At 47.3% G+C, this 144,179-nt stretch overlaps 1 protein-coding gene across 2 annotated transcripts; it reads right to left on the reverse strand.

Moving 5' to 3' along the window:
* Positions 1 to 35,025: 35,025 nt before the first annotated feature.
* Positions 35,026 to 106,887, reverse strand: MMP2 (matrix metallopeptidase 2). Of its 2 annotated transcripts, none has more exons than XM_075008644.1 (13): positions 106,552 to 106,887; positions 98,493 to 98,719; positions 96,517 to 96,665; positions 93,764 to 93,892; positions 92,066 to 92,239; positions 78,041 to 78,214; positions 74,954 to 75,127; positions 73,457 to 73,612; positions 68,966 to 69,095; positions 48,658 to 48,794; positions 45,425 to 45,584; positions 39,091 to 39,215; positions 35,026 to 36,055 (listed from the first exon to the last, which is right to left on the reverse strand). In XM_075008644.1, the coding sequence occupies exons 1-13, from the start codon at positions 106,702 to 106,704 to the stop codon at positions 35,952 to 35,954; spliced, it is 1,992 nt and encodes a 663-aa protein (XP_074864745.1). In that variant the 5' UTR covers positions 106,705 to 106,887; the 3' UTR covers positions 35,026 to 35,951. The 2 variants fall into 2 exon arrangements, with proteins under 2 accessions (XP_074864745.1, XP_074864746.1); XM_075008645.1 differs by having other exon boundaries at positions 39,106 to 39,215; positions 106,552 to 106,883.
* Between the last annotated feature and the right edge of the window lie 37,292 nt (positions 106,888 to 144,179).

Raw genomic sequence — 144,179 nt, forward strand, 5'->3', positions numbered from 1 at the left:
CAGGTGGTGGGATGTGGCTGTGTGTGAGGGTCAGAGGTGGCCATCAGCAAAGGCCTGCCTGAGGGCCTCCCGAATGCGGTGGCCATCCCAGTGGGCCTGACGGATGGGGGTGGCACCTGGCTGCTCATGGACAGCACCAGCCAGAGGGCCCCTCCCAGGGACATAGGCGTCCCCCTTTCCCTTCACAATGTTGTGGAGGACGCAACAGGTGCTCACCTCCTGGGACATGTTGGGGACCCTGACCTCCATCCACGCGAGGAGGCACCTCCACCACCCACGTTGCGGGCGTGGTTGAGGCGCTCATTGAATGCCTCCCGAGTGGCGTTGAGGTGTGCTGTGTAGGGCCTCAAGCCCCACGGCTGCAGGGGGTACGCTGCATCTGCCACCATGCAGAGAGGCATGGTGACATCTTCCGCCACGGGGATCTCCCTCAGGGGAATGAAGGTGCCAGCCCCCATGTACTGGCCTGTGCTGTGTGGCGGGGCACGGATGGAGATGTGCATGCCATCCAAAACGCAATGCAGTTCAGGAAGCCCAGGTCCTGGAAGCTAGTGACGGTGTTGTCCACATCCCCCAGGCGGACAACCCTATGGAGCAGCATTGCATTGATGGACCTGATGACCTGAAGAGGGGGAAATGTGCTCTAGTGCGGGTGTGGCGACCGTTGCCTTGGGCCCATTCTGCCCCTCCTTCCATCCGGCCCTTGCCCCATCCAGCCCCTTGCAGGGGAGTGTTCTCCTTGCCTTAGCCCCCCCACCCACTTTTCTCCACCTTACCTCCATAAGTACAGCCCCAACAGTGGCCTTGCCCACCCCAAACTGCTGTCCCACAGAGCAATAGGAGTCTGGGGTGGCCAGCTTCCAAATGGCAATTGCAACCTGTTTCTCCAGGGACAGGGCTGGCTGCATGCAGGTGTTGTGGTGCCAGAGTGCAGGGGCGAGCCAGTGGCAGATTTCGTCGAAGGTCTGTCTTGACATGAAGAAGTTCCGCAGCCACCTTTCCTCGCCCCACTCCCCTAGCACCACGCGCTCCCACCAGTTGGTGCTGCTGGGGTGGGTCCAGACGCGTCAGGGCACCCGGGGGGGGCGCCCTGTAGTGCCCCGGTGGGGAGATCCCCGTGGTCCCGGGGGGACCACACAGCCACCCAATGAGCTCGGGTGCAGCTGTGGCTATGGCGTACAGCACTGCCAGCAGGGCGTCCATGATGAGGGCGTCCTCCTGCAGGAGGGAATGAGTGGGCTTCCATGGTGGGCATGAGTGGGCTGTGCTGGGCTGGGATAGGCTGGGCAGCACTTGGCTTGTGTGGAGGGGAGGGCGGAGGGAGGGGCCCTTTAAAGGAGGCGGCTGGCTGCGGCCATGGAAGGGCTTGTCAGCCATGGGACCCCGTCCGCGGCGTTTCCTGCCTCCCTTCTTTTGAAAGAGGCCTTGGAGCCATGTGGACGCTCTCTTTCGAAAGACCTTGATGATGCTTCAAAAGTGCAGATCGGAACACCGATCCGAAAAATGGTGGTGGCTGCTCTCTTTCGATGGCCGCTTTTTCGAATGCTGAACTTCAATTTTTGCCCTTTCAAAAGGGCGCTTATGTGTAGACACAGCTCAGAACTTTGAAATGGCCATGCAAATCTGCTGTAAGGAATAAGGGGATTTTGAAGCTGCTGGGGTCCTTTCGAAAAAGAGCCCCATCTGGATGAGCCGCGCAGCAGCAAGCCACGTCAATTTCAAAGTGCCGTGGCTGCCGGCATTCTAATGAGGTGCTGAATATGTATTTCAGCGCTTCATTAGTAAACTTCAAATGGCCATTTGCATGGCCAGTTCAAAGTTTTGGGCTAGTGTAGACACAGCCTTGGGCTAGTGTAGACACAGCCATTGAGTTTAATTGCCCATATCACAAAGATTCAAAATTGTATGTGAAGCTGTTGCAGGGCAGGAAATAATGATATAGGGTAGATCTGTTTTGTTTTGTTATGACTGGAACAGGCCTTCTGATGGGGGGAGAGAGGGGAGCAAATGGGGAAAATTGCATAGGGGCACAGAGGACTTAAGTGGGGCCTGGGGCAGCCCTCACCGGTCCTTTCGTATAGCAACTGCTGAGAGCTCCAGAGCTTGAATTCAAGGGCCATTAGGGCAGGAGGCAGAGTTCCCTGCTGATTTAAACCCGGTGCTTGGATTTGCAGAGCAGTGGAGGTGGGGGGAAGAGCTCCTTGCTGCTTTAATCCCTGCTCCAGTCAGCAGAGCAGAGGTGGCAGATTCATAGGAGCAATTCAGCACCTAACTGCTTCCTTAACTGCCTAAACCAGTCACACTCACAGGATCCTCAAAGCTTGCACCAAAATCCCCTCGGCCCTAAAAGAGGAAAGAAAGAGATTCACTCTCTAGCCCAGTAGTTGGCTACACTGCAGTTCTTTTCCAAGGTTACTGATTTTGATGTTCTAATGTCTAAATAAGTAATGTTGGAAAATCGCATTCACACAGCCACACCATTGAGAAACGGAGCATTCTCATTTACAGCCACAGTTCATAACCACAGCATTGCAAAAGAAATGTTTTCATGACCCAATAAAGCAGTGCTTTGTTCACTCACATTCATTTTTAGCCTTGAAAGCAGGGGGCGGGGTGTGCATGTGTGGTGTGTTGGCAAAAGTTGTTCATAGAGCTGGAGTAATTATTTTGAGGGAAATGCCCTCTTATCTCAAATTATCCTGCGTGGCTGTGGGAATGCTTGTTCCTTTCTTTTTCTTTTCTTTTTTCTTTTTTTTTTTTTTTTTGAAAAGGGGATTTTTCAGATTCCCACCCCAAACTGTAGACAAGCCCTGGGATGCAGAATACTCACTAGTGCATCTCTAATTACTTATCACGAGTGCAATTACCTTGCAGCATTGATGTCCCTTTGTGAGTTTAGCTGCTTATGTATCAGTTCCTAGACCCTCCCCTCTGCCCCCCATACAGCCACACTGTGCTAGCAGTGCAGGTGCAGTACTGCCAAAATTATAGGCAGACTGGTCATAGGGGGCCCATTCTGGGCCAGGGCCTGGAATTGCTCTCAGAGGGCCTGAATAGGAAGCAATGCAATTAGGGCTTGACTTCTACATAGGAAGACTGAACAGGGGAGCAACAGGTATCCCTGACCTTGAATTAAACAGATATCTGATTTTGAAACTGTTCCATGTGTTCCTAAAAGTAGAACAGATCAATTCTCTGGAGATTCATTCTTATCAACAGAAATTATTTTTCATTGTTTTTTTTAAAAGTAGTGACACAGGCTCGCTAATAGTTGCAAGACTACAATTGGTCTAATGCACCTCAAATAAGGAAGTTTGTAAAATTCATTCCTCTTAAATAAAAGCATGGTACAAAGTCATTCACTTCTTTGGCTACTCGCTTCAACAAATACACTTTAATCACAATCCTAGTTTTCTTGTAACGAGTACCAGAGCTTGTCAGAGCAGATTAATATAGTCAAGTATTAACCATCAACAATTTGAGCATTTGCCAGATTTTCCAGATTTACATGCTTATTTCTAATACTTCTTGCTCTATTTCTAACTCAACTTCTTCTTTTCGTCAGTTTAAACTTACATAAATGGATTGAAGAACCATTGTAATCAAATTAGGCATTCCTTAGGAAAAACAATATTTAGCTCTGATATGGTTTTAAAACTCCCATTTTTCGGACTTTCCTCAAAAGTCAAAGAATTAATTAGATAAGTGATTGCTCCCAGCTTAATTGAAAAAAATCTTGTAGTCTATAGTGTAACCCTTCTATTAACACCAGGTGCCTGCCAGAAGGGCTGGGTTCAACTCCTGGGGGGTTTGCTGGCAAGGATACACCCAACCGGCTCAAGCCACCACCCAGTGGCCTGGGACAATCTCACTCCACTTGCTGGGTGCCTGTAAGGCGGTTCTCCCCCACCCTCGCAAGCACAGAGTCTAAGATACAAACAGCTTGTTTAAAGACCATAACCTACCCCAAGGTTACAGTGACAGATGCAGTATATCTAAGCAAAGGAGAGACAAACCCCTTTAACAAAATACCATCCCCATAGGCAACAGAACCAAGTCTCTTGCTGGGGCTCTTGGCCCTTTACCCCACACACAGTTACAGGGTGTACCTCCCACGGTGCAGTCCCGAACCCAGAGCCCACAGAGACATCACCAGGACAGTACTAGCTGTCTACTTGTCTGCAGCATCCCCTTGATGCCACCTGCTGCTCACTGGCTGCTCTTACTGGCTGCGTCTACACGTGGTGGCTACTTTAAAGTACCAGCGCCAACTTCAAAATATCGCCCATCACAGCTACACGTGGCAGGCGCTATTTCGAAGCTGACATCGACGTAAGGCAGCGAGATGTCGAAGTCGCTATCCCCATCAGGAGATGGGAATAGCGCCCTACTTCGACGTTCAACGTCGAAGTAGGGAACGTGTAGTTGTTGCATGTCCTGCAACATCAAAATAGCGGGGTCTGCCATGGCGGCCATCAGCTGAGGGGTTGAGAGACGCTCTCTCCAGCCCCTGAGCTCGATGGTCGCCATGTGCAGTGGCCTCTTAAAGGTCCCCACCCCCTGCCTTCCTGTGCAGGAAGCTGAGAGAGCATGCAGGCGGCAGCCCAGCCACGCAGACAGCCTGCACGCTCCTCTGCAGCCACCAGAACCCCCCAGCGCTGCGATGGCCGCCCCCCAGCCCCCTAAGCGCCCCCCCAAGGGGAGCCAGGGCTCCCAGACCAGAAGCCAGGCTGGGAAGCGGCAGCGGGGCCCCTCCTGGACGGAGGCTGAGCTTCGGGACCTGCTGGGGCTCTGGAGTGAGGAGGAGGTGCTCCAGGTAATAGGGAGCAAGAAGCGGAACGTGGATGCGTTCGCTCAGCTGGCCGAGGGCCTGGCCACCCAGGGTCACCCTGCCCGCACTCCGGATCATGTCCGCAGTAAAGTGAAGGAGCTGCGGCAGGGTTACGCCCGGGCCCGGGATACGGCTGGCCGATCTGGGGCCGCCCCTGTCACTTGACCTTTTTACAGGGAGCTCAGGGCCATCCTGGGCCCCTGGCACACCTCCTCCCCTCTGGCCACTCTTGATACCTCGGCCGACGAGCCCCAGCAGGCCCCGGAGGCGGAGTCCACCCCGGAGGTAAGCCCTGCACCCCAGGGCCCCCCCCAGGAGCCCACCCCGGGGCACCGGAGGAGGAGGAGGAGGGGGCGTCCTCCTCCAGCAGTGCAGGGCTCTGGATCGACATCCTGTCCCGGAGCTCCAGCAGGGCGTCCGCCCACCGGGTGTCCCCCGACTGTGGAAGTGGACCATCAGGTATGTACCCCCCCCGGTGCACACCCCCCAGGGTTGAGGGGCAGGGGTAATAGATATGACCAGGGCCCTCCACATGCCCAGATGACCATGGCCCCAAGGACAGCAGTGGCATGTCCCTCACACGAGTGCATCAGCCCCTGCCCCCCCAGCAGGACAGTGCCATGCCCCATCCCTGGGGATGGGGGGAGCAGAACCCAGGGTCCCCCGGGTGGGAGGGGGTGGGACACCCATCATCATCATCAGCATCATCTCCCAGGGACGGGGATGGGGAACCTGCAGCAGAGGGGTGAGGGAACAAGGGCCACGGCTCGGGGCCCACACTAATGCCTGTCTCCACTCTTCTTCCCCCCCTGTGTTCCGCAGCTGCACCATCAGAAGGACCGGAGAGCGCTGGCGAGGTGTCAGTGGTCCCGGAGAGCCCACCAGGGCCATCACTCCAGGCCAGCCCCTCGGCAGAGCACCGACCAGCCCCAGGGCGGGGACGACAGTGGAGTCAGCCCCACTCCTGGATGCCGCCAGACCCCCAGCTGCTGGAGATCCACCGTTGGCAGCTGGAGGTCACCGAGCAGCGCCTGCGGGTGGAGGAGCAGCGCCTTCAACTTCAGGAGTGGGCGCTGGCCTGGTGCCAGGAAGCATGGGGAGTCTTTATGTGGACATTCGAGCATATCGTGGACTACCTGGCCCCCCCATGCCACACCGGCCGCCGCTCTGCCCGCCCTGCCTGCTCCACCCGCCGCTCCATCCGCTGTTGCACCGCCACCCACCACCGAGGGCCCTTCCGCCGAGGGGGACCTGGGGCCAGCTGACACCCGCCAGCCTTATCTCCCGGTCTGCACGGCCCCCAGCCAGCCCTGGCCAGGGCTGAGGCCGAGGCGTGGGTCGCGGCCGCCCACCCCCAGCACTGGACATTAGGGGGTATGTGGCCCCCCCCTTTGTATATATACCCTTCAGTTTTATCTTCTTTTGTAAATAGTTTCTATTAGACCCCTGTTGTTATGTTGTTATGCTGATACCTGCCCCCCCATGTGCATAGTTCTCCCCCTCCTTGCCTTCCCCTTTTTTTCTTTCATCTTATCTGACTTATAATATATATATATGTAATATTTATTTGGCCTGTAAATAGTTAGTTAAGATGATAATAATGAGAGTTCAACATATATCTGGTTTGACGAACAAATGTCTGCTTTTATTTACAAGAAAAGTGGTGGTGGGGGGGTGCTCTTGGGTGCTCTGTGGTGTGGGCGTAGGGGCAGGGAGTGTTGTGGAGGATGGGGGGGGTGCAGTGGGGGGTCTGCCAGCATTCACCCTGCGGCCTCATCGAAATGGGCCCGCAGGGCCTCCCGGGCCCGGGTCCCTTCGGGGTCCACCTGGCGACTGGGGGCAGCAGGTGGCTGCACATTGGCCCTGCCAGCTTCCACAGCCCAGCCCTGAAAGAAGGCCTCCCCCCTTGCTGTCCACCAGGTTGTGGAGTGTGCTGCACATGCCCACAATCTGGAGGATGCTGGTGGGGCCCGCATCAAGGTGGGTGAGGAGACACCTCCAGCGCCCTTTGAGGCGGCCGAATGTGCGCTCCACCACCTGGCGTGCGTGGTTCAGGCGCATGTTGAAGCGCTCCTGGCTGGCTGACAGGTGGCCCATGTACGGGTGCATGAGCCAGGGCCAGAGGGGGTATGCCGCATCTGCGATGACACAGAGGGGCATGGTGGTGTCCCCCACAGGGATCTCCCGCTGGGGGATGTAGGTCCCCGCCTCCAGCCGGCGGCACAGGCCCGAATTCCGGAATACCCGGGCGTTGTGGGTGCTGCCAGGCCAGCCCACGTAAATGTCCAGGAAACGGCCCCGGCTGTCCACCAAGGCCTGGAGGACCACAGAATGGTAGCCCTTCCTGTTTAGGAAGCGTCCTCCACTGTGCTCTGGGGCGCGGATGGGGATGTGGGTCCCATCCACAGCCCCGAAGCAATTGGGGAAGCCCAGGGTAGCAAACCCCGCGATGGCGGCATCCGGGTCCCCAAACCTCATGAGCCTGTGGAGGAGCAGGGCGTTGATGGCGCGGACGACCTGCAGGGGAAGCACATGGGAGAGCACCAATGAGGGGTGTGCAGGGTGTGTGTGGCCCTTCTCTGCCAGGGCCCCCTCCCGTCCCCTCCCCTCCCCTGCCAGGGCTCCCCTCCCCTGCCAGACTGCCTCCCCCTCCCCCCGTGGGTCCTCTTACCTCCATGAGGACAGCCCCGATGGTGGCCTTGCCAACGCCAAACTGCTGGCCCATGGATCGGTAGCTGTCTGGAGTGGCCAGCTTCCAGACAGCGATGCCGACCCATTTCTCCACACTGAGGGCATGCCGCATGGCGGTGTCCTGGTGCCTCAGTGCGGGGGCGAGCCACTGGCATAGCTCCAGAAATGTCTGCCGGCTCATCCGAAAGTTCTGGAGCTAGCGGTCGTCGTCCCACTCTCCGAGCACCAGCTGCTCCCACCAGTTGGTGCTGGTGGGGTAGCTCCACAGCCGGCAGCGTATGAGGCCGGGGGGGCGGGTCCTGCAGGGTTTGGGGTTGCGTCCTCCTCCCCTGCGGGCAGCTCCTCCTCTGTGGCAGGGATGTGCTCAGCTGCCTCCTGCATGGCATGGAGCAGGGCGAGCACTGCTCCTACAGGGGTGGCTGGGTGGACCTCTGGCGGCTGCTGCTGCTGCTGCTGCTGCTGCTGGGGGTCCATGACTTTGTCGCCCGAGGCGTGCGTGCCTATGGCTCTGCAAACCACGTGCTGTGCAGGCTGAGTGTGTCTGGGAGGGGCACTTTAAGGGAGCGGCTAGCTGTTGCCCTGGAAGCGCTAATCCGCCCTGTTAGCCTGTCTGCAGCTGTTCCTGGCACCCTTATTTCGATGTGTGCTACTTTGGCGTGTAGACATTCCCCTGCAGCGCCTACTTCAATGTGGTGCTGCCCAACGTTGACGTTGAACGTCGACCGCACCAGCCCTGGAGGACTTGTAGATGTTATTCATCAAAATAGCTTATTTCGATGTCACTACATCGAAATAAGCTATTTCGATGTAGTGTTCACATGTAGACGTAGCCACTAGCAGCTGCCCACCTGCTGCTGCTCCTACCAGCCACCATCACTCCCTTACCAATCACACAGCTGGGGACTGCCCTGAGACACAACCATGTGATTTCAGCTCTGCAGGGCCCCAGCTACCACTCTGAATTCAGCTCTTAATGGCCATGTCTACACTAGCCCCAAACTTCGAAATGGCCACACAAATGGTCATTTTGAAGTTCACTAATGAAGCACTGAAATGCATATTCAGCACTTCATTAGCATGCAGGCAGCCACAGCACTATCAAAACTGATGTGCTTTGCAGCTGCACAGCTTGCCCTGACAGGGCTCCTTTTTAAAAGGACCCTGCCTATTTTGAAGTCCCCTTCTTCCTATCAGCTCATGGGAATAAGGGGACTTCAAAGTAGGCAGGGTCCTTTCAAAAAGGAACCCTGTCAGGACAAGCTGCATCAAGCTTGAAGTGCTGCAGCTGCCCCTATGCTAATGAAGTACTGAATACACATTTCAGCACTTCATTAATAAACTTTGAAATAGTCATTTGCATGGCCATTTCAAAGTTTGGGGCTAGTCTAGACATAGTCATAGAGCCAGGGCCCACAACAAGCTAACTCAACCAACACTCCTCTTTTATAACACTTTAGACCAGGAGCCCTGTGTAATCAATGTCTTATGCAGCTATGGCGACTGCCCTGTCCCCCATAACAACCCAGAGCATTGGTAAGATCTCACAACTCCCACACTAACTGTCAGCTTAAATTGTGATTTTACAACAATAAATTGTTGTTACAATAAAATTGTGTTTACAATAGACCAAATCTCATGGCTTACTTGCTACCCATTAGGCTTTGCCTGAAAGGTATCACACATGCAGCCCCTTGCATTCTCATGCAGATGATCTCTGGGGCTGCGTCTACACGTGCACGCTACTTCGAAGTAGCGGCAGTAACTTCGAAATAGCGCCCGTCACGTCTACACGTGTTGGGCGCTATTTCGAAGTTGAAATCGACGTTAGGCGGCGAGACGTCGAAGTCGCTAACCCCATGAGCGGATGGGAATAGCGCCCTACTTCGACGTTCAACATCGAAGTAGGGACGTGTAGACGATCCGCGTCCCGCAACATCGAAATAGCGGGGTCCTCCATGGCGGCCATCAGCTGGGGGGTTGAGAGATACTCTCTCTCCAGCCCTTGCGGGGCTCTGTGGTCACCGTGGGCAGCAGCCCTTAGCCCAGGGCTTCTGGCTGCTGCTGCTGCAGCTGGGGGTCCGTGCTGCATATACAGGGTCTGCAACTAGTTGTTGGCTCTGTGTATCTTTCACTGTTTAATGAAAGTGTGTCTGGGAGGGGCCCTTTAAGGGAGCGGCTTGCTGTTGAGTCCGCCCCGTGACCCTGTCTGCAGCTGTGCCTGGCTCCCTTATTTCGATGTGTGCTACTTTGCTGTGTAGACGTTCCCTCGTTGTGCCTATTTCGATGTTGGGCTGAGCAACGTCGAAGTTGAACATCGACGTTGCCAGCCCTGGAGGACGTGTAGACGTTATTCATCGAAATAGCCTATTTCGATGTCGCAACATCGAAATAAGCTATTTCGAAGTTGGGTGCACGTGTAGACGTAGCCTGGGAGACACATTCCTCCCAGCCTTCAGCCGCGTTGTGTTCCTGCTGCCACATTCCTTACAATAGCATAATAACAGATTTCTTAGCTTTTAAAACAGTTATGCCATGTATATATTTTCTTCTATAGGACAGAAAAAAAAACAAACACTGGCACCAACAACTTTCATAGATTTTAAGGTCAGAAGTTTCCATTATGATAACCTAGTCTGACCACCTACATCACACAGTTTCTAAAATGTAATTGAGCTGTATTATTTCTTAATGAAAGTTATTCCATTTTGTTTAAGGACTTCAAGGGATGGACAATCCACTATATTCCTACCTATGATTTTTTTCCCAATGGCTTATTATCCTCACTGTTAAAAATTAAAATCTTATGTCTAATCTGAGTTTGTCTAGCTTCCACTGCTAGTCATTGGATCTTGCCATGCCTTTCTACAGGTCCTCTGCTATCAGCAGCCTTTTTCCTATGTAAATATTTACAGATTGTGATCAAGTAATTTCTTTGGTCATTGAAAATAGGACACGTGTCCCAGAACTAAGGTCATTTTTGTAGCTGTTTTTTTGAAACCTTATTAATTTTTAAGCATATCTTTTAAAATGTGGATACAAGACCTAGCCACGGTATTCCAGTAAGGGATACACTAATGCACTATACAATTACAATATAATTAAATATGTCCTTGTTTATAATCTAAAAATCTTATTCTCTCTTATGTGTTGGAGACATATTCAGCTGCTTATCCACCATAACCCCTAAAGTTCCTTTGAGATTCATTACATTCCCATATAAAATAGTAGCACCAATTTTTTTTTAAAAACTTGCAAAGTACTGCAACAAAATCTCCTTGAATCTCAAACCTATAAATTTAAAGTCTCACTCTGGCTACATCTACACTAGCACATTACGTTGAAGTAGCCTATTTCGAAGTAAGAACATTGAAATAGGCTACTTCGACGACTATCGTCTACACGTCCTCCAGGGCTGGCAACGTCGACGTTCAACATTGAAGCACCGACGGCGAATGTCGAAAGGAGCTGCCCTGGAAGGAAATGCAGCACGTCCACACACACGAGCTCCCTCTTTCGAAATAAGGGGCCAGGACAGACCGCAGACTGGGTCACAGAGCACACTAGCCCTTCTGGGGCAGCTGCAAGCCACTCCTTTAAAGGGCCCCTCCCAGTGTAGCCAGACAGCCAGCCCCCTCTCAGACCAGCATTGCTGGGAACACAAGGGAGCCAAAACAACAGGGCACTTAACATAAATTCCAGCACAGCCTTTGAAGCTGTGAGAAGCACAGGTGTGCTGCTGCAATGTGCCTCTGGGAACATATACAACGATTAGGCTCACAGCAGACAGAGAAGCTGTGACAGACATGGCTCTTAGCCCCTACTAAATAACGTGATGCACACACACCCACATCCTAGGTGGGAAAATATTTACCCTAATAAAAGAATGTCCAGTAGTCGAAACTTATTGTTTCTCTCCCTTGCAAGTGTAAACTACTCTTGCGAGAGCTGGCGTCACCCAGACAGACCAGCCCCAATTTGGCATAAGAAAGGAGAAAGAGAATAAAGGAGTACAGAGGTATAAGTATGGGACCTACAGCACCATGATTTTTGAGTGCTTTTCACTATCTATCTGCTGGTCAGATAAGTGACAGCCTCCCAAGGCTTCTGCAGCTAAGAGGGTCCCTGAGCCTTGTCCCTTATTCGTCTTTCCGCGGAATTGAGTGACCGATCCTGGCTTGGCACCGCTGGAATCGAGAGATGCAAGGAGGGTAAGAAGCACCCACACCTGATCTCCTATCTTTAGTGTACACATATTTTGACATAGAGCTCTATACTTTGTTTTCTTTCTTTGGGATTGTGGCTTCAGCTTTGTAACTTGTTTGTGTGTATGTAACATCTATACATTTAAATAAGTAGGCACTAGCAATTTTGTAACCACATGATTAGAATCTAGTTTAATAAATTTTGGTAACCATTTGTGCATAAGCCTGACTTGTTTCTCTGGTGTACTGTAAAGCAGCCAACACAATTAAAGAACCTCAGCCGTTTTGGCTATAAAGCCTGGCCATTAGGTGAGAGTACTAAGAGCCTAGCGTTGAGTTGTGCCGCCTCCACGGGGCAAACTCTTGGGGCGCCTGTCAGTCAATCCTGACTGCCCACTGCGAAGGAGCTCTGAGCTCTAGCAGTTAAAGTCACGGGTGTGGAAAGGCTCTTAGTGCTGCCATTGGGGCACCCGTCAGTCAGCGTTGACTGCCCACTGCGAAGGAGCTCTGAGCTCTAGCAGTTAAAGTCACGGGTGGTTAGGACCTTGGGGCATCCGTCAGCCTAGCCCGGGCTGCCCGCCGCGAAGGGACAGTGCGTCCTAGCGGTTAAAGTCACGGATGGTATAAAACGGGCATAGCTGGCACCTCACCAAACATCCTTGGCCATCGGCTAACAGATTTGGCGTAGTCGAAGCAGGATTGTGATATAGGCTGCACTACAGTAACACAATGAAACCAGTCATGATAAACACCACAGAATTCCCTGAGCTAGAGAAAAGTTTGACCCAAGAGGGATGGGGAAATCCTCTGTGGAGCAAAGAACTGCTGGAGAAATATTGGGGAAAACCAGCAGAGATCTGGCAGCATTTCTGTAACTGGAGAACTGCCTGCAAGATGAAGAAAGGAAAAGGAAAAGGTGCTTGTATATGGCTGCTTACTAACATTTGGCAAGCTGCCTGTAAGGATTATCATAGTCTGGCAATAGAATTTAATAGGCTACAACAGGAAAGGGACACACTGCGCAAGGAATGCCAGAATTTAGATACCAGAGTAAGAACACTGAATAGGGATATGGAGCATCTTCAGAAAAGATTACTTCCCTTAATTGAGAAAGAAGGGATAGAACGAAGGGAAAAGCTGGAGACTAAAACACGCAGAATCAACCAGGCTAAAGTTGAGACTGCTCTCTGGCTAGACCCTGAGGAATGGGACGGAGACATTTGGGATTCAGCAGATGAGTCCCCCTCCTCTGAGGAGGAAGGTCCCTCTGTAAAATTAAGACCAGCTATCACACATCACAAATCAGAAGAACATGAGGGAAATTTGAGTGGGGCAGAGCTGGATGAGGAAGGGGATGACAATGATACATCCACCTCTTCAAAAACAAAGAAGGGAGGTAAAAAGGGAAAAGGGAGTAAAGCTCCAACACACTTTACCAAAATTACCACCCGCCAATACACTCCCATGGAGTTAAAAACAATCCAGGGAGATTTTGCTAAAAAGCCTGAGGAAGGTATAATAGAGTGGCTGGTCCGCCTCTGGGACACTGGGGGTGGATATATACGCCTGACAGCCCAAGAAACTGAGCGCCTTAACTTAGGTGCAGGAATATTCCTGGAACATTCAGAGGGGAACACCCCTAAAACACTTTGGTCTCTGGCTTGTCGATGGGCAAGAGGAATTTACCCAGCAGACCGAGATGAACCCACAGTAATGCACTGGACCAGCATAGATGAGGTAAAAACAGCTCTATTAACTGTGGCTGTCATTAGCATGCTTGGCCAAAACCCTCAAGATTTAGCCTATGAAAGTCCATGGGAGGGTCGGGTAGATGTAGATGATCTCAGACCCCTGCTTAAGGGAGCTCCGAGTAATCATAGGGCTATGGCACTGTCCCTTAGATCAGAAGCTGCAGCAGATAACAGAACCTTTCGGGCACTGCTAAACCGTCTGGTGTCATACTTTAGAGAATTTGGAGACATCAGAGCACTGACAGGCAAAGCTAAGATGCGTTCCCTTCAGGGAAACAAGGGGGCACCATCTAAAGGATATAAAAACAGGCGAGAACCAACCCAGGAGGAAAAGGAGCTTAGAGCCAAGTTGTGGAGACAATGTCTGGCTTTAGGTTATCCCAGAGATGTGATAAATGGACTGCCCACTGAGCGGCTAAAATTATTAACCACCTTTAAAAGAGCTGACTGGGAGAAAACTAATGCTACTCCCAGTGCACCTCCGCAGCTCTCACCTCCTCCCCCTCCTGCAGACACCCTGTACACACCATTGCGGCAGCAACTGCAAGAGTTACCAGAGCAGGGAAACTAGCTTGCGGGGGTCAATCTCCTCTCCTAATAAACCAGCTTAAATCCAAAAAGGAGAAAACAACAGCAAAAGACCCCCGGATACATGTAACTGTAAATGACAAACACATTGTTCCTTTCTTAATGGACACAGGGGCTCAAATGTCCATGATTAAGCGAGAAAGTTTTCAGGGCCCGCCACCTACTGGCCGAAAGCAGGTACTTGTTACAGGAGTAAATGGCAGTACCATAACTTACCCATTAGTTAAGATAAAACTGGATATCCCATTGCAACCCCACCATCAGCCCCGAAAATATGAGGTGATTTTGGGCAATGCCAATACACTGGGCATGGACGTTTTAAGAGGAAAGGAGGGAAGGATTAATGGGGAAAGATGGGCTTTTGGAGTCAGTTCTGTTCCTCATGCCACTCACCTGGAAGAGGAAAGCCCTCCCCACTGTTCTGTAAACTTACTTAGCAGCGCGCCTGCTCTCCCGCCCTCAACAGTAACAAACATAAAGCAGTATAATGTCCCAGCTGAGGCCATAAGCCCTGTTACTGACCTGATCAAAGATTTGGAACAGCGAGGAATTTTAATTCGCACCCACTCTCGCTTTAATTCTCCTGTGTGGCCCATCAAGAAACCAAATGGCAAATGGAGACTCACTATAGACTATAGGAAGCTAAATAGTAACACTGGACCATTAACTGCAGCAGTCCCTAGCATAACAGATATTGTAAACACCATACAAACCTGGGATAAACCCTGGCTAGCAGTATTAGATGTAAAGGACATGTTCTTCATGGTCCCTTTGCAACCAGCTGACCAGGAAAGATTTGCTTTTACTTGGAGAGGTGTACAATACACTTTTACCCGAATGCCACAAGGGTTTAAGCACTCACCCACTATTTGCCATGGGGCACTGGCAAAGGTCCTAGATGACCTTATACTGCCACCCAATGTACAAACTGTGCAATACATTGATGACATCTTAATAGGTGGGAAAAACTCAGAAGAGGTACAGGAGGCTATGAATCAAATCAAAGGAGCACTAGAAGCCCTTAATTTAGAGTTACCAGCTGAGAAATGCCAAGGTCCCTCCCAAGAGATAAAATTCTTAGGTACTGTATGGATGGGAGGTAGGAGGTCTGTGCCTAATGACACTGTGCAAGAGCTAAATCAGGCGCCCTCCCCTGAAAGTAAAGATCAATTGAGACAGATTTTGGGAACCCTGGGGTTTTGGAGAAAACATGTACCTGGCTTTGCCATTGTAGCCAAACCATTGTACAATTTGTTAAAGAAAAGTGCTGCCTGGGAATGGGCTCCTGCCCATGAGGAAGCCCTCAGGCAACTGATAGGGGAGATACACACCTATCAGGCTTTGGGTCCCATACATCCTGAAGCCCCATTCCATTTGTACCTAACTGTGGGAGCCACTGGAATGTCTTATGCTCTCTGGCAAGAAAGTGACACTGCTCCCAGACGACCAATTCAGTTTGGTTCCAAGTCATGGCAAGGGTCACAGGCTAACTACACGCCTTATGAGAAGGTGCTTCTGGCAGCTTACACAGCCTTGAGAGAAACTGAGGAATTAACTCAGGATAAGGACATCACAATTCACACTCCTCTTCCAATCATTAAACCTATATTGGAAGGGAAAGAGTTACCACCTGGTGTAGCACAGAAAATGACTATCCACAGATGGGCACTTTACATACACCACAGGGTAGGTGGTGCAGACACTGCACAAAACCCCACTATGATTCAGGAATCCCTATGGAAAGTAGGAATGCCTGATGAATACCGCCTACCTCCACAGCAGTCTCCCATTAAGGATGCTGCCCCATTTGATCCTTCTAAGCCTGAGGGAGTATGGTTCACTGATGGCAGTGCCAGGCTGGTTAAAGGAAAATGGAAGGGGAAAGCTGCAGCAGTGCCTGCAGACGCCTCTGCAGCACCCCTAACTGCTGAAATTGATGGGTCAGCACAACTTGCAGAATTGGCTGCAATTAAACTGGCCTGTGAAGCAGGAGCCACCGCAGTATATACGGACTCCTATGCGGTGTGGGCAGGTGCCACTCAGTGGATCACTAACTGGAAAAATAACCACTGGGAAGTAGGAGGTAAACCAGTATGGGGACTGGAATACTGGAAGTGGTTATATCAGCATGCCCTGCAACAACCCCTGTCTATAGGACATGTCTCAGCTCATCAGAGGAACAATACCCCAGCTGCACAGTTAAACAATTTAGCCGATGCAGCTGCCCAGCTCTTTACCACACAAGTAGAATGGGAACGCTTATATTCATGGTTACATGATAATTTAGGACACACAGGAAGTGATGAGTTAGTGCGGCAAGCACATATCAGGGGGTGGCCTATCACCCACAGACAGGCTAGAGACCTGGTGCAAGCCTGCGCTATTTGTGCTGAGACTAGAAAACATATAGCAGAAGGACAAAGGTTTGCCAGGCTAAGAGATGGAAAAACACTATGGGCAACCTGGCAGGTCGACTATGTCGGACCACTGCCCACTACAAGGCAGAGGTGGAAATACATCTTGACTGGGGTAGAAATTGTTTCAGGGATTGGTTTTGCATATCCAACCCGATTGGCAACAGGGTTGTCCACAGTTATGGGACTAAACCGCTTAACAGCAATTGTCCCAATGCCTCAAGAAATCCAATCAGATAATGGTTCGCACTTTAAGAATAAACTTGTAAGGGAATGGACCCTTAACCATGGAGTCCAATGGACCTTCCACCTTCCATATCGACCTCAATCTAATGGCATGGTCGAGCGCTGGAATGGGTTGCTAAAGAATCACTTGAAGCCTACTGATGGCACATGGGGAGACAGACTGGACGAAGTGGTGCAGAGATTAAACAACAGACAGACTCCTACAGGAAGTCCAATCAGCAGGGGATTCTTCCCTACAGGGAAAGCTATCTCCCCTGCCAGAACACCACTGCACCGTTCCAAGTATGCTCCTGGAGACACTGTTGTGATTAAACACCCAGCCCTGGGAACCTTTACCTGTGTTTTGCACGCCTATAAAGAGAAAGGCATATGGAGTGCCTTAAATGCTGATAAAAGGCTAATAACCATTACAGAGGCTTGGATCGCATCCAAGACCGGCTGACCATGTGATTTATTGCAGGAATGGTCCCATGGTTCCGAGCAACCTGCCAGCTAACCTGTCAGCAAAATGGACCGTGCAGCAGATCTGTTTGATCACTAGAGACTACTATGAACTGTTAATATATTTGCCATTGCTTATAATAGCAGGTATAATTATTGCTTTTGGTTTTAAAATAAGTTTTTTAGCTAGAACCCGACCCACCAGAGATATGTTCCTGCAAGCCCTCATGATCCTTCTGTTGGCTCCAGTCACCTTGGCAATACCAGAACATCCTCTTCGGGGAGCAATCCAAACCATCGCCTCAGCTGCTGGTGCTACAAATTGCTGGATGTGCACCTTGCTAAATTCAACCAATGGACTGGGAATTGAATTTGTACCACTCAGCCTAAATGATTGGTGGAACAAAAGCGACATCTTTCGGTGGGGACCAGCATGGTACACCAACAACCCTCGCATTGACTCGGGGGGGGTGGGACAATGGCATCGCACTGTTTGGGGACGGCCTGTGGAATATGTAACGGGATCATCTAAAGAAGTATACCCTATTTGTTTTGAAACTCAGGGTGACATACAAATGGGTAGTCTAGGTAAGCAGCAATGTGCCCATACAATTGTATTTGATAAAAGAAGTGGGGATTGGACTACCTACCCACCCATAAATGACAAAAGAACTTTAAAATGTTGGAAAGGTCCCATCAATGGCACACTTGAACATAGACCCCTTTTTAGAATATATAATGCCACAATTGTTCCCCTGAATATGAGTAGATACCCTGAAAGCAGAGATTGGTATGACCAATCACTGTTCTTTATTCCCAGTTCCGGACACATTTATAACCCATTGCTAATCAAATCTATTAACTCCTTATTAGATCAGTGTAATGAAGATGGACTTTTTCGCTCAGATCAAATTTTAGAAGATTTGTTAATGGTTTTGCTCTGTACTAACATTAAGATGGGATATTGTGTTCCATATCACCAACCCATACCTAAACCTGAGGATGGACAAACCTCATGGATGCAATGGTTAGCTCAACACTTGGGATTTTCCCTCTCCCCGTTTTTACATTCGGTTGTAAATACTGTTTTAACCATTTTAATTATTGTAATTGTTTTTTGTGTAACTTTATGTATTATGAAGCGTTTGATTCAAACTGCTCTTTCCTCCACACAAATCAGATACCTAGAGCTAAAAAGGGATCCTAACCAATTCCGCGAACCCTCATCCTCTAATTTGTTCGTTGGGTATTTCTAGATTTCCCCAAGGAGGGCAAAAGGTGCTGGCATCACCGCCACCTTGCAATCTGGGATGTAGTGTGGTGCATCAGGGGGTGGAATGTAGCCAGACAGCCAGCCCCCTCTCAGACCAGCATTGCTGGGAACACAAGGGAGCCAAAACAACAGGGCACTTAACATAAATTCCAGCACAGCCTTTGAAGCTGTGAGAAGCACAGGTGTGCTGCTGCAATGTGCCTCTGGGAACATATACAACGATTAGGCTCACAGCAGACAGAGAAGCTGTGACAGACATGGCTCTTAGCCCCTACTAAATAACGTGATGCACACACACCCACATCCTAGGTGGGAAAATATTTACCCTAATAAAAGAATGTCCAGTAGTCGAAACTTATTGTTTCTCTCCCTTGCAAGTGTAAACTACTCTTGCGAGAGCTGGCGTCACCCAGACAGACCAGCCCCAATTTGGCATAAGAAAGGAGAAAGAGAATAAAGGAGTACAGAGGTATAAGTATGGGACCTACAGCACCATGATTTTTGAGTGCTTTTCACTATCTATCTGCTGGTCAGATAAGTGACAGCCTCCCAAGGCTTCTGCAGCTAAGAGGGTCCCTGAGCCTTGTCCCTTATTCGTCTTTCCGCGGAATTGAGTGACCGATCCTGGCTTGGCACCGCTGAAATCGAGAGATGCAAGGAGGGTAAGAAGCACCCACACCTGATCTCCTATCTTTAGTGTACACATATTTTGACATAGAGCTCTATACTTTGTTTTCTTTCTTTGGGATTGTGGCTTCAGCTTTGTAACTTGTTTGTGTGTATGTAACATCTATACATTTAAATAAGTAGGCACTAGCAATTTTGTAACCACATGATTAGAATCTAGTTTAATAAATTTTGGTAACCATTTGTGCATAAGCCTGACTTGTTTCTCTGGTGTACTGTAAAGCAGCCAACACAATTAAAGAACCTCAGCCGTTTTGGCTATAAAGCCTGGCCATTAGGTGAGAGTACTAAGAGCCTAGCGTTGAGTTGTGCCGCCTCCACGGGGCAAACTCTTGGGGCGCCTGTCAGTCAATCCTGACTGCCCACTGCGAAGGAGCTCTGAGCTCTAGCAGTTAAAGTCACGGGTGTGGAAAGGCTCTTAGTGCTGCCATTGGGGCACCCGTCAGTCAGCGTTGACTGCCCACTGCGAAGGAGCTCTGAGCTCTAGCAGTTAAAGTCACGGGTGGTTAGGACCTTGGGGCATCCGTCAGCCTAGCCCGGGCTGCCCGCCGCGAAGGGACAGTGCGTCCTAGCGGTTAAAGTCACGGATGGTATAAAACGGGCATAGCTGGCACCTCACCAAACATCCTTGGCCATCGGCTAACACCCAGACACACCTGGCCTGCACAGCACGAGGTCTGCAGAGCAGTAGCCACTCTCTCGCAGACCAAGTCACAGCAGATATGGACACCCAGCAGCAGCAGCAGGAAGCGGAGGCCCTCCAGGTAGTCATCCAGGGGGCAAGTGCCCTGCTAGGTGCTGCCCGGGAGGCCGCCCAGTGGCTCCTGCCAGAGGAGCCCACCCCAGCGGCAGACGGGGATGCCCCTGACCACCGGGGTCCCCTCTTCCTCCCTCACTGGCTGCTCCCCTGCCTCTGGAGCTACCCCACCGACTCCGAGCGGTGGGAGCAGCTCGTCATGCGGGACTGGGATGACGATATGTGGCTCCAGAACTTCCGCATGCACCGGCAGACCTTTCTCGAGCTCTGCCAGTGGCTCACCCCAGCACTGAGGCACCATGACTCCCAGATGCGGTGCGTCCTCCCCATTGAGAGGACGGTTGCAATAGCCGTCTGGAAGCTGGCCACTCCAGACAGCTATTGCTCTGTGGGACACCAGTTTGGAGTGGGAAAGGCCACGGTTGGGGCCATCGTCATGGAGGTAATGAGGCCCGGACACGCACCCACTGGGGGGTGGGGTGGGGGCCGGGGGTGGGCTTGGGGAGGGAGGGAGGGAGGGAGGGGCCGGGGGTGGGGCTGGAAAGGGACGGGTATCAGGGAAGGATGGGCTGGGCAAGTGGGGTACCCGGGGAGGTGTCTGGAAGGGGGGCCTGGGGGAAGGGCCCCTGGGCACCCTGCACAGCCTCACAGGCACCTGTGTTCCCTCCCAACAGGTGGTCCGTGCGCTTAACGCCATGTTGCTCCAGAGGATCATCCGACTCGGGGACCTGGACGCAGCCATCGCCAGATTTGCCTCCATGGGGTTCCCCAACTGCTTCGGGGCCATGGATGGGACCCACATCCCCATCCACACCCCAGACCACAGCGGAGGAAGATACCTAATCCGCAGCGGCTACCACTCCGTGGTCCTGCAGGCCATGGTGGACAGTTGGGGCCGCTTCCAGGACGTGTACGTGGGCTGGCCTGGCTGCACACATGATGCCCGTGTTTTTAGGAACTTGGGCCTCTGCCGCCGGTTGGAGGTAGGGACCTACATCCCCCACAGGGAGATCCCTCTGAGGGACACCACCGTGCCCCTCTGCCTCGTGGTGGACGTGGCCTACCCGCTCCAGCCCTGGCTCATGCGCCCGTACACCGGCCACCTCAACGCCAGCCAGGAGCGGTTCAATGCCTGCCTGAACAACACCCGCCAGGTGGTGATGAGAACATTTGGCCGTCTGAAGGGCCGCTGGAGGTGCCTCCTTGCCTGACTGGATGTAGGCCTCCAAAACATCTCCCAGGTTGCGGGTGCATGCTGCACGCTCCACAACATCGTTGAGAGCAAGGGGGAGGCTTTCTTCCAGGGGTGGATGGTCAACGCCAGCACGGGCTTCTCCCAGCCGGCCGCCGCACCCAGCCACCAGGCCCACCATGAGGGGGTACGGGTCAGTGAGGCCCTGTGGGCCCACTTCAATCAGGGAGACCCCTGAGCACCTCCTTGGCCTTCCCCAGAAGACCCCCCCCCACAGCCCACACTGCCTGCACACTGCCCCCAACACCCTCACGCCACCCCCCCCAACAAGCACACGCCTCCAGCTTTTTGGAAATAAAACCTTTTTTTTTTAAACTGGATAACTTGTGTGAATCAACAGAGAAACTGCAACTAATTTACAAAACGGGGACGACTATATACAAAAAGGGGGCCAACAGCCAAGCCGTCCGCTGGGCCCCCATCATTCCAGGGTGGGGGTAGAGGGGCATGAGCCCCAGCAGGTACAGCTCGCAACCCCCTCTCCCCGTGTCCGTGGTCCCTGGCGTGGCTGGCTGGGGGCTGGGAGGACCGGCAGGTAGGGCCGGGATGCCTCTGCTGGCCAGTCTTCAGCCCCAGTGGGCTCTGTGGAGCTTGGCGGTGGTGAGGCGGGTGGGGCGGCAGGCAGGGCAGCAGGCGGCGAGGCGGGTGGGGCGGCAGGTGGGGCAGCAGGTGGTGAGGCAGGTGGAGCGGCAGGGAGGGCGGCCCAGGGGGCAGCAGGGGGCGGGAGCCGGGCAATGACCTCCTGGATCGACCCAGCTATGTCCCCAAAAACCCCCATAAAGTCCTCCCATGCCGCCCTCTGCTGGGTGGACTCCTCCCGCTCAAAACGGAGCCTTTCCTCCGCCACCTCCGTCTGCCGCCAGAGAGCTGCCAGGAGCTGAGGGTCCACTGGGGCCATCCCCAGAATCCGGCAGTGGCGGGACCATCCCGCTGGCCTTGGGGGTGTCTCCGGGCGCTGGCGGTGGCTGGCCTCCAGCGGGCTGTCGGGGACAACAGAGGGTGCCTGGCTGCGTGGGGCATCAGATGCTGCAGCTGGAGAGAGGGAGGGGAAGGCTGTGAGTACAGTGCCCTGGCCCTTGGCCCATTCTCCCTGCCCCCTCTTGCGTGCTGGGTCTCCGTCCCCGTTGGTGGGTTTGATGTCCCTGTTGGCTGTCGCCATGGCATTGTCACCCCGCCCCCGGCATCAGGACTGAGTTCTGTCCATGGGTACGGGTGCTGACAGGTGCTGATGGCTGTGCCGCCGTCCTGGGAGTGTACTGTGTCTGGGCATTCACGGGTTGGGGTCTGCTGGGGTTGTGTGAGGCTCCCGGTCGTGGCTGGTGCCCTCCGCCCTGTGGCCCATGGGGGTGTGCTCTGTGGGGTATGTACCCGACTGTCCATTGCCACGGTCGGGGGAAGCCCAATGGGCAGATGCCCAGCTGGTGCTCCGGGAAGGGAGGTCAATGAGGAGCCCCCCATCCTTGCTGCTGGACCCCTCCTCCGCTGTCCTGAGGGGGGGACTCCCTGGGTGGGCCCTGGGGTGCGGGGCTGGCCTCCGGGCCGGAATCCATCTCCGAGGCCTGCTGGGGCTCGTCGGCCGTGGTGTCAAGGGTGGCCGGGGGTGGGGGAGGTGTCTTGGGGGCCCAGGATGGCCCTGAGCTCCCTGTAATAGGGGCAAGTGGCAGGGGCAGCCCCAGACCGGCTTGCTGAATCCCGGGCCTGGGCGTACCCCTGCCACAGCTCCTTCACTTTAATCCAGACATGATCCGGAGTGCGGGCAGTGTGACCCCAGGCGGCCAGGCCCTTGGCCAGTCAGGTGAATGCTTCTGTGTTCCGCCGCCTGCTCCCCATCACATGGAGCACCTTCTCCTCGCCCCAGAGCCCCAGCAGGTCTTGGAGCTTGGCCTCCGACCAGGAGGGGCCTCGCGTCCTTTTGGCCCCCTGCCTGGCTGCTGGGGGTGCCTGGGTCTCCTCAGGAGGGGAGCCCTGGGGGAGTTCGGGGGGGGTGCCTTGAGGCCATGGATGAAGGCAGCGGGGCTTGGGGACTCTGAGAAGCATGCAGGGCTAGCACGTGCCTGTGCTGCTGCCTGCATGCTCTCAGCTTCCTGCCACAGGAAATCTGGGTCAGTGGTGCCTTTAAGGCTGCTGCGCAGTGACCATAGAGCCCCACAGGGGCTGGAGAGAGCGTCTCTCAACCCCTCAGCTGATGGCCGCCATGGAGGACCCCGCAATTTTGAAGTAGCGGGACGTGGATCGTCTACACACACCCTACATCGACATTGAAGGTCGATGTAGGGTGCTATTCCCATCTGAGGATGGGAAGAGCAACTTCAACGTCTCGCCGCCTAACGTTGATTTCAATGTCGAAATAGCACCCGGCGCGTGTCGGGTGCTATTTTAACTTTGTGCTGGCTACTTCGAAGTTGCCGGCTACTGTAGATGCACCCTCTATGTACAAAAGCCTACACTGAAGACTAACTCTGTGTTAGTCATTTTCTCTTGGTTAAAATATCAGACCTCATGTGACTCATCTACAGAGGATTTCACCATTATGCAAATAGTGGAAAACTGTGACTTTGGATTAACGCTTATTTTTGAGCCCCATTGTTGAAGGGGAAGGTGGGGACATTGCTAGCAGTCTGTGGCCAGGGATTTATACACTCAGGCTATGTCTACACTAGCCAAATACATACTAATGAAGCACTGAAATACATATTCAGTGCCTCATTAGCATTCGGGCGGCTGCAGCACTTCGAAATTGCGCTTCATTAGTAAACTTTGCATGGCCATTTTGAAGTTTTGGGATAGAGTAGACACGGCCTCAATGTGCGCCCACAGCATTAGAGCAGTGAACATTTACACCCTGTGTAAGATGACAATTGTTCTGGGCCCTTCAAAAACTCTGAGGAGCTTCTAAACCACTTTCTGCATACTCACCTGTATTTGGCAGTGCCAATTCTAAGTTTCAATTCAATTTTATATCCCCAGATTACTGGAGAAAGAGATTTTTTTTAACTTAAGTTCCTTTTGTGTGAATTTTTATCACATTATAGCTACAGCTACAAGTGAACGGTACATCGAACTAGCTTATTTCGATGTAGCGACATCGAAATAGGCTATTTCGATGAATAACGTCTACACGTCCTCCAGGGCTGGTGCGGTCGACGTTCAACGTCAACGTTGGGCAGCACCACATTGAAGTAGGCGCTGCAGGGGAATGTCTACACGCCAAAGTAGCACACATCGAAATAAGGGTGCCAGGAACAACTGAAGACAGGGTCAAAGGGCGGACTAGCGCTTCCAGGGCAACAGCTAGCCGCTCCCTTAAAGTGCCCCTCCCAGACACACTCAGGCTGCACAGCACGTGGTTTGCAGAGCCATAGGCACGCACACCTCAGGCGACGAAGTCATGGACTCCCAGCAGCAGCAGCAGCAGCAGCAGCAGCAGCAGCCACCAGAGGTCCACCCAGCCACCCCTGTAGGAGCAGTGCTCGCCCTGCTCCATGCCATGCAGGAGGCAGCTGAGCACATCCTAGCCACAGAGGAGGAGCTGCCTGCAGGGGAGGAGGAAGCAACCCCAAACCCTATAGCCCCCCGCCTCCCCCCCCCACCCTGCCGCACACGCCGCCGGCTGTGGAGCTACCCCACCAGCACCGACTGGTGGGAGCGGCTGGTGCTCAGAGAGTGGGACGACGACCGCTGGCTCCAGAACTTTCGCATGAGCCGGCAGACATTTCTGGAGCTATGCCAGTGGCTCACCCCTCCACTGAGGCACCAGGACACCCCATGCGGTGTGCCCTCAGCGTGGAGAAACGGGTCGGCATCGCTGTCTGGAAGCTGGCCACTCCAGACAGCTACCAATCCGTGGGCCAGCAGTTTGGCATCGGCATGGCCACTGTCAGGGCTGCCCTCATGCAGGTAAGAGGACCCACGGGGAGATGGGGGAGGGAGCCCTGGCGGGGAAGGGGAGGGAAGGGGGGCCCTGGCAGGGGAGGGCCACGCACACCCTGCTCACCGCTCATTGGTGCTCTCCCATGTGCTTCCCCTGCAGGTTGTCCGCACCATCAATGCCCTGCTCCTCCACAGACTCGTATGGCTTGGGGACCCGGATGCCGCCATCGTGGGGTTTGCCACCCTGGGCTTCCCCATTTGCTTCGGGGCTCTGGATGGGACCCACATCCCCATCCGTGCCCTGGAGCACAGTGGAGGATGCTACTTAAACAGGAAGGGCTACCACTCAGTGGTCTTCCAGGCCTTGGTGGACCGCCAGGGCCGCTTCCTGGATATATATGTGGGCTGGCCTGGCAGCACCCACGACGCCTGGGTATTCCGGAATTCGGGCCTGTGCCGCCGGCTGGAGGTGGGGACCTACATCCCCCAGCGGGAGATCCCTGTGGGGGACACCACCATGCCCCTCTGCATCATGGCAGACGCGGCATACCCACTCCGGCCCTGGCTCATGCACCCTTACACAGGCCAGCTGTCAGCCAGCCAGGAGCGCTTCAATATGAGCCTGAACCACGCGCGCCAGGTAGTGGAGTGCACATTTGGCCGCCTCAAAGGGCGCTGGAGGTGTCTCCTCACCCGCCTTGATGCGGGCCCCACCAACATCCCCCAGATTGTGGGCGCGTGCAGCGCCCTCCACAACCTGGTTGAGAGCAAAGGGGAGGCATTCTTTCGGGGTTGGGCTGTGGAGGCTGGCAGGGCCGATGTGCAGCCACCCGCTGCCCCCAGTCGCCAGGTGGACCCCGAAGGGACCTGGGTCTGGGACTTCCTGCGGGCCCATTTCAACAAGGCCACAGGGTGAAAGCTGGCAGGCCCCCCCATTGCACCCCCCCCATCCTCCACAACACTCCCTGACCCTACACCCACACCACAGAGCACCCAAGAGCACACCCCCCCGCACTTTTCTTGTAAATAAAAACAGATGTTGTTCATCAAACCAGAATACGTTGAACTCTTATTATAATCATGCTATTTACAGACAAAATAAATATTATACATATATGTATTATAAGATGACAGGAAAAAAAGGGGAAGACAAGGAAGGGGAGAACTATTTACATGGGGGGGCAGGCATCATCATAACATAACAGGGGTCTAATACAAACTATTTACAAAAGACAAGTGAAGGGGATATGTACAAAGGGGGGGGCACGTCCTGGGCCCCACACCCCCTAATGTCCAGCGCTGGGGGTGGGTGGCTGCAACCCGCGCCTTGGCCTCAGCCCTGACCGGGGCTGGCTGGGGGCCGGGCGGACCGGTAGATATGGCCTGTGGGTGTCAACAGGCCCCCCTCGGCGGAAGGGCTCTTGGTGGCGGATGGCGGTGCGATGGCAGGTGGAGCATCGGGTGGAGCGGCGGATGGAGCAGGCAGGGCGGGCAGAGCAGCGGCCGGCGCGGCATGTGGGGCCAGGTAGTCTGTGATGTGCACGAATGTGCGCATAAAGGCCCCCCATGCCTCCTGGCGCAAGGCCAGAGCCCACTCCTGCAGTTCGAGGCGCCGCTCCTCCACCCGCAGGTGCTGCTCTGAGACCTCCTGCTGCCGCCGGAGGATCGCCGGCAGCTGGGGGTCCGTCGCTGTCCGGGAGTGCTGGCTCCGCCATCGTCCCTGCCCTGGGGCCGGTCGTTGCTCCGCCGAGGGGCTGGCCTGGAGTGATGGCCCCGGTGGGCTCTCCGGGACCACTGACACCTCTCCGGTCCCTCCGATGGTGCAGCTGCGGATCACGGGGGGGAAGAAGAGTGGAGACAGCCGTTAGTGTGGGCCCCAAGCCGTGGCCCTTGTCCCCCTACCCCTCTGCTGCTGGTTCCCCATCCCTGTCCTCAGGAGATGCTGCTGTTGCTGATGGCTGTCCCACCCGCTTCCCCCGGGGGACCCTAGGTTCCGCTCCCCCCATCCCCAGGGATGGGGCATGGCACTGTCGTGCTGTGGGGGCAGGGGCTGATGCACTCTTCTGAGGGACAAGCCACTGCTGTCCTTGGGGCCACGGTCATCTAGGCATGTGGAGGGCCCTTGTCATGTCTGTTACCCCTGCCCCTCAACCCCAGTGGTGTGCACCGGGGGAGTACATACCTGATGGTCTGCTCCCACAGTCGAGGGACACCCTGTGGGCGGATGCCCTGCTGGAGCTCCAGGACAGGATGTCGATCTGGAGCCCCCCATCACTGGAGGAGGATCCCCCCTCCTCCTCCGCCTCCAGTGCCCCGGGGTGGGCTCCTGGGGGGGGCCCCTGGGGTGTGGGGCTTACCTCCGGGGTGGACTCCACCTCCGGGGCCTGCTGGGGCTTGTCGGCCGAGGTATCAAGAGTGGCTGGGGGGGAGGAGGTGTGCCAGGGCCCAGGATGGACCTGAGCTCTCTGTCAAAGGGGCAAGTGATGGGGGCGGCCCCAGATCGGTCGGCTGCATCCCGGGCCCGGGCGTAACCCTGCCGCAGCTCCTTCACCTTACTTCTGACATGGTCAGGAGTGTGGGCAGGGTGACCCCGGGCGGCCAGGCCCTCAGCCAGCCGAGCGAATGTATCCGCATTCTGCCTCTTGCTCCCCATTACCTGGAGCACCTCCTCCTCACTCCAGAGCCCCAGCAGGTCCCGAAGCTCAGCCTCCATCCAAGAGGGGCCCCACTGCCTTTTGCCAGGCTGGCTGCTGGTCTGGGAGCCCTGGCTCCCCTTGCGGGGGTGGTGCTCTGGAGGTGCTTGTGGGGGCTGGCGGGCGGCCATCACAGCAGGGGGGGCGGAGTGTCTGTGGCTGCAGTGGGTGTGCAGGCTGGCTGCGTGGTTGGGCTTCCGCTTGCACGCTCTCTCAGCTTCCTGCACAGGAAGGCAGGGGGCGGGGACCTTTAAGGGGCCGCTGCATGCGGCGACCATCGAGCTTAGGGGCTGGAGAGAGTGTCTCTCAACCCCTCAGCTGATGGCTGCCATGGCGGACCCTGCTATTTCGATGTTCCGGGACGCGCAACGGCTACACGTGCCCTACTTCGACGTTCAACGTCAAAGTAGGGCGCTATTCCCATCCCCTCATGAGGTTAGCGACTTCGACATCTCGCCGCCTTACGTCGATGTCAACTTCGACATAGCACCCGCTACGTGTACCCGTGGCAGGTGCTATTTCGAAGTTGGCACGGCTACTTCAAAGTAGCCGGCACATGTAGACGCAGCTTATATAAATCATCAGTAGATGATTAGATGTGTGTGATAAATTTGTTATAAAATGACCACGTTAACAACTGGCTTCTGTGCTTTTTATATTTTATATATTAACACTTCATGGGATGTATCCATTTGAATCGAAGTCCCCTTAAATCAGAAAACACTTCTCATTCTTTGTGGCCAGCTAGCACTATTTTTCAGATGGGAGATCATGCATCTCAATTCAGTTACATCTTTGTATAGCTACAAAGAAGGCCTGGAATCAAGACCTGAATGGATAATTTTTTTGGGATCAGTGAGGCCATCTACTGTAGTAGCAATGTATTTTGTTTCTTGCTCAGATGCTCTTCCCAATCTTACTCAGTTTCCTGACAGATGCCAGAGTTACATCATGAGCCTGAGGGTATGTCTTTACTACCCAAAAGATTGACCTGGTCAGGGTTGATCTTCAGGGGTTTGATTTCATGTGCCTACTGAGGATGTGCAAAATCAAACTATCAGGGGTTGACAGTTGACTCCTGTACCCCTCAATCTCGAGAGGAGTTGGGGAAGTCAACAGGAGAGTTTCTAAGTTGACCTCCCTCAGTGATGATGGCCAGGTAAGTTGATTGTAGGTAAGTTGATTTCAGCTATGCCACTGCTATAGCTGGAATTGTATATCTAAAATTGACTTTAAAGTCTAGTGTAGACCTAGACTTAGATTGCGTACATCTTTAACCAGAGAAGAAAGTTGTGGACCAATGGAAATGAGAGACTAGGTGATAGGAGACTAATCATGGAATAAGGATGTGGCCGATGGACAAAGAAACACTATCTGGAAAATACAGAAGCTAAATGTAGGAGTACCGTGGTCTCTTCTGCAATTTTGGGCCAAAAGGAAGGTGCTACACTTTGGGAAGAAAAACCAAACACAATGATATATAATATGGGGAAAACTGGCTTTGGCTAAGAGGACGCCCAGAGTTGTGGTGAATCACAAACTCAGCACGAGTCAGCATTGAGATGCTGCTATAAAAAAAAAGCAAATGCAACTTTAGGTTGTATTCACAGAGGCATAGCAGACAAGTCATAGGAGGTGATAGTACCTCAGCTGCAGTGCTGTGCTCAATTTTGGTCACCAACATATAGAGAGGTTGTAGAGAAACTAGAAAGGATTCAGAGGCAAGAGACAAAGAGGATCAAGGGGATGGAATACAAGCAATATGAGCAAAGAAGGGCTTGAAGAACTGGATATGTTTAGTTTGGAAAAAAGGCGATTAAGGGGGATCTATGGTAGCAGTCTTCAGATATTTAAAAAGGCCACCATTAAAAGATGTAGCTAAGTTCTCTTTTGCTGCAGAGGCCAGAATAAGAGATAATGGGATCAAACTACAGCATATCAGATTTAGAACAAACCTCAAGAAAAACTTCCTAATTCTAAGAACAGTTGGACAATGGAGTAGACTGCCTAAGGAGGTTGTAGCAGTGTCTTCACTGGAGGTTATTAAAAGCTGGATAGATGTCTGCCTTGGATGGTTTAGAGAAGACACAACAAATCCTGCATCTTTGTAGGGAATTAGACTGGATTGGTGTTTCTTAAACTATGTTCCATGGAATACTGATGTTCTGTGAACAACTCACAGGTGTGCCACGATATATACACTGATTGTATACATTTTTTGATATACACTGATTGTATATATTTTCTGTTACTTAAACCAGATACAGTGTTACTTCACTGCTATGATACCTGATTAATTTACTTCATTTTGTTTTGTTGCATATTTTGTTGTTGTTGTGGTTGTTGTTGTTTATTGGTCTGACAGCAATTTTTTGAAAAAACTTCTCATAGGTGTTCCACATACAAATATTAATTGTGTGGTGTTCTGTGATCTCAAAAAGTTTAAGAAACACTGAGGGTGTGCCTACACTACAAAGAAATTTCAAAAGGGAGAACATCAGAAAACAAAATTGAAATCAGGGATTTCGAAATAGCACGGCTACACACACAAAACGGATCGCTGTACTGATCTGCTATTTCAAAAGGACACCCTCCATTTTTCGAAAGGGAGCATCCACACAGGAACGCGGGCTTTTTCGAAATAAGCAGCTGGGAAACACCATGCATGGGGTCACATGGCCGACAAGCCCTTCTGGGTCACACAGCCAGCAGCTCCCTTAAAGGGCCCCTCCCAAACACATCCACCCTGCACACACAGAGCACCACAGAGCAGTGCACAGCACTGTGTGGAGCATGCACCAAGAATGGGGGGAGAATGAAGCAACAGCAGCTGCCCGAGGCCAGCGCTGCCACCCTCACCAGGACCCAGGTGTTGATCACCATCCTGGGCATGGTGGATGCCCTGGAGCCCACCTTCCCACCCCACAGGGGTCCTGCAGGACCTGGCAATGGGGCAACCGCTGCTCCCCATCCCCTGTCTCCCACGGTGCCTCTGGAGCCACCCCGGCAGTGGGGACTGGTGGGAGAGGCTGGTCCTGGGCCAGTGGGATGACGAAAAGTGGCTCGTAAACTTCAGGATGACAAAGCAGACATTCTTGGAGCTGTGTCCCTGGCTCACCCTGCCCTGCAGCACAGGGACACCCGCATGTGGCCCACACTCCCAGTTGAGAAGCGTGTGGGGATTGCCCTCTGGAAGTTTGCCACCCTGGACAGCCACCGTTCAGTGGAGCACCAATTCGGCGTGGGCAAGGCCACCATGGGAGCTGTCGTCCTGGAGTTAAGTCAGACAAGGGCCCCACACCCACCCCAGGAAGGGGCAGGGTGCAGGGGAGCCCCCAGCTGGGGGGCCTGCAGGGGCAGGGGACGGGGGGCCCCCCGATGCACAGGCCAACATGTTGGTGCCTCCCCTACAGGTGGTCCAGGCCATCAACCGCCTCATTCTGTGGAGGGTCATCTGCCTCAGCAACCTGGACGACACCATGGTGGGATTTGCAGCCCTTGGTTTCTCGAACTGCTTCAGGGCACTTGATGGCATGCACATAGCTATTCGCGTCCCAGACCATAGTGCGGGACACTATGGCTATGTCTACACGTGCACCCAACTTCGAAATAGCTTATTTCGATGTTGCGACATCGAAATAGGCTATTTCGATGAATAACGTCTACACGTCCTCCAGGGCTGGCAACGTCGATGTTCAACTTCGACGTTGCTCAGCCCAACATCAAAATAGGCACAGCGAGGGAACGTCTACACGCCAAAGTAGCACACATCGAAATAAGGGAGCCAGGCACAGCTGCAGACAGGGTCACGGGGCGGACTCAACAGCAAGTCGCTCCCTTAAAGGGCCCCTCCCAGACACACTTTCATTAAACAGTGCAAGATACACAGAGCCAACAACTAGTTGCAGACCCTGTATATGCAGCACGGACCCCCAGCTGCAGCAGCAGCAGCCAGAAGCCCTGGGCTAAGGGCTGCTGCCCACGGTGACCACAGAGCCCCGCAAGGGCTGGAGAGAGAGTATCTCTCAACCCCCCAGCTGATGGCCGCCATGGAGGACCCCGCTATTTCGATGTTGCGGGACGCGGATCGTCTACACGTCCCTACTTCGATGTTGAACGTCGAAGTAGGGCGCTATTCCCATCCCCTCATGGGGTTAGCGACTTCGACGTCTCGCCGCCTAACATCGATTTCAACTTTGAAATAGCGCCCAACACGTGTAGACGTGACGGGCGCTATTTCGAAGTTACTGCCGCTACTTCGAAGTAGCGTGCACGTGTAGACGCAGCTTATGTAACACACAAGGGGTATCACTCAGTGGTGCTCCAAGTGCTCGTTGATGCCCAGGGCCGGTTTTGTGACATTTGCGTGGGCTGGTCCGGTTGAGCCCATGATGCCTGGGTACTACGCAACTCCTGGCTGGGGCAGCGCATGGAGAAGGGCACCTATATCCCTGCCTGGGAGCTCCCCATGGGGTACACAATGATGCCACCATGTATAGTGGCTGATGGGGCGTGCCCATTGCAGCCGTGGCTGATGTGTCCCTACGCTGGGCATACCACCACAGCCATGACATTTTTAACAACAACCTGAACCACGCCCGCAACACCGTGCGTTTCTGATGCCTGAACACACGGCTGGACGTCAGCCTGCCCAGCATCCCTGGGGTGGTCGGGGCCTGTTGTGCTCTGCACAATTTGGTGGAGGGCAAGCAGGAGCGCTACATGCCTGGGTGGGCTGCGGACCACAGCCACGGCTATGAGCAGCTGCCCTTGGCCCTGTGCCACCAGGCACATTCAGAAGGGCTTAGGGTCCAGGGAGCCCTCTGGGAGGCCTTCGAGCAGGAGCCACATTGACCTTCACTTGGCACATGGCCCACACCCACCTGCAGCACGCCCCCCCCCCACACAAAGGACACTGGGGTGCACGAAAAGGGTTTATTAACTGGGAACCAACTATTTACATGTAAATAAATGGCTGTTGAAAAATGGTGTGGGGTCTTCCTATGGGAGCTAAATATCGGGGGAACGGAGGGAGAACTATATACAATGGGGCAGAGGCATGCCCCCATGGCTGGGGCCACAGGCACGGGCAGGCTAGTCCCCCATGGAGATGGGGGGGGCGAGATCCCCGGGGGGTATGGGTGCCCCTGCAGCCCTAGGTGCGGGGGCCCTGTTGGGGCCAGGAGGGGGCTGGAAGGACGGGGAGGTAGCATAGGCCGGGGCTAAGGAACGGGTTGAGCTAGGTGAGGCAGGGGGGTGGGGGGCTGGGGGGGGGCTGGGGAGGACATCCCCCTCCTGGCTTGCACTGCCAATCAGCCAGCAGCCCAGGGTGAGATGGGCGGACAGGGTGAGGGTGGGTGGGATGAGGGCGGTGTGCTTGGGGACAGTGGGAGCAGGTTTGGGGGCGGCGGGGGCAGCGGGGGTGGGGGGGGCCGGCTGGGGGGCCAGCCTTCGGAGGGCTGCGGCCGCCTCAGCCCACACCTCCCTCCGCCAGGCCCTGTCCTCCTGCTCCATCTGCAGCCACTTCCGGAGTACAGCGGTGTGCTCCCGAATGGCTGCAGTGTGGGCCTCCGCTGCCTCCTGTGCATCATAGCGGCGGCGCTGTCGGGCCCTCTGGGGCTGGCCAGGCGGCAGCCTGGGTGATGAGGAGGAGGGCTCTCCGGAGATATTGGGCGGTGGCGCGGGTGTGGTCCGGCCTTCAGAGGATGATGCTGTGGAGACACAAGGGGAGAGAGGCCACCCATCAGTACTGTTGTGCAGGCCCGGGGCTCCACCCATGCCACCCCCCATGGTGGTGACTCCCCTGCCAACGCCCCCCCCTTTGGGGCTCCCTTGTGCCTGCCAGGACCTCGTCTGTGGGGCGATTGCTGGCTGTGGCCTGGCCCCTGCATCCCTCTCTGGTTGGGAGGGCCGAGGTGCTGTCCACAGGTGTGTGTGCTGCATGGTGCTGTGCCTGGGTCTGGGACGGGGCAGGGGACTGTGGGATAGGCTCCCCCACCCGGGCCACACGATCCACCTGTCACCTACCCGGGGCTCTGGAGAACAGCTCCAGGGACACCTGCCTCGAGGGGGCCTGGCTGGACATACCAGAGCTGACTGTGATCACAAGTGGCCCCCCTCCTCCAAGTCACTCCCTGGCCCCACAGGTGTGGTCTGGCTGGAGGGTTGCTTCTGTGGGTCCGTCTCCTGGTTGGTGTCAGGCCTGCATGTGCCCGCCACCACCAATGGCTCTGGGACGTCCTTCAGGCTGAGGAGCTGTTGCAGTGCCTGGTAGTGCGGACACCTCAGGCCAGCCCCAGCCCCAGCCCCCGATCAGCTGCGGGCATCCTTGACCCGGCTATAGGCCTGCCTCATCTCCATCACCTTCGATCACATCTGAGTGGCCGTGCGCTGGGGATGTCCCTGCCTCCGCAGCCCCAGGGACAGCCACTCAAAGACAGCTGTGTTGTGGGGCTGCCCTGTGCTGTGGAGCAGCACCTCCTCCTCCGCCCAGAGGCCAAGGAGGTCTTTTAACTCAGCCTCTGTCCAGGAGGGGCCCCTCCTTTTCTGTCCCTGGCTCTCCCCAGGTGACCCCTCGGGCGGGGAAGAGGGGGCCTCCTGGGGTGCCCTGGAGTGTGGGGGGCTCACCATCCCACTGATGGGCTGGATGGCGCCTCTGTCTTCTGGCTGCTGGAGTGTGACAGGCAGAGCTCATGCTTCTCTATCCCTGTGCATGCTCTCAGCTTCCTACACGGGGTTTCCAGAGCAGTGCAGCTTTAAGGGGATGGCCCAGGGACCATAGAGCCCCGCCAGGGCTTTTTGGTGCATCTCCCGTGCTCCCTGGAGCCGCCGCCATGGCAGACCCGCAATTTCGAAATTGTGGGCCCAGAGTGTCTACACATGCACTATTTCAAAATTTGATATCGAAAGGGGCCACTCTTCCCAATCCCGGATGGGAAGAGTGGTTTCAAAATTCGGGCCCGTTTTTGTTGAAAACAATTTCGAAAGATGATGTTGGGCATGTAGACACTCCGCAGCCTCTTTCAAAATTGGGCCCACTTTCAAAATTAATTTCAAAATAGAGGGCAAGTGTAGACACACCCTGAACGAGATGACCCTTTTGGTCCCTTCTGAAACTATGATTCTATGAAATATTCTGATTGGTGTAAATTGGTGCCACTCTACTGAAGTCTCCAGCAGAGAATTTGAACCTGAATTCCTAAATACTTCCAATATGCATTTCTGTTGTGGACTAATATTTCCTTTCCATTGGCTGATGCTCAATTTAACATGCTGCAAAAATGCTTTGGAAAAACAAACAATTCAAGAAAGTGTGTTTATGAGAGTCACTAACAGTATTATTTGGTTTTATTGGTATTATTGGCATTTCATGTGTGGGATTTTCTTTTTTTATGAATAAAAACATTCCATCAGGTATAAGACTAAAAGCTTTTCCTTGCCCAATGTATAAACAATCAAGTAAACACATAAACAAACAAACCTCCTGTGTTATAGGGAACAAACAAACAAAATAACGTAAAACAAGTTAGACATTAGTATTTGGTTTTTATGTATACTGCATCAACCTCAAAATCTGAATCATTCTGTCCATATGAACAAGTGATAATAGTAACAAAGTGCATGAAGCAAATTGCTAAATTTTAACTAAGGTATTAAAATAAAAAGTACTTTAAAACAATACTTTTAATACAGTTTTTGCCATGATTCCATCATGCATCAATACAATTCAAATCCTGAGGCAACCTGTGCCTTTGACAGTCTTTCTGTATTACTATGTAAATAAATGGAAACAATGACCAAAACCTGCAACAACATGACAAGCAATGAGGCAAGTCCATCTATATTCAGCATAGTATAAAAAAATCAAAGTGCGCTGCTGGTACATCTCATTTGAGTCTATTTGGATAGGTAAATGACAGGGGCCAGATCCAAAACCCAAAGAAGTCTTGTTTCCATTGACTTCACAGGATTTTGATTTAAGCATCCATGGAATGAAACATGATGGATATACTGCTCCTACCGTGAAAATTGGAGAGTTGTACCATATTTCAGGGATATGTAAGTAAACATCTTTTCTATACTTAGGAGGTGCACACTCTTAAATTATCTGATGAAAGAAAATGTTGAGTACTGGTACTTAGTGTTTTGGTACCAGTACCAGACTGGTCCATTAATTAGCATTCAGATCTATCTCTAATGACAGAAAAGGCATATAACAAAAAGAGTAAGCATTTGGTTATTATATTTTATACAGTTCAGCAACCCAACCAATCGGATTTAACATTGCCAACTTTAACAATCTTCAAGCTGCTGTCTTCCAGTTTTAGATAATACCAGTCTTTGAAAAAGTAACTGTACCCTGTGAAGAAAAAAAAAAGTATATACATTATGGAAAAGACAATTCTTCATAATAGTTTCTGTTTCTTTATTATTTTAGCTAAACCTATAGGAATAGAAGTCTTCTTATCTAAGGACATTTATAAGAAATTGTGTTTTGTTTTTTAGTAGGGGTTTTTAAATTACATTTGTATTAGTTATGCACTGTGGTAGGGTCAGGCCAGAGGGCAGCTACTTCAGGGGGAAAAGCAGCCCAAAAAGGGAGAGAAGGGAAAGGTGGATTGCTGCAGGGGCAATTGGGAGTATCTGGCAGGGAAGTGGCCCAGCCAGATGAGGACCAGCTGGCTTCAGTCAGAGGCCTGTGGCAGGCCTTTTACAAGGTGTCCCAGTTAGGGGGGGCAGAGAGAAGGGACTGGCGGAGGGCTAGAGGAAAGGCAGAGAGAGACTGAGATACCAACAGGAACAGCATTAGCTGCTGTGAGTGTGGGATAGCTGGGGGTGGGAGCCCAGAGGGATTAGCTGTGAGAGGGCAAGAGAGGGCTGCTGGCCCCAAAGACTGGTGAGGGAAGGAGGGGCCCCTGCCACAGTACATATTATTATGAATTCTAGAGTGGACATCAAGGCAGGCCTGATTTTGAATGAAGCCCATGTTGTGAGCCCAAGTTTTATTCATAGAAATATCTGCTAGCTCAATTAATGACATTTAAACATTTAGCTCTTTGGTAGGAAGGTGCTGTCAGGTAGGCACCTCCATGACAGCTCACAAACACTTGTGCCTTTGTAGCTGTCAATTCAAAAATGGCAGGCCACTTCTGAAAACCATGGACTAGGACCTTAATTGTAGCTGAGATACATTCAGAAAAAGAAGTAAAGTTGGCCCTGAGCTATTTCTCTATATCTTCAAATCCTGGAGCATACTATGGTCTGATTCAGACCCTGAGAGGATGAGAGCACCTGGCCACCCATAATTCCAGTAAGCCATCTGGGGAAATCTCCTGGGCACAAGGATTCTCTGATCATGTCCTGTCGTCTTGGAAATCTTCTTATGTCAGAGACCATGTGGCAGGATCTTATACGGACTTTGTCCTAGACTAAAAGAAGATTCCACAGCAAGGCAGCTAATCCAGTTTTTAGGCTTCACACCACCAGAATGGGACAAAGCAGAAGAAATGGACCAAAACTTCCAGCCCAAGCCCTAAGGAATTTGCCATATATGCGTTTGTGTGTGTGTGTGTGTGTGTGTCTGTGTGCAGGCCCACTAATGGCAGGGTGGGGTAGAGCTGGGCAGCAGAGGACTTTAACAGGAGTCGAAAAAGAACTAGATAAATGCTACTTGACTGCTTTTTGTTTAGATAAATACACAGAGGATAGGTCGATAAGTGGCTATTAGCTAGCATGGGTAGTGATGGTGCCTCAGTCTCTATTTGTCAGAATCTGGGAATGGGCAACAGGGGATGGATCACTTGGTGATTGCCTATTCTGTTCATTCCCTCTGGGGTGCCCGTCATTGGCCACTGTTGGGGACAGGATGCTGGGCTAAATGGATCTTTGGTCTCTCCCAGTACAGCCATTCTCATATAATTATTTTCTTCAAGCTACCCATACACAAATCACGGCATATGAAACATAAAGACAAAACGAAGACCTAGTATGCAAATTATATTGACAATGGGGATGGTTTTGGAGAAGTTCCCAACAGTTCAGAATTTGGCTTCAATTAAAAAATTCTGGTTCTTAGACAAAATCTCCAAGCCTATAAATCTGAAATACTGCACTGAATTTCTCATGAAAAATCTCTTTCTGGTGATTCTGGTTTTGGTCAAATATGCTAGATGAAGACCCTTTCCTTAGGTATGTTGTTACTTCCACTTCTGGTCCAGGATGAGAACAGAATTTGCTCTGGGCTCAGATTTGGATTCTGACGCCCCTCGGGGTTCCATGTTTCACTCCCATCTCTGCTCCACTCAGTACTCTCACAGGGTTTTGAACACAGTTTTGGAATGGAATGGAATGTTTTATCTAATTTGGCTCATCCATTTCTAAAAAGTGAAAACAATAACTAAACATCAAAAGTAACAAAGAGGAAGCTGTGCTAGTCTATACATTATCAAAAAAAAAGCAGTCAAGTAGCACTTTAAAGACTAGCAAAATGGTTTATTAGGTGAGCTTCCGTGGGTCTGTCCCACGAAAGCTCACCTAATAAACCATTTTGCTAGTCTTTAAAGTGCTACTAAACATCAAAAGAATGACTTTGCTACTCAATCTTATTTCTATGGCTATGTCTATGCTACAGTGATCTGTCACCAGAATTTACTGTTGGAAGAAATCTTTTGAAAAAACTTCTGGCGACAGATTGCAGCCATACACAAAAGCAGATCGCTCTCTTGATCCACTGTTGACAGAGAGTGGCCTGACTGCCCAGCCACTCTTTCAACAGAATAGCCAACTGGAAACACAGCAGATAGGGCTGCCTGGTGACCTGGAAGCCTTGTCTGTCAACAGAAGCCCTCCCCACAACCTCCCAGAGGGTTCACTTGTCTTTTTTGTCGACAGATTCTGTCCAGAGAGGAGTTCTGCCTCACAGGGGAGAGGCAGAAGGCTCTTGACAAAACTGCTGAGTTCTGTTGACAGAACACATTTTTAGTGTGGATGCTCTGCGAGTTTTTTCAACAAAACTCTCTAGTGTAGACTCAGCTTTAGAGATTTCCTTTCCAAGGGAACAGGATCAGGGAAGTTTAAATACTTTCAGTATCAGTGGTAACAGATTCTTTTAATACATGTACTGCATGGATGCGTTACTGCTTTGAAGGGACTGATTTGTTTTTCCAGAAATCAGAAATGCTCAGGAAAGGTCATAATTCCTAAATAGTTTTCTTTAAGAATGAACTGAGAGCAATGAGGCATTTAACTTAAAAACTTATTTTAGCTGTCAGCCTGCCAACCAAAATGCCTGAGTGGGCTGCCTGTTCATTAGCCATCAGAAACGAATGTCTTCGAGAATTCCAGAAGTAGGCAATACACACTTGGAAGGAAGTTCTACAAATATTTATACAGTACCAGACTGTAGCTCACCACTTCCACTGAGATCCAGCACAGCATCTAAGTTATCTGGAACACCATTCCAGGCATCAGCAATTAATTTAGGGAACCCAGGGTCCATTTTCTTCTTTACTTCATTGTATCTATGGAAGACAATACACCATAATCACATTTGACACCAACTTACAGTAGTCACCAGTAACTTTGTTTTCACGTTGTTTTCAGTTTCTTGAAATTGGTTCAATTTTGTGAAAGCCCCGTGACTTTTTTTTGCAGCCTTTCCAATTGAAAATGCAATAATTTGTGAATTGAAAATGCACCCTATGGTCAAAGAGAACCTTTTGTAAACAATGCCATCAATTTCCAAACAGTTCACATTTTAAATTTCAGAATGTAGTTCCAATAACAATCAGTTTTGCTCTGCAACCAGCAGCTTTTCAAAATAGCATGTTTTGATGTGCACTGACCAGTTTGTGAAGATTCCATTCAACACTTCATTTTTGAGCCATAAAATTACCCAGAATAAAATTACAAATAGTTTTCTGTGAAATTTCACCCCAAAATTTCACTGTTTTCACACCAACCAGTGATAATAAAAAGGTTACCACAGCTGAGCTTCCTTAAATGTGTAACTACCAGCTATACCTTAGCTTACAAAATCTGAGCATTTACACCATCCTAATTGCTTTAACCGGGGGCTAAATTCTCAGCTAGTGTAAATTAACTTAGCTCCCCTGAACTCTCGTCTACTATCTAACACCCTTTTGAAGTGAATGGAACTTTGCCTCTTCATACCAGCTGAGGATCTGATGTTTTGTTCAATGTGGACACTTCACTCTAGACCAGCTTGTGCACAGGCTCAGGAAAGATGTCAGAAGCCTCCCCACCCTGCTGTGCACAACTGACTGTCCTGTGTGACCCTGCGGATGCAGGATATCCTCAAGAGGGCAGGGAGGCTATGGTCTGACTTTCCATCTCACATTGACCTACTGACAGAGGTTGATTCCCAGAAGGAGAAAGATTATGCAGGACTCACCAAAAGACAATAGCAGGGGATGTGCCTATGCCCCAGCTACAAAACTGCCCCTCAGAGGCACCAGTGAACCTCAGTTTAAACAGTGATAGTGGACTGATTATTTATGATTATTTACTTCCTGTACACAAATACTGTACAGAACTGTTTCCATTCCTGTTCTATGGATAGTCTGTGTCTTTTCTCCCTTACCAATTTTACACATGTAAAACTCTTGATTTTGACTGATTTACTCCTCATTTATCCTGATGTAACTTGGATCAAAATTAAGCCCATATAGTCAGAGATATTTAAAAATTACTTTTTCTATTACAATTTAAGTAAAACTTTCTTTTGTGGCTAAACCCTCCTGCAGTGTAAGTTTAAATGTTGAGCTGGGAATTTATGCACCATCTCCCTGCCTAAGTGGCCTGAAAAACCCCCCTGGCTTAACAATCCTGCTATGAAGACATTGAAAGGAAGGAAGCAGGGTTCATGCTTATCCCTCTGTTTTAAGCATGTGATAATGACATGGAAAGGCCTTTGAAAAGTGGTTATTTTGACACTTTCTGGCAGAATACATGTATAAAATAAAGCAGATACATATTTAATGGTTATAATGTTCATGTTAAATGTAGGTGCCTTTTCCCAAATGTCTGATTGTTCGCTATCTCCTTTAAACTGATCTAATCAGTTAAGCTGTTTAGTTGCTCAACAATAAATTATACATTCCACAGTGACTACAATGTGTAAGGGGCTTTGAGAGAAATAATGTCTGAGATCAGAGTGATAAATTTCTTGGAGACCCAAAAGTACAGCCAATCAAAGCGCTGAATGTTAAGGAGGAAACCTGTAGCTTTGCTAACTCATAGTCTATAATATGAAGTGTTACAAATGCCTGTTCCCTCGGGAGGGCAAGGGAGAGGAAATGTAGTATATGGATTTGGGAAGGCTCGCCAATCTGACAAAGTTTTAATACTAAGGTTCGCACCTCTCCGGAGTTGAAATAAAGAGTCTGAGACAGAGCATGTCTCAAGCTAGAGGTGAGTTTTCAGGATTTCCACTGATTACACAGACAATACTTTTAGCAGTGCTTACAGTTTGTTTTAGCAGCACAATGGTATTAAAGCAGCACTTAGATACAAACTGAAGATGTTTAGTACAGTTAATATCTGGTTATGAACAGAGATTTTACTTAACAATATTATAACAACTAATACAAGTCACTTAACTAACTGCACTTATGGTTTAAATTTATGCTAGGCAAGCAGGGTGCAATACTCACTGATTCCTCTGAACCCTCTAGAAGCCAAGGACAGCTCACTTCAGTGGGTGAGAAAGGTGTTATTGCAGTGAGTAGAATTCAAATTAAAGAGGAGAAACAAAAGGCTGTTCTAAGAACAGTGGTAGCAAAGATAACAGAGATAGTAAAGGGAGAAAAAGCCAATGGAGGTGGAAGATACACCTGTGGTACAGATTCCATCTAGCACCCCTTCCCCATGCAGCGAGGGGATCTCAGACCCATTTTTTGTTATAGTACTTAAATACTGATGCTAAACTAAGCTCTGATTTCATAGAATCTTTAATAATCAACCATACCCCAAGTTTCCCAATGACCTCAACATGTATGTTTCTTAAGACCAATTTCTGATAAAAAGTTGAGGGAAAAACACTGTGTAGTACCCAGAGGTACCGAGACCTCATCTGGGGTGAGCGAAGTCTCTACTCTACAGCCTCAGCTGAGACGCAGTTGGTCTTCATCTCCTGTGGTAGAGTACAGGGCTTTAGACTATATGTTTGCAGGTTCTATCTGTGGGGTTGGTAACTTGGGTCTGTCAGTGTTACAACTGGTGCATTGGCTGGGAAGAACTGCTGGAAGGTCTCAGAAGTTGGGATGTGCTTCCTCAGCCCAGAGAAGCATGTAGTAACCAGAGGCACTAAGACCTCATCTGGGGTGAGTGAAGTCTCTGCTCCACAGCCTTGGCTGAAAGCCAGCTGGCCTTTAGCTCATGTGGTAGAGTGCAGGGCTTTAGACCCTGTGCTTGCAGGTACTATTCCTGGGACTGGCAACCTGGGTCTGTGGGGGTTACAACTCTGAGGTGACCCTTTTTCGAATTCAATTGGTAACATCACACCTTTCCAGCCAGGGTAGGTGGGGGAAGCTTGAACACCAGTTGGTGTCAGAAAAGTGTTGCGGATAGTGAAGATTTACTTACGTCTCAACCTTACTAATTTGACCTGTCTGACCTTAACTTTTCTTATAAACAGAGTGAAAGAAATATATTCTGCAAAAAGCTCCTTTTGCTATATTTCACTGGCAGGCTGCTTGTGTTACTGCTGACAGGAAAGCAAAGAAAATGTAGGCCTCTGTGGGCCTAAGTTAGCTATACCATGATGGCTTCTTAATATATATGGCTATAGTGAAACAAATCCTTATTCAAACTACATTTTAAACTACAATTAAGATAGCACAGGCTACATGGCAATATTATAAATATTGAAAACATTAAACATGACCAGCTGCATAGTTAATATATTCAAAGTGAGTGGGAAGTAATTTGTTTGCTTTTTCAGATCAACGCCTGTATGTTAAGATAATGGGTAAAAGAAGAGAGCACTGTTCTCAAAGATAATTTAAGCATACTAGTCTTTCAAAGTGCAAGCTTTAGGAAAGGATATTTTATGTACTCAGAAGACATAGGCACTAGGGCATAACAAGAGACACTGCATCAACTCTGTTCACAATGGGTGCGTCTACACTAGCCGACTACTTCGGAGTAGCTGGCACAGCGTCAAAATAGTACGCATCGCATCTACACGTGCTGTGAGCTATTTTGATGTTGAAATCGATGTTAGGAGGTGAGAGGTCGAAATCGCTATTCCTATCCGAAGATGGGAATAGCACCCTACTTCCACGTTCAGCATTGAAGTAGGGTATGTGTAGACGATCCGTGTCCTGCTACATCGAAATAGCAGGGTCCTCAGCTGAGGCGGTCATCAGCTGAGGGGTTGAGAGATGCTCTGTCCAGCCCCAAGGGGCTCTATGGTCGCCGGGTGCAGCAGCCCTTAGCCCAGGGCTTCTGGCTGCTGCTGCTGCAGCAGCTGGGGGTCCATGCTGTGTGCACGGGGTCTGCAACTGGTTGTCGGCACTGTGGATCTCGTGCTGTGCAGGGCGAGTGTGTCTGGGAGGGGCCCTTTAAGGGAGTGGCTTGGGGCTTTGCTGGCCCATTATTTCAACGGGGAGCGCTTGTGTGTGTGGATGCTCCACATTTCCTTTCAGGGTGGCTCCTTTCGACATTCCCATCACAACTTCAACGCTGAACATCGATGACACCAGCCCTGGAGGATGTGTACAAGATACGCGGCGAAGTAGCCTATTTCGATGTTCTTACGTCGAAATAGGCTACTTTGACATAGTGTGCTAGTGTAGACATAGCCAATATGAACTTATTGCTTATATAAAAATGATGCATGCACCCTAGATGTACCTTTGATATGTGATATAGCTTACATACCACTAAAAGCATATTTGAAACTTTGGGAACATATTATATCTATAGTAGGCTCTTCCCAAGTTTTACTTGTTTCTATATTGTCAATTAATTGATGGCTCTTATTTCTATATGGAATTTAAAGTGTGTATTCTTAAAACCAAACCCTATCCTAATTTCTAATGAGAGGAAGGTCTGTCAGGTGATTAAAGCAGAAGCAAGGATGTCAGGATATCTGAGTTCTTCTCCCAGCTCTACTACACCCTTGATGTTTATTCAATAGCTAAATCATTGCAGTTCAGCAAAAAGGTGACTAATTTTAAGAACCGTTTTTGTGTCAAAACTCACTGACAATTATACTCGTGCAACTCCACTAAATAAAACAAGTACATTTTTCTTCATCTGAAAGGTATTTGATACTAGCCTTTCAATTACAATCACAAACCTGCTGTTAAAGCCACTTCCTCTTGGCAGAGGATTCTGTTAGGGTTTCTAGACAAGGTGGGGTGTGAAGGACCTGTCCTTTCCTTCTAGAACAACGTAGACAAAGCTTCCTATTGTGCAATTCTTTGAGTATTTGATTACTTGGGAAGAATAGTTTTCAGGATAGTTGGCTTCAGTCTCTAGCTCTGCCACAGACTTCCTATGTGACTCTAGCAAGGTCATCTAGTCATTCTGTGTTTCAATTCTCTTTCTGTAAAATGGGGATAACTCTTAGTTTCTCCCAGCCTTTGTCTGTCTTACCTATTTAAAATGTAAGCTCTTTGATTCAAAAACCACCTTTTACTACCTGTAACTACTGTATGTAGCACAAATGGATCCCATCTTTGTTAGAACTTCCAGGTACTATCGTAATATGTGATAAACAACAATAATAACCTGACATTTGATGTCTATGTTTGATTACTTATGATACATAATATAATTTTAACTCCTCGACAGACATTTCCAATGTAACTCTTTGGGTAATACAATATTGACACAAGTATTTGTAAGCATCTATGGCCATCCTAAAAAAAGTGTATAGACATCAATGTGCACAGACAATATGGAAAGGATAGCAGAGGCTGTCAAAATACATTTCAAATTAATGCATGACAAAAGATTAACAGATATACTTCAGCAGGGTGTGCTAAGTTCTCATCAGCACCAAATAATCAGGTTACCATCTAAAAAAGGGGACATCCCTGAGAAGGAGTGTATCTGTAGCAGTATCTACCATCTCACATTGTATTCATGTATTATACCTGGCAGGATGTGGAGCCCATGTCAGTGAGCTCATGCCTGTGATTCTCCTGCCATGGAGGCTGAAAGCCTCGCTCTGCCTGGATGCGCCGCAGGCATTTCTCAATTAACATCTATTCTTATCTAGCACATTAATACAACATGAGTTGGTAGATACTGATACAGATACACTCCCTCTCAGAGGTGTCCTCTTTTTTGAAAGTTCAGATATGGTAACCATACTAAGTTAGCCCTTTATTACTTCTATTGCTACAAGAATAACAGTTATCCCAAACAAAGTTTGCTAGCATTATACTGTCCCTTGTTTCCCCAATTTTATATCTCGGGCCCTTCAGATATAGTGGCTGAGGGTAAAGAATTCAAACACATAGGAAATGGTTAGCTCTCAGTGCTTTCACCTAGCTGCTATTTGTGCTTCTGAAAATCTCAGATATTTATTTCACGTCTTCTCACCTGACCACCTTGTTTCCAGGCCGCAAAGGAATATGATCATGGCAGGCTCCTGTGTAACAAAACATTTTGCAGCAAACAACTGAGCCCAAATGAAAACAAATGACTGGGAGTTTAGTTAAAGGCTCATCACCTTAACTGTAATATGTCTCACCTCCAAAACTTGTCTCCGGCAAAAATGTATGTCTTCTTGTTTTTGCTCCAGTTAAAAGCTGCATTGATGTGCTGTACCTCGGGAGGTAACCCCAGACTGGTGAGTTTCTTTGGATATCCTCTCTCCAAAGTACTGGCTGAATAAACCCAGTACTCATTTCCTACATAGGAAAAGCATTTAGTTACATGGTAGTTAACTCTGACACATCTCTTCCCCTCCTGCTTGTCATCTGACTTGTCTATTTAGATCATAAGCTATCTGGAAGAGGGAGTTCCTCTGTCTATGAGTATACACAACAGGGCATTGAGCTCAGTGAAGTTTACTGTAATACAAAAAATTAGTGATAATCTGGCTAGATGATGAAGTTAAACTTAAAGCAGGATAGTATGAAGGCCAAAGAGAGCCCAGATCTTGCTAACATCCACTCTCTCCATGTATCCAGGGTTTGAATATTTCAGACATTTTTGTTTATTGATCGACTTACATCAGTGGTTTCCAACTTTTTCAGTAACATGGCACACTTCAATGAGACAAACAATTCCACGGCACACCCACTTTTTTTGGCTGAATCAATTTCTCATAAACATCACATTTACTTACATTTAATATGGTTACAGTCTTACTAGAGAAGTTTGCAACATAGTAGTGCATACAACAATAAACAATCTTCAACAGCGAGCACAGACACATTTTCAAAATCTGCTCCACACCAGGCTGGGAATGTTGAGTAAATGACAGGCTCCCCTACCTGCTAGTACATTGAACCCAGGATGTGGCATTTAAACCACACCCCAGCTCTAACAGGCTCCTGCCCTCCCTTCCTCTCCCTTGCCACAGCAAGGAGTGGGGGTGTGATCTCTGCTAGGTCATTTGGGCCTGGAAGCACATTTCATCCACCTGCTGGTGCAAACAGAGTCCTGCAGGGGCAGCATGTCCCCTGACAGTGGCTTTTCAGGGGAGAAGGAGGGGACTGATGAACCCTGCACCAGCTGGAACTCAGGCAGCCTTGCTGCTTAAGCACATCTGGTGTGCAGTCATCAATTTCTCCAAATTGGTGAAATTCCAGGGCATATTTGGAGAGTTCTCATGGCACACCAGGATGTCATAGTACACTGATTGAGAATCACTGAGTTAGATACAAGCTTCTTACACATGAAGTGTTTATCTATATCTACACTTTAAAAGGCCCTGAATCTGTGGTCTTTCATTCAGCAAAACTCGAATATGACCCAAAATACATACAAATTAAAGGGCCAAATTCTGCAACCTGTACATTGATTGGTAACTTGCTCAGTGAATATTTCACTGACGTCAGTGAACCTCACCACCAGGAACAAAGGCAGCTTTCATCCAGAGACAGCATTTCCATGGACCATAATTATGTTTGCAATAATTACAAATGTCAGAAAGCTTTCCATTGACTTCACTGACAGTCGGCTCCTAAGCTAAGTTAGGTAGCATAAGACAAGTGTAAGGGACAGCACTGAGGTTTCTGGACAGCTCACAGATTTTTGAGGATAATTGTGATAAACTAATCTGATCTCATGTATCGCACCAGCCATAGAAGTAACTCAAAATAATTCCTGGAGCAGATCTGTTAGAACAACATCCAAACTTGATTTAAATATTGTCAGTGCTGGAGAGACGGGATTGCCCCACTGATTAATCATGTTTACTATAAAAATGTATTCCTTATTTCTAGTCTGAATTTGTTGATCTTGAACATCCAGCCTTTTTCTGCTAGACTGGACCCTGTAATCAAATATCTGTCCCCCATGTAGATGCTCATAGACTGTAATATAGTCACCACTTTATACTCTCATTGTTAAGGTAAGTAAATTGAGCTCTTTGAGTTTGTCATTATCAGCCAGGCTTTTTTCATCTTTCATTGATTCTTGGGGCTTTTCCCTGAAACCAGTCCAATTTATCTATATCCTTCTTGATTGTCGGCTCCAAAAATGGACACTCTATTCCAGCTGCAGTAGCACCAGTGCCATATACAGAGGTACAATAAACTCTCTGCTCCTAGTTCAGATTCCCTGGTTTTTGCATCTCAGGATCACATTAGCTGTCCTGGCCTCAGAACCACACTAGGAGCTTGTGTGCAGCTGACAATCCACCACAAATGTTTTTTTTCACAGTCATTGCTTCCTGGTAGGTTTCCAGCATTGACATTCAGGAGTAATATATGGATTCTCCTATACAAAGCATTTTCAGATACTTGGACTAGAGGCAGATACCTACTGGCCATTTAGCATTTTCTAGTTTTTCGTGTTTAGAATTCTTCTAAAGCAATTGCATTTCCTTGGATAAAAGGAAAACAAAACAAAAATATCAAACTATAAAAAAAAGTCTCCAAAGTCCCCCACAGTCAACAACTATATTTGTCGTGGGTGGCATATGAAAATATGTTGATTGTGCTGAGTTTTTATTTTCTATCATGTAGCCAATCAAACATGTCAAATAAATTATCAGTACTTTTTTCTTCCTGTGCAGAAAATGTACAGCAACTTCAACCATGTGGTTTTTACATGCTTAGAGATGTTTAGGCATGTTACAGTGGATTCTAGAGAATGTTTTTGCTGGCTTGGTTGTCCAAGCATTGAAAACAACCTTGGAGCTTCACTAGTTTGGGCCAGGCTAGCTGGATCTGTGGAGAGATATATAATTAATTTAAACTGGATAGTATACTGATTTCTATGTAGTATTATCCCCTCCCATCAAGCTAGCTGGCATGCCTGCACACATTTTCTCTGCCTGTTTAGTATTCCAGGTTAGAGTCCTGGAATGCAGAGTTTGAAGTTGTCTTTGGCAGAGAGTAGAGGTGCAGTGGAAGAAAATGATAAAGAATGGAAGAAAGTCCAATAGTCAAAGAACAGTGATCTGTACTGATACTGTAGCTGACAATGGGAGTGAACTGGACAAAATGAAACGTGACAGTATGTGTGAGTGATTTGATGAGCATTCACATACAATGAATCCATTCTGCATGTTGCTGATCTTTCCTGTCAGGATACTAACAGCCTTTCAGCTGCCGGTAGTTAATAGTGGTGAGCAACTTGCAGATTCTGGACCTTTAGTCCTGGGAAAGGAATGGCTGAAATCCAACTCTATGAAAGATCTGATAAAGTCACCCTCAAAGATACATTTCCGTGATCCATATCAGCATTTAAAAAAGACTCAATTGGAATGCAACTTCTATGCAAGCTACATTTACAACTTCAAACCAGTACCTGAAAAAAACACCGTCTTCTCTTCCTGAGGGGCCTCATAGACAGCATCGATTTTTTCTGGTACCTCCGGCCAGAATGTAGCAACAAGCAAAGGACCTGTGGGCTTATTTCGAGGGTTTACCGTCCTCCACATGAATCTGAGAATAGAAAATTTCACAGGCTTTACAATGAACTGATTCATCCACACATCTGTTTCTTATCATTTCTGGCAAAGGCATATGTGCATGCACTGGCGTATGTGCTCACATGGGCTAGCAACAGCAGCACAAACTTAGCACTGCTTCGGAATATATTCAAAACAGTGCCTTAGAGGTTCAATAAAGCCTCTTCAGTGAAATGGTTGTATAATCTGCCTATGTCGGAACCCCACCGAAATGGGGTAGATTGGTTACTGAAGAGTTCAGATTGCTTCTTGTGTCAGAGTAGAATGATTTCTGTGCTTCAGTTAGACAAATAAAACCATTTACAAGGCAGATAAATTATTACAGTTATCTTGCTATTATGTATGGAGCAGATGGACAAATGTTTGACAAACACAGACATTTTTATTCCATAAATTGCCCTTGCAACTATTATTGTAGTGACGAAAAGTTCAAATTGAATAACTATATATCAAGCTGCAGAAAAGTAAAAGAAACATTAAACATTTTCTTTAGAGAAATGCTTATTTTATGTACAAACAATATCATCATTCATTTTAAGATTTAAAAAGCTGTAACTATTTTTGAATGGCAATGCATTGTGTAGAAGGCATTTGATATTAACAAAGGCACTACTGTTTTCCTCCCCTATTGAAAGAACAGCCTTTTCCCTCCACCCTCCATCAGAACAAAAGCTGATAGCAGTTTGCCAGTTTTATAAGAGGAAAAGTCAACAAGCTAGCTGAAACTTGAAAAATCAAGCAAGGTAGTCATTCATTGGTAGCTAGTAACCTAATTATCAGGTCAAATCCTGCTTCTATCATTCTGAAAATTAGATGCTGAAAAAATGCGCTATACTATCTCACCTGTAACTGGTACCCACCATCTCATGAAATGCCCAGAGACTGAAATTGTTTTCATTTTTGCCAAAAATTGGAGTATTAGGCCCTAAATTACCACTACTGATTTCTTACCATCATCAGTTGAAATCTGACTCTGAACAAATGAAGCTGACAAGGCCGAGACCATTTTAAAATGTGTATTTGTAAGCACTGTAGTTTTTTTGTCTCATTTCTAAAAATTAAACAGTTATGATAACAGGATGTAGTAGCTGTTATGAGCAAGACAGCAAATGGCTAAATGTATGTTACTTTTCCTTTTTCCTTAGGAAAATTATGTTGGACATAAACTGAGATATGGAGCAATGATGTATTGATGTATGCTATTCTTTCACCAATATGAAGAGCAATTTCATTTTTTTTATTGTAATGAAGATGTAATCAGATTAGCAGTAGCAGGATACAAAAAACTAGTAAATTTAATGATTCACAATATTCTATTGCCTCATATAATTCTTTTCTTTCACAGAAAAGTAGATCACATGCAACTCTATCTAATGCATCTCTTCCAATATCTTTATAGATCTTCATAACTGATTACCCTTTGAGAAGGGCCCACACTGCAGAATTCTGATCTACATTAGCAACTCTGCTCCCCTTTGCCACGTCTGCAGAGCTGGTTTTAGGGTCCAGCGAACCGGGCAGTTGCCAAGGGCTGCCTCTCTGAAGGGGCTGCCAAAAAGCCAGTCCAGCATGTTGGGCTCGGCTGCTGTCTCAGTAGCTAGCCTTCACCTGGGCTGCGCACTCCCGAGTAGGCACTCCACTCCCAGGCCGGGCGCCACCACTCTGCATGCACTTCTGGGTGGCAGCTCCACTTCTGGGTGGCCTCTGCCACGCTGCACACTCCAGGACTGGGCCAGCTGCTGGGTGTGCAGCTGGGGCAGAGCACTTGGCTTGAGGTTATTGTGGAGACCACCGTTTTCAAGGGGCCACCAAAATTTGCCCAGGGCCACCAATTGGCTAGGACTGGCCCTGCAAGTCTGGATCAGATTTTGGGCTTTAGTCAGTGAAAAGGGCCAGTGATCCATATCTAAACCACCCAGAACCCAGAACAGGTCAAAAGCAGGGATCTGGTTCAAGCCCATCGCTAATGAATGGGCCCATCAAAATGTTTCTAACACAAAAGTTTTCTGTTGGAAAACGCATTTTAGTCAAAATCGACATGTCTTGTGGTTATATGGTGGTTCCAAAAAAAATAAAAAATCAAGGGCAAAAAAGGAGAAATTAATTGTTTCAACTTTTTTTTCATTTAAATAATGTGAACACTGTTTAGACTTTAATATTAAATATTAATTTGAATAATGTGTATTGTATATAACACACAGGTTGAATCTCTCTAATCCAGAACTCTCTTGTCCAGCAAACCTTGTAATTTGACATGATTTTAGTTAGCTTGATAACCAGTTATCATGGGTGTGACCATTTCCCATGGTCCTATAAAGTTTGTTTCGAGCCCCCTGTCCTGGCTGTCAATGTTCTTTGCTGTTATTTAGCTGTAATTGACCCCTAAATGTCTTCTAAGAGTCCAGTAAGCAGTGGAAGTGTTGGTAAGGTGCTAGAAAATATTGACCTCCTGTCATCTGGCAAATTCTCTTGTCTGGCACTGGTGAGGTCCTGAAGGTGCTGGACAAGAGAGGTTCAACCTGTAGTATGTTTTTATATTAGTGAAACAAAATTATTTAGGGGCTTTGAATTTAAATTTTTGGACTTCTCATTTTGCAAGTAATTTTGAATTTTTGACTTTTTTGTTCTAATTGGCAGTGAAAACAAATTTCTAAATTCTAGAAATTCTATGTAATATAACCTTTTGCTCATTTTTTTTTGTTAAGATGGGTGAGTCATACAAGGCCCCATGATTCAGGATTATTTCTTAATTCCAGAAATGGATCTGAAGGATGTTTTCTGCCTTTTCTGATGTTGTGAAATCTGGAAGACTGAGAGGCAAATGAGTTCCAAACCAAACAGTCACTCCCTCTCTTTGCTGAATGTTAGATAAACTATGAGTCAGTTTGAACAATCTGTTTTAGCTTTTATATTGTTCTTGGAATAACTAAGTTACACCATGGCCTTGTCTACACTAGCCAAAAACTTCGAAATGGCCATGCAAATGTCCATTTCGAAGTTTACTAACGAAGCGCTGAAATACATATTCAGCGCCTCATTAGCATGCGGGCAGCCGCGGTGCTTTGAAATTGGGGCGGCTCGTCCAGATGGGGCTCCTTTTTGAAAGGACCTTGGCTACTTCGAAGTCCCCTTACTCCTTTCGAAAAGGAGCCCCGTCTGGATGAGCTGTGTGGCGGCGAGCCGCCCCAATTTCGAACTGCCACATCTGCCCGCATTCTAATGAGGTGCTGAATATGTATTTCAGTGCTTCATTAGTAAACTTCGAAATAGCATTTGCATGGCCATTTTGAAATTTTTGGCTAGTGCAGACATGGCCCATGGCTGTGTCTACAGTACACACGCATCTCGAAAGCTGTAACTTCGAAAATCAAAATAGAAATAAGGGGTATCGAAAGAATGCGGCCACTCACACAAAGCGTATCATTGTACTAGTCCACTTTTTCGAAAGAGGGTCCTGGTCTTTTGAAAGGGAGTGTCCAGACAGCAATGCAAGCCCTTTTGAAAGAACAAGCCAGGAAATGCCACACACGGAATCTCATGGTTGACAAGCCCTTCTGGGTCTCGCAGCCAGCAGCCCCCTTAAAGGGTCCCTCCCAAACACACCCAATCTGCACACACAGAGCACTGCAGAGCAGCAGACACCACTGTAGAGACCTTGCTCTGAGGGAATGCTGCAGTGCACGGAGCACCAGCAGCTGCCCGGGGCTGATGCCTCCACTGACACCAGGGCCCAGATGTCAGTGGTCATCCTGGCCATGCTGGGAGCCCTGTAGCCCACAACCTCTGCCCCACTGGGGTCCTGCAGGCCCTGGCTACAGGGCAACCACCACACCCTGTAGCCTATCACCTATGGAGCCTCTGAAGCCACCCCCCAGTGGAGACAGGTGGGTGCTGGGCCAGTGGGACAAGGAAGTGTGGCTCCAGAATTTCCAAATGGGGAGGCAGACATTCGTAGAGCTGTGCCAGTGGCTCACACCTGCCCTGCAGCAAATGTACACTCGCATACAGCTCACACTCCCAGTTGAGAAACGAGTGGGGATTGCACTGTGGAAGCTGGCCATCCTGGACAGCCATTGTTTGGTGGGACACCAATTTGGGGTGGACAAGACCACTGTTGGAGGAGGTGGTAAGCCAAGCTGAGGCCCCAGACCCATCACAGGAAGGGAGTAATGAGACCCTGGGCTGGGAGGCCCTGCAGGGGAGGAGTTCTGGGGGCCCTGCAGGCCCAAATGTCAGTGCCCTCCCTCACACAGGTGGTCCAGGTGATCAACTGCGTGATCCTGCGGAGGGCCATCCACCTTGGGGATCTGGATGATACCATGGCAGGATTCACAGCCGTTAGGTTCTCCAACTGCTTCAGCACCCCTGATGGCACCCATACAGCAATCTGTACCCTGCACCACAGTGCAAGCTGCTACACAAGGATTACGACTCCATGGTGCTGCAGGCCCTTGTTGATGTCAGGGGCTGGTTCACTGACATCTGTGTGGGCTGGTCTGGGCGAGCCCATGACTCCCAGGTACTTCAGAACTCCTGGTTGGGGTGCTGCATGGATGAGGGCATGTACATCCCTGCCAAGGAGCTCCCCATGGGGGCCACCACAATGCCACCCTGCATATTGGCCGATGCGGTGTGCCCCTTGCAGCCATGGCTGATGTGCCCCTACACAGGGCACACCACCGCCAGCCAGGATGTTTTTAACTATCACCTCAACTATGCCCACAATACTGTGGAGTGGGCCTTCGGATGCCTAGAGGGGCACTTCCATTGTTTGAACATGCACCTGGACGTTAGCCTCCCCAACAGTCCCAGGATTGTTGCAGCCTATTGTGCTCTGCACAACATTGTTAAGAGCAAGCACGAGTGTTTTGTTGTAACCCTTCTGTTAATGCCAGATGCTTGCCAGAAGGGCCGGGTTCAACTCTTGTGGGGTTTTCCTGTCAAGGATACAACCAACCGCCTCGAGTCCCCACCCAGTGGCCTGGGACAATTTTACCCCTGTGCTGGGTGCCTGTAAGGCGGTTCTCCCCCACCCCTCGCAAGCACAGAGTCTGAGATAGAAATGGCTTGTTTAATGACCATAACCTACCCCAAGGTTACGGTGACAAGATGCAGTATATCTAAGCAAAGAAGAAACAAACCCCCTTCACCCAGATACCATCCCCACATGCAGTAGAACCCAGTCTCTTGCTGGGGGCTCTTGGCCCTTTACCCCACACACAGTTACAGGATGTACCTTCTGCGGTGCAGTCCCAAACCAAAGCCCGCAGATACATCACCAGGGCAGTACTAGCTGTCCACTTGTCTGCAGCCTCCCCTTGCTGCCACCAGCCTGCCACCATCGCCCACCGCTGCTCCTACCGGCCACCCACCAGTCGCCATCGTCCACCGCCGCTCCTACCAGCCGCCCGCCAGTCGCTGTCACCCACCGTCATAACTCCCAACCCTACTGCTTGGGATCGGCCGAAGGCAGAACCCTGTGATTTCAGCTCTGCATGGCCTCAGCTGCCACTCTGTGATTTCAGCTCCTGGCATCTCTCATAGGGGGTTTTACAAACACCCTAGTATCCAGCTCTATCTTTCAACAGGTGGGGAGGGTTAATCAAGACAGGCTTAAAACTATATGGCCAAGGCATAGGCAGGCCCATAGCACTCAGCAAGCTGGCTCAACCAGTGCCCCTCCCCTTCTTTCTCACAATGCTTTAAACCAGGCAGCCCTGTGTAATCAATGTCTTAGGCTACGTCTACATGTGCACGCTACATCGAAATAGCTTATTTCGATGTAGTGACATCGAAATAGGCTATTTCGATGAATAGTGTCTACACGTCCTCCAGGGCTGGCAACGTCGACGTTGAACGTCGACGTTGGGCAGCACCACATCGAAATAGGCGCTGCGAGGGAACGTCTACACACCAAAGTAGCACACACTGAAATAAGGGTGCCAGGCACAGCTGCACACAGGGTCACAGGGCGGACTCAACAGCAAGTTGCTCCCTTAAAGGGCCCCTCCCAGACACACTTGCACTAAACAGCACAAGATGCACTGACCCGACAACTAGTTGCAGACCCTGTGCATGCAGCATGGATCCCCAGCTGCAGCAGCAGCAGCCAGAAGCCTGGGCTATGGGCTGCTGCACACGGTGACCACAGAGCCCCTCAGGGGCTGGAGAGAGAGCATCTCTCAACCCCCCAGCTGATGGCCGCCATGGAGGACCCCGCTATTTTGATGTTGCGGGACGCGGATCGTCTACACGTTCCCTACTTCGATGTTGAACGTCGAAGTAGGGTGCTATTCCCATCCCCTCATGGGGTTAGCGACTTCGACGTCTTGCCACCTAACGTCGATTTCAACTTCGAAATAGCACCCAACACGTGTAGACGTGACGGGCGCTATTTCGAAGTTGCCGCCGCTACTTCGAAATAGCATGCACGTGTAGACACGGCTTTACACAGCTAAGGCGACTGCCCTGTCCCCCACAACAACCCAGAGCATTGGAGAGATCTCACAACTCCCGCATTAAGTGTCAGCTTAAATTGTGATTTTACAGCTACATGTTTACAATAGACCAAATCTCATGGCTTACTTGCTACCCATTAGGCTTTGCCCGAAAAGGTATCACACATGCACACCTTTGCATTCTCATGCAAATGATCACTGGGAGACACACTCCTCCCAGCCTCAGTATCACACCTGCCGCTCTTTGCATTCTCATGCAGATGACCTCTGGGAGACACATTCCTCCCAGCCTTCAGCAGCATTGCGTTCCTTCTGCCACATTCCCTACATCCTCCCCCCAGCTGAGAATTTGACATCCCGGCAAAACACTGTTTCGATTATAACATCCACATGAATTCCCCTCAAATGGCCTGAGAAAGCTCACTATGGCTTCTACAAGTCTGTGTGCCAGATGTATTACATCCTCCCCAACTACTCCAGGTGCCTCATAAGTTAGTCTGTTTATGGGCTTTATGGCTCTATCTCGCCTATTGAGGATGGGGATAACAGGGGTTGCAGGGTCCTCCTCTGACAGCAAGGGCAAGGGGCATCCACCTGGGGACTCCCCCTTCACACACATTGGTCCTTGTGTCTCTTGCTCACAGACTGGGATATCCTGGACAAAAACGTCTCTGTCAGCTAATCGGGGTGTATCTGCACATCCCTGGTTCTCCTCCAAACTGTCGGCAATTGGGGCAGGTTCATCATCCCAGACTAGTCTTGTTGTGGAAGGAGGGTCCCCAGGCCAGGGCCTAAACACTTCTGCTCTGGGATTCAGTGCCAAAGGTGTTGCCCTTTCCCCAGGTTCCTGCAATAGATTCTGGGACCTGGTTCCCACTCTAGGGTGTTCCATGGGAATCTCATCCTCTTCAGAATCACTCTCAAAGGTGCTGGATAAGGGTAGATCATCTCCACTGTACCCACTGCCTGTGTTGGGTAATGGATGTGACCTTGCACTTTCTTTGCAACCCGGTCGTATGTCATAGTCCATCTCTGCAGATGCACCAACCAACTCTCCCACGGGCAGTAGGAGATTCCTATGTATGGTCTTCATTGGCCCTGATCCGCTCTCAGGTTTAATCTTGTAAACAGGTAGGTCCTTAAGTCTTTCCACCACCAGGTAGGGTGTTGCCTTCCATCTATCGGCAATCTTGTGTTTACCAGCAACCCCTAGATTCCGCAGGAGAACTCGGTCCCCAAGTTGGAGCTCCTGAGGGTGCACTCTTGCATCATACCGGTGTTTGTTACGATCTGTGTTCCTGCGGGCAGCTGCCGTAGCCAAACGGTAGGCATCCCGCAGCTTTTCCTTTAGTCAGGAAACATACTGCAGATGTGTCTCATAGCCTTCCCCATCCCCTGACACCCCGAAACATAAGTCTATTGGTAGTCTGGGCTCTCGTCCAAACATTAGCAAGTACGGGGTGGCTCCCGTAGCGTCATTCTTTGTGGCATTGTAGGCATGCACCAAAAAGGCAACATGTTGACTCCAGGCCGCTTTCTGCTCCGGGCGCAATGTCCCCAGCATATCCAATAAGGTTCGGTTAAACCGTTCTGGCTGAGGGTCAGCTTGCGGGTGGTAAGGAGTTGTCCTGGACTTCTTGATTCCTGCCACTCTTAGCACCTCCTTTAAGAGTTGACTTTCAAAGTCTCGCCTTTGGTCAGAGTGTATCCGAGTTGGGAGTCCAAACACTGAGAAGTACTTTTCCCACAATACCCGTGCCACAGTAGTGGCTCTCTGGTCCCGTGTGGGGTAGGCCTGAGCATATCGGGTAAAGTGATCGGTTACCACTAAGATGTTTCCAATATTCTTCCTATCCAGTTCCAGAGACAAGAAGTCAATGCATACCAGTTCCAAGGGTTTGCTGGTCGTGATGCTCTGCAGATAGGCTGCTCTAGTGGGCAGAGTTTTGCGTTGAACACATCGAACACACGTCTCACATTTCCAGCGTACATCCTCGGCCATCCGGGGCCAATAGAACCTATTACAGAGCAGCTCAAGTGTTCTTTCCATACCCAAATGTCCGAAATCATCATGCAGAGCCCTCATGGCCAGAACCCTGTATGCGGTTGGTAGTACCAGTTGTGTTTGTCGATTTTGCAATGGATCTACGGTGACCCGGTGCAGCACGCCTTGTATCAGTCTCAGTTTGTCCCACTCCCTTAGTAGTATTTACTTCCCGGAGTGGAGGGAACAATGGTCCGAGGGTCTTGCCCCTCTCTTTTTGCGAGTAGGGTGCCACGGATGTCAGCATCTTGCAACTGGGCTTTTTGCCAGTCCGCCGCATTGAGCCTAGGCAATGGAAATTGATCCAATGCAATATAGTTCACAGAGGCCGACGGCACACTCTCAGATGGTAAACCCAGAGTTTCAGCAATGCAACTCTCAGGGGCCTGGGACTTGTGATAACTTCCATTGCAAATGGCTCTTACTACATCTACAGGAATCTCAGCAATCTCCGGTGGCTGTGGACGTTGTGACAATGCATCGGCGTCAATGTTGCTTCTCCCCGATCGGTACTGTAGGCTGAACTCGTAGCTGGCCAAGGCAGCCACCCATCTCTGCCCAGTCACGTCCAGCTTAGCACTTGTCAATACATATGTCAATGGATTGTTGTCTGTCCATACTTGGAACTTAGCACCATACAGGTAGTCATGAAACTTCTCAGTGATGGCCCACTTCAAGGCCAAGAACTCTAGCTTGTGGATGGGGTAACGGGTCTCACTGTCAGACAATCCTCGGCTAGCGAAGGCCTCAGGCCTATGTTTGCCGTCCACATCTTGGTATAACACCGCCCCTAACCCTTCCAAACTGGCATCCGTATGCAAGATAAAGGGTTTGTTTGGGTCAGCAAACACTAGGACTGGAGCATGAGTTAGGCAATTAATGATCTCTCGGAAAGCTTTCTCACACCTCTTATCCCATTGTGATCCAAAAGGCTCTAGAGGACCACAGCACTTCTGCCCTGGAAGTCTTGAGGGCCCCCCCTTACCCTTGGTCTTAGTCTTGCTCTTGTTGAGCGGGTATCTGTGAGTGAGATCATTCAAAGGCTTGACAATGGATGCATAATGTTCCACAAATCTACGGTAATATCCACTAAATCCAAGAAAGGTTTTAAGCTCTCGGTAATTGTTGGGACATGGTCATGTGACAAGTGCCTCTATTTTGTCTGGATCAGTACTCACACCTTCCTGGGACACAATGTGAACCACATACTTCACCGATGTTCTACAAAACTGGCATTTGTCAATTGAAAGTTTCAACCCATAGTCCTCCAACCGGTCAAGGACCTTAAGAAGTCTCTCTTCATGTTCCTCCAATGTTCTTCCGAATACGATCGGGTCATCCAAGTAAACCAAGACTTGCAGTAGGTTCATGTCTCCCACAACTTTCTCCATAAGACACTGGAATGTGGCTGGTGCCCCAGAAATCCCTCGCGGCATGCGTTCGAACTGGTAGAACTCTAATGGGCAGATGAAGGCTGTCTTCTCTTTATCTTCTGCCCCCAGAGGAATCTGATAGTATCCACTTCGAAGGTCTAAAACTGAGAACCACTGGCTTCCTAGCAGGCAGTCTAAGGCATCTTGGATCCGAGGCATAGTGTACTGGTCAGTCACTGTACGGCTGTTTAGGGTGCGGTAATCAATACACATCCGGATTTTTCCATTCTTTTTACAGACCACAACAATGGGTGAAGCATATGGGCTGTGGGAGTCTGTAATGATGCCATTCTCTGCCAGCTCTTGAAGATGCTGTCGCACATCTTCCATCTCAGAAAGGGCGATCTTCCTAGATCTCTCCCGGAAGGGTCGAGAATCATGCAGCCTGATGTTATGTTCAACCCCTTTTGCACATCCCACTCATGCAGTGAGAATACCTTTGTTCTCTTGCAAAGCTTTTTCCTTAACTGCGTCTTCCGTTCCTCAGACAGTGGTGAATCTCCAAAGTCAAATTTTTCTGGATCTATCGTTGGGGCCGGAGTACCACACTGGGGCTTTACCACTGCATCGGGCTCAAAAAGGTCTGCTATCTTTTGCCCTCGCTTTACAACAATATCACGACTCGTCTCATTAGCGATTAGTATAGTCACCTCTTCCTGTGCTTCAGCAGGTAAGGCTATAACTCCACTGGGAACCAACACTCCTTCAGGAAGGCCTCCGTCAGCTGGATGCTCTACCATAGCTACAGTCCCTCCGCTGCTCTTTAGCCAGGTACTCCTAGTGAGCACCTCTTGCTCTGTCCTTGCAGACACTACTATGGGAGTTGTGCCCGCATACCTCAGGGCACCCATTGGTAGTTCAGGCAACTCCTGTTTAGAATCCTCAAATTTTTTGTAGGCTTCAGCACAAAGTGCATGAATCATCAGGGTGCTCAGGTATTGGTCCCCGGCCCGTCGTCTGCAGTATTCTGCCAGTACTTTAAAGAGACTGGAGTTGGTCCCTATTAGCACCGACACATCAGAGATCCCCTTGGGGTTGGGGCATATTAAGGCAACTGTGTCTACCTCTTATCTTACCCCTGCCACTTCTTCCGGGAACTCTAGGTGCACTATGACATATCCCGCATAGGGGTATTCATTCATGCTGAGTCCACACAGGCCGAGACCCGTCAGTGGCTGGATAGGTAGGTGCCCAAGCCTTTGCTGATAGAATGACTGGAATATGATAGTCACTTGAGATCCTGTATCAAGTACGGCTCTACATTCCACCCCTTCTATCTTCACATTGACTTCTGCTCTAGGCCCTATTAGTCCTTGTGGGAAGGCCATGGGTCTTTCTCTTCTAAGGGAGCCTTCAATTCCAGAGGTTGTGTGCAGCTCCTTTCCTCAAACCCTGTAGCCATTTCCTGACTTTTCCCAGGTGACCCTCAGCTTTTGGTACACCAGTGTTGGATTTTCTCTATTTCGACATCTTGCTGCAGTGTGTCCTTCCTGACCACATTTGTAGCAGAAGAATGATCCTATACTTGGCCGACCTGTAGAAGTAGGGGTCCTGAGCCCAGTCTTATGGACCACTGCTGCTAGCTGTTCACCTCTCTGGTGACCGGGCTGGACCTACAGTGCCCCTCAGTTCGTCCACCTGCACCATCAGGTCTTGCACCTTCTGGGCGAGCTCCTCTCCACTGTTCACCATCAATATTGTGGGGGGTTGCGAGAAGGCTGTACCGCCATGTTTGGACTGTTGAGTGCCCCAGCTCTCACTAGTGGCCTGCTTTTCTTCATCTTCTCGGATCTCTTTAATCAATCGCAAATAGCTGGGTGGGGCCACCAGTCGTTCTCTTAACCAAAGGTAGAATAGGATTGGGTGCTGGTATTGCGCTCCCCTCACAATCTGGGACACTCGCGTTCGATCCATTTGTTCCGCTGTGATGGCTCCATGCAAAACAACTCTCTGCAGTAGTTTCTCCAACCTCTGAACATAGGCTGACAGCTTTTCGTCCCTCTGTTGTCTGGTACTCAGGAACTTGCAATAAACTTCCTCCGAATCTTCAATCCTCCCAAAAGCATGATTGAGAGCTTCTAAGCAGTCATTTGCACTAGCCTCCAGACTACCCAGCTTCACTGTGCGAATGACATCCAGCGCGGGTCCCCGGAGACTCTCTATCAGTCGCCTTCTCTTCTCAGCTTCAGGTACTGCCCACTCTCGGAGCATTTCCGTGGTATGTTCTAACCAGGGTTCAAATGCTTCTTCTCCTGGTATTGGGACCACACCACCAGAAAATAAGCGTAACTTACAGTATGAACTAGACTCATGATGAGGTCACAGGACCTTCTCCAATGCTTGTCCCAAAGCTTTGACCCATACATTCATAGAAGGGCCAGGGGCCACTGGTTCAGCACTCAGTAGACTCGACACGTCTGCCATAGTCTTTCCTTCCTGTGCCAAGAAGGTTGTCATCTTCTCCTCAAATACAGCATGTGAGGCGGGGCCTGTTGCAAAGGCCTTGGCAATCACAACTTTCAAGGTGCCAGTGGGAATCTTTATCTCACTTGGGATCTGCAAAGAGTCCACAGCTACTGGCAATTCACATAGCACCACAAATGCTTTGCTGTCTACTTGAGGTCTACGCCCCCGTATGCGACACCTCGTTAGAGAATCAATGGCTTTTGTTAGAAGGGCCTCAATTGGGCCATCTTCCATACCCTCAGGTATCCCTAAAACTAAGAGACAATTTCTAGGATCGATACTCAACTCCTCACACCACTCTTCTAGCATACGGCCAGCCATGGTATAAACTCTAACTTATCCTGCAACAACAGAACTGCTTCTTACAATGTTATATATATATATATGTGTGCTTGCGAGGGGTACTACCCAGCAAAAGAGATCCCGGACGAGCCCCCACTTATGTAACCCTTCTGTTAATGCCAGATGCCTGCCAGAAGGGCTGGGTTCAACTCTTGTGGGGTTTTCCTGTCAAGAATCCAACCAACCGGCTCGAGCCCCCACCCAGTGGCCTGGGACAATTTCACCCCCATGCTGGGTGCCTGTAAGGCGGTTCTCCCCCGCCCCTCACAAGCACAGAGTCTGAGATAGAAATGGCTTGATTAACGACCATAACCTACCCCAAGGTTATGGTGACAGATGCAGTATATCTAAGCAAAGAAGAAACAAACCCCCTTCACCCAGATACCATCCCCATATGCAGTAGAACCCAGTCTCTTGGCCCTTTACCCCACACACAGTTACAGGATGTACCTTCTGCGGTGCAGTCCCAAACCAAAGCCCGCAGATACATCACCAGGGCAGTACTAGCTGTCCACTTGTCTGCAGCCTCCCCTTGCTGCCACCAGCCGGTCACCATCACCCACCACTGCTCCTACCGGCCGCCCACCAGTCGCCATCGTCCACCGCCGCTCCTACCAGCCGCCCGCCAGTCACCGTCGCCCACCGTCGTAACTCCCAACCCCACTGCTTGGGATCGGCCGAAGGCAGAACCCTGTGATTTCAGCTCCTGGCATCTCTCATAGGGGGTTTCACAAACACCCTAGTATCCAGCTCTATCTTTCAACAGGTGGGGAGGATTAGTCAAGCCAGGCTTATAGCTATATGCCCAAGGCATAGACAGGACCACGGGCATGGGCAGTTCTAGTCCTCCATGGGGGTCAGTTTTTACTGCATTTTTTTTCCCCTCTATGCTATATATCTGGGTCTGGGCTGGAAATTATGCAGATCTGAACAAGTGGGTCTATCCCACAAAAAGCTCATCACCTAATAAATCATTTTGTTAGTCTTTAAAGTACTACATGACTGCTGTTTTGTTTTGTTAGAATATAGACGAACACGGCTACCTCTCTGTTACTAATACAAAGAAAGGAGGGGAGAGAGCAGGAAAGGAACTGCAAAAAGCTGTTGCTGAGCCCAAGAGAGGTATCCTACAGTATGAGAGGAAGTCCAGCATACTTATACATCTGATAACCTCCTCTCTTTTTTCCAGGATAATGAATGGAGGCTTCTCCAGGAATCTTGGATTTTCATGGCTGGAGAACTGGTTTTAATAGGACCTGTTGTAGGCTTCTAGTTGTGAATTCTATTTGTGCCAGAAAATAATTACAGCTGTACTTTTGTGGAATATGAATATTGAGTGCAGTGTTAGGATGCTTTCTGAAATCAGGACATGAACATCAAAGTGACTTAGGGGCTTAGTGCCAAAATCACTTTTGGGAATGTTACCTTCGATTGCTCAATCAGTTAGGCATTGCAGTGCTGAACATATAAATATAACTAAAATCTGGGCTTAAATCATTGGCTTGGGTCCTATCTGAAAACTGGGTTCTAAAAGTGATAAATATGGCATTGGAATATAAACATTAATCATACAGTTCAGAAATGGTGTGTGCTAGCCTCCAGTCAGGCAGGTTTTGCAAACTTCAAGTTAGTTTTGTACAATGCAGAGTTTATGCAACAAATTTGACTCCTTGGATTTATATTTATGTTTTTTGTTTTATTGTAAAAGTGACTGACTTAACAGAAAGGCCATTTTTTTATCTAAAAGGAAGCCTGAACTATGGTCTGTCCCCCAGATATCAAGGCTAGTGGAAGTGTATGGTAAGTGGGTCAGGTCCTGCAGCCCGGCCCTTCACAGCTCAGGCATGGAATGGTCCAAAGGTGGCTTTCTGCAATATTTGCTCTCTATGGACTGCTTGTACAACTGCCCACAGCCCACAAGGGACTGTACTGGCAGCTGCTCATCACCAGATTGTTGGAAAGCCCTGGATACACCTCCTTTTCTGGGAACTGAAAGGAATAGCACAGGAGCTTCTAAGGGTATATCTACACTTACTGGTGGTCAAGGTTTCCATCCCTTGAGGTTTTTAAGTCCTTGCTGGACAAGGTCCTGGCTGGGATGACTTAGTGGGGGTTGATCCTGCTTGAAGCAGGGGGCTGGACTAGATGACCACTAGCATCCCTTCCAGCCCTGTGATTCTGTGATTCTGTGTTCCAGGGATTGATTTAGCACACTTAAATTGAACCATCAGGACTCCCCCATTGACCATGGTACTCCTTGCAACTGCAAGGAGGAAGGGAAGTCAGTGGGAGAGTTTCTCGTTAACCTCCAGCTGTGGGGACAGCAGGAAAAATTGATTTAAAATACGTTGACTCCAGCTACGCAATTCATGTAGCTGGAGTTGCATATCTTAAATTGATTTTTCCCATTATGTAGACCTGACCAAAGGTGTTCCAATGCCAGCAGATGTCCCTTCCCTTGGGCATTCTCTTGAGGCCACTTATACCAACAGTAGCATAAAGCAGTTTCAGCAGGCATTGTCTTCACAGTCTCTTTACTGTGTTCCTCTCTCCTACATTTGTCACCCCAGATTCTATTACTGAACCAGAAATCCAGTGACAGAGCAAAAATTAAACCTTCTGACTCTTGATTATGTTCTCACATGAATGTAAGTTTGGAGTGCATCCAGGAGTTACATCAGTGGAGTAACATAGTGGTGAATCAGGCCCCAAAAGCTTGACTCTCCCTTATGCTCTATCTTTTTCCCTGAAAGGATGATCAAAGAACATTGGTAGGGCAATATTATTTCACAGAAAATCAGAAGTGTTCCAGCTGGAAACTAAGCATGGAGATTTCTGGGCATATGACACCAGCAGGCACAAATGACTATTAAATGGCCTGAGGATTGGAAGTTCCACTTCAGAGGTTTTATGAGCATGCCCAGTTTAGTTATTTAGTTCTGTTCTGTGCTTGCAAATCTCTTGTGTTTCAGCAGAGCACATAACTGCGGTAGTTTCCAACACTGTTGGAAAAATGGCCGTTACGCCTGTTTATTCGAGAAAATAATATAACCATCGACATTCTTATTCATGCCAATTTCATATTTTATAGCACTGCATAAGCAGTTTTCAATAAGAAAGTCTGCTTCTTTTAAACGAAAGTTGGATTCATTTTAACATTTTAGATGATATTGAAAAGCATATTTTCTAAAATGAATATACTCCAGTACAAATGAATGTGAACATGTGTACCTATATACTCCCACACACCTATTGTATATATAAACACAGACATTGGATTCATAGAATTTAAGGCCAGACAGCGCTATTATATGATTATTTTGTCTACCCTCTTGCATAACAGTTGTCTGGTTTTGTGCCAATATTAAAGCGTTTGATTATTGGAACAAAAGAACATTTGGAGTTCAGTCTTTCATTCTCTGTTACTTTTTTGTCATACATAGACACTGAAGTTGAATGGGTCCATACCATTGTAGAGTTTTGGTAGGTTGACTTTCTGGTTCTAACTGAGCTGTTGCATTTGACTTTCATGCACACACATATATAATGCATGCACATGGCTCAGCTATTTCCAGAGAATAGTTGGTGTAACCAAGCAATAGGGGAAGGAGGTGTAATGGTGCTGTTTATAGTCACCCTAAGAGAGCTGATCAGAAATCTTCTGGGTAAACAGCTTCTCATTACTGATCCATCCATACTGAATTATTTTGTAGAATCTATTTGGTTTGATGACCTTCCGACCAGAACACAGGTAGGTTCCCTTCCTGGTTTTCTGCCACCTTACCTGGTGTGCTGCTGGGAAGCCCAAGCTTCCAGGGCCAGTGGCTCTTGGAACACCCTGGCCATTCAAACTATCTCTGAGTTGGGGACCTCAGAGCTTTCAGGCTTCTGTGGCAGAGCCCAAGCTATTGCAGATACGGGAGTCTGGAAGCCCTTCAACGTTCCAGTTCTAGACAAACCTGCCAAAGCGACAGAAAAGAACTGGGAACCCTGAAAATCTGAGGCTTCCAGGTAGTGTTCCCTATAAACTGAGTGCTTGCACAGCTGCCCAAGAGAGAGTCAGGTGCCACCCAGCTGATTAGCAGAGAATCCACAGCTATCTTCAGTGGGCAGAGTGTGTTTCTGTTGGTGGTACACATCCACAAATGCCTTGATGCACAGATAGAAAAAGAGGGAACATTGCTCCCTGGAAAATGATTGTTCCAAAGTTCCCCACCCCTAAGTTCCCTTCATGGGAAATTTCAACATTTCCACTCTGCTCTGAAACAGAATGTTTGGTTTGTTCAGAATTTTGGATTTTCATGTGGATGGAAATTCCAGTTTTGAAGCAGCTCTGTCCCCATCCCTGGATCCTTACCACCGGTTGCTTTACAGCTGCCAGTGACCCTAGTGCACCTTTATAGCAGCCTGAGACCAGATTACACTATTTATTAGTGTTTGGCTTCCCCTAAGGTAAATCACTGAGTTCTGAGAGTACTACATTAAAAACCCTGGAAAAGCAACTGCTCAGGCAGATGACATCATAGTAGTATCTGTGAAGTAGTTCATCATGTACTTACAAATATGACTCTGTATCTATGATAGAGTGTGAATTTATGGGTCACTGGGGTTGGTCTCAACAAGAAGTCATGTGGCACCTTTGTAGACTAACAGATATTTTGGAGCATAAGCATTAGATGAAATGGGTCTTTGCCCATGAAAGCTTATGCTCCAAAATATCTGTTAGTCTATAAGGTGCCACAGGACTTCTTGTTGTTCTTGAAGATACAGACTAACACGGTTACCTCTCAGATACTAGAGTTGCTCTGAAATGTGTAGCTTGTATTTGTAGATAAATATATGCCACTATTGGATACTTTTCCAATTATCTTGTAAGTGGATTTGAAAATTTTGCCAATATCTATGTGCAAACAGTACACAGTAAAAGCCAGGATACCAACCTCAATCAAATTCTTTTCATTAGAAAAGTGGGGACTTCCCATTGCTGGATTTACAGTACGTAGGTTTATGCTACAAAAGACACTCACAAGTGGTTTATAGCAGGAGCGGGAAACCCATAGCCTGCAGTTCGGATCTGCACTATGGCTTGTCTGGACCTGGACCCTGAGGCTTGGGGCTTCCCTCCACGGCATCCAGCCCATGGCAAGGTGGAGGGTGGAGAGCCCTGAGCCTTGTAGGCCAGATCAGGCAAACTGTGGTCCAGATCCAGACCATGGGCTCTGCCAGGAGCGAGGGTCAGGAGGAGGGGGCTCAGGAAGCGGTTCTGGGATCTTCTGCCAATCACTGCTTTTCCCAGATAGGAGGAGGAGCAGTGGCCTGGGCAGGCTGCTTGGAGGCTTCCTACAGCTGCTCTGATTGTTTGGAATTTCAGCCAATTGAAGTAGTGGAGGGCAGTTCCTGGGAGCAGAGGAAGGGGATGCAGAGCCATATGCACCCAGGGGTGCTGCAAAGGTGTGTGCACGCCATCAGCCAGACCCCATGTCCCTGGATAGCTTCCCATCCAGGCCCCCACCCCCACCCTCACTACTCTCTCCCAGACTTCACACCCCAAACTTTCCATCCTCTCTTGCCCAGATCCTACATCCCTCTCCTGCACTCCAGGCTGCCCAGACTCCCGACCCTCACTGTGCTTCTGTCCCCTCCCTCCCACACCCCTAACTTCCACCCTGACCCTTCCCTTCCGTACTCCACACCTCAAACATTGCTCCACCTGTCCTCCCACTTAGACCCACACTCCCAACATGTGCCTGCCCCCTCCTTCCCACATCCTCCACCCACAGACTGCTCTTCCAGCCCACTCTGGCCCAGATCACCTACACCCATCCCACCCCAGCACCCTCCTTCCCATCCAGATCCCCCAATTCCCGGCCTGCTCCTGCACTCTCCTTCCTGCTCAGAGCCCCCTTACAGTCAGGGACCACAGCAGTGATGGGTTTTTTTTCACTTCTGTGGCCCCTGACTTATTTGTCTACAGGTCAGTGCCCAGACACAAAAAAAAGGTTCTCCACTCCTGGTTTATTGTGAATAAATTCTGAATTGCCAGGGGATGGGGTGGATTATCTCATGAATCTATTCCAGATCTAATTCTGTGGGTAACTTTGCCGTGATCAAAAGGTTGACGTTTATGTCTGGTTTGAATAAGCATTCAAAATTTTGATGCTTCTCTGAACTATTTAATCTTCTTGGGGTAAATTCATCTGTGGTGTTACTGAATAAAGGCTGGTGAAGACACATCAAGGATAATATTGGCACTTTCAATTTGCAAAATGGGCTGGAAATATGATGAGACGAAGCTTTTTATGAGGTTTTTGGCATTTCTGGGGTCTGATCCTGGCTTGAATTATTGCAGCCCAGTCTTTGTCATGGCTTGGTAGTAGTAGACCCAATGCAGACCAGAAACCAGAAATAAAAATAAATAAATAAAATAAAAAAAAACACACAAAACCATCCAGAATCTGAAAGGAGCTTGGTTCTGAGAAGACAAACTTTTTTTTATAACACTTACTGTATATGAACTTGCTTCACCCATCCCTACTTCTTTGTGTTATCAGACATGAATGTTGTCATATTCTTTCTCTTATGACTCCTTTAGGATACTTTGCCATATTCATGCATATAAAAGAAAGGGCAGGTATTGTTTGATTAGAACTCTTTGATTATAAGTCTTCAGCTATGTCTAGATTACAGCAATTCGTCGACAGAAGTTTTTGTTGGAAGATGTCTTCCAACAAAGCTTCTGTCAACAGATCATGGCCAAATGCCAAGCAGATCACAAAACAGCCAACTGCTGTTGATCTCAAAACACCCAGTGCTGCCCGGTGTCCTGGAAGCTTTGTCTGTAGACAGAGAGGCCCATGGAACGTCCAGATCAGCTTTCCTTCGACAGATCTCTATCGACAGAGGTGTTATGCGTCATGGGGAGCAGAATAAGACTGTCAACAAGAGTGGTGCATTCTGTCAATTTACTGTCGATAAGTACCTGGTAATGTGGACGCTCCCTGGCTTTTGTCAACGAAATGCAAGCGTGGACACAGCCTTCAGGTTTTACAGAATTGTATTGATAGTATAACACAAACTTTCCTTCTTCTCCAAATAATCCTAGAATCATAGGGTTAGAAGGGCTGCAAGGGTCATCTAGTACAACCCCAGGGCCAAATTGCCCTGATACTCCAGCCTCCTTTTCAAAACTTCTAGTGAGGGAAATTCCATGACCTCCCTAGGCAGTCTGTTCCATTGTCCCACTGTTCTCATAGTTAGGAGGCATTTCCTGAACTCTGTGTTATATTTGCTAAACTTCATTTGGACACATTTCCTCTGGCCCTGCTCTGTGTTGCAAGAGAGAACAATTTTCCTACATCTTTTTATGGCACCTTTTTGCCACTAACCAACGTCTCTCACTTACCTGTCTTTGAAGAAAAACGTTTCTCCTCTAATTTGAGCGACACCATCAAATACAACATCTTGTTTGCACAACACTGGGGTGATGGGTCCAAGCGTTGGCTCTGGACCTGGGCCAAAATCGGTGGATCCTCCTACAAAGAAGAACAGATTTATATTGTAACATTTGAGTGTATTGTTGTTCTAGTAATATTGAACTGCTATAAACCATTGAAGGGAGATGATCACTTCAGCTGTATGGAGGCTGTATTTGATGGAAATTACAAAATACCTCTGAGGCTTTGTTGTAGTTCAGTGAATTGGGAACTTGGTTAGGACTCTGAAGGCTATGTTGGGGGCAGAGGTCTATTTCCAGCTCTTCTACTAGTCTTCTGTGAGATTGGCAACCATGTCACTTCTAAGTGCCTATATTTCCCCTCCTTTGCATAGTGGAGCTCATCAACTCAGTTTGGAAAATTTTTAAGGCAAATTTTGGTAGCAATTTGTGACTTTAACTTTGAGCATTGTCCCTGTTTCTCTCCCCTTCCCCCACCCACAGTAATTTCAAAGATAATAAATCAAAATTTCTTAAAACACTACATGCCTTTATATCTGAGCTCACATGCAGATACTTCTGAATACATACCAGCTCTTTTTACTGCCATTTTTTCCAGTGTGCTAATAATTTGCAAGTAATAAATACACATTTCAGCCATTTGTAGCCTTTCTCCCCTCATTAAGAATAAAAATGTTCTCTTCAAAGCACGCTCTCTGCCATCTGTTGGATTTCATTTGTTTTGTTATTTGACTGTGGCTGCATTGCCTGGTAAAGCACCTGGCTGCTCCATAGCAATCAGGTGATATTCAAATAAAATGCAACTCCAGTGGATTTGATGTAGCTCTGAATAATGCTAGAAAATGTGTAATGAACACAATCCCAAAATCAAAATATGAGTTTGTGTAACTAAAAAAGACTCTTCATTTCTGTAAAGTATTATTTCGGTTAGTTAAAGAGGCAGGAAGGTTGGTCTTCTGGTTAAGGCTCAGCCCTGGGAATTAGGAGGCATGGGTTAAATTCGGAGGTCTTCCAGAGATTTTTTTCTATTAACTTGTGAATATCACCCTTACTGAACCTCATTTCCAAATCTTTCAGTAATATGCTGCATCCTTTCCAGCCTCCACCTCTTCGTCTTGTCTAGTTAGATTGTATCATATTCCCAGAGGGATTGCTTTTCCTATGTTAGGTGTAGCACCTTGCACAATGAAATCTGATCTTGATTCGGCTCATCAGACTTTACATAAAAATGAAACAATTTTAATTCAAGAGCCTGGGAACTGGAAAGAATGAAAATCCAGGTCAGGTTTGTGGTTAAAAAACTTTCACCTAGTAGTTACTTGGTGTTATTATTAGTATTTCTCAGGTATCCAGGATTACAGAATCAAGGCACCAATAATTAAGAAGTGATGCAAGAAAAAAGCTGGTAAACACATCTGGAGAAATAGTATGATCCTTTCAAACTGATCAGTGGTCTTCTATTCAAGAAATATTGGTATCCCCACATAGTAGTTCAGCAGGTCTGTAGAACGTAATTGATTTTAACTGATCAAAGTCATAAAACCATGCAATATAAGCTAAAATGATCCTTGGAGAAAACCAATAAATATGACTTATGAACACAGAATACAACTATTTGATTTCTTTTTTGATTCTCCAGAGAGATCTTGGGAGATACCACCTCCCACACATACCACAGATACCACCACCTCCCACACATTATCTAAGAATTTTGCTCTTCCTATTGTGAAGCCTAAATCATGGTGGGAGATGCACTTTCACTGAGCACCAACTAGGTAAGGAAAAATTTGCTTCATCCCTGTGACATAGCATTAAAGGTTGGGTGCATTTTATTCTTTAATATCTTCCTCTGATGCATTCAACATTGGCTACAACTGGAAAAAAGAATAACCAAAATAGATGGATCATGGACTTGTCTGTAGGTAGCTCCTAGACTCCCACGCAACTCCTTCACCTCTTTAAGTTTGTATGACTTCTATCTTTGCACATATTTAAGAATACTGCCACTCTGTATAGTTCTCAAACACATCATTGCTCTTGTGCTTTCTAACAGCTGCTCTTGAAAATGAACTCTGTCTAGGCTGGCCAACTTCATGAACTTACAGACACTGTGATAACTGCCTCTATCCATGAGCAGCTACATACTGTTTACTTAGTCCACCCTCCAGCTAACCTCATGGGGCTAATTTTGTTCTAGAAATCTGCAGGCTTTCTTGAATTCATTTCTTTGATCATGTATGCTGATTGGCTGATGGATAGGACTGTAAGGCTGCTGCTACACTACCGCTGTCCCATCGGAGGGGGCATGGTAAGGAGGCAATTCAAATCAGGCTAATGAAGCACTGGCATGCACTGGCAGCATATTCAGCATCTCATTAGCATAATGGCGGCCACATGAACAAACTTTGAATTTCAGATTGACAGTGAAGACGGGGGACAGCTTCGAAATAAGCACCTCACTTCAACTTACTCTCACAGAACTAGAGCAGAGCAAGGGAATGTCATAGTGGGGTGCTTATTTCAAAGCTGCCCCCAACTTCACTGTCAATCTGAAATTTGAAGTTTGTTCACGTGGCTGCCATTATGCTAATAAGGTGCCTCATGTCAGCGCCTCATTAGCCTCCTTCAAATTGCCACACTACCATGACCCCTCCAATGGGATAATGGTAGTGTAGCAGCAGCCTAATAGAGGTAACACATTATGCTAGCAAATTCTGGTCCATCATCAATAAATCAAGCATGTGAGGAGTGTGGTTATCCACACATCAATCTGGAACTTAGCAGAAAATAACAAAAAAAATGTATGAAGTGTATAATAATCTTTAACTGAACAAAATGAAGCCATGAATCTCATGAAAAGCAAGTTGTCCCTTCATTACAATTTACTGTAATTTTAACCACCATCAGCAGTCACCAGCTTCTGAGTCTAGGGAAATCTCCTTAATGAAAACAATAGCAAGAGAATGAAGATGGCATGCATGTATCCCCATCCGTGAAACAGCTTTGAGATCATTGCATTGCTTGTGGACAAAAAAGGCCTTTGGAGCACAGACTTAAATGTCCTTCACAGACTAAAAAAAGGGAAGAAGAAGAAAATTGCTTAGCAAGGTAATATCATAGAATCACAGAATCATAGGGCTGGAAGGAACCTCCAGAGGTCATCTAGTCCAGTCCCCCTGCTTCAAGCAGGATCAACCCCCACTAAGTATTAAGCTCTATCATCCCCTTTCTTCCAAGAGACCAAGTGAAGAGTTGAATATCTAGCATTAAGTTCTTTCTGGCTGATTGTAGTGAGTACGCTGTCCTTGGGAAAAGCCAACAACCATGTTGGGCCACAATTCTGCCCTATACTATTCATGTATACCCCATAAAACCAGGGGTGTTGCATAGGAATTTTACTTATTTAGGAAGGGATACACAAAAAACCCCACACATTCTCACACACATACATTATATGCATCAGACCATATCAACAAATGCATATCTATCATATGCAAAGAAATAAACGGCTGCATGTTCCCCATTTCAACAAACTGTACCTTTAATCCACTTCCAATACAGGCTCCTTAGCCTAATGGTGGAATATGTGAAAACCAGTTAGGCACATGTGCATCCCTAACCTCACATTGTGGAGATATGTGTAGGACCTCACTGAGTTTGGCAAGCCTTAAGTTGGAACCCAAAAGTTAAAAAACAGTGCCCAAGAAAACCTGGAGTAGAGACCTGAAGGCAGACACAAAAAAAGATGGGATACACCTGGTCAGAATTGGAAAAGATTGCCCAGGGCGATGGTGAATGGTTGTCAGTGGCCTATGCTCCAAGATGTAGAAGTGGAAGAAGCTTACTACTAGTACTACGTTTGGAGAGAATACCATAGTAGAAAAAAAAGAAGAGTAGGAGAGCTCCTCCCTATGCATGTGGCTGAGATCCCCTCCAACCTCAAGGCTCATTGGGGGACCCAGAACTCCTGCTGTAGCAGGGGGAGTGGGTACAGTCCATACAAGTACCCTTGTACTGCCCTTTGCCATTTAGTTGTGATCCAGTAACATGTGAAGCAACATGTAAGGTAAAGTGATTATGAGCCCCTCGCACCTGGTGATGACCACTGAGTTAGAGTCTCCACGATATGATACAGATAGCCCACAATTCCCAGCATGGCCTTTCATATCCAAAAACAGAGAGAGGGATTTTCAAAGTTCCACCTAAAGATTTGGGATTCACCTATGCAGCACTGGGGGTTTCACAGTCAGAAGTTTAAGCAACTGCAATTGAACTGAGCCATTAATAAGAAGTAGAAATGCTAACAAGATTCTGAGTGAGGTGGACAGGGAAATGGAAATTTGCATTTCTAATTTGGTCAGAACTGCACATTATTTACAATAGCATCTGAAAATAATAGGACAGCCTCCATGTACATTTGAGAAATGATGAGTACTTTACCATAAAGTTCCTGGATTCCTTTAACATCATCCTGAGAAAGTCTGAAGTTCTTGGTAAAGGTGTAGATTGGAGCCATAAGAGCTCCAGGGTCCTCAGAGTGCTCTAGTCCCATGGCATGGCCAAATTCATGAGCAGCGACCAAGAAAAGACTGTAACCTGAACAACACAATGAGTCACCGAGGTTGCTTTGTATCTGAATAAATATACGCTGCATATATTATCCCAGTCCCATAAAATTGCCATGCCTCCACTCTCCACCTAAAGGTTCCCATAAATAAATATTCCTTGATAGGGAATTTTAGATAAAAACACTTTAGCAGCCTCCAGTCACACATGCCAGCCATATTGCCAAGTCTTAGGACAGAAAAGTTTCTTTTAAATTTTATTGGACAGTTGATTCATGAATGTATTTTCTTCCTCTCTTATGTAAAGTGCCCTTGAAAACTGATCAGTACTTTGGAGAAAGAAGGAAGTAGTTTAAGTGAAATGTTTGATTTATTTAGCATGGAAGAATTAAACCACAATCTGGATCCTGCACATTGCTTTCAATAATTAAAACCATCCAGGGGCTACACAAATGTACTGTTATTTTTTAATTTTATAATAACAAGATAACTCTTTTCATTATTTGCCTTGGTTGAATTGATACTAAAACAAGGTGGAGGGTGGTCTAGAGTCAGTGCAGTAGCCTTTCACCTCTGGATTTCTGAGTTCAACGCCTGCCTTATGTCACTAGTCTTTTTGTACTGCCATTCTGGACTCTGAGACATATTTATCAATGCCAAGACATCACCTCCATAATCTATATTATCAACAAAAGGCATCAATTTAGTACTGTTAAAGAAACACTGATAGGTGAAAAATCATCCATCTTACAAAAGGTCAGCATTTTATCAAAAGTTACCAAATAAGAAGATCTGAATATAGCAGTTAATTCATGTTCTAAGAAAATGGAAGATGCTTCCATATATCAGGCACTTGGTAAATATTGAAAATACTGACTTTAAAAAAAAATCTCAGATTTTCTTATACATAGCACCAAAGATTATTAAAATGAAAAGTGTTAAAAAAATATTTCCCCTCCTTTTTATAGTTAAGGATTTGGAGGGGGAATGCTAATCCCTTAGGGAAACATTTATGATTAAAAACCTGTTTCCTTTGCTGTCTTTTTAAAATATCATGCAAGCAATTTTATGTATTTATTTAGACAAGCTTTTTTGCAAAACCTAACTTTGGGTGCCAGATGTGCTCCAAGAGTGTCCCTTTATTCTTTTGGTTTTAAAAGTAAGATATGCATTCCCAATTTTTTAGGGAAAGTAATGGAAGTGTAAATGAATTATAAATATGGGCCCAAACTTATCCTGGATGCAGTGCCAAGTACAACAAATACTCACAACAATTTGTTCAGCATTCTTTTATCATTGGTTTGCTCAAGATGGGATTAAGTAATACACATTTTTGAAGGATTTCAAGCATTTCTGTGAGAAACAATGTTACCTTGATCTGGACAAAAGCCCCATTTGCGGTCATCATCATAATTACTAGTGGAGGCACACCACATCTTGCCATCACTACGTCCAGCACTTGTGCAGGAGTCATACTTATTGCCAAGGAAAGTGAAAGGAAACACACAAGGAGCTCCTTCTGAATTTCCACCAACTGTTGACATTGCTATGGGAAAACAACATTTAAATACAAATAGGGAATACATCAGCTTCTGTGACAGAAGATTGACAGCCATCACCTTTTCTTAACTCATACCTAATTGGGACCTGACTCTGTTAGCTGCTGCACAAAACAGCATATAGGTTAATTGTATAAACTACTTCTAGTTATTGTTAAGATTTTGTGTAAGGATTTCAATATATTAGTCCCAATATTCTTCTGCTCCTTTAACTATCACTTATAGTTTTTGGTGTCCCATTATCAGTTATGCCAAGTTTGATACTTTTTACCTTTAACCGTAATGATGAATAAGAAAATGAGAAATAATGAGCAATCAATCAAAATGTTTCAAATATGTATTTTAAAAATATGTGGGATTTTTAAAAGTTTGAAAATAGATTAAAACTCTGCTCAGCCAACCTTTCCTTCAGAGCTAGATTTAAGATTAGTTTTGGTTTCATTACATTTGGTGGCTTCACCTTAGCTCTGTTAAGAGCCAAGAGTGCTGAACTATCAGAGCCAGTTTAAATGAATAGCAGTGTTTTTAATGTGTTTCTTAGAAAAATGATTCCTGCCACGTTATACGATTCTCTAAACTCCTTTTGTTCCTGAGACATGCTATATAATAACAGCTTAAGTTAATGAACTTTAAAAATTGTAAAGAAAGCAGAAAATTCATTATTCTGGAGAGAAGAGATATTTTTCAATGTGTTCCCTAGTGTGGTGAGAATTCATAAAGGCATGTTTATGAAGCTAAATTTGACTGTGCTAAACACCCTTTTAAAAAAAGAAATATGTAAAAGTTAAGCATTAGTCATTGACTGTTTAAATAGTTTTGTACTTTTTTCATTTGCAGCTCAAGTTACAGGGACATTAGGAAGTACTTATACAACTACATTTACCATGTAGTGGTAGCCACTTATATCTAAAATCTACAAGCATGTTCCTATTTACATGTGTGCTCATGATCATTCCTGAGCTCAAGGGCAAACTATCTTTGATTGTTACATCCAAGTTTTTTTCATCCGAATTGGATATAGGCAAAACTATATGCACTTTTAGAGGTGCATGTTTTTACAAATTTGGGCCATACATGGTTGGCTTATACAGTATATCTCAGATATATGACTCTTGTTGTGAGTAATTCTATTTCCATCTGGAAGCTGGACAAGCCAAAGAATCAGGGAAAGTTCCTATTTGTAACTTGCTTTTGCTAGAAAAACCATAAGCAACCTCCTTCAAATGTCAGGAAAACTCCAGCTCTGAGCTTTGGTCCAGTGTTTCAAGTGTGGTTCTGATTGCATCTGAATGGGTATATTCATGGCTAATCAGGTGACTGGAGAGAAGAAGGAAAAAGACATACAACGGCTTCAGTTTAATTTTGGACGTAATTCTAGGGTTTAGTTCTGATCTGTACAACACAGCTCTACCTAGCATTTTTCCAGCACTTGGGCTGAAAGTCTAGAGATCTATTTATCTGAGGTCTTCTGCAAGAGCATACTCACTAAAGGGGACTGAATTCTGAACCCACTTCCCTTTTTGAGCACTTCTCCCTACTTGCCAGGCATAGTGTACAGCTATTTTATTTTCTCTGACTTTTCCTGAGAAACAGAAAGGACTTGAGAATTTTTATTTTTCCTGGGAGAAGAGAAGTGGTTGGAGAGTTGGAGGGAATTAAGTAATTCTTTGGTTTTGTTTAATGGGTATTACTTTGGTTTAATTATATTGCATGTAGTCAGGTGAGTATCCCACTCCTGCAGGAAAGGGTTAAAATCCAGCCCTGGCAGAGGACTGAGGCTGAGGCTGAGGAGCCAGCAGCTAAGGCAATTAGCTGCCAGTTAGGGCCCAACTGAGGCTGTACAAATAGGCGTTCCAGGAGAGGAGGGAGGGAAACTAGGGGAAAGGGAGGAAGAGCTGGAAGATCTCTGGCCTGGCAAGCTCCCTGGTTGCAGGGCCTGAGACAAGTCCTGAGGGTACTAGGGCCAGAACTAGACCTAGGGGGAAGCAAGCTTAGTGGTTGCCCAGGGCCACCAATTTCAAGGGGTCACTGAAAGGGACTGGCATATGTGGGGCCAGAGCCAGTGGGTGCTTGCCGTGCAGGGATGGGGGAGGGCCAGGGCTGCAGCTGAGCAGCCTAGGAGCTGGGGCATGCTGCGTGTGGTTGGGGGTTCAGCAGGGTGTGGCAGAAGTGTTCAGCAGTTTGGATGGTGCAGCTGGCAGTTCCCCCAACCCACCCTGCTTTCCTCATTTGCCCAGGACTGCCAATTAGTTAGGGCCAGCCCTGACTAGAGCAGCAGGGAGGCAGGGAGGGAAGCAGAAGGCAGCAGATCCAAAACGCCTTGATGCTGATGAGTGCCCATTTCAGACTGCAGTTTGCCCCTGAGATAAGGGACTAGATGAAGACTGGCAGTGGGTCACTGAGGCAATCTGGGTATCTGTGTTTGGGATTCCCTGGGTGGGAAGGACCCCAGAGAGTGGGGGCTCTGCGGCAGAGCAGTACGCCAAGGGAAGGCCACCATGGTCTGGGAGGGAAGTGGGTGCTGACATAAGTGGGTGGAAAGCAGACTGGTAACAGTGGGTGAAACACCATCCAGAAGAGGCGCTCCAGAGGCTGAAGACCTAATTTCTGAGTGACCAGCAGGAGCCACCATGGTGGTGAGTCCCAGCTTGGTTACATTACACATATACATCCATAGATTTATTATGGGCTTATCTATAGGTGGCATTGTCTATGTGCCTAGGAGTCACAATCACATGAAGTCACACTTTCAATAAAGTGGAAATAGCAACACATGCAGAGGCCCATATGGTCCTAATTCAGCTATTTTTAATCATTCAATTAAAGGATGAAATATTACATGTGCAACATGGAGATCAAAGGCAAAGTACACCAGCATATCAAATCAAATGCCTATTTACCGGTCTCTGGGCAAAAGCCATACTTCTTATCTCTGTCGTAATCTTCAGTAGTTCCGCACCAGCGGTACCCATCTGTCCTTCCCTCTGTCGTGCAGCTGTCATAGGATGTGCCTTGAAATTTGAAGGGGAACTTGCAGGGCTGCCCTTCACTATTTCCACCCATCGTGAAAAGAGCTGCAGAGAAAATGAAACAGAAAAGAATAAAATATTTTAATGAGCTGTTTATATAAATTATAACTAGAAATTTGTAAGTAAAACACTATAGATTAATTATGTGTAGTACGGCAACGTCTGTGGGCCCCAAATAAAATGAAGGACCCATTGTGCTCAATGTGGTACACACGCATAGAATCATAGAATCATAGAACAATAGAGCTGGAAGAGACCTAAAAAAGCCATCGAGTCCAGCCCCTTGCCCTAGGCAGGACCAAACCCATCAGATCAGCCCAGCCAGGGCTTTGTCGAGGTGAGACTTAAACACCTCCAGGGATGGAGACTCCACTACCTCCCTGGGTAGACCATTCCAATGCTTCACCATCCTCCTAGTGAAAAAGTTTTTCCTAATGTTCAACGTGGACCTTTCCAACCACAACTTGAGACCATTGTTCTGTGTTTTGCCATCTGTGACCACTGTGAACAGCCTCTCTCCAGTCTCTTTGCAGTCTCCCTTCAGTGAGTTGAAGGCTGTTACCAAGGCCCCCTGTCAGTCTTCTCCTCTGCAGACTAAACAGTCCCAATTCCCTCAACCTTTCTTCATAGGTCATATGCTCCAGCCCCCTAATTATTCTGGTCACCCTCTGCTGGACCCTCACCAGCGTATCCACATCCTTCCTATAATTGGGGGCTCAGAACTGTACACAGTACTCCAGACGCGGCCTCACCAAAGCCGAATAAAGAGGAATAATCACTTCTCTGGATCTACTGGCAATGCTCCTCTTGATGCAACCTAATATGCCATTAGCCTTCTTGGCTACAATGGCACACTGTTGACTAGCTTTTCGTCCACTACAACTCCCAGGTCCTTTTTCTGCAGAACTACTACAGAGCCAGTTGGACCCCAGCCTGTAACAATGCTTGGGATTCTTCTGGCCCAAGTGCAGGACTCCGCACTTGTCCTTATTGAACCTCATCAGATTTCTTGCAGCCCAGTTTTCCAATTTGTCTTAGTCACTCTGGACCCTATCCCCACCCTCCAGCATATCTACTTCTCCCCCTGGCTTATTATCATCTGCAAACTTGATGAGGGTGCAATCCAACCCCTCATCCAAGTCATTGATAAATATGTTGAACAGAACAGGACCCAGACCTGAACCTCGGCGCACTCCACTAGAAACCGACCGCCATCCCGCCATTGAGCCATTGATCACTACCTGCTGGGCCCGACCTTCTAGCCAGCTTTCTATCCATTGTACCGTCCATTTATCCAATCCACATTCCTTTAACTTGTTCACAAGAATATTGTGGGAGACCATATCAAAAGCTTTGCTAACGTCAAGATAAATCACATTCATTGATTTTCTCCAATCCACAGAGCAAATTATCTCATTGTAGAAACTAATCAGATTGGTCGGGTATGACTTGCCCTTCATGAATCCATGCTGACTACTCCTGATCACTTTCCCCTCCTCCAAGTGCCTCAATATGACTTCCTTGAGGAGCCCCTCCATGATTTTTCCAGGGACTGATGTAAGACTGACATAGTAAGACATTAGGGAGTTCATGAACTAAATAGACAAGTTTGGGAAAAAGGAAGTAAAATCCCTATTTCACACATGGGGGAACTGAGAAACAAAGAGATTAAGTGATGTGTTCACAATAATAATTAACCTGATTCAAGTTCTGGCAACATATCCTTTATGCCCTGCTTCATAATAATTCTATTTCAAATAAGGCTTTGAGATTGTGTTTCAGGAAGCCACCTATTCCCCTTATTGTTTTGCTGATTTATTTACACTGTGCTACCAAGGTTATTAAAATAGCATCGTAACCACATATCCAGATTTGTAGTCTGCCATTATCACTTTAGACAATGGTTTTCTTAATAGGCATATTGTGTCTGAAGATTATAACAGAAGATACAAGCAGGAAGACCATATCCTGACACATATTTTCTATCCTGCTTTTCTTTCTGTTAGCTTCTCAACAGCTCTGGTTTATCTTTCTGAATGCCCATACAACCATCACTCGCTGCAGTGACTGACACTCTAGCTGTGTCTACACGTGCACGCTACTTCGAAGTAGCGGCACTAACTTCGAAATAGCGCCCGTCGCGTCTACACGCGTCGGGTGCTATTTCGAAGTTAACTTCGACTTTAGGCGGCGAGACGTCGAAGTCGCTAACCTCATGAGGGGATCGGAATAGCGCCCTACTTCGACGTTGAACGTCGAAGTAGGGACCGTGTAGACGATCTGCGTCCCGCAACATCGAAATTGCTGGGTCCTCCATGGCGGCCATCAGCTGGGGGGTTGAGAGATGCTCTCTCTCCAGCCCCTGCGGGGCTCTATGGTCACCGTGGGCAGCAGCCCTTAGCCCAGGGCTTCTGGCTGCTGCTGCGGCAGCTGGGGATCCATGCTGCAGGCACAGGGTCTGCAACCAGTTGTCGGCTCTGTGTATCTTGTGTTGTTTAGTGCAACTGTGTCTGGGAGGGGCCCTTTAAGGGAGCGGCTTGCTGTTGAGTCCGCCCTGTGACCCTGTCTGCAGCTGTGCCTGGCACCCTTATTTCGATGTGTGCTACTTTGGCGTGTAGACGTACCCTCGCAGCGCCTATTTCGATGTGGTGCCGCGCAACGTCGAAGTTGAATGTCGACGTTGCCAGCCCTGGAGGACGTGTAGACGTTATTCATCGAAATAGCCTATTTCGATGTTGCTACATCGAAATAAGCTATTTCGATGTTGGCTTCACGTGTAGACGTAGCCTCTGTAACTATCCAAGCTAGACTGAGCTTCACTTCTCTGTCAAGAAGGAGAGATGGGCATGCCTCTTTTGTTCCTCTCCAGTTAATACTCTGAGACTCAAGATGTTCCTTTTCAGAAAGCTCAGATTTTCCTCTTTCCTCTCACCAACACACAAGCCCCCTGATTTAGGAACATTCCCAAGCTCTCTCTGTTTTGTAAGAATCATGACCGCTTCTATCACAAAAATAGGAAAGAAAGTTCTCGTAGTTAAGGCACAGAACTTACTCTGTCTGGATATCTGTATTATCTTCTCAGGTCTACCACAGCCATGTTGGGTGGCCCAGAGAAGGACAATTAAATGGTTTTAGTTTGGCTTTCAAAAATATATGTGAAAATGAATAATGTATATGTGTGCTAATGACCTGGTAGTCATCCAAAGGGAACATCACCCACTGCTGTGTCTTGACTATCTCTTCTGCTCTGCAACTGTATCAGCTAGGATCAGCAGGAGCAGAAAAGTTCCTATGGGTACAGGGCTACCAATGAAAGGAAACATTGAGAATATTGCAATGGGTCAAACAGTGAGAACAAAAGATGCCCTTGTATGATTAAAGGGTCTCAGACTACTGTGTCTCTGGAGTATTACAGGCAAACACAACATAGTGAAACACCTCATTTCCCCCCAACTCAGGATTTGTCCCCTACTTTACAACCAGATTTGAATAGAGCAAGAAAACAAAGTGTGTTTGAGACTCATTTAAATTCTTTTCTGTTCTATTTTAACCACGTCTTGATTTAAAAAAAAAATTACTTCAAGGCTAATAACCTGAGTAGCATGTCTACACTGGCAGAAAACTTTGAAATGGCCATACAAATGAGGTGCTGAAATGCATATTCAGTGCCTGTTTAGCATGCCAGTGGCTGCAGCTCTTCAAAATTGCTGCGTTTCTCTCCTGCGTGGCTCATCCAGATGGGGGTCCTTTTCAAAAGGACCCCGCCAACTTTGACATCCCCTTATTGCTATCAGCAGATGGGAAGTAAGATAGAAGTAATCAGGAGATAGGAATAAGGGGATTTTGAAGTTGGTGGGGTCCTTTCAAAAAAGACCCCTGTTTGGAGAGCCACGTGGGAGCGAAACACAGCAATTTTGAAGAGCTGCGGCCAATGGCATGCTAATGAGGCACTGAACATGCATTTCATCATTTCATTAGTAATCTTCGAAATGGCCATTTGCATGGCTATTTTGAAGATTTCTGTTAGTGTAGATGTAGTCTTGGTGTTTACACTGTTGACCAATGCAAATTCTAGGGGGTCAGAGAGTTGCACCTAGGGCAAAGTATCTTTCCTTTTATGGTCATTAGCACCATCATCAACAACCACGGGCTCAGTGCCCATTGGTGTCTGATGCCTCCCTCACTATTTCCTTCCCTCTTTCCCTGTTGAGTGTGGAGTGACTTAGTTTCTGTAGACTAGCTCTGTACCAATCTCCTATATCATCTACTCGTTCTCTGCACGGTCTGCCTCTCCTATTCAAACTGTCCATTATGCCGACTACCAGGGTCTTGATTTTTCATTCATCATTCATTCTACAAATGTGCCTGAATAGCTGTAACTTCTGTTGTATAACCTTCTGCAGTAGGTTCTCTTTCAGCTGTATCTTCCTATATAATTCCTCATTGGTGATCTTCTGCATCCATCCTATTCTCAGGATCTTTCTATAACAACTCCTCTTGAATGCCAATATCCATCTCTTCAAATCTTTCATTATCACCCATGTCTCACATCCATACAACATGCTGCTAAATACACATTTTCAAGAAGCTCAGCTTCGTTCCCAAGCTAATCGCTTTGCTTTTCCAGATCGTATCCATTGCCTTCAAACTTGCTCTTGCTTTTGGTATTGTAGTTGCCATTTCCTTCTTGCAGTCTCAGTCAAACGTTATGTTCCCAAATACACGAACTTCTCTACATTCTCTAGTTCAAGCCCATCTACACTGATCTTCCTTCCTATTTCCTTATCTCTGAATACCATCGTTCTGTTTTATTGATGTTTATAAACAGTCTATACTGCTTCCCTTCCTCGATCAGTACCTGCACCATATTTGCTAGCTTCTCCTCATCTTCCTCAGTGATAACTACATCATCCATGAACCTCAAGTTCCCATGCACAGATATCCCTTCTACCTCTCCCTTGATCTTGTTCATTGCCCTCTCCAGGTACATGATGAAAATACTTGCTGATATCGGATCTCCTTGTCTCATACCTCTACTCATTCTAAACCAACTTCCCAACTCCCCGCACATTCTCACTTCTGCCTTTGCATTGTCACCGATATCCTTCAGCAACCATATCAGTCTGCTATCCACTCTGCACAGCTCCAACATCATCCAAGTCACTTTCTGATCTATACTGTCAAATGCCTTCTGAAAGTTGACAAAGAGAGTGTAGATGTTTTTGTTCTTTCGACGAGCCTTCTCCGCTATCAGTCTTAGTGCCAGTATCTGCTGTGTGTTACTTCTATCTTTCCTGAATCCTGCTTGCTCATCTGCTAGATGTTCTTCTATCTGTGATCTTAGTTTCTCCATCAGTATCATCATCAGCACCTTGCCTAGATGACTTGTTAGGGCAATTGGTCTGTAGTTCTTGCACTCAAATGTACTTCTTTTCTTGTGTATTGTCACTAGCACAGATCTTGTCCATTCCTTAGGTGCCCTCCCTTCTTCCTGTGTTATATTACATAGATGGTATATTTTCTGAATCATACTTTCTCTGCTGAATTTGATTATCTCTCCCATGATATTATCATTTCCAGGGCTCTTGTTCTTGTCATTTCACTGCTCTTTCTACTTCCTCTTTGAAAATATCGGTCTTGCTCTCAATGCTCATTGAAGATATCTCTTTCAGTTCTTCGATCAGTCTCTCTGAGACACTCGGGTCCAACTGTGCTTTGTATAGACCAGTGCAATATCTTGTCCACTGCACAATCTTCTTGTTCATGAGCACCTTTTGTTCTCATCTTTGATCTCCATCTGCTTTGTCTGTCACTTCCTATTAAGATTCCTAATCTCTCTATATATCTTCACACTGCTTATATAATCATTCTGCTTTGTCCTTTCTTATCTCATTTCATTACCTCATTACCACTTTTCTTACCTCATTTCATTTCACTCTATATTGCTGTCCTGCCCTCTTGGAAGCATCCCTTCTGAACTTCAACACTCTCTTCTCTTGGGCCAACTTCAGTGTCTCTTGCATAATCTACTTCTTGTGGATCTTCTCTTTTTCCTAGAACAGTCTTCTCAATTGCCTCTTCTATTGCCGTGGCTATCCCTTCGACTCTCTTATCTAGGTCATTCTCTGTAGCCACATTCCTAATCTCTTTGAATGCTGCTCTGTACGCATTCCCTATTTCTTCCTCACCTAGCTTCACCATGTCTCTTCTCTTCTTAAACTGTGTCTTACACTTTCTCTTGAGTTTTAGCTTGATGTTTGCAATCACTAGAGTGTGGTCCAAGTCTATATCCACTCCTTGGAAAGTTCAGCACAGCTGTACTGATGTTACCCATCTTCTTCTTATCAAAATCATATCTACCATGTTCTTGGACTTCTCGTCATTTGATCACCATATCCACTTCTTACAGTCCTTTTGCTGGAATCTCATGTTGCAAATCACCATCTCATACTCTGTAGCAAACTATACTAGTTTCTCACCTGCTTCATTTCTTTTGCTATATCCAAACCTTCCCATGACTCTCTCCCAACCATTGTTATCTGTTCCATCCTTCACTTTCCATCTCCTCTAATGATCAACACATCTCTCTTCAGTATCTCCTCCAGCATCTTTGTCAAGTCTTTATAAAATAGCTCACTCTCTTCCTCTGCAGTGTCTGACATGGGTGCACATACCTGAATGACCAAGATGTTGAATGGTTTTGCTTTGAATCCTGCTACCATCTTTCTCGCACTCACCAGTTGGATCCTAATAGTGGTCCTCTAGCTCTTTTGCTAAGAAGGAATCCATCTCCTGCCTCATGCTTCATTTAGTTCCCTGACCATATGACTTTGCAACTGCGCATCTCTCCTGATGCAGTCCAATATATCTCTGCCAGTCCAACTATATAACATCAGTATCTCTCCATCTCCTTCCAAAGCAGCTCTAATTTTCCAGTCACCTTCAATCGATAGCATATGTGTTAGTTGTAATTTTCTTTTGGTAGCCATCTTATCGGCCCAACCCAAATCTCTCGATTGTTGTGGCAGACCTTGCTTATCCAGGTGACATCTGAGCCAGCATCTTTTATCATTTATTTGTGCTGGCATCAGATTTCATTCATATTGTTGCTTCATGGTCAGTGCATGGTCACTCATCTGACGAACTCTTCTCCTTTATCCAGGCTTGAGACTGGCACAGAATCCCGAGAGGCTTCATGACAGTTTCCTTTTATGGTGTAGGTTACTTTTAGCATGAATTTCATCCAGTTCTGATCACTGAAAAATTACCACAGACACTTTGTGTTTGTGGAGTTAGTTTTCCCTGCGCTTAGTCTGGCATGTTAGCAGCAAGATAGCTGTAGTTATATATCTGTTGTTTCTTGGATTGATTTGGTGGGGGGACAACAAATAGGTTAATGGAGCCGAGAGGCATCACTGCTGAGTAGGGAATAATGTGACACCGATGTCTCCCTTTCAAGTTAATGCAAGGACTGACTCAGGCGTTAAGGGAGAGCATTCAGTGTGCAGTACTGGTTTGGAATTTATCATAAAGGAACAAGTTGTTGCTTTACTGTATTAAGCATTGTCCTGCAGCCTGGCCAAGCTAGCCACTGCACAGGATCCAGGGGAGGGGGACTTAATGCTATGCTTATGCTTCTCTGATCCTACCATCAGTTACATTAGGAACTTTCCTCTAGGGGACACTGCACCTACCACAGCACCTGTATATCTGGAGACTCTCTAGCAACAACCTAACACGCCTTCTATGCCCCCCTCCCCCCTCCCCTCTCCCATTCTGGGGGAGCTGTGCAGAAGTGCCAGAGCAGGAGTTGAGTGTCGGACACAGTATTTACGGCTCACAGGCTGGGTGAGTTAATCGGGGCACACACCTTCAACAGTGTAGCCTTTATTCTGATTGGTGCAAGACTTTTAAGAGAAATCATACAGTTGGAAGCAAAACAAAATTAAGTTGCTTGAATGACTCACTTGCTGCATATTTGGCTTCCAGCTGCAGCTCTGGCAGCCTCTGTCTATGAGTAGAATTTTTGATTGGTTGAAAAAGGCATATAAGGTAAAATCATATGGAAAGTCAGAACAATATTAAGTCACAGTCAAAATAAGATTCTTCATTTGCCCACAGGTAATGAATGACATGAGAGGATAAAAGTCCCTCATTCCAACAAAGTCCTTATATGTATAATCTGGTTATATAATTTTATGGGAAAACTAAACAAACTCTGGCTATGCCCTAACATGCCCCCCTATGCTGGGGGAGCTAGGCAAAAGTGACATAGCCAGAGCCAAATGTCTAACTCAGTATGTATTTCTCAGATTCTGGTGGCAAGTTAGGCAGGACACATACATTGAACAGGGCAGTCTTTATTCTGACTGGAGAATGACTTTTTCAGAGAAATAAAAATACATACTGCCAGTTGGAAAGCTCTCCTGACCTAACAGACTCCATGATATAAATGTCTAATCCTGTCTTATTTGAATCTGTTCCTAGGTTTTAGAAAATGGTGTCTTGGAATAAAAAGTGAACAATACCACAATGCGTCTAACAAGAAACATCTGTGCACAGTGGTTCAAAGATCTTGCAAAACAATTACATCACAAACAGCTCAAAACCACCAGTCGAGTTTCAAAACATTGACACCAGCATTTGGGGCATGCAGAACCATAACTCTCTTTGACATTTGAAGAGACTGTTTACATTGTGTGCTCTGTGTGATCGTAGACATAGAAATAGCTTGTGACGCATGAATACTAATGACACTGTACCTAGTGCACAATAATACTATGCCAATCAGGTACCTCTCAGAGTCAGTGTGCATCAATAGAGTCAACAGGGGGTAATTAGAGCTCAGCACCTTAGAACGCTTTACCATATTGCCGTACCCTCACTAAAAAAAAAACACCTTTGTTACCTCTGAGCTAGAATACTGAAGTATGTGGCACTATTCCTGAAAATTATGGGAAACTCTGAAAAACCCTAGTTTAGTTTGCTAATATTGAAAAGCTCCTGTTTGAAAACCAGGCTCATGAAACACCTAAGATGAGGTCTGCCTCTCCCTGATTATTCTTAGGCTAGTGGGAAAGCTTTGAAAAGGAGGGCTATGAGCACACGCATGTCTATATGACAGCTATTATGGTCTCTCCACAAATTATGCCTGCTCGACTGACAAATATATAAATAGAAGTACCCACATGGGCAATTACTGCATGTGAGACACTGCTGATCTCTGCAGTACATGTCATATGGTAATTAGGATTTTGGGAGATCTGTGGCTAGTGCCACACCCATCCCTAGTGCCAGCAGCTTGATGCCAATGAGCAGTCTAAAAAGTGCAAAATGTCAGGTCATTTGCATATGTGAGCAGCTCATTTGCATATACAAGTCAGAAAACAAGCAGTGAAGACATAGTTCTCATCATCATCATCATCAATAACCATGGGCTCAGCGCCCATTGGCATCTGATGTCTCTTTCACTATTTCCTTCCATCTTTCCCTATCCAGTACAGAGTGACTTAGTTTCTGTAGACTAGCTCCACACCAATATACTACATCATCTATCCATTCTCTGTGGGGTCTGCTTCTCCTATTCGAACCATCCATTATGCCAAATACTAGGGTCTTGATTTTTCATTCGTCGTTCATTCTGCAAATATGTCCAAATAGTTGTAGCTTCCGTTTTATAACCTTCTGCAGCAGGTTTTCTTTCGGCTGTATCTTCCTATATAATTCCTCATTGGTGACCTTCTGCAGCCATCCTATTCTCAGAGTCTTTCTATAACAGCTCCTTTTGAATGCCACTATTCTTCTTTTCAAATCTTTTGTTATCACCCATGTCTCACATCCATACAACAGACACAGTTTTGCTGGCAAAAAAAACATCTGTCAGCAAACACGTATCCTGGATTTTTTCCAGAGATAAGGGGCTGGCAAAAAGGGGGTTTTTGCCAGCAGAACCATGTCTTTGTTGCTTGTTTCCTGTCACGAATATGCAAATGAGTGGCCATTTTGAAATTTCAAGATCGCTCATTTGCATCAAGCTGCCAGCCCTTGTGGTGAGTGTATTACTAGCCTATCAGTTTGGTCTGGATCCTGCAAGATATTGAGCATATCTGGTTTTATTGACTTTGTTTTTAAACACCGATTAAGCTGTTTATTAACACACACCCTTTTCCCAATACAATCTGTAATTGTCTAGAGATAGTCTGGCCATACCATTGAAAAAAATACACTAAAAGTGTTCCAAGGAGGTACAGCATGGTCCCACAACTTTGTTTTCAAACAAAACCTGCAATGTTATTTATTATTTATTTCATTCATTCTTTTCTGATTCTTTGCCGTATTGGATTTTGGTATCACCTGATGATTCCCATGGTGCTAGGCACACTTAAAAACACATCAGAGGCTCCTTCACAGAAAATTTTAGTATGCCCTACTGAACCACTTTCACTTTAGCTTACACCCATCCCTCATTTAATGAGTACTTTACTTACGAGTACTCGCTAAAACGAAGGACACGTATACCCACCTATGTTCACGAAATGAGCGAACTTCCCTCACTAATATGAGCAAGCTGCAGGGTCCCTGGCCAAGGAGTGGGGAGACCTGCAGACCTGTGGCTGACTCTGCTGCAGTTGCGGGGTCCCTGGCTGAGGGGTTGGGGAGACCTGCACCCTCCCAGCAGCCTCAAACTGCCCCCAGCCTTAGAACCCCCCTGCAGTCCCAAACTTCCCCCAGTCTTAGACCCCTGCCCCCTGTATCCCTAAGTCACCCCCTGCTTTAGATTCCACCCCACTCCGCCCCTCTGCAGCCCTAAACGGCCCTGGCCTTAGACTGTCCTCCTTCTCCCGCAGCCTCTTCACTGGGGCTGCTAGGCTGGGTGGCTCCCCCAGCCCTCCTGCTCCCAGCAGGTAACAGTCATTAAAACTAATTAACTCAAGTGTTAAGCTTTCAGCACCTAGGCATAAGGCAATTGGTGTCTCTAGTGATAGATATCTGCCTGAGGCAGCAGTGGTAAGAAACTGCAAATGGATTTTTTAACAGCCACATGCAGCTCAGAACTGCCCAGCGGGCGACCCTTAACAAATCTAATGGTGACCCATGTTTGGGTCCTGACCCATAGGCTGGGAATCTCAGCTCTACATACATACACTGCATCCTATTTCTGGTATCAAACTATTCAAAAAGTACCTGAACTCAACTGGTTCATGTCAAGTTACAAGCACTTGGAACAAATTGGAGACTTTTCTGTGTATTTGAATGGGAATTTAGTGTTGCTCATGAGTGTTTGCCTCCGAACGGAAATTTGGGAACCAATTGTACTTATGTAGCAAGGAATGATTGTAATTGGTGGTGTGAGTGGCTCTATTTCAGTGAGCAGCACTTACAACCTGGTGCATGGAGCCACAGCACAATTTGTTGTCCAAGTGAACCCTCTGTCAAGAGGCTATTTAGAGAAACTTGAGTGATTCTGTGAAAGGCAGTGTCTACACTTGGCCGAAATTTTGAAAGGGCCATGCTAATGGCCAAATCAGAGGATACTAATGATGTGCTGAAGTGAATATTCAGCACCTCATTAGCATGCTGCTGGCTGCGGCACTTCAAAAGAGTCATGTTTAGATCGTGCGCGGCTCATCTACGTGGGGCCCTTTTTGAAAGGATCTGACAAACGTTGAAATCCCCGAATAAGGGGATTTTGACGTTTGCGGGGTCCTTTTGACAAGGGCCCCATGTAGATGAACTGCACGTGATCGAAATGCGGCACTTTTGAAGTGCCACAGCTGGCAGCATGCTAATGAGGTGCTGAATATTCATTTCAGTGCCTCATGAGTATTCTCTTATTTGGCCATTAGCGTGGCCCTTTTGAAATGTTGGCCATGTGTAGACACAGCCACACTATGTGCCAGGGTGCAATGCCATTCACTGGCAAATGGAGCCTCTTTTGTCTTCCTATTCTGGTCAGCCCTTTCTGCCAACTGGCGCTCCTGGCAAAGGAACATAATATGCATGTGGCTACAAGCAATAACTGAACCACATGTTTGCTTGCAATCTAAGCAGACAAAAAGTGGAAGGGGAACGTAGAGATGAACTGGCTTTCTTAAGACCACAATGACTAGGTAACTCATTTCAAGTAGATTTGAAATAGGCTATTTTGGTAACATGCTGAAATAAAGCCCTATTTGGAGGCATCCCTTACTCCTCATGCAATGAGATACACAGGGATGCCAGAATACTGTGCCCCTTATTTCAAAAACTGCTTTGAGACAATGGGTGCATTGCATAGATGCGGGCAGCTACTTTGGGGTACCACCATATCCTGAAATAGTGCCCGCCATCTAGACATAGCCAAAGTAGTTCAGTTGCAGAGCTGGAAATAGAACCCAGTTATCATGAGCTGCAGGGCCCTGCCCTACCCACTGGGTAACACTTCCTCTCCTGAATATTTCCTTCAGTTTCACATCCATTATATCAAATTAAAGTTGACATATGTTAGTTTGCTGTAACTTTCTACTCTGCAGAATCACCCTCAAGATTTTAAATAATGTATATATTCAAAATCTGTGAAGGGAAGAGTGTTCACCATGTTAGTGTTGCTTTAAATCCAGTCACCACACTATGTATATTTTCAAAAATTGTTGCGTGAATGAAATCATTATACAAATTAGTCAATCTTTATATGATTCAGGTGACCATATCTCCCTGGCCCAAATATGGGACAGGTAAGTATGACTCTACTGAGGTGTGGTGAGCTGGGTAGCATGAGACAGCCGCTTTTGCTCTTCCCAGCTCCCCGAGCCTCTGGGAGCCAAGAAGGAGGCAGCAGCCTCTGGTTCTTCCTTGGCTTCTCCAAGCCTTGGGAAGCCAGGAAGGAGGTGGCAGCTGCTAGTGCTCCCTGACTTTGCTGAGCCTCGGGAAGCTGGGAAGCAGATAGCAGCTGCCAGTGCTCCCCTGGCTTCGCTGAGCCTTGGGGAGGCATGAAATGGGTGGCAGCTGTTGGTGCTCCCCCATGGCTTTGCTGAGCCTCAGATAGCTGGGAGAGAGGTGCAGGTCACTGGTGCTCCCCCTGAGCCTCAGAGCTGGGAGGGAGGCAGCGGCTGCTGGTTCTCCCCTGGCTTCCCAAAAGAAGAGGGAAGCAGAGCACCAACTTACCCTATCTTTGGAGGGCCCTCTGCTGGCTCTCTCTTCCTGTGGCCTGAGAGCATGTAAGCTCTCCATGTGCTCTCTGGCCAGAAGCTGCACCTATGCATGATGTTGAGGGAAAAGCTGGTGCAGGGGGCAAACACAGGGCAATTTTAAAAGAATAAGTCGGGATGTTTTTCTGGTGCCCAAATATGGGGTTGTCCCGCTCAATATTGGACAGATGGTCACCCTATATATGATCCTTCCTAAAAAACTTTCAAATTATGAGATATATTTTCTGGGAATCTGAGCATTCTGTTCACAATTTAGAAACATTAATTTAAAAAAAAATTCAGATGATCTTAGCTTTTCAAAAACACAACATTTTTCCATTAATACTTTTCTAATATATATTTTCGAAAATACACAGTGTCATTCCTCTGTGTGTTCTGGGCAACTGAAAAAGCTTTTTAAGTAAAAATAATCATTTGGCATTTGTTAAAAATAAAAACCGAATTATAAAAGCACACCCACATACCTGACAAACATTTTGCAACGAACCATTAACTGTATAACCTCATACCACCGTTTCTTTGCAGTTGAATACAAACCATCCTAATTCTATAAAGCTGAGGGAGTCATTAGCTAGGAAGATCAAGGAGAAATTCCAACTAATAATTTCAAAACTGACAATGTAGCTGTGGAAAGTTATAATAACAACAGCTCACACCACTTGGCTAGCATCTGCCATGAGACAAGCCCCCATCCAAGTGCTCAACTTACATTCATGGGGACAGAATCCGTATTTGCCATCAGAATCAAAGTTGTATGTGGTAGAGCACCAAAGGAATCCATCATTGCGCCCTGCATCAGTGCAGCTGTTATATTCCTTATCATTGAACAGGAAGGGAAATTTACAGTAGTCGCCATCTGCATTTCCGTACTTCACCTTAACAACTGTAGTGAGAGAAAACACAACAGTGCATTCAGTCACCAATTGTTTTCGTCCATTATGATGTCTGCCTACAGGTTTGTTTTCTTTTCTGAAGCTGAACTTAGTTATAACAAATGCAGGCATAGAAAGTTCAGGTGCATTTACACTTTGAATTAATATATTCTATTGGTTTCCCTATAGGCATGATGACCAGAGCTGAAACTGTAATGACTTATTTTGAAAACAAAAACAAACAAAAAAAAGGATGTTGCTTCTGATGAAACATTCATTCCTTACAAGCAGCCCAGAAAGACAGCTATAGTAGTTGCTCAAGCAATGTAAACTTATAAACTTCCTGTTAATCTGTTTAGTAATGTCGCTTCTTTAATAGTATAGTCTAAAATGTGCACTGCATTTCAAAATGTTCCACAAAGTAGTTTCAGTGTAATTGTAACAAGCCCTATAAACCACTGAATTGAATCTATCTGCTGTGCTAGCAATTACATTAATGCACACATGGCCTAAGCCTGGTTTTTATTTCACAAGATTGTGATATACAGAAACTTTCATTAAGAATACAACACTGGCCTAACAACTTATTTTGAAGTGCACTCAACCTACAGTCCTTAGTGGTTTCTCAATGTGGGAAATTAACAGATCACTTGCAGAATAAATCCAAATACACAAAAAGAGTTTTGTGTTCATTGTTACTCCTAGGCAAACCTTCCATCCAATAATGACAGCTGCAAATCTATTGCGTCTGTTATAGCTTGAAATGAGCCAGAAGAGATGGAATATAACTCCCAGGGTATAAGGCTTCAGTTCTTTTTCCAATGAACAAATGACTTCAGAAATGTTGAATTTAAAACGAAATGAAGAAATTAGTATGCATTTTAAAATCTGAATTTTTGAGCTTCTATTTCTGTCACATTTATGGCAGAAAAATTATAACAACAGACTAATTTTTTTGTCAAAGAGGAAACTATTACCACAATCAAAAGCTTTTGACAGATAACATGAACTAGCAAATTCTCACTCAAGTGTATGGTCCCACTGAAGATAATGGGGTAACATTTCAAAAGCAATTACTAATTTGGGGTGTCTAACTTGAGACAGCCTACAGGGGCCCAGTTTCAGGAAGCACTGAGCCCTCTCCCTCTAAAAAGCAAGCCAGTCTTCAAAAGTATTTCAGTTTGGGGCCCAAAAATGGGAGCAAACCAAATCCATAGTCACTCTTGAAACACTGCCCTGGTCCATCTGCCTTGAACACTCTTTACCCACTTCTCTTTGCTGTTTACATGAGTAAAGGTTTGCAGGATACGGTCCATAATTTACTCTAATTTCTGGAGGGAAATGGGGAAGAACTGTGGAACTTTTTAAAAAATTAAATGAAAGTTTGATAAAAGTAATTAATAACCATCAGCTACTAGTGTTACAGTTTTGTTCTAGAATGTCCTACTTCAGTCATTTCAGTCACGGAATTAAGTGCAACCTCTGGTCACCAGTCTATAGATCACAAGCTTTGAAATGCAAAGATATCTACATACCTTGTCCCTCGCCCAGAGTCCACAGTTCATCATCATCAAAGTGGGAGTCACCTCCAATGCCTGGCCCAGGTGCAAAAGCATGAGCCAGGAGGCCATCCTTGCCATCAAATGGATATCCATCACCATGCTCTGCACAAGAGAAATGTTGAAGAGGATCAATCACAAGTTATAACGGGCCCAGCCCTGCAAACACAGTCATGAGTAAACAGAGTCACATGGGCATTTCCATTGAAGACATTGCTGGGAATACGTCACATATGGAAGGTTTGCAGGATTGGACCAGGGGCAAGGCAACTGTTTCATATAAAAAAGAAAGCACATATGAAGATTAGTGTGTTCACTACAGCATGTTTCATTATATGTACTAAGGATATTTGGAAGGGAATCCAGTGTTTGTAAAGCTCTGTGAGATGCTCACACATTACACTGTGTAATCCACATCCACCATATGTTCTTGATTTTGATTCATAGGACTAGTAAAATATACACTGTAGTTGTACATTGCAGTGAAGTAATATTTTCAGAGGACTATCACTGTCCATATTAGTCTGCAGCTGACAACACCAGACCTTAGGACCTCTTTGTCTTTGCAGGTTCCTTTAGCCAGTTACACAGCAATGTACTCTCTTATCTTTTCATTCCAGTGGTGAAGCATTGGAATGCATTACCTAGGGAGGTGGTGGAATCTTCATCCCATCCCAGGAGATTTTTAAATCCTGGCTTGACAAAGTCCTGGCTGGGGTGAGTTAATTAGGGTGGATCCTGCTTTAGGCAGGGGGCTGGACATGATGACCTCCTAAGGTCCCTTCCCGCCCTAGGATTCTATGATTCTATCATCTTTTCCTGTATGCCACCTTCTCTAGGCACAGGCTACCAGTGTAGGAAAGCAAATTAGCTTAATTTTTCTCAGTAGTGAATCCCTGGAAAGCTGATTCCTATTCAGTGTCCTGGTGTGTGCGGCTCATCCCATCCCTCTTCCACAACAACCATGCCTGTTCTGAGCCCACTTGCCAGGCAACTGCCTTTTCACTAGTTCTCCTGTTACTACACTGACGGCTTTTCTTGGAAGCTTACCACACTTGGGTAATGCAATCTGGCAGGGGCACAAACCTGTTATTCACAGCTCTCTCACCACACTGACCTGACCATCGAAGCTGCCAGTGGCTACAGTTACATCACTAAAAGCCTTTTGGTCTCTTGTGGTGAGATTTGACTGAGACCTAAATGCAGAAAGTCTCTATTCCATTGTATGCATTTTGTGCTGGCCTTTCTCCATTGATGTCAGTGGAGTTTCTCCTTCCCAATATTCCCATGTATCAGGCCTTAAGCTTTCTTTGTCAGAAAAGAGTTAGTTTGAGAAAACTTGTGAACAACAAAATGCTGTATAGGACAGCTGACAGGCAGGCTGTGAGCAGCTGTCACAAGAACTGGCAGTGGCAGCAATTTGCACGCTATTTCTGGGCTGTGGTAGTCACGAGATGCTGAATGCAGGAGCTGCATTTTGTGACACTTCAGTTTTGTGGACCCAGGTAAGAATCTGAAATTTTGGATGCTTCTCCATACTGAACAGAATCTCTGAACTTTCTTTGGCCGCCCCAACCCTTACTAAAGCAAACTAGCTTGAAATGCAGACCTCCACACACAGCTCATGACCAGCTCCCTTTGCTTCCAAATGCCATCTCCCAAAAGACTGAACATGCAAACGCACTTTTTAAAAATGACTTGGCTTTCTACAGTGCGTTGGTGAAAGTGCCAGAGGCTCCTCATGAAACCCAGACTCTTTAGTGTGAAATGAGATTGACAAACTGAATCCAGTCCAATAACACTGGCTCTTCAGGTCTAGATTTTGGACCTCACAAATGCTAAGCATGCTTGGACTAACAGCCTCAGTGCAGCCCATAAGGTAAATAGAAGCTAGGTGTGAAGTTCAGATGGCATGTCCCAATTCATCGTTCGCATCTAGGACAAGGGTTGGCAACCAAAAAAGCTAAAAGAGCCATTTTTTTCTAATTTGGTAAAAATCTCAATAATTCAAGGGCAGCAGTGCACGTGAATACGGGATGGTTCTCAATAAATAACATCAAAACATACTTTTTGTAACCCGTATTTTACGAACAGCACATACATATATCCAACAACACACCAAACATATTAGAGGAGGAGTTATCCAATGTTTCGATGTCACATACCATTTGCTATTTAGAGATGAGATGTTCACTAAAATATCAAAATAGTCAGTAGGGATTTTTTTTTTAACTTTGCAATTATAGCATTGGGAACCACAAAGAAGTCCTTAAAAAGCCCATGTGGCCCCAGAGCTGCAGGTTGCAGCCCCCTGCTCTGGGAGTACTAGAATAGTCTATCCTTTGTAAATAACATTTGAAGACTGAAAACCTAGCAGACATTTATACATAAACTGTATAATATCATTCCATTCACTTCAGTGGACCACTGACAATTCACATCAGCTGAGGAACTAGCCCAGTATGTTTCGGTTCTATTACTGATTGCTTACATTTTGTTTACATTCAGAAATAATTTTTGTCCCATAGCAATTCTCTTGTAACAGATAAATACAGACCAAGGGTGTATGTACACACACACACACACACACACACACACACACACGGACGGACGGACGGACAGTTTGTTAGAAAGGCCATTGGAGTGCTTGTTTGAGGGTAGGTCATTCCAATACTGATGATTAATGGAAGGATGAAAATGAAGAGCATATGTAAGAATAGAAAATATACCCCATCGTCCAAAATTAACCATAATGTCTGCTTCTCCATCATTAATTCGGGAAAATTTCAGCGGTGTCACATCACTCCAGACTTTAAAGGCTCGGGCAAAGGCATCGTCTACTGTTTCAGAGTCCAAATCTGGTGTATACCCTAAAATCCTTAGTGGTAAAGAAAAAAAAAGTCTCAGAGGTTAAACAACACAAAAATTTGCTGATTTTTAAGGCTTGCTGTTTCAAGTATTGAAACTACTGCTGAAATTAACTACTCTGGTAAAGGGAGATGCCAGCTGTACTAAAAGTTCTGGATGTTCCCAAGGCTCACGGGTATTGAAATTTCATTTGGAATAACCTCTAATTAAAATGTAATTATCTACCAGAGAGTTACTGATATCTGCTATTTCTTTTAAGAACAAGGACACTGCAGGAAGCAGCCTGACACATAAGTGGTTATTTGACCAGACTCTGTATTACTCACATTTTTAATCCAAACTGAACTGAGTCTATATGTCTCAGATATCAGAGCTGACATGCTGCAAGAGCCACACCTATCATTAGTTTCCTTCTGTAAAATGAAAGATCCTTCCAGTCATATCATCCTATTAGACATATGAGCACTTCACCACTGAGTCGTCAGAATTCCAGGTGCCTCCTAATAACTAGAAGCAATTTTGAGTTTAAAAAAATGGGTACTTCCCCCTTAAGTTTAAAAAACAAAAAACCTTTTATGCTTAGATGTGTTTTGGTTTTGTGTCAAATATATGATAGCTAATTCATTGCCAGTATGCCCAGCAGCCATGCCATCAAGGGTGTAGTACAGACTGAGACAGGGACAAAGCATATAAAATGGAGAGACAGCTCACAAGTGCACTTCTTTCATCTTGATTTATGATGACCAAGACTTATTTGTGCATCTGACTTCAGACAATGACACTCCTGCTAAAAAAGTTTCCAGCCCTGTGCTGCTGCTTGTGGTTACTGGACCTGCTTTGTGTCTGGGATTACTGCTGTGGAATGATATCATCTGGAGTACATCAGCACAAGAAGGCCTACAAATCTACCACAATATTCTCCAGACTGTGCTGGGCTACTCACAGTAAGAACGATGCGCTCTGGCCCCTGACCAAAGAAGGATGAACACAAATAGAAAAGCAGCTGGGAGGAATCTGCCAGAATTTCTGCTCCCTTCATTAAGAGTCTCATCTTGGATAAGAGAAATCAGTGGGATACTGGCCATTAATTTACATAGGAGCAGGATTTGATCTTAAGTCTTTGTGGTTTTAGCAACTAAGGAAAATGTGCACCCCTATGAAATATGTTCATTGTTTCTTAGACAGAGTGCCTCACAGTCATAAATAAAGCTGGGCAAATTGTGAGGAATATTAGCCCATTCTCCTATTCTCCCCTCACCTTTGAATCTTTTTCATGAATCATTCTAAGGCATTTTGTCATTCAGAAGTATTCATGCTTTGGGTGAAAAGTTTTTAGCCTACAGCATGGCTGAAAAATATTCACTTCCACTATTCATGGGTTATTAAGTCACCTGTAATCAATCTGGTCCCTGATTGGGTGAAAAATCTGAATATTAGACACTAAAGAAGAATAAATAGTGAATAATTGTAATGCCTTTGTTTTGGTAGCTTCTATAGCCTTCATAGCCATAGTTTTTGAAAACTGGTGTATTTATCTCCTTCAGTAAAAGTCCCATCTCCTGAGTTCCTATCCAGCACTTTAGCAATGAGAAAATCCTTTCTCTCTTTGAATCTCTTGCTCAATTTTGAATTACTGTTCATTAATCTGTAAAGGTGGGGAATTACAAACATTTTCCAGTGGCTGATCAAATACAAAGGGATTATAATTTGGGGTTCCCTGTTTTAAATCTGGAGCTCAGTCACTAGAAAATTCCTCGATTTTTAAATGCCAAGTTACAGTACTTCAGCTATCAAGGCATCCTGGGATAAAGACAAAACAAAATTGCTAAAGTATTACCTGTAGGTTATCTGATTTTTTTCCCATTTCGGCTTCCTTGGAAAGAAGTTATAATTGGCCACATCTGGATTACCACAGCGAGGTTTCTTCATCGTCTCAATAGTGTTTTGGTCCAGGTCTCCTGTTTCAGGCAGCCCAAAGAATTTCTGCATTTTCTTCAGAGTGTCTTTCAGCACAAATAAATTGCAGTTGTCTTTTGGGCACCCATAGTATTTATTCAGGTATTGCTTGAAAAAAAGAAAAAATGCACAGAGTACCAAGGTTCCATAACTGTGAAACAGGAGAGATATCCCTACTATTATGGACACTGCATGCTAACTTTTATATTTATACTTTGTAAGTTTTTTATTTTTTTAAATGACTATATCAACAACCAACATTCAGATAATCTTCTAAGTTGACACAGTCCCCCTTGGACACAAAACACTTCTAATTAAGCAATAATTCTACTTATTAGAAATATGTAGGAAATTTTTATTTTTACCTTTATTTTATGAATTCCTTTATAAAAAGCAGAGCATGAAACATTAAACATGAACTACAAAGGAAATTATGGGGTTTTCTCTGATTGGTTTACCATGTATAAAACTGATTGAGAGTTTTTCAGAGACTTCAGAGTTTCAGGTTTTGTCTAGTCTTTTCTGCCCTGAAAGAGTCAATGGATGACTGAAGAATTGTAAGATCATAGAATGAAAGGAAACCAGTGGCATCATATTAACTGAAAGGGTTCATGTTTCTGTTCAGATGTTAGTCCTAACTGGGGCTTTAGGGTCATTTTGTTAATCTGTTTAACTCAAATGCCTGAGAAACAGTGGGAAGAAAAGATTTCTCTAGTCACTCACTGTCATGCCTACAGTGAAATATGAGGAGTGCACCATCAACATCTCAGAAATCTCTGAGTCCTCTAGCAGAACAAGGAGAGTCTGACCTTTACCCTCCGGATGTATTCCTAGTAACAAACAGGCCACGAACTCATCTTTATTTAAGAAACAACATTCAGGCTTTGTGATGAATTGTAAACAAACACAAAGGGTAGCACCTTTTTTGCCTCACTATTTTAGTTCTACAGAAGCAACTAAATTTTCATAAGTTTCAGACATTTAGCACTTGAATATGAATTGAACAAAAGGGTATGTGGGGTCCTTCTTTTCTCCTTTTAACAACTGGACGTAGTTTTCAGAGTCTAGGTATTCCATTGAAAATGGATGCAGTTTGCCTCTGTAGTCTGTTGTGTTGATGTCCATTACACTCAGGCTGTTAATTAAGGAGTCTCAGCATTCATCTATATGCTGGTTAACTGGATATCTCTGTTTAACATAAGCCTTAGCATACAGTTGTTACTGTAATCACCCTTTTAAGGCGAGTATTTTCTCCCAAAAATGTGTACATGCATAGAAATAACCAACGAATCAATGGAATCCCTATTTTATGCTTCCCTTCCCTTGAACCATAATTTGCCTGTCTCACTGTGAGCTTCTTGGGGCAGGGACCTGTGTTCTCTCTCAGGCATGGACAGCAAGTAAGGTAGACAAGAGAAAGCATTAGCTTCCCACAATTACCTATGTTCTCAGCCACCCAGAGAGCGCTGGGATTGTGATGCTGTAGCCTGGCCACCAGGGTAGGGCTGGACCTAACTGGCCACCCATGGAACACAAGGACTGCAGTACAGCTGCCCGGTTGCCTGGGAAATGCCTGGGCTGAGGGCTGCTGCTTTCTGGGTGCCCAGGGAGGGATAGGACAGGGTCTGCAGTTGTCTGGGGAGGGGTGAGGCTGCCTGGGGTGGGCCAGGACCAGGACTATGGCTGTCCTGCCACCCAGGTAGGTTTGGGGCTGTGGCCAAGGCTATCTGGCCCTCCAACCATGAAATGCTTCGCAAGCAGGAAAGGTGGGGCCATGTCACCCCCTGGGATGAGGGACTAAGAGGTCAGATTCTGGTGCAATACCTTGGGTGTGGGCTAGGCTTGGATCCACAGGGGTGTGGTGTAGGCAGAAGAGGCGGGGCCTTGGGAGGAAAACAAGGGGTTGGGACCTTCCTTTTCCTGCTGGGTCTTTCCTTGTACACCTGGGCCTTCACCTGCCACCAATTCTGTAAAGTATGCAGTTCTGTGGCCACTCAGGAGAGAGTCAAATGCAGAACTTGACACAACTTGACTTGCACAAATGCACAACTTGACTTGTGCTCAAAAAGAGGCAAGAACTAGTAGGAGAAATAGAAGTGGGTGGAAACCTGGGCTGCCGTGATCATGAGATGATAGATTTCAGGATTCGGACAAAAGGAAGAAAGGTGAACAGTAATATACAGACCACTGATTTCAAAAGAGCAGACTTCGACTCCCTGAGGTTACTGATGATCAGAATCCCCTGGGAAACAAAGATGAAGGGGAAAAGAGTTCAGGAGAATGGGCAATATTTTAAAGAAGTCTTGCTGAAGGCACAGGAACAAACAATCCTGCTGCATAGTAAGAAATGCAAATATGGTAGGCAACCAGCTTGTCTTAACAGTGAAATCCTTGATCAGCTTAAACTCAGAAAGGATCCATATAAGAAGTGGAAACTTGGACAGATGACTAAGGAGGAGTATAAATATACAGCTGGCAAATGATGGGCAGTAATCAGGGCAGCAAAGGCACAATTGGAACTGCAGCTGGCAAGGGATGTGAAGGGTTTTTAGAGGCATGTTAACAATAAGGGGGTTATCAGGTAAGGTGTGAGCCAATTACTGGATGAGAGTAGTAACCAAGTGACAGAAAAGCTGTAGTACTCAATGCTTTTTTTTGCCTCAGTCTTCACAGGCAAGGATAGCTCACAGACTCAGGTGTTAGACAATGCAGTATGGGAAGGTGAAGGGCAGCCCTCAGTACGGAAGGAACGAATTAAGAGTTACTTAGGAAAACTAGATGTACACAAATCCATGGGTCTGGATTTAATGCACCCACGGATACCGGGGGAATTGGCAAACATCATTGCTGAGCCTTTGGCCATTATCCTTGAAGAATCTTGGAGATCAGGAAAGATTCTGGATCATTGGAAAAAGGCAAATGTAGTGCCCATCTTTAAAAAAGGGAACTATAGACCAGTCAGCCTTACCTCAGTACCTGGGAAAATAATGGAAAGGATCCTCAAGGAATCCATCTGGAGCTCTTGGAAGGGTGGGAAAGTGATCAGAAGAAGTCAACATGGATTCACCAAGGGTAAGTCCTGCCTGACCAATCTGATTAGCTTCTATGATGAGGTAACTGGCTCTGTGGACATGGGGGAGTCAGTGGATGTGATATAGCTTGACTTCAGGAAAGCTTTTGATACAGTCTCCCACAACATTCTAGTCCATAAGTTAAGGAAGTATGTATTGGATCCATGGACTATAAAATGGATAGAAAGATGGCCTGATGGTCAGGCCCAATGGGTAGTGATCAATGGCTCAATATCTGGATGGCAGTTGGTTTCAAGTGGAGTGTCTGGGGCCAGTGTTGTTCAACATCTTTATTAATGACCTGGATGAGGGACTGGATTTCACCCTCAGCAAGTCTGCGAATGACACCAAGGTAAGGGGAGAGGTAGATACATTGGAGTGTAGAGATAGAATCCAGAGTGACCTGGATAAATTGGAGGATTGTGTCAAAAGAAATCTGATGCAGTTCAACAAGGAGGAATGTAGAGTCCTGCATCTGGGATGGAAAAATCCCAAGCATTCTTTTAGGCTGTGGAACTACTGGCTAAGAAGCAGTACAGCAGAAAGGGACCTAGGGATTATGGTGGATGAAAGGCTGGATATGACTAAACAGTGTGCCCTTGTAGCCAATGGCATATTGACGTGCATTAGGAGGAGCATTTTGAGCAGATCTAGAGAGGTTTTTTGTTCCCCTTTAGTCAGCACTGGTGAAGCCACATCTGGAGTATTGTGTCCAGTTTTGGGCCCCCCCAATATAGAAAGGGTGAGGATGTGCTAGAGCAGGTTCAGTGGAGGACAACAAAAATGATTAAGGGGCAGGAGCACAAGACCTACGAGGAGAGGCTGAGGGATTTGGGCTTGTGTAGTTTGCAGAAAAGAAGACTGAGGGGTGATTTAATAGCCGCTTTCAACTTCCTGAAGGGGAGCTCTAAAAGGGATGGGGAGAAACTGTTCTCAGTGGTGACAGAGGGCAGAACAAGGAGCAATGGTCTGAAGTTAAAGGAGAGGAGTAGGTTGGATATTATGAAAAACTACTTCACCAGGAGGGTGGTGAAGCACTGGAATGCGTTGCCTAGGGAGGTGGTGGAATCTCCATCCCTAGAAATTTTCAAGTCCCAGCTTGACATAGTCATGGCTGGGATGACTTAGTTGGGGTTGATCCTGCTTGGGGCAGGGGGCTGGACTCGATGACCTCTCGAGTTCCCTTGCAGGTGTGCGATTCTATGATTCCTCCAAATGATTAGCACAGCACCCACAGCTAGCTTTAGTTTCTACTGGTGGTGCACATGCCACAGTGCACATAAAAATTATTCCCCATATGGATGGAAAAAAACTGCACGTGGATGGAAAAAATTGGAGGGAACATTGTCAGGGACTATCCCTGTATCAGTGTCTGGAAAGCACCCAGAATATAGTTAAAACTGTCATATAATAATAATAATAAGAAGAAGCAGAAGAAGACATAAAATGCTGCGTAGCAGTCCCATTCTGAGTGTCAGTACTTGCCCCTAAGTTCTCCTTTCAAAGTACTCTCCTTCCCTTCCTGGAGTTTTTAGAAGACTTAAAACACAAAGTGCATGCTATCACAGGATACAAAGCAATTAGAAGTAGGTACACACAAGTGTGTTAATTTAAATTATAATTAGGAGCCTGAGCTTCAAAATTTAGATCCAAAGATGGATTTCAAATGTCCTACCTAATTTTCACAGCTTAGGGTTTTCAGACCTTTGGGACTGGTTTTGCTTATAATAGGGACAGGGTCAGATATTTGGACTTGATATTATATTTCGATTTGGAATTTATATCCCTGCCAAAGTTTGATGGTGTTCAGATTAATATTGAAGAAATTGGTTTGGATACATCTCTAATAATAAAAATAATGAATAACTGAGATTTACACCTCAATTGTTATCCAAAGATCTCAAATGTCTTGACAAAGTCTCTATAACCTAATCTCACAAAGTTACTTTGGCGCTGAGACTCACTGACGTCAGATTTCAGGGAACTCCATCTTGAAGGCTGTTGTCTGCACATCCCTTTGCCTGCATATAAAAGTACCATTTTGGCCATCCCTGACCCTCATGGTAAACTTCAAGTCAGGGTACACTGCCTTCAAAAAGGACATCCTAAATCGACAGAAAACTTGGCATCTAGAATACAAGTAAGTAGAGTTACGTATGGAACAAACATCTCTACAACAGTAAAAAGTAGAAAGGGATGTTTAATGACCGCAAGTGGTAGAACCTGGATTTCATGTGAAAGCTGGCATGTCCAGAAAATAGTGTCCCTTGTCCCCATGCCAAGGAAATAGTTCACTATTGACTCAGAAGGAAGTTTGCAGTATTTTAACTTGGCTGAACCACTTGGGTTTCTCTGAAAGTGCTGGCCTGATCTGACTCTTCTTAGCTGTGAAGTTCGATGAGATCCCACTCTGAGGTGGCATTTTTCCTCTGGAGACTGTTACATCAGCATATAACTTAAACAAATTTCTAGCCAACTCTTTGTCCTATTTGACCTCCATAAGGTTTCTTCTCTGAGAGCATAGTTAGTGGGGCCTATTAATGTCATGTGAAATGGACACATGGTTCACATTTTAAACACATCAGCATTCAGGATTGGTTATCCTGATTTTCATATTTCAATATCCTGACCATGACTCTGTCCTCATCTGTCATTTATGTGCTTTGGTCTCAAAACTAAGGTGTATGGGCCAAAAGTTTAGAGAAGTTTAACTGGGCAGGATGCTTCTGCTTCTGTATAATACACTTCAGCATGTAGTTGAGTTGTAAGAACAGAGATGTAATAAAGATATAGGCGGGCCTTCTCCAGTCCAGAACTCTGTTCTGGCAACATCTGTGGTTTGGTAGGACTATGGATGTTACTGTACCAGAGAGGCCTGGAGGCTGGGAGTAGGGGCCAACCAGGAATCTGGTGGCAGTGTGAATCTATGCTGGGGGACCCTCAACAGATGGGGCCAGCAGGAGGCCAGAAGTGCAGCTAGGGCAGTGTCCAGGGCATGGCCCTGGGCTGGGAGTGTTGCTGGGGCTAGTGGATGGGGCCAGGGCCAGGAGTGCAGCTGGGAAGGGAACAGAACTGTCCTCCCCTGGTCTGCAAAACCCCCTCATTCAGGCCTGGTCTGGTCCAGAGAGTGCCAGGCCAAGGAGGTCCAACCTGTATCTATTAGCTAAAACATAAATCAGGATTACCTGTATCAATGTGCCCTACAGTGGAGTTAGGGTTGAAGAGAAATGAACATCCTAGCTGCTCTGGGAGCACAGGCTTTTGAAAGAAGTCTTCCTGGCAATATAAATTATATCTTGGCCCAAGCTGAAAATTCACCTCACCCAAAGTCTTGGGGGGGAAGTGTGGTGCATTGAGGTTTGATTCAGGCCGTCATAGAAACAGCATCCAGCTGCAAAATATTGATGCAGGTTCTAATTCCGAGCCTGCTCAGATCTAGGACACATGGGGAACCTTTTTCTTAGCACTGCCCAGGAATTCTATGAGAGAAACCAAGAACTCCTGCATTAAAGCAGCCTGTGATTTTCCTTGGAATATATACAAAAAATCAGCTTGCTGAATGAAATGCAGATGAGATGATTACTGTTATTCAATAAACGACTGATTGTGTCTAACAAAATGAAGAGAGTATTTAAAAACAGTTGAAAAACTGTTAGAAATATATGACCCATTATCATGCTGCCAAGGTCAGTATAACATCTGGTGATTTGTTCTGTGAGAGCCAAGCCTAGAAACTGCTATTTTGGGTCAGTTTGCTTGCTTTTGCTAACCTCTCCACCCCCACTTTTGGAAATTCTCCACCCCTTGTCCCCTCACCTCCCTAGTTCCAGATGCACACCAACTACTAAAGAAGGGACCAACTCAGTATCATTTGCATGTTAAAATAAGAATAATCTATCTCAATTTTCCTTAAAATGGATTTACTGTAGAGGAAGAGAAATGTCCATAATTTATATGCTAAAAGAAGGATAATCTTTCTCAATCTCCCCTAAAATGGATTTCCCCATCATGCCACTAAAGTCCACAGGGTTACAAGAAGGTTAGCATAAAAATCCTACATATCAATAACTTGCTAATGTCACATTCAAAAATCCCAAATGCGTTCCTTTGTTCTGGATTGAATTTGGTTTAGGAAAAGTACATTGCAAAGTTAGAAGTAGTCATTATCTTCTTTGAAGCTGAAACCAGCTTAAAGCTGTGCTTATGCAATACACAGTAAACAACACAGAAAACTACAGTTTGAAAAGCTGTGTGACCTGCTAACAATAAGCTCAGGTTTGTGTGTGTTCCTATAATTTTCTAGTATCAGAGGGGTAGTTGAGTTAGTCTGTATCTTCAAAAACAGCAAGAAGTCCTGTAGTACCTTATAGACTAACAGATATTTGGGAGCATAAGCTTTCATGGGCAAAGACCCTCTTTGTGAGATGCATCTTTCTCAGTCTCGTGATGCATCTGATGAAGCGGGTTTCTGCCCACGAAAGCTTATGCTCCAAAATATCTATTAGGCAATAAGATGCCACAGGACTTCTTGTTACATTTTTCTATTCCATTTTATTTAATTTGAATTTAGATTAATCTGTTTCTCCACTTTACTATGTCCATGAAAATCAAAGCAATTTAATGGAAGCATTCTTCTCTTATGTCTTCAGACTTCAGGGTGCTGGCTTGAAAAATTCAAAGACAATCAGTTCTTGTCTCTAGCATTTACATCTGAAAGCTGATATCCTTGCCAGCCACCTCTCCCTTTCAGAGTTTCAAGAGAAAAGAAGTTAAGTTACAGTCATTTCCTGGTCTCAGCTGAAACAAGAAAGAAACGTCTGCTTATGGAGAACAATATAAATCAGAAACAAAGACAAAACCAAAACTTACCACTGCTAGTTCTTTGTCTGTTTTGGGAGAGTTGTCGCCTGGAAACTTAATGATTGGTGACGGTGCAGCTAAAGTTTGGTGAAAAAAATCTAGCTGGATCAACAGTACTTTTAAAACGAAGGCAAAAAGGCAAAAGATAATGTGACTCTTCATTCTGCCTCAACTTGTGTTACCCCTTTTGCAAAGAGATTTCTCCTAACGGACTGTCGGTCAGTTTAGCTGTACAGTCCACCAGTTGCTTATCAACACATTTTAACTCTCTGCACTGTTTTCCCTTTTGCTTGCTCTAGCAATTCCTTTGTATGCTTCAAACATCCAGATGCGCAGTCTCAAGCTGCCACAAGAGGAAGTCAAAAACCCAGTGGAAACATGAGAAAAAGGGCTGTTACCAGATGTGATTTGCTCTGATTTTAAGGTAGTCACAGGCAGATATTTTGGTTTAGACTGAAAGAGACAGGAGGCAAAATTCTGCCCTTGTTTAATTACAGTCAAGCCCTACTTGTTCCCAAGTGACACTGGTGGGGGTGGAGTGGGGGGACTGTGGTGCAAGATTAATTGCTGATGATGGATTGAATGCATGTTGTGAACATTTAACAATCAAATCCTAAGGTTATTCTTTAGGTTTGGTATTTACATAATTTTGTTCAAACTTTTTCAGACGGGTTCTATGTGTTCCAAAATATTACAGTGTATTTTGGTAAACATTTGAGGCTAGATTTGGAATCAGACTGCTCCAACAGGAGAAAGAGGGAGAATTCTTCTTATAATGAACTTGTGATCAGGCTACAGCAGCGGTATCTCGTTGTGCATAGTTCGAGGGTTTACTGTACAGCTTAAGCTCCATTTGGACAGCCTTTGCTCGGAGATAGGCATGCCATGAGATCTTCTGGCCAAGGGATTTTTTTTTTTTGTTTTTGCTTTTGTTTTTAAACTTATGACTTTCTGGGCCTGACTCATCCTTTCTGAGTGCCTGGGTTTGGTAATACTGCATGCATACTGTGTGCATGCTGATTAAGAGAAATCCACAAAATACATTCTGCTAAATGTGAAACAGCCCTTAAAAGGTTCACCAGAGTTCCGGCAACCAAATAGCACCACAGAGATTGCATTGGCATCGTACTGCTTATGACTGAATGAAATGTTGCAGGATGCCTAGATACTTGTAGCCAAGTCTGTACGTCTGAAAAATGAGCATTTGTTCACAAAAAGTTTTTGTGTTGGACATTTTGTATCTGCTCTGTTGCCAGATCATTGTTCTAACTGAATACCCACAGAAATAATAATGAACTTTTATCATGTCTATGAACTCAGCCCTTTTATAGAGGGTCACAGTTTCAGGCAGGGCAACTGTACCTATATTCCCCCTTTGTCATCCACCAATGGCACTCATTCTCAGTCTTCCTGTGCTCAGCCATCATCTGTCTTGGCTCAACACTTGTGTCCCTTTCCCTTCAGTGTAGGTGTTTTCAAGGCTGCACATTTCCCTGCTTTACACTGTCATATTTCCAACTGTGCACTTCGTTTTCTCCCCAGAGTTTATGCCAGGTGTATTACTCACTAGTGCAGGTCACCACACAGTTCTTCCAAAGCAAGCACATTTATTCTTAAGGTAAAAGTTTTACAGATAGCACACATTAAAATACTAAAATAACTTACACATGCTAACAAGCATACCAGAGTTCATGCACAACTTCAACCTCAGGCAGATGCCAGTCCTCCAAAGTCCACATGGTTTCCCCTTAGCTACAAGTTCATAACAACCTTAACTAAAACCTGGAAATGGCTCAGAGGAAACACCAGAGCAACAAGTTAAAAGAAAATTTGAAATCCAAACATACCAGGATGTAGCAACTTAAGTCTCCTGTTAAGTTGTTATTGCACTTGCTTTCTGTTGTACTTTGCTTCTCAATTTATTTACCTCCGTAGGACACCTATGCAGCTTTTCTTCTGTTATGTAGGCTACATCAATACAATCTATATGGAGCTGGGGGTTTCTCCTGGGCTGCAGCTTGATGTTGATTGGGCTGCAAGTGACTCACAGTAGCTACGTCTACATGTGAACGCTACATCGAAGTAGCTTATTTCGATATAGAGACATTGAAATAGGCTATTTCGATGAATAACGTCTACATGTCCTCCAGGGCTGGCAACGTCAACGTTCAACATCGACGTTGCGCAGCACCACATCGAAATAGGCGCTGCGAGGGAACGTCTACACGCCAAAGTAGCACACATCGAAATAAGGGTGCCTGGAACAGCTGCAGACAGGGTCACAGGGCAGACTAGTGCTTCCGGGGCAACAGCTAGCTGCTCCCTTAAAGGGCCCCTCCCAGACACATGCAGCCTGCACAGCACGTGGTCTGCAGAGCCATAGGCACGCACACCTCGGGCGACGCAGTCATGATGGACCCCCAGCAGCAGCAGCAGCAGCAGCAGCAGCAGCAGCAGCAGCAGCAGCCAGAGGTCCACACAGCCGCCCCTGTAGGAACAGTGCTCGCCCTGCTCGATGCCATGAAGGAGGCAGCTGAGCACCTCCTTGCCACAGAGGAGGAGCTGCCCGCAGGGGAGGAGGACTCAAACCCCAACCATGCAGCCCCCCCGCCGCACGCGCCGCCGGCTGTGGAGCTACCCCACGAGCACCGACTGGTGGGAGTGGCTGGTGCTCGGAGAGTGGGACAATGACTGCTGGCTCCAGAACTTTCAGATGAGCTGGCAGACATTTCTGGAGCTATGCAAGTGGCTTGCCCATGCACTCAGGCACCAGGACACCGCCATGCGGCGTGCCCTCAACGTGGAGAAACGGGTTGGCATCGCTGTCTGGAAGCTGGCCACTCCAGACAGCTACCGATCCGTGGGCCAGCAGTTTGGCGTCGGCAAGGTCACCGTCAGGGCTGTCCTCATGGAGGTAAGAGGACCCACGGGGGGAGGGGGAGGCAGCCCTGGCAGGGGAGGGGAGGGGGGCCCTGGCAGGGGAGGGCCACATACACCCTGCACACCCCTCATTGGTGCTCTCCCATGTGCTTCCCCTGCAGGTCGTCCGCGCCATCAACGCCCTGCTCCTCCACAGGCTCGTGAGGCTTGGGGACCCAGCTGCCGCCATCATGGGCTTTGCCACCCTGGGCTTCCCCAATTGCTTCGGGGCTGTGGATGGGACCCACATCCCCATCCACGCCCCGGAACACAGTGGAGGATGCTACATAAACAGGAAGGGCAACCACTCAGTGGTCCTCCAGGCCTTGGTGGACAGCCGGGGCCGTTTCCTGGACATTTATGTGAGCTGGCCTGGCAGCACCCACGACGCCTGGGTATTCTGGAACTCGGGCCTGTGCCGCCGGCTGGAGGTGGGGACCTACATCCCCCAGAGGAAGATCCCTGTGGGGGACACCACCATGCCCCTCTGCATCATCGCAGATGCGGCATACCCCCTCCGGCCCTGGCTCATGCACCCGTACACAGGCCATCTGTCTGCCAGCCAGGAGCGCTGCAACCAGCGCCTGAACCACGCGCGCCAGGTGGTGGAGCGCACATTTGGCCACCTCAAAGGGCGCTGGAGGTGTCTCCTCACCCACCTTGATGCGGGCCCCACCAACATCCCCCAGATTGTGGACCCATGCAGTGCCCTACACAAACTGGTGGAGAGCAAGGGGGAGGCCTTCTTTCAGGGCTGGGCTGTGGAGGCCGGCAGGGCCGATGTGCAGCCACCTGCTGCCCCCAGTCGCCAGGTAGACCCCGAAGGGACCCGGGTCCGGGAGGCCCTGCAGGCCCAGTTCGATGAGGCCGCGGGGTGAACGCTGGCAGGTCCCCCACTGCTCCCCCTCATCCTCCACAACACTCCCTGCCCCTACGCCCATACCACAGAGCACCCAAGAGCACACCCCCCCCCACTTTTTTTATAAAAATAAAAGCAGACAGTTGTTTGTCAAATCAAACGTCATTTGAACTCTTATTATTACTATCTCAACGACTAACTATGTACAGGGAAATTCTAACTTATATATGTATATATTATAAAAACAGGGATAACATGAAAGGGGAAGACAAGGAAGGGGAGAACTATTTACATGGTGGGATAAGGATCAGCATTGTAAAACAGGGGTCACAAATACAAACTATTTACAGCAAAAAACTAACTTAAAGCTGGGGGGAATATATACAAAGGGGGGGGCCATGTCCTGGGCCCCATGCCCCTACAGTCCAGCTCTGGGGGTGGGCAGCCGGGATCCCCGCCTCGGCCGCAGCCCTGGCCGGGGCTGGCTGGGGGCCGGGCGGACTGGGAGACACGGCCGGCGAGTGTCAGCTGGGCCCAGGTCCCCCTCGGCGGAATGGCCCTGGGTGGCGGTGCGACGGCGGACGGCGCAGCGGCTGGAGCAGCAGGTGGAGCAACGGGTGGAGCAGGCAGAGTGGGCGCTGCGGCGGACGGTGCGGCCTGGGGGGCCAGGGAGTCCGCGATACGGTTGAGGGTCCGCATGTAGGCCCCCCATGCCTCCTGGCGCCAGGCCAGCACCCGCTTCTGGAGGTGGAGGCGGCGTTCCTCCACCCGCAGTCGCTGCTCGGTGACCTCCAGCTGCCGACGGTGCAGTGCCAGCAGCTGTGGGTCCGTCGCCGGCGGCTGGTGGTGCTGCGTCCACTGTCTTCCCCGCTGTGGGGCTGGTCATTGTTCCACCGAGGGGCTGGCCTGGAGTGATGGCCCCGGAGGGCTTTCCGGGACCACTGACGCCTCGCCAGTGCTCTCCGGTCCTTCCGATGGTGCAGCTGCGGAACACAGGAGCGGGGGAAGAAGAGTGGAGACAGCCGTTAGTGTGGGCCCCGAGCCATGGCCCTTGTCCCCCACCCCTCTGCTGCAGGTTCCCCATCCCCGTCCCCAGGAGATGCTGCTGTGATGGGGTTCAGGGGTCCCCCTGCACTGCACCCCGTCCGCTGGCAGGAGTGACTCTCAACTCAGCAGGTACGACAGGAGGTTTATTAGGCAACAGATGCCCAGTTTCTCCCAGAAGCGACAGTACAGCAGTCAGAGATGGTCCTTCCAGCCCGTCCTGAGGGGTGCCCCTCTGGGGTGTAGCTTTCCCCCTCCTCAGGCTGGCTGTCTTCCAGCTCTCCCTTCCCCTAGCCTCTAACTGCTGCCCCCGATTCAAACCCAGCTCGGCTCCTCCCTCCTTTTTGTTCAGGGCAGAGGTGTAACCTGCCAGTTGTAGCCCCAGGATCATCCTTAGCCAGTGGGAGCTATTCAGCTTGTTTCTCATATCTAGCCTGAGTCTCGCATTTGTACTCCACCCACTCCATCACATGCTGCTGCTGCTGCTGCTGCTGCTGCTGGGTGTCCCACCCCCTCCCCCCGTGGGACCCTAGAGGTTCCGCTTCCCCCAGCCCCAGGGATGGGGCATGGCACTGGTGTGCTGGGGGGCAGGGGCTGATGCACTCCTGTGAGGGACATGCCACTGCTGTCCTTGGGGCCATGGTCATCTGGGCATGTGGAGGGCCCTGGCCATATCTATTACCCCCACCCTTCAGCCCCGGCGGTGTGCACCGGGGGGGTACATACCTGATGGTCCACTCCCACAGTCGGGGGACACCTGGGGCACGGACGCCCGGCTGGAGCTCCAGGACGGCATCATTATCTGGAGGCCAGTGTCGCTGGAGGAGGAGTCCCTCTCCTCCTCCTCCTGCTCTGGTGCTCTGGGGGCGGGCTCCTGGGGGGGCCCCTGGGGTGCAGGGCTTGCCTCCGGGGCGGACTCCGCCTCCGGGTCCTGCTGGGGTCCTCGGCCAAGGTATCAAGAGTAGCCAGAGGGGAGGAGGTGTGCCGGGGGCCCAGGATGGCCCTGAGCTCCCTGTAAAAGGGGCAAGTGATGGGAGCTGCCCCAGATTGGCCGGCCGCATCCCGGGCCCGGGCGTAACCCTGCCACAGCTCCTTCACTTTACTGCATACATGATTTGGAGTGCGGGCAGGGTAACCCCGGGCGGCCAGGCTCTCAGCCAGCCGAGCGAACGCATCCGCGTTCCGCCTCTTGCTCCCCATTACCTGGAGCACCTCCTCCTCGCTCCAGAGCCCCAGCAGGTCCCGAAGCTCGGCCTCCATCCAGGAGGGGCCCCGCTGCCACTTCCCCGCCTGGCTGCTGGGCTGTGAGCCCTGGCTCCCCTTGGGGGGGGGTCCCCTGGGGGCGCTGGGGGGGCTGCCGGACGGCCATCGTGTCGGGTGGTGGTGTGGGTGGCTATGGAGGAGCGTGCAGGCTAGCCGTGTGTTACTGCTGCTGCCTGCACGCTCTCTCAGCTTCCTGCACAGGAAGGGAGGGGGCGGGGACCTTTAAGGGGCCGCTCCACGCGGCCACCATTGAGCTCAGGGGCTGGAGAGAGCGTCTCTCAACCCCTCAGCTGATGGCCGCCATGGAGGACCCCGCAATTTCAATGTTGCGGGATGTGCAACAACTACACGTTCCCTACTTCGACATGGAACGTCGAAGTAGGGCGCTATTCCCATCCCCTCATGGGGTTAGCAACTTCGAGGTCTCGCCGCCTAACGTCGATGTTAACTTCGAAATAGCGCCCAACACGTGTAGCCATGACAGGTGCTATTTCGAAGTTGGTGCCGCTACTTCGAAGTAGCATGCACGTGTAGACGCGGCTAGTGTGTGGGGTTGAGAACTGCTGATGTAATGGAATGCTGATTTGTATTATACTTAATGAACAGTCAGGTAGCACCTTAGAGACTAACAAATCTTTTAGGGAATGAGCTTTCATGGGAAAGACCCACTTCCTTAGATTATTAGGCAGTTAGAACCTAGGGTTTATATAGTGGGGGTGGGAGAAGGAAGGAAGAAATTAAAAGGGGTCAACTGTCACTAGTAGGAGCAGTAGATGAAGCAAATTTAGTTAAGTGGGATGTATGCCTCTAAACTGTTTAGCCAATAGGTGTTGCTGTGGATAAAAGGCCTTATTTAAATGAACCTTATCTATACCTGGCGGAGCTTAAAAAAATCTTGGGAGGAACACATATTGTGTGCATAAGCAAGGTCTGTAACCAGTCCATATCTGCTACAGGGGCACCCCCACATCCTCATTTATCACTCTTATGTAATGCCCCATCAGCCCCGCAATGGATTTACATTGGTGGGCACTCATTGACCCCAAGGAACTCTGTACAGGGACAGAGCTCTAGCTGTGGCTCTGTCTTTACAGATCTGAGGCTTGTTTGAGAGTGTGCTTAAAGGCTCAGTGCCTTGAATGGGGGATTTTCACTGAGGACAGAATTTGGTCCACTAGCAAAATCCTTTGCTGAAAATACTGATGTACATTGTAACCTTTCCTCCCCTTTGATGATCACACTGGTCCCTTCTGGCTTAGGAATCTCTGAAGCTGTGTCTACATGTGAGCGTCATTTCGAAAGGGGGAAAACTGAAGTTCGGCTGTCGAAATAGTGGCCGTTGAAATAGATCACCCGCCGCCATTTTTCAGATCAGCACTTCGATACGCTCTTTTGAAGTCCCCTTGAGGTCTTTCGAAAGAGAACATCCACATAGCTCCAAGCCCTCTTTTGAAAGAAGGGAGACAGGAAATGCTGCTGAGCAGGTTCCATGGCCGACAAGCCCTTCTGGGGCCGCAGCCAGCTGCCTCCTTTAAAGGGCCCCTCCCTCTGCATTCCCCTCCACACGAGCCGAGTGCTGCCCAGCCTTTCCCAGCCCAGCAGAGTCCACTCATGCCCACCACAGAGGCCCAGCGACAGCTCCCACAGGAGGATGCCCTCATCATGGGCTCCACCCTGGGGCACTGCCTCTGGACCCACCCCAGCAGCCTCTGGACCTCATCATGGGCTCCACCCTGGGGCTGGGCCTCTGGACCCACCCCAGCAGCAGCGACTGGTGGGAGCGCGTGGTGCTAGGGGAGTGGGGCAAGGAAAGGTGGCTGTGAAACTTCCACATGTCGAGGCAGACCTTGAACAAGATCTGCCACTGGCTTGCCCCTGCACTCCGGCACCACGACACCTGCGTGTGGCCAGCCCTCACCCTGAAGAAACAGGTCGTGATCACCATATGGAAGCTGGCCACCCGGGGACTCCTATCACTCCATGGGACAGCAGTTCGGGGTGGGCAAGGCCACCATCAGGGCTGTACTTATGGAGGTAAGGTGGGGTCGGATGGGTGGGGGGGCTGGGGCAAGGGGACCCCCCTGCTGCAAGGGGCCAGATGGGGGAGGGGCTGGAAGGGAAGGGGCCGGGGGCTGCACTGGCCAGGGGCTGTATGGGAGTGGGGCAGGGGCTGCATGGGACAGGGGCTGGACAGGAGGGGGGGCAGAATGGGCCCGAGGCGGGGGGTGACAGCTGCCACACCCGCACTAGAGCATGTGTACCCCTTCCCCCTCTGCAGGTCATCAGGGCCATCAATGCGATGCTGCCCCATAGGGTCGTCCACCTGGGGGATCTGGACAGCACCATCACTGGCTTCCAGGACCTGGGCTTCCCGAACTGCATCGGCACTTTGTATGGCACGCACATCCCCATCCGCGCCCCACCACCCAGCGCCGGCCAGTACATCAACTGAAAGGGCTACCATTTGGTGGTGCTCCAGGCCCTGGAGGACGCTAGGGGCTGGTTCACTGACCTCTACGTAGGCTGGGCCAGCTGCACCCATGATGCCCGGGTCTTCTGGAACTCTGACCTCTACCGCTGCATGGGGACCGGCACCTTCATCCCCCAGCGGGAGATCCCCATGGCGGAGGACGTCACCATGCCGCTCTGCATGGTGGCAGATGCAGCGTACCCCTTGCAGCCATGGGTCATGAGGCCCTACACGGGACACCTCAACCTCACTCAGGAGGCATTCAATGAGTGCCTCAACCATGCCCGCAATGTGGTGGAGTGGGCCTTCGGGTGCCTAAAGGGGTGGTGGAGGTGCATCCTCACGCGGCTGGAGGTCGGGGTCCTCAACATGCCCCAGATGGGGGGCGCCTGTTGCATCCTCCACAACATCGTGGAGGGAAAGAGGGACGCCTATGTCCTGGGGGGGGGGCCCTCCAGCCAGCGCTGTCTCTGAGCAGCTGGGTGCCACCCCCATCCGCCAGGCCCACCGGGATGGCCACTGCATCCCGAAGGCCCTCAGGCAGGCCTTCACTGATGGCCACCTCTGACCTGCATGCATGCCCACATCCCACGCACATCCATCACTCACTGTCCCTGCCACCCCCACCCCCCACTAGCACCGCACCCAAACATCCACCAACCACCGTCCCCCTGAGGAGCACAGCGCAGAGTGTTGAATAATAAAGAAACATTTATAAAACTGGGTGTTGGCAACTATGTACGTGGGGGAACCTAATTTGGAGGGGGGCAAGGTGCTCATTCCAGGGCAGGGGTGGTGGGCTGCAAGCCCCGTTGGCCCCTGGAGCCCCTGCTCCCCCGAGTGCAGGGTCCCTGGCCGGGAGGGGAGGGTGTGGTAGCACCGGCAAATATTGCTGGCGAGTGGGCCCAGTGACGGTGGAGGGGGTGGGCTATGTGGAGGCAGAGGGGCAGGTTCGGTGTGGGTTGAGGGGGCAGGCTCAGTGGGGGCAGAGGGGGCAGGATCAACAGGGGGAGCCACCGGGGGTCCAGGAGGCAGGCGACAGTGGCCATATGGTCCTAGATGGTGTGGCCAGTGCCCTCCAGGGTGTTCAGCAGCCTATCCCAGGCTGCCCTCCATCACTCCATGTCAGCCCGGGTGAGCTGGAGGTGATCTTCAGCCACCTCAGCCTGGCGCTGGCTGGCTGGGTCCTTCTCGGCCTGGCGCGGGGCCCTCCAGCCACGGCCTCGACGATGTGCTGCCTGTGCTGCTTGACCCCCCCATGTGGCGCAGGACCTCCTTGTCCTTCCACAGGCTGAGGAGGTCCTGCAGCTTCCGCTCTATTCAGGGGGGTTCACGTTTTTTTTTCTCCCCCTGGGAGCCCTGGGAGCTTTTCTGGGGCTCAGAGGGGGGGACGTGGGGCTCACAGGGGGCGGGGTGGCTGCTAGCCATGCTGGTGCTGGAGCATGGGGCTGGAGCACGTGCACAGGCTGCTCCTAGCATACTCTCAGCTTCCTGCCACGGGTTTCCTGTGTGCGTGCGGCTTTAAGGCAGCCGTAAGCAGGGACCATGGAGTCCCGCTGCTGCCAGCTGGCGCAGCCCCGCGCTCTAGCTGATTGGCGCTGTGGCAGACCCGTATTTTGAAAGAATAGACTGTGGAGCATCTACACGTGCACTCTTTCAATTTCCTATTTCGAAAGGGAGCGATCTTCCTGATACGGGATCGGGGTTTGGATTTTGAAGTCTGTGCCCCGTTCTTTTGATTTTCTTTTGAAAGGTGGGTTTACACATGTGGACGCTCCTCCCACTCTTTCGAAAAAGGGACACTTATTTCGAAGTTTTGTGCATGTGTAGACACAGCTTGAATGTGTTGCAATATTCAAAAGTTTACATTTTATGGGCCCCTGTAATTCAAATCTAAGATAGTTAAAATGTTTGTTTTTATAAAAACAAAAAAGCAGTCCAGTAGCACTTTAAAGACTAACTAATAATTTATTAGGTGATGAGCTTTTGTGGGACAGACCCACTTCTTCAGACAATAGTAATACCAGAACAGACTCAATATTTAAGGCACAGAGAACCAAAAATAGTAATCAAGGTGGACAAATCAGACAAAAAAACTATCAAGGTGAGCAAATCAGAGAGTAGAGGGTCAGAAGCGGCAGCCGGTGGGGGGGAAGACAAGAATTAGATTAAGCCAAATATGCAAATGAGCCCCTGTAATGACCCAGAAAATTCCCATCCTGGTTCAAACCACATGTTAATGTGTTGGATTTGAATATGTTTTTTATAGTAAGCATTTATGGCATCACCCTTCTCTTCTGTAGAGTGAGCCAAATCCATCCCATTCTTGAAACCACTGGAATCAGGGGGGAACAGCAGGGAAGAACTTTCTGGAATTTCAGTGTTGCCTGATTTGAATATGGTGAAACATACTGAGAGGAACAAGGAAACAAGGGCCACATCTACACGACACTTTGGCACAGCACTGGTGACAGAGGGGAGCTGAGACAGAGCTGGCAGAGGCACACCCAGAAGGTTTTGACAATGACTTCCATTGACAGATCGTTGTATTGTAAACATAGTCCATGTGTATTGCTGATAAGGATATGAGCCTTTTCAACACTTAATAAGCCTTAACTTCTCAATCCCTTCATTTTCCCTCTTATTGGCAACTCTTTTTCCCTGCTGTTATTGGATTAAGCCATTGCTTTGGTGCCGAACAAGCTAGTCTTGAAGCCAGAGGGGGAAAGTCCACGGTTGTAACCAGATGTGCCTTAAAAGATTTAAGGTAGCAACATTTTTTTTCTTTTCATTTCTGGACTTTAGGTCCAAAAAACAAAAAGTTACAGTGACACATGAAAGCAGTTTGCCAGCTTGTTGCTGAATTAGAAATGAATTTTTGGCAATTCAATTAATTTGGTTAATGCCTGAAATCCCGACTCCCTCAAAGTCAAAATGGGAGTTTTGCTATTAACTTCAATTGAGACAAGATGTCACCCTATGATTAGATTGTGACATATAAAAAGAGCTCCCCTTGGGGGATGCAGGGAGAAAAACTGAGTTGCTGGGGTGAATCAGGGGAAGAGCCACAGAAGCTCTGCTGGTGGGTAAGTGATGGACAAGAGTTAACTGCTTTTGTTGTCAAAAGGTGGGCCACATAAAAAGATTTTGCCCTTTGAAGAAGTAGACTGGTAGAAGGAAGAAATGTAAAAGAAGTAGAGGGCACGAATGCCTATGAGGGCACGTGCTCAAAGTGATACAAACCCACTTTTCTGAGGGTGAAGGAGAGTGGAATAAAATAATTATGGTCACTGATGCAAATCCCTCTGAGGTATCAGTAAGCATGAAAATGCCTCATGGGGGTCTTAGGCTGATGGTGAAGAGCCTACCAGGGGAACCATGTGATGTGAGGAAGACTTCCGATAGCCCAAGTAAAGAGGAGGTGTTGGTGGAAACCTTTACTGAAACTTGGGAGGAGAACAAAGCTCTGGGTAGGGCACACCTTCTCTCCTTGTCAACAAAGTGAAGAGAAGCTGATGCTATGAAAGTGACCAAATGGGCCAGGAAGAAAAGGAATAGTTGCTTGTGGGAGTGGGCCAGATGCAGGATGAATGCAGGACATCTGAAATATAGATGGTAATGTGGTCCATTGATGACTGAGTATGTTTTAAAATAAGGGTGAAGGAGCTTAATTCCCACCACCTAGAAAGCTAGAGAGACCCTACTTGAGAGTGCTCCACAGTGGCAGGTGATTAACTCAGTGTCTCCTGGCTTGAGGAGGTGGGTCTAGGTGGTGTAAATACTGTAAAGAGCTCAGTTTTGCAATGGAGAGCTTCTTTTCTCTAAAAGAATCCTGATAATTTATCACTGGCTGGGCCTGGAGATAGAAATCCATAATGGATAGAAAATTAGAACAAAAACCCCATTATGCAGCGCAGGGCATCCTCTGTAGGGATTATTTTTTGGTGGATGGAGTTACCTTTAAGTCTGTTTACAGGATATATAGTTCTAGTGCCATCAGATGGATAAGTGCGATGAAGCACTGGAGAGCTCAAAGGGTGCAGAGCCCTGGTATTCAACTTGCTTGCCACTTGCCATACGTGATGAACTGGACAACATGATATAGTGAAATGCAGTTCTGAGGATTTTTGGGAGTACAGAACTTTGAAGTTGCATGGGTACTTCAAACTGCCCACGGCTACACAGCAAAACTTCAGAGTTACTTTGGAGAAAATTAGCCTAATGAAGTGCTGCATATTCATCACAGCACTTCATTATTACTCCCCAATGTGGCTGATTACGATGCCCGCTGCGAAGAAGGGGGCTAGTCTAGACACAGGCTTTAAAAAATACAGTAGCCCATATGGCCTGACAGAATTTAGTCCTGATGGTGTTGGCCTAGCCTAAGCCTGGGTAACACAGCATGGCCATACATGGTATTAGGGACAGATTCTATCACCCTTACCAATATTGATTAGTGTCTTTTTCTGTGAGTAGCCTTCTTGATATTAATAGGCAACTTACAGAGCAAGGAGCTACTTGAGTAAGCCTGGAAATACTAGGGCTTTTTAACCCAGTAAACACTGATTTCACTGTACACACACAGAAAAATGAAAAAATATTTCCTTCCGTGATCAAAAGTTACAGACAGGCAAAATGAGAAAAGGGCACCTTGAGAACTTACTGTAATTTGATTGAAGGATAGCTACTTTGTTTATTTTGACAAAGTATGTATGTTACAATTTAGGTTTTAATGGTTATAAAGTTTAAATTTTGAATCTCAACATCTACCATCATTAAATAAGTATTGTCCGGCCTCCCCATTGCGGGACCCACCCCCCTTCTCCAAACTGTGAAAATTTAAATTAATAAAATTTAATAATTCTGAAGGCCTGTTATTTTGCTTAAGGGAAAGCACTTTAACTGATAAACAAAAACGGTGCTTAAACATTGTTATTTGTTGTTGCTTGTTATAATGATTACAAATAAATCTAATTCTTCCAAGCCTAACTGTGAATATCCCGTAAATAACTAGCTACTTTGCAAATGTACTCCTTATTAAGATGATGACAAATCACAGTAGTCACACTTAGCGATAAGTGCTTGCTGGATCAGATATGTAATCACTTGATGTAGGTCTTCCTTACTTTGCTGTTTCTAATTTCTTAGGTTCACCCTGAGGAGTAGATCACTTAGTGACCCATTTATTTAGTTTGAAGATGTGCATGGTACTTTCTGCTATGTGTCATTCCAAAGGGTAACTATTCCCCATTGTGGGTGTGTTTGTATTCTTGGGAGATGTCTTCTGGAACAATTGGGAAGCACAGTCCTGGGCATGTCAGAATAATAGTTCTGCTTGCTTTGCTGTGGCTGCAATAGAGCCACTTCCTGATGGGCACTGTCCATCTTGCTCCTAATTATAATGTTAGTATGCAGACACCAAGGGGCTTTAATTAATGACTGTGAAGATCTGGGCTTTTATCATTCATGACAGAACTTTAATTAAAATCAAATGCATGGTGGTTGAAATAGCAAAGGATTTAAAGTGCATAATCTTTGATGGGGGAAGTGATTCCCTCTGACCACTAGCATAAAGGCTGGATGCAAATGACTTTTAATTAGGCTAGATTCAGAGACCAGAATGTGCTTTTCTTAAAACAAAGAGGTCCCTGTTGTCATGCTCTTTGTGAAAGGAGGACTGGGAGTCTGTACTTACTGGATTCTATTCATTTCTTTACAGAGTTCACATACAGGTGAAAAACTGTGCTTTTTCTAAAATATATTTGCACAGGTATACTTAATGCTTATATATTTAGTATTTGTCTAACATTTGGGAAGCAAATACTATGAAAGCACTAAGTAATCATGACAAAAATCCTTTGTAAGGTAGCAGCAAGATAATCCCCCATTTACAAGTGGGGAAATTAAGACACCAAACAGTGAGGTCGCTGTCTGACGACAATGAAACCAGGATTACTAAATCTCCAGTCCAAAGCTAATTAAAACTCCCATTGATTTTTGCCTCTCTCTTAATAGCACAAACCTATTTGGCATTTTGGATCCTTAAATTAATAGCGACTGATTTTGAACAACACCAGAAAAAATCATTCAGGAGTTAATGTTAATCAAAGTTCTAAAAAGGTCACACCTGCAACAGTTCAGTCCTTCTAAAGGCTAATGACAGCATACGCCCTTCTGAGTGAGACTCAAGTGTTTGCATCAATGTTTATATTCTGATATATTGCTATATTGTTAGTCTTCAAGGTGCTACATGACTGCTTGTATATTCTGGTGAATCAAAGCTGAGAATACCTCTACTGCTATCACTCTTACCCAGAAGAGAGAGTAGACGTTGGTAACTAACTTAGGCTGCATCTACACTACAAATTAACTTCGAAGTTACTTACAGACTTTGAAGTTGCACATCTACACACAACAAGCTGCCTGCCCTTATTTCGAAGTAGGGTCCCGGTACTTGGAATGGAAGTGTCTGCACGCCAGTAGCCCATACCTCAAAGTAAGAGGCCAGGAAATTATGTAAACAGGGGTCCCATGGCTGACAAGCTCTTTCAGGTTTGCAGCCAGCCGTGCCCTTAAAGGGCCCCTCCCACTACCACTTGCACTGCACGTACTCAGGGCTGCCAGGCTGTACACAGCCCAGCACACCCTTTGCACACAGCAGAGCCACTGCAGAGTCTGTCATGGATCCTCAATAGCTCCCCGAGGGGGATCTCCTCCAGATAGTGGACATCCTGCTGGCAGGGCTGCTGATGGCAGTCATTCAGCAGCAGTGCAGGGTGAGCCACATAGCCCTGCTGTGCAGGCCCACTGCCAGGGGGCATGGCTGTACCCTATCCCAGTGGTCCGGTGACACTGGGGCTTTCCCACCACCACCGACTGGTGGGATTGCCTTGTGCTGGGGGACTGGGACAATAACTGGTGGCTGCAAAACTTCAAGCTGACCTGGCACACATTCAAGGACCTGTGCCACTGGCTCACTCCAGCCCTCCAGCACCAAGACAACCAAATGCAGCCCACAATCCCCCTGTGCAAGAGGGTAGCTGTAGACTATGGAAGTTGGCCACCCTGGGCAGCCACCGCTCTGTCAGACATCAGTTCAGGGTTGGCAAGGCCACCGATGTAGATAAGCCAGGCCAGGGGCCATGCAGCCACTGTGGGGTGGACACCCGGCAAGGGGTGGGCCTGCACAGGGATGGGGGGGCCTGGCACAGGGATGAGGGGAGCCATGCACGGGTATGGGGAGCATTGAGCCACACACTCATGAACACATCTCTCTTGCACCCACACACAGGTCAGCTGGGCAGTCAACACCTTTCCCCTCCTCCCTGTGGTCACCATCAGGGACCTGGATGTCACCCTGGCAGGCTTCGCAGACCGGGGGTTCCCCAACTCTTTCAGCATGCTGGATGGCACACACATTGCAATCCATGCCCTGGACCATATTGCGGGGGCCTTCATAAACAGAAGGTCTACCAATCTGTGGTCCTCCAGGTCCTCATGGATGCTAACGTCCAATTCATGGACGTCTATGGGATGGTCCAGCAAAGCCCATCATGCCTGGGTGTTCACGAATTCATGCCTGGGCAACAGAATGCAGGAGGGGACCTACCTCCCCCCCGGGGGGCGGGGCGCACCCTGTCACCATGCCCCACTACATCATGGCTGGCGCTGCATACCCCTTGCACCTATGGCTCATGAGGCCCTACACCGGATGCACTGACCTATCACAGGACTGGTTCATTGTGTGACTGAACCACACAAGGAGCACTGTGGAGTGGGCATTCGGGTGGTTGAAGGGGGGATTTAGATGCCTCCTAATGAGGCGGGAGGTCAGCCTCCTGAATATGCCTGTGGTGGCTGCTGCCTGCTGCATGTTCTACAATATAATGGAGAGTAAACAGGAGCCCTTTGTCTAGGCCTGGGCTGCTGAGACCACCACAGGGTATGAGTAGCTGCCCCATGTCTCATGCCATGAGGTGCAAAGGGAGGGGGTGTGGGTCAGAGAGGCCTTCACCCAGGGCCCAAAATGACCTGCCCCCACCACAAACTGCCACCATACACCCCCTTCTCCCATGATGTAGAGGTACAATAGAAGAAATTTACTTTGTTGAAAATAAACTTTTGAAACATATAAACTTGTCAGCATGTTTGAAACTATATACAACAGGGATCCCGGGTGGCTTTGGGGAAGGAACTGAACTGGGGAGAAGGTGCTGGGATGGGGGGCGGGGGTCACTTGTCCACTGGGTTGGTGGGCCAGGTGCCAGGACAGCTATGGGAGCCCCTCCCACCCTGGGTCTGGGGAGCCTGTTGGGGCAGGGCTGGGGCTGGGGCTTCAAGGAGGTAGGAGTGTGGGCCGGATGCAGTGATGTTGGGATCAGCAGAGGGTATGAGGAGGCTGGTGGGGAGGGGCCTGCTTGCCCTCTGTCACACTGGCCACCAGCCACTCTACCAGTACCAGGTAGGCAGCGGGCAACAGGGTCAGAAAGTCAGCTTCTACTGGGGATGCTGCAGGAAGGGTACGAGGGGGCTGCAGGGCAGGCTGGTGAGGTGGGGGGAGGTTGGGCAAGGTGGGTGGTGACAGCCTGGGTATGGGTCGCCAGGCAGTCAGCCACCCAGACCCAAACCTCCTTCTCCCTTGTCATCCAGTCCTGCAGCACTGCTGTCATCTGCCACAGAGCAACTATGTGTGCGGCCTCCTCCCTGCAATGGAGGTGTCCAGGCCAGCAGCGACTCCAGGGGGAGGTGGTCTGAGGTGGGGTGCCAGCCTCCTGGCCCTCCCCAGTTGAGGGCTGGTCACGGGCGAGCCAGGGGCAGCTCCTGGATGGCAGGCCTGTGGAGACAGATGGGGGCAGGGAGACAGCCCATCAGTTGTGTGTCCTGACCCTGTGGCTCAGGGCCCCTGCTCCATCCCCACCACTGTCCAGTGGTCTGTCGGATGGGGGATTGGTGGCTCCTGAGGGTCCTGGCTCCTCCTTGATCACCACCTCCTGTGTCTTGGTCGGGGGTGCAGTGATGTCCACCATGTATTCAGGGGGGCTGGACTGCCTTGGGCACCAGGAAGTGGTGAAGCTCTTCATAATGCGGGCACCAGGTGGGCCATGCTCCTGAACAACTGCTGGCATCCCTTGCCCAGCAGTACACCTGCCAGAGCTCTTTGACTTCTGCCTGGATGCTCTCTCTGATCTGGACAGCGAGCCCCCTTGGGCAGCGAGCCCCCTTGCCAAATGCTCAAATGTGTCAGCATTTCACTGCTGCATCCCTGTCTGGAGAAGGACCTCCTTTTCCCCCCACAGTCCAAGTAGGTCCTGCACTTCTGCTTTGGTCCACGAGGGGCCCCCCTTCTGCTGTCACTTGGCTGGCTACTGTGACCTCTTGGGGGCTCGCCGTTGGGCTATGGGGGTCAGGGCATCCTGGGGGGATGCCATGGCCAGCTGGGGGTGCATGTGACAGCTGTGGCATTGACAGGGGGCTGTGCAGCAGGGAAGTAGTGGTTCCCCCGCTTCTGCCATGCTCTCAGCTTCCTCCCTGGGGTTACTGGATAGCTACTTCCTCTCCTGCATGTGGCAGTGACCATAGAGCCCCGCCTAGGCTGGCCAGATAGTCTCTGGGCTCCTGGAGGCCCGTTGCCATGGTGGACCCACTATTTCAAAGTAGTGGATGTGGAGTGTCTACACATGGCCTATTTCAAAGTTAAACTTCGAAATAGGGCACTACTCCATTCCCAGGAATGGAGTAAGGGCTTTGAAGGTGGGCGTCCTTACTTTGAAGTTTATTTTGAAGTAACAGAAAATGTGTGTAGACATTCAGCAGTCTACTTTAAAGTAGCCCCTAACTTCGAAATTACCTTCAAAGTAAGTTCCTAGTATAGACGCACCCTTAAGGACTGAAAGGTGGCTTGCTAATCAACATGTATGGCTGTGTTATAAATAAGCTTAAGCAATTGTTGTAACATTAAGGTTCCACTGCTCTGCATCAACAGTTTGTGCTGGGGACTGTGTTTGTTTGAAGGCCATTTAATTTGTTCCCACACATTTTCTTCTTTGTATATAAACTAATTCAAAATAAAGTTCCCACTAACCAGAAATTCACTACTGAAGAAACTTCTTATCTTGAGGATTTATGCTGTTGCATAATTATTATGGTACCTGAGCAGCTTCCACATAAAATCAGTAGTGAAGACCTACTGGGCTTCACAGAAGCTTTAGCACTTTCTTTTTATGGGGTCAAAAACGCTGTAGTTTTGATTTTTAAAACTTCAGGTTGATTGGTTTCAGATTAGTTTGTGTGTTTTGGTGTTTGGTGGTTTTTATTAATTGGCTCACTAAATTGCATGATGTACTTACTAAATTCGTCCCAATATGTAAAGAAACCTATTTCCATTTTTTCCTCCCTCAACAAATATATTCATACACCAAAACTTACAAAAATTAGCAAGTTACACACTTCACAATTTAACAGAGCTGAGGCAAATTGGATAATAAGGCAGAGGACATCTCTAACAATCAAGTGGAAAAACAGTGAATAGTGGGAAAAAATCACTGAATGCTGGCAATTTCACAAATAGATTACTTAGTAGCCACAGAAATAGTTTAACAGTGGGAAAACTCATTTTACTGGCAAATCATTGTGATAGTGTATTTATTAAACTTTTTTAAAACACCATTCAACCAGTTTTAGTTGCCATATTTACCTATATTCAGATAGTAAATTATAGCTTATTTTATATAAAAATAACGTCCATGGAAAAGGAGAGATCAGCAAGACCAGTTATTCAAGATATCGGTAAATCTCAGAGAGTTACAGAGTTTGCCTGTTTAATATTACCAAGTTTTCACATAGTAATTCAACTATCTGTTAAAACTAAAATCTAAGTGTCTTAGTAAGGGTTGTGGGTGTGATCTTGGGGTGAGATGCTGTTCTGGAGTTTTTGCTACTTTTTTCTTTAAATCAGCTGGTTTGAGTAAACAGTTACATCAATTTGATTATTTAAGGCTGCTTGTCTGACAAAGTATTTGCATATTAACACTGCTGGTTATTCTTATGTCAAAGCTAGATATTGTCAGACATTTAGAGTTTGGTATGGATTTTATTCTAAAACTAAAATGAATGCCGTAGAATCTTCCTGTTTGTTTATCAGTTCTGAGTCCTTAAACTTCAGGCAATATAGATGACATTCACAATTAGGTATGTGTGATTGCATGACCAATTTGTATGAAGAAATACTAAGATTGTGCTAGCAACTGAACTATCTCTATACTTAACCTGAGTCCACGCTAAAGAACACAGTTGACCCCAGGTACACAATTCTAGCTATGCTATTACCATAGCTGGAATCAGCATATCAGGATCGACTTTGTTCCCTAGTGCAAATGAGGGCCTTCAGGCTTGCACTCATATCCATTACATAACAAGGCATACCAGGGTTGATGGCCAAGCCCAGAGAGATCTGGTTTTCCTGCATCTACACAGATGTGGCAAAATTGAACTCTGGAAGATTGATCAGAGAACCTTGAATGCTAGGTTGGCATGACACACAGCTGATCCTAACAGCCCAGATCCACTGCTTGAACATATGTAATTCTGCCCAGGGCAGGAGACTGAACTTGAAGACACTGCAGTAAGTCATCATTTCTATGTTTCCATTCCATTACGCAGTTTATGAATGTAGTAGGAAAATTGGTCTCCTAATTTTACAGGGAAGAGGTTTTTTTTGGATGATTAGTTGCTCTAGCCCTTAAATGGTCTCCTGGAGGATTGAACTCACAACTCTGGGCTTGTCAGGCTCATGCTCAAGCCAGTAGCCTATCTATGCTTGTGAGTATAGTGCTTGCTGTTTTCTTTTAACTAGATGAATATGTCAACATGAACAAACTGTATCAACACAACTTTTAGTTCTATGACAACTTTGTGATAAAACTATGACCTCTGAAAGCCTGTAGAAGAGAAAACTATAGGGAGACAATGGAAATCCCCCAGGGGGTTAAAGCCTAACAGCCTTCCCTGAATAAAAATAGAGGCACTGCGTTCAAAAGAAATGAGCCATTAGAAGGAAAATTTGAACCAGTGGCACGGCCTGCATTTCTTCAAATGCCTTGTGTTAGCTGTTAACTAGAACAGCTGAATAAAGGCAGTATCTAAATAGCCAACGTGAATGTTTCTGTAAAAAGATTACATTTCAGTGTTTTGTCTTTCAACACTTTTATTGCCCTTCCTGTGCTTTTTATGAGCTGTTAATTTCTTTCATATTTGACTATTGTTAACATAAAGCAAAAAAAAAAAAAAAAGCTAAACAGCTTGCAGAGGCAACTTGATCCGCCTTACAGCACTTATGTGTTTTCCAGTTAGCGAGCTGAAATCCAGATTCCCTTGTAACCCATTTTACATTGGCTTAACTTCACTGATTGAAACTGAACTGTTTTCTGACTTTAAGCCAGTGGGGGAGCTGGATCACATCCATATTTCTGTTCCAAAGATTAAAATGTCTAAGGTTTTACTTAGGAATCTAAATGCAGATTTACTTTGCCTAGATAGGTCATTTGTTTTTGCCCTTTCTTGATCTTATGCAGAACTTGAATAGCTGGGCAGAAGGAGTTGGTTTGGCGAGAGTGATCATGAACAGACCAGCCCATGTTTTCTGTTAAGAGTAAAACAGATAATGGGTATTCTTCTCTGGGAAAGTATCTGCCCTATGATAGAGAAGAACATCTAGCCTATTCTGTTAATGCAGCAGCACTGGTTTGTTTAACTACTGTAAATTTCCTTTTCTGTTTCTCAGTATTGCTTACTCAACTGTGTACATGTGGAGTAACTAACATTCCCCCTGCCTGATCTGGCTTGTTTTTTCTTCTTTTGATGCATACTACTGATAATGGGTCATTTCTACCCTGACTGAATAGACCTTGTCAACTCTGGCCCTCCCTTTTACTGCATCTGATTAAGTGGGTCTTTGCCCATGAAAGTTTATGCTCCAAAATATATGTTAGTCTATAAGGTGCCACAGGACTTCTTGGTGTTCTCGAAAATACAGACTAACATGGCTACCTCTCTGATACTTAACATTTAGTGTGTTGGATGGTGCTCTAATTACTAAAAATTGTCTGAAGATACTGGGTGCTTTGTGGAAGGGATGAGGATGAACAATGTATTTGAAGGGCAGAAAATGGAAAGAGGTGGATGTATGAATTTGGTAAGACAATACACAGACAAAAATAATACTGTGCATTACTCAGGTTATTGTACTGGTGGGAAGCCTGTATCCTGTGGGCCCCATGAGACCAGTTGCGTTTCTGTGTGGTGCTCATGAGACATTTTGTTTGCCACTGCCCGTGATCAGGATTGCCAGATTCCTCTGACTTCCATCCGCATAGGTTTTTCCTACCGGTGTTCACATGACAGGCACATGAAGTGAGGTGTGTGCTGATTGCACACAATGTTGTCTGTAAGAGAGATGCATTCTTTAAGCATCCAATCTAAGTGCTGCTACAGTTCAATCAACCAAAACTGCAAATTCTAGGTTTGCAAACAGTGTTCGCATAACTACTGTGTCCCAGGAAACCATTTTGGTTATGACATTCTCGCAGCCATTGAAATGGAAGGCTACACCTGTGACCCACACACTACCCTTGGTTGACTATCACTGGGTAATTTGCGCCTCAGGAGCTTCTTGGGTTGCAGTTGAATGCCTACTGAAGTCAATGGCAAGTCTCCTTTTGACCTCCCCAGGAAATGGTTCAGTCCTTAAGTATAAGACACTCACCCAGCTGGTTATAAATACCCAGTACTCAAAAGGGAGAGACTTCTCCATTGTTTCAGCCAGTAACCCCAGGGGAGAGAGAACTTCAAACTGCTCTCCAGTCTGAAAGCTAACTCTTAAAAAAGTGTGTATTTGAATTCAGGACACGGAAATCCTGACATTTCTTTTTCAATCACAGTTTACAAGAGTGGCACAAGACTATGGACTGTAGAATAAGAGATTTCAGCTTTGCATCATATTATCTATTCATCTGACAATGGAATATGAGAGCTATAGAACACTGAGGCTGTGTCTAGACTAGCCTCCAACCTTGAAGGGGGCCTGGTAATTAGGGTGTTGGCAGATTACTAATGAAGTTCTGCAGTGCATATGCAGCCCTTCATTAGGCTAAATCTCCCCCGTGGCAACTTTGAAGTGTAAAATTTTGAGGAGTAAAGGAGCTACGAAGGAATGTGAACACTTCAAAGTACCTGCAGATGACCCGCAACTATATGGAAGTTTCACATTTTGAAGTTGCTGCGGGGTAGATTTAGCCTAATGAAGAGCTGCATATGCATCACAGCACTTCATTAGTAATCTCCCAACATGCTAATTACCATGCCCCCTTCAAAGTTGGAGGCTAGTCTAGACACAGCCTAACATCAGGTAGTGCTTTTTTTCTTTTTATTATTAGAAAGCTATGTACACCTAATCCCCCCCGGCTAGTGCTATGCAATGGTAAACATCTTCTATGCAGTTTGTCCAATGAAGTTGGATTAGCCATTCTTTCAAATGCCAGCATTCCTCTTAATTTTGGCAGGCATGGAATGATCACAGACCTTTTGCCTGACTAGGAAATGACCTCAACAGCAGTGAATGATATCTCTTACAGTTACACAGTGCCAAGAATCTCTACAGGCTCCACAAATTTTGACATAAACCTGCTAATATCTGTGAGGGGTAAGTATGAGAAGTTGATCAAATTTTGGATGAGACATCATGGATATTTAGTGAGTGCTCAGACATTAGTACATAGAAAAAAATGCAGTCAAGTAGCACTTTAACGACTAACAAACTAATTTATTAGGTGATGAGCTTTTGTGGGACAGACCCACTTCTTCAGATCATAGCCATACCAGAACAGACTCAAAATATATAAATTATTTAATAATAAATTATTTTGTTAATCTATAAAGTGTTACTTGACTGCATTTTAGTTTTGGTAGAATACAGACTAACACGGCTATCTCTCTGTCACTAACTCAAAGACAGGTAATGCTGGCTATAGTGATTTGTTCCCTGTCAGCCAGTGTACAGACCCAATGCTCCTCAGCTGGTGCTGATTGGTTGCCTTGCAGCAGTAGGGGAGGTAAAGAGGCTGCAGGTTAGAAAAGGAAGAGTGGCTGCTAGCTAAGTATGTACTAAACTCTGAATCCTTGAAGCAATCCCTCTCCAGCTGCCACTAGACCCAGTAATGACCAGGTAAACTGTTCCCAGAGAGAAAGTTACAAACAACTTCAGTGGTACAACTCTGGATCAGATCCTTTATGTAGCCCCAGGACCAGGGCAGTTCAGCCCCAGTTACTGCAAGTTGTGGATGACAAACTGCAGCATGCAGGAGAACTTCCTAGTCCTGTCAGGATGTGCGTTCTACCCCCAGTGGGATCTCAGCAGAGACTGAGCTGAAGCAGCGTGCAGGCTGCAGGGAGAGGGGCAAGGCTGCTGAACTGTGATCCTGTTTTGTGTTTTTATGCAGAATAAATCCTGTTCTTGGTGGTTTGTCTGAGTGGGTCTGGTCTGAGGTACACACACATTGGCTACGTCTACACGTGCCCCAAACTTCGAAATGGCCACGCAAATGGCCATTTCGAAGTTTACTAATGAAGCGCTGAAATGCATATTCAGCGCTTCATTAGCATGCGGGCGGCAGCGGCACTTCGAAATTGACGCGGCGCTGCCGCCCGCATGCTAATGAAGCGCTGAATATGCATTTCAGAGCTTCATTAGTAAACTTGGAAATGGCCATTTGCATGGCCATTTCGAAGTTTGGGGCACGTGTAGACACGGCCATTAATATACAATGCAGAGCACAAAAAGAAAATCACAAGGCTTCCCCTGTGCTGAATAACCTCACACTGGGCTAGTGAAGAGGAGGGTTACATTTTTTAGTTACTGGTGCCATGACTTAGATAGGGGACGTCTGACTATTTTGGACAGAGTTGGGAGTCTGCACACCAGAGAGCCAGCACACCATGCAGCCACAGTTTGGAGCCCATGGGGATTGGTATGACCTGGGGTTGGGGTCAGTGAAAGTAGAGGTCCCAGTGGGTGTAGCAGCCCTGTTACTAAGGATATAGGTGTTGGGTGGGAGCCCATAGGAAAGAGCGCGACAGGGCCATACCTCCCTGTGCAGCACCAAATCCATGGGGTGCCTATGTTCAATGGTGGTGCAGATTGCAGGGTAGATTTTGAGGACTGGATAAAGGACATGGAGTACCTGCTAGCCGCCACTGGTGTTCCTGAGCCTTTGAAGTTCCCCACCCTTGTCAGATGCCTAAGTGGGGAGGCCCAGAAATTAGTTCTTAATCTGCCACCTCAAGATCAGTTTCTGGCCCAAGCTAGTGAAGAGCTTAGTGCAGAATACAGCGACTCTCATCTATTATTGACCCCATGGCAGACTTTTATGAGAGGCACCAGTGCCCTAAAGAGATAGTCTCAGCCTATGCCGTACAGTTAGAAGCCTCACTGCGGGTAATAGAGGAGAAGCTCCGAGGGGGCCAACCTTTCCCTGACTGGGACTATAAACTGACACAGCAGTTCAGGCAGGTCATCCAGGACCGAGAAGTGCAGAACAGGTTGGCACCTATGCAGCCTGCCTACATGACTTTCCGACAGTTGCAAGGAGAACTATGTCAGCTGGCCAGGGAGAGGAACGTAGAGGGTAGCAGTACAGAGGATAAAGAACATGGAACAACCTGCCCTGTCAGATGGTGCTGTGCAGGCTGCTCCCGAGGCACCTCTGCCTATCAATACCCCAGACTATGTGATGTGGAGGCAGTGAAGGGCCTAGTCAGGCTGGTTCAAGAACTGACAGTCCTCCAGAAACAGAACCATGATGGAACGGGAAAGCAGGGCTACGTCTACACGTGAAGCCTACATCGAAATAGGCTATTTCGATGAATAACGTCTACACGTCCTCCAGGGCTGGCAACGTCGATGTTCAACATCGACGTTGCGCAGCACCACATCGAAATAGGCGCAGCGAGGGAACGTCTACACGCCACAGTAGCACACATCGAAATAAGGGTGCCAGGCACAGCTGCAGACAGGGTCACGGAGCGGACTCAACAGCCAGCCGCTCCCTTAAAGAGCCCCTCCCAGACACACTTGCACTAAACAGCACAAGATACACAGAGCCGACAACGAGTTGCAGACCCTGTGCATGCAGCATGAATCCCCTGCTGCAGCAGCAGCAGCCAGAAGCCCTGGGCTAAAGGCTGCTGCCCACAGTGACCATAGAGACCCGCACGGGCTGGAGAGACAGCATCTCTCAACCCCCCAGCTGATGGCCGCCATGGAGGACCCCACAATTTCGACGTTGTGGGACGCGGATTGTCTACACGGTCCCTACTTCGACGTTGAATGTCGAAGTAGGGCGCTATTCCGATCCCCTCATGAGGTTAGTGACTTCGACGTCTCGCCGCCTAACGTCGAAGTTAACTTCGAAATAGCGCCCGACGCGTGTAGCCGCGACGGGTGCTATTTCGAAGTTAGTGCCGCTACTTCGAAGTAGCGTGCACGTGTAGACACAGCCCAGGAGGCACAAATACTGCAGCAAGGCACAGTAGGGAGGGTAGCACCCCAAAATTCTAGAAGTGGAAGTGGTGCAAGTACCCCTGATATTAGTGCTCATGGTACCAGAGGCCATTTCAGATGCCACCATTGTGGACAAGAAGGCCACAGCACTCGGGGCTGCCACCAGCCTCCTCAGCCACACCTCATGGGGCCAGGGCAAGGTGAGGCTCTCGCTTCTTTAAACTGCTGAAGCATGACACTGAGGGGCAAGTGAAGGACATAGAGTTGGTGAGACATTCCCCAGTACCATCACTACACACAACTTGCCAGCATTCTCGACCCACTGCCAACTGGTATCCTGGCCTGGTGGAGCCCTTGACTGAGGAAATTGTGGAAGTGAATGGTATCCTGTGGAAGGCTCTAATTGACTCAGGGTCACAGGTCACAACCATCACAGAGGATTTCTGGAGAAGTCACCGTATCCTGGGCAAGTTCCGTCCCATGCCTGTAGGTTAAATGAGTGGGGAGAGGTGGAAGAGTATGTCTCCCAGCTCAGAGAATGTCTGCAGACAGTGTACAATCAGGCTGCACAGGCTTCTGAAGCTGCCAAACATCACGGCTATGTCTACACTTGCATTCCTTTTTGAATAAGGCATGCAAATGAGGGAAATTGAAAATGCAACGAGGTGCAGATTTACATATCTGGCGCCTCATTTGCACATTCTTCTTTTGAAAGAGCTTCTTTTGAAAGAAGAAAAGCAGTATCAAAGCGGCTTGTTTGAAAATAAACCCCATCTTTGAAATGATACTTCTCCCCATAAAAAAAGGGAAGAAGGGTTCTTTTGAAATGAGGTTTACTTTGGAAAGAGCCACGTCTACACTGCTTTTTTTCTTTTGAAAGAAGCTTTTTTGAAAGCCAAACATGCCAATGAGGCACCAGATATGTAAATCCACACCTCATTTCCAAAGAGAAATGCAAGTGTAGACACAGTCTAGGTGAAGAATGGACAAGTAACAGTGGGCAAGACACTGGCTGGAGGCAGGTGCTCAAGAGGACGAAAAGCTAATTCCGTAAATAACCAGCAGGAGGTGCCGTGGCAGTAAGTTCTATCCATTTATAGGTATATAAACTTAAAATGACAGTAATCCCCTCACCCATACTTTCATTATAAATCTTACATGACAGTCTTTACATATAAATGTTAGACAGTAAAGTGTTAGGTAATGAGTTTGTCAGGCTCAATAGGAACTGCTGTTACACAGCAATGAACATTAAGAGGGTGTGGGGATCACTCCACCATCACAGCATCTTTCATCCTAGAAGCACAAAACTCTGTACATTGTACATGAATAACCCTTACAACGTCTCTGTGTGTTAAGCTAAATATTATTCCTGGATGAAGAAACTGAGGCACAGAACTATGAGGTGACTTAACCATGTGACTCAGTGGACTAGCAACTGAATCTTGACTCGATTCAGTCTGTCATACTACCAGCATTCACACCAGCTGTTAAATCATTTACACAACATGCAATTTACAGGCTTTGTTATTCCATTGGGATAGCAGGAAGCCACTTTAAAAAAACTATTTCCATGTGCGATGGTTACATTTGTTTTCCTCTTTCAGAGCTTCATTTGATAAGGACTGTTCTCCTTTGTGACTCAGCCTCCAGATACGTTTATTGCCTTCACTCTGCATTTCACTGTCAATGTGCAGTAAGTCCAGGGTGGCCAAGTCAGCTTGCCTGATATCAATACATTTATGTAATAAAACCCTAGATAATGGCAAGATATGGGAAGGGGAAAATGGATGTATTTTTTGTCTCTCAGCCACATAATGGGGTTCAGTAGAAATTGTGAGATGGCTTAATGGACCCTGTTCCCAGTTAGTTATATGGTATAATATTTTTAGAAGAGACCCAATCCTCTAAAATATCCACAGTAGCTCCTACATCACCTAGTAACTCATCAATTGCTACACTCTCCTCCAGGCCAAAACTATTATCTGTCCCCTTTCTGTCATAGAGCAAGATCCAGAGAGTGGCTGTTGGAAGTTCCTTCAATCTAGGAATATTTGTATGGCTCACCCTGCCAAAAATGTTTGCATTCATTATTATCAGCACTATCGCGTCTGCCTTTCCTGCCCCATTATTGCATATTGAAGAACAAGAACCTCAAATTTTTTAGTGCTCCAGGATGGACAAACAAATCATTTTTGTATTGACTAGGAATTGGTAATAAACTTTTAAACAGGGGTTAAGTAACTGAGTAGAATTTTACTCGCAATACTTTCAGGTCGTGTCTATACTAGCCAAAAATTTCAAAATTGCCATGCAAATGGCCATTTCAAAGTTTACTAATGAAGCACTGAAATACATATTCAGCGCCTCATGAGTATGCGGGCGGCCGCGGCACTTCGAAATTGACGTGGCTCGCTGCCACGCGGCTCACCCAGACAGGGCTGCTTTTCGAAAGGACCCCGCCTACTTTGAAATCCCCTTATTCCTATGAGCAGATGAGAATAAGGGGACTTCGAAGTAGGCAGGGTCCTTTAGAAAAGGAGCCCCGTCTGGATGAGCTGCACGGTGGCAAGCCACGTCAATTTTGAAGTGCCATGGCCGCCTGCATGCTAATGAGGTGCTGAATATGTATTTCAGCACTTCATTAGTAAACTTCGAAATGGCCATTTGCATGGCCATTTCAAAGTTTTTGGCTAGTGTAGACATAGCCTCAGTGGGTAGGGTTTTGTTGTCTTTTCTCTCCATATGAGTATTACCATTTGCTTCACTGGGGAGCAGGAAAGGGCCCTTGTACCAAAGCCTTATAATCCTTTTGTACTGCTGACAGACCCGGGTTGCTACCACCAGGGACTGAATGTGTGATCTTAGGGGCTAAAGCCCTATGCTCTACCAGATGAGCTAAAGGGCAGCTGGCTGTTGGACAAAGAGGCAGAGCAGAGACTTCATTCACCCTAGTATGAGGGCTCAGTGCCTCTGGGTATTACAATTTAACGTGATGAGGGTTTCACTATGTAAAAAACACCCGCTTATTGTTCTTAACTCTGCTCTTCCGTGTGATGCCCCTGTGCTCCTACATTGTAGGGTGCAGATGACATAGTTGGGAAAAAGAATAGTCTCTTTCCTGACCAGGATGGCTAATACCCTATAGTCCTGTGCTCCACACATTTGAGTCACATCTACTTAGTTAACCAGTTGAAATGATGCAGAGATGACATAATTATGGGCAAGTTCTCTTCTGCCTGGCACTTAAGCAACATTATTATTTAGCTAAATTGCAAGTGCCAGATCTTTTGTTACTGGTGCTGATGCGTGAGCCATACAGATCACACTGATTTTCAGAGCCCAGTTCGGGTCTGCAGAGCAAACAACTTGAAAAAATATAATCCTTTGACGTGTGTAATCTGCATATACTTGAGTTGGAAGAGATTGAAATGCTGCAAACTAAAGGCTAAATGGTACTTTAATGTATATTAGCTATGCTAGGGAACCTGAGAAGCTGTAACAGATGAGAGGTGGCTTGACACACTTGTGTAGTACCCTGGTAAACAGCAAGGGTAGAGTAGTGAACAGTTTCTTTTGAAACCGGCGTGTGCCTTGTAGATGACAGTAGATGTGTGAAGGATTAGAACCCCTGGCCTCCCACTTTGATGGTACATAGCCTCTTGGGGCTTAATGTGACCAATGCTGTTCTAAGTTGCTCATTCCACTCACTGTACACAAGTGAAGTCACAAGGTGGTCATAAAGTCCCAGAATTCACTTTTCAGTGTATTACCACAGTGCAAATGCATCCTGTTTATACTACTGTTTGTTTCAGTACCTGGGATCTTGATCTTCATCCTTCCGTGTTTACACGGTGTTTTAAATTGTTGCCAGTTGTGACATAAAAATTCTGTGAGCAATTTATATTTTCTTAGAATTTGAGGGTAAAACCCAGTACCAGAAACCCAGCTTCACGGATCTACTATATGGAAATCCAGAACATGTAGTAAATTCACTGGTGGATTAAATCAAAATCGATCAATTGAAGGTTTGCTAGCCCTTCAGTTACCACCACCCTTCCTGCCACCATCTTATTCAGATTACAAATCAAAACTGTATTGTTTGGAGGGTTATGCCCTGTTAATGGCTGTCAACAGTGTCTTTCATCTTCATTATGACTTTTTATATACAGATTAAGGCCCAAATGGGCTGGTACATTTCATCTTTATGCTGTCCAGTGACGGAAAGCAACTGTAAACTCCTCTTACCTGGCCAATTAAATTTGGTTTATGGCTGCTTTGCAGGGCTGTGGGGGAGGGGCAAAGAAGACAGAGTGGGTGGGTGATATTGAATCCTGGTGTGACATTTACCTTCTTTATGTTTACAGTTCAGGGAATAGATGTTTGTATTTTTACTGTAAATTTCAAGAAAGTACAAAATGTACTTAAAACAGTTTAAAGAACAAGAGATGGAAATTATAGTAATAAGAAGCAACAGTGAAAGGAAGGCTAGGAACTGGGCTCTGCTATGTAAAGAAATGAGCAAGACAGAAAGTTTTGAAAAGTCCACATTTTGGAGTGACTCTATCAAATTAAAAACAAATAAAGTACATTAATGCTGGGTATTTTCAAGGACAATACAATAGGACCAAGATATGGTTAAGACAAAAAACATGAATTTTGATCTATTCTGACAGCTCATATTTGGGAAAGTTAGACATTTCTAGTCTCTCAAATACTGAGATATCTAACTCTTATGTTTTTGTAACTACTATTCGGAATTATCTTGACTTTCTGCCATTAGCTTTCATATTCCTAAACTACTACTTCTGTGAACCAGGTTGGAGTGACCAGGAATTGCAGGCTTAATTCTGGATTGCAAAGCAAGAATGATTCCTTTTAGGTAGATACAGTTACACCTGTGTAAGTGAGAATAAAATCATACCATGCATGTGCATTGTAGCATTTTGTAAGTGTTGCAGGGTCAAAATATCCAATTCTCTGCTTTTTTAGTACCTTTGTGGCTGCTGGATTTTAACCTTATCCAGCCTAAAATGTAGTAGCATAGAGCAGGGTTAGGCTTTACTTGCATATGGTCACAACCTGCCAAAGAAAGTATTGGCAATTTCTGAAGAGCTCATGCTATCACTATGTGCATGACAAGGAATTGTCCCAAGGAATGGGGATTTTATAGACCCCTGTGAGTATAAAAAGAGCTGATCTCCCTTGTTCTATCTAACGGGGAGGAGGAAGCAGACTGAGCATCAGGACTTTAACCAGACCAAACTCTGGTCCCAAACCTAGCTGAGACTTCTACAAAAAATGTAAGACAGCCTCCTGATTGCCAGCCTGGGCCTGCTCCCTGCCTGCCTCTCTCAGCCATGATCGTCCACTCAACATAGACTTCCTCTCCAGCTAAGAACTCAATACCGAAGTGGCTCTGTCCCATGAAAGCTCATCACTGAATAAATTATTTTTTTAATCTTTAAAGTGCTACATTTCTTCTGTTTCATTTCATATGGTGCTGTCACTCTTTCTCTTTGAAGGAGTGTTGATTGATCTACTTACCTTTCCACTGGGCCATTTTAGGACTTGCATACCACAGCATTCTAGAACAAATCCAGGAAAATGAGGCTGGGTGTGAATATGGGGCAGCAGTGGGGAAGACGGAGGATAAAACACAACTGAGATAAGGATTTGAATTTCAGTTGTAGCTCCTGATGTAGATGCAAAGAATTTAGCAGCATTACTTTAGAATCCAGGGGAGTTGAGAGCTCAGCACAGAACCACCGTTGGTGGTTGTGAAGGAAGAAAATATGCTTGCTGTTGCCATCTCTTCAATTTCAGATGTGCAAGTTACTGGAAGCATCACACACAACGCTACACTCTCTAGGCACAAAAAACAAGTTGTTTAATTGACAGTGCTCCATGTTTGCATCCAAGTTGACCTCTCTTAGAGCTTCTCTCCGAGCACACTTGTTGCTTATAGGGAAACAGGTGCTACTAAATAACTTATTATTATGACAAGTCTCCAGATCTGGAGCCCTATCCTAAAATAAAGTAGCTGGCAAAAAGGATTGCAGATACAAAGATGAATAAAATTTATTGCTGGCTCCTTAGGTCTTTTGATGGGGATCAGAACTCTTCCTTTAATGTAACAAGATGTGAAGCTACTGGTTGAACTTCTTGTTTTGGTATTAGTATTAGAATGCCACCATACTTCACTCTAGTGCTTTTGAATACAGAAATATATCTCACTCTTTAATCATATGTGCAATGCTGACATCTTAACTTTGACAGGACATACTCTTCCCTCATATTTTATGAAGCACATAGACTTGATTTTTAAATTTTTAATTCCAACGCAGCTTATTAAATACTCAGGCATGGAGAAGCACCACCGTTCAAACTTGTCATTATTATATGCATGGAGGGTTCTCATCTGCCTTTCTTTCCTCATAATTCATTAATGAAGCACAGAGCTTTGTCATTTTGTCTTTTTCAATTTTGTCTTGATTTTATTGCTTATCCTTTATGACACATGGAAGCTTATATAGTGAGTATTCATCATCAGCATTATATATGTATTGGACTGTATCTTCTATTAGGCCCCAGAATTAATTTTTGTTCTTGTAGTTTTTCAGACTAACTTTATTCTAAAGTAATTACTTACCCATGCTGTTTCCTTTAACTTCTTTAATTTACAGAGACAGTTATCAACCTAGGCATACCACATGTTAAAAGCAACCAGCCCACATAGACTAACCCTTTTTTCCATTTCCTATCCACTTATTACACAGTTTTCATGTCAGGATTATTCATCTTATGCCCAGCTGTGGAATTCCATGTCATCATTCAGGTAAGGATCTCTAGTACTACTAAGATGGTATCCAGTCTTCCTAAAACTGCCAGTTAGGAATGTCTCTTGCCAAAAATGTTGGGTACACATTATTGTGATGCAAACTGTAATCCATGGGGAACTGTGCAGAGACAACTAAAGCTCGTTGAACTTTTTGGAGTCATCTTGAAAGCCCCCTAAGACACTGATCATGGGAGGTAGTAAATATTTTAAGTTTTGCAAGCTTGGCTTTAAAAGCCTCATCAAATGTTCTGACACAACTGACACTCATTAATATTTTTGAGCTGTAAATACACAAACCAGAATTTTCTAATTGCCGGTAATTAAAGTGCAGGGTTTTTTGTGAAATGCTCTCCTTTTTTTGATAAGTCCAAAGTGTTTCAGCTCCCTAGTGATGTTCCTGCAAAGATGTGGGCCTGCCCCAGTCTGTCTGACTGTCTCTCAGAAAATAGAAGGGGGAAAACTTGGGCTGTGTACTCATCTTGCATAAACAGTTGAGCAGAGACTAATGGTATGAGTTTGTAACAATAATTTTCTCTGATGACTTCTTTTTATTAAGAATGTATCAGCTTGCTTTATGTATGTCTACTGCTAGACATGACTTTTTGAATGATCTTGCTATACACAAATTCAAGCCATGTCTACATTACCCAGAAGATTGACCCACTCAGGGTCAGTCTTTTGGGGTTCAATGTTACATGCCTGGTGGAGACGTGCGAAATCAACCTATTGCATTGACAGAAGAAACTTTCCTGTTGACTTTCCTTAGTGAGGATGGTCAGGTAAGTTGATTCTACCAAAGCAATTGCCATCACTAGAACTGCACATCTGCAATTAAATAATCTGCTTAGTATAGACTAAGCCTTAGAAAGGGAATCACATCATCAAAATGATTCTATCACTTAGAAGTATGAAACCAATGTCCCAGCTGGACTGCCTCATATTTTATAAAACAGATCTCTTGAAAATGGGGTGAGCCTAAAAGGTTTGGAAAAGATTGGGTACTTTCCAGTTCGGGAACTATAGACTACTCAGCCTATCTTTAATGCCTTGAAAGGTACAGGAAAAAATTTAAGAAACAATTAGTGAGCACTAAAAGGATAACAGGGTTATAAGTAATAGCAAACACGGAGGGGCCAAGAGCAAATCCTATTACACCAACCTAGCTTTCTTCTTTGGTATGGTTGCTGGCATAGTTGATGGAGCAAAGTTATAAATATGATATATCTTGGTTTTAGACACAGTCACACATGACCTCATACACAAACTTAAGAAATTGGACTAGATAAAATTATGGTTGTTGTACAACTGGTAAACAGACCATACTGTGAATAATTATTGACCACTCAAAGTCAAACTTGGGTGATGTATCTATTTCGGTCCTGCAACAATCTGTTCTGGGTCTGGTATCTGTCAATATTTTCATTAATAACTTGAATAATGGGGTTGAGTGTATGCTGATAAAATCAATAGATAACACTTAACTGGGAAGAGTAGCTAGCACTTTGAAGGACAGGATTGTGGCAGTTATGGCAATTTTTTCTGCACTATCCTTACTGAATTTGAGTATTCAGGAGTTCATTTTATTAAAAATATGTCTGTTTGTGTATTGCTGTGGATTGCATGGCACTTCCTTGGGAGGAAGACAGAATTAATGGAGTCCCTGAGAATTCAGAAGACTCTGTTGAAAAATTTAGCAAACATGAATGATCTGTTGGGACAATAGAGCTGTGTCTACACATGCAAAAAACTTCGAAATAAGTGCCCTTTTTTTTGAAAGAGCAGGAGGAGCGTCCACACATGTAAACCCGTCTTTCGAAAGAAAATCGAAAGAACGGGGCGCACACTTCGAAATCCGAACCCCGATCCCATATCGGGAAGATCACCCCTTTTGAAATACTAAATTGAAAGAGTTCAAGAGTAGATGCTCCACAGTCCGCTCTTTCGAAATTCATGGCGCCAATCAGCTGGAGCGCGGGGCCACTCCAGCTGGCAGCAGTGGGGTTCTATGGTCCCTGTGTTCAGCTGCCTTAAAGCCGCATGCATGCAGAAAACCCATGACAGGAAGCTGAGAGAGTGCTAGGAGCAGCATGCGCACGTGCTCCAGCCCCACGCTCCACCACCCCCATGGCCAGCAGCCAGACAACCCCCCCGCCAGCAAACCCCACTGCTCCCAGGGCTCCCAGGTGAGGAAAAAAAAAGTCCCCATCCTGGACAGAGCAGGAGCTGAGGGACCGCCTTGGCCTCTGGCAGGAAGAGGAGGTCCTGCGCCACATGGAGGTCAAGCAGTGCAATGCTGCTGCCTTCGGCCGCCTGGCACAGGCTTTCCACACCAGGTGCCACCTTGAACGTACCACGGAGCAGGTATGCTCCAAAGTTAAGGAGCTGCGCCAGGGCTATGCCTGGGCCAGGGACCAGGCCAGATGCTCTGGGGCGGCTCCAGTGACATGGTCCTTCTATAGGGAGCTACAGAGCATCCTGGGGCCCCAGAAGAGCTCCCCACCCCTGGCGTTCCTGGACGCCTCCAAGAAGGAGCTGCAGCCAGAGGAGGAGCAGGAGCAGGAGCAGGCTGGACTGGGGACCCAGGAGGGCAAGGAGACCACGGACTGGTCCAGTGTGGAGGGGAAGCTGACCATAGTCATCCCCTCCCTCTCTTCCAGCTGGGCGACTGAGGGTCGGACGTCCCCAGATGTTGCTGAGGGACCCTCAGGTACATACAGGGAGGGGGCACACCTACTCCACAGAGTGGGGGTGACACAACGGCTAGGCACCCACACACAGGACTGGTGGTCCCGGCTGCACACAGGCCAATCCCCACATGGGATGCAGCACCCCGCGGTGGTGCACCAGTGACACCCAGCACCCACCCGCAGTGGACAGAACCGCAAGCCACACAGGGGTGGCAGCCAGTCAGTGCAGGACAGCGCCCAGGCCTGCATACTGGAGGCTGGGAAGGGCCACCTGGAGGAGAGACTCCTGGATGCACCCCCAGGCTGGGAGGCCTGGACTGTGGGGGGTGGGTCGGTGCTCCCTGTGGGGTCAGTGTCCCTTGGAGGGGCGGGGGCCCCATGGGGTGGGCTCAGGTGGGCTGCGGCCAGGTCCTGTCCATTCGGAGCACACAACTCACATGCTCTCCTCTCCACATAACCACCCCATCCATGCCCCACACCGTCCCTTGTCCCCGAGAGTCTGCCTGCAGCCATTGGAGGTGTCCAGATGCCACCCCAGGCAGCGTGCCATTGGGGCTGTGGCTGGAGGGCCTCCCGCTGGGCCAAGGAGGATCCAGCCAGACAGCGCCAGGCCAAGATGGCCAAGGAGCACCTCCAGCTCGCCTGGGCTGACATGGAGTGGCAGAGGGCGGCCTGGGATAGACTGCTCACCGCCCTGGAGGGCACTGGCCATGTTGTCCGGGACCATATGCCCACTGTGGCCTGCCTCCTAGCCCCTCCAGTGGCTCCCCCTGTTGGTCCTGCTCCTCTGCCCCCACTGAGCCCGGCCCCTCCACCCCCACTGAGCCTGCCCCCTCAACCCTCACCAGGCCCACTTGCTGGCAATATTTGCTGGTGATATCCACACACTCCCCTCCCCACTGGGGACCCTGCACCCGGGGAGGGGAAGGGGCTCCAGGGGCCGATGGGGCTCATGGCCCACCACCCCTGCCCTGGAAAGAGTGCCTCGTCCCCGTCCATGTTCGGTTCCCCCCACCCGCCTCCAAGTTAGGTTCCCCCCTCCAAGTTAGGTTCCTCCTGCAAGTTAGGATCCCCCCGTACATAGTTACCAACACCCAGTTATATAAATTTTTCTTTATTATTCACCACTCCGTGCTGTGCTCCTTAGGGGGATGGTGGATGTGCGGGTGCGGTGCTGGTGGGGGTGGAGGTGGCGGGGACGGTGGGTGATGGATGTGCGTGGGATGTGGGGGTGTGTGTGGGTCAGAGGTTACCATCAGCAAAGATCTGCCTGAGGGCTTCCCAGATGGGGTGGCCATCCCAGTGGGCCTGGCAGATGGGGGCGGTGCCCCGTTGCTCATAGACAGCGCCGTGCGGAGGGACACCCCCCCAGGGGAATAGGCATCCCCCTTTCCCTCCACAATGTTGTGGAGGACACAACAGGCGCCCACCACCTGGGGCATGTTGATGACCCCGACCTCCAGCTGCATGAGGAGGCACCTCCGCCATCCCTGAAGGCACCTGAAGGCCCACTCCACCACATTGCGGGCGTGGTTGAGGCGCTCATTGAATGCCTCCTGAGTGGGGTCGAGGTGTCCTGTGTAGGGCCTCATGACCCACGGCTGCAGGGGATACACTGCATCTGCCACCATGCAGAGCGGCATGGTGACGTCCTCTGCCACGGGATCTCCCGGTGGGGGATAAAGGTGCCAGCCCCCATGCGGCGGCAGAGACAGGAGTTCCGGAAGACCCAGGCATTGTGGGTGCAGCCGGCCCAGCCCACGTAGAGGTCGGTGAACTGGCCTCTCACATCCACCAGGGCCTGCGGCACCACTGAATGGTAGCCCTTCCGGTTGATGTACTGGCCGGCACTGTGTGGTGGGGCGTGGATGGGGATGTGTGTGCAATCCAAAGTGTCAATGCAGTTTGGGACGCACAGGTCCTGGAAGCCGGCGATGGTGTTGTCCAGATCCCCCAGGTGGACAACCCTATGGAGCAGCATCACATTGATGGCCCTGACGAGC

The sequence above is a fragment of the Carettochelys insculpta genome, chromosome 14 (assembly GCF_033958435.1).
Source record: "Carettochelys insculpta isolate YL-2023 chromosome 14, ASM3395843v1, whole genome shotgun sequence".
Classification (NCBI taxonomy): domain Eukaryota; kingdom Metazoa; phylum Chordata; order Testudines; family Carettochelyidae; genus Carettochelys; species Carettochelys insculpta.

Bases quoted from the DNA above. Each gene is read 5' to 3' on its own strand.
- MMP2 (XM_075008644.1), bottom strand. From the start codon at position 106,704: ATGAAGAGTCACATTATCTTTTGCCTTTTTGCCTTCGTTTTAAAAGTA. The intron at 93,893-96,516 runs GTATATTTTCTA...TCTCTTGTGCAG, and splicing joins GGTTAATTTTGGACGATGGG to AGCATGGTGATGGATATCCA. The intron at 48,795-68,965 runs GTAAGTGAGAGA...TTCTATTCTCAG, and splicing joins ACGTTTTTCTTCAAAGACAG to ATTCATGTGGAGGACGGTAA.